The sequence below is a fragment of the Oncorhynchus mykiss genome, chromosome 12 (genome assembly GCF_013265735.2).
Source record: "Oncorhynchus mykiss isolate Arlee chromosome 12, USDA_OmykA_1.1, whole genome shotgun sequence".
Classification (NCBI taxonomy): domain Eukaryota; kingdom Metazoa; phylum Chordata; class Actinopteri; order Salmoniformes; family Salmonidae; genus Oncorhynchus; species Oncorhynchus mykiss.
Window position 1 is genome coordinate 76,725,442 of NC_048576.1, and position 139,535 is coordinate 76,864,976.

At 42.7% G+C, this 139,535-nt stretch overlaps 12 protein-coding genes and 1 pseudogene across 29 annotated transcripts; 3 read left to right on the forward strand and 10 right to left on the reverse strand.

Moving 5' to 3' along the window:
- The first annotated feature begins 5,415 nt into the window (after positions 1-5,415).
- Positions 5,416-6,675, forward strand: LOC110538313 (growth arrest and DNA damage-inducible proteins-interacting protein 1-like). The gene is made up of 2 exons (XM_021625045.2): positions 5,416-5,852; positions 6,267-6,675. Exons 1-2 carry the CDS (start codon positions 5,452-5,454, stop codon positions 6,562-6,564), a joined length of 699 nt encoding a protein of 232 aa, XP_021480720.1. The 5' UTR covers positions 5,416-5,451; the 3' UTR covers positions 6,565-6,675.
- Positions 6,676-9,155: 2,480 nt separating this feature from the next.
- Positions 9,156-22,298, reverse strand: LOC110538312 (tetratricopeptide repeat protein 39A). 3 transcript variants are annotated; one of them, XR_005035142.1, is made up of 19 exons: positions 21,787-22,298; positions 20,708-20,812; positions 20,062-20,193; positions 19,192-19,250; positions 19,024-19,100; positions 18,181-18,245; positions 17,787-17,886; positions 17,603-17,668; positions 17,242-17,350; positions 16,986-17,053; positions 16,631-16,690; positions 16,314-16,475; positions 15,999-16,090; positions 15,760-15,880; positions 15,522-15,633; positions 15,190-15,304; positions 14,665-14,781; positions 14,134-14,211; positions 9,156-10,097 (listed from the first exon to the last, which is right to left on the reverse strand). XR_005035142.1 is itself a non-coding variant. In XM_036938525.1 (18 exons), exons 2-18 carry the CDS (start codon positions 20,800-20,802, stop codon positions 9,986-9,988), a joined length of 1,662 nt encoding a protein of 553 aa, XP_036794420.1. In that variant the 5' UTR covers positions 20,803-20,829; positions 21,787-22,207; the 3' UTR covers positions 9,156-9,985. The 3 variants fall into 3 exon arrangements, 2 of the variants coding, with proteins under 2 accessions (XP_036794420.1, XP_021480719.2); XM_036938525.1 differs by lacking the exon at positions 14,134-14,211 and having other exon boundaries at positions 20,708-20,829; positions 21,787-22,207; XM_021625044.2 differs by lacking the exon at positions 14,134-14,211 and having other exon boundaries at positions 21,787-22,204.
- A 1,524-nt stretch (positions 22,299-23,822) lies between these two features.
- On the reverse strand, positions 23,823-32,486 carry LOC110538311 (tetraspanin-16). The gene is made up of 8 exons (XM_021625043.2): positions 31,962-32,486; positions 31,211-31,296; positions 30,662-30,859; positions 30,425-30,499; positions 30,168-30,275; positions 29,878-30,033; positions 29,712-29,795; positions 23,823-24,823 (listed from the first exon to the last, which is right to left on the reverse strand). The coding sequence occupies exons 1-8, from the start codon at positions 32,047-32,049 to the stop codon at positions 24,758-24,760; spliced, it is 861 nt and encodes a 286-aa protein (XP_021480718.1). The 5' UTR covers positions 32,050-32,486; the 3' UTR covers positions 23,823-24,757.
- A 324-nt stretch (positions 32,487-32,810) lies between these two features.
- LOC110539169 lies at positions 32,811-34,031 on the reverse strand (annotated as a pseudogene).
- A 248-nt stretch (positions 34,032-34,279) lies between these two features.
- On the reverse strand, positions 34,280-50,305 carry LOC110538310 (tetraspanin-1). Of its 3 annotated transcripts, XM_036938526.1 has the most exons (9): positions 50,150-50,278; positions 47,345-47,448; positions 44,834-44,909; positions 38,369-38,584; positions 36,195-36,269; positions 35,755-35,862; positions 35,458-35,583; positions 34,999-35,091; positions 34,280-34,821 (listed from the first exon to the last, which is right to left on the reverse strand). In XM_036938526.1, exons 3-9 carry the CDS (start codon positions 44,888-44,890, stop codon positions 34,762-34,764), a joined length of 735 nt encoding a protein of 244 aa, XP_036794421.1. In that variant the 5' UTR covers positions 44,891-44,909; positions 47,345-47,448; positions 50,150-50,278; the 3' UTR covers positions 34,280-34,761. The 3 variants fall into 3 exon arrangements, with proteins under 3 accessions (XP_036794421.1, XP_021480717.1, XP_036794422.1); XM_021625042.2 differs by lacking the exon at positions 47,345-47,448 and having other exon boundaries at positions 50,150-50,305; XM_036938527.1 differs by lacking the exon at positions 47,345-47,448 and having other exon boundaries at positions 50,218-50,279.
- Positions 50,306-51,572: 1,267 nt separating this feature from the next.
- Positions 51,573-56,579, reverse strand: LOC110538309 (zinc finger protein 653). Of its 2 annotated transcripts, none has more exons than XM_021625040.2 (10): positions 56,220-56,579; positions 55,950-55,987; positions 55,537-55,848; positions 54,848-55,395; positions 54,552-54,726; positions 54,301-54,406; positions 54,048-54,159; positions 53,763-53,877; positions 52,939-53,038; positions 51,573-52,726 (listed from the first exon to the last, which is right to left on the reverse strand). In XM_021625040.2, the coding sequence occupies exons 1-10, from the start codon at positions 56,513-56,515 to the stop codon at positions 52,549-52,551; spliced, it is 1,980 nt and encodes a 659-aa protein (XP_021480715.1). In that variant the 5' UTR covers positions 56,516-56,579; the 3' UTR covers positions 51,573-52,548. The 2 variants fall into 2 exon arrangements, with proteins under 2 accessions (XP_021480715.1, XP_021480716.1); XM_021625041.2 differs by having other exon boundaries at positions 54,301-54,391; positions 56,220-56,578.
- Positions 56,580-60,855: 4,276 nt separating this feature from the next.
- Positions 60,856-67,790, reverse strand: LOC110538308 (erythropoietin receptor). Its single transcript, XM_021625039.2, has 8 exons — positions 67,516-67,790; positions 67,007-67,142; positions 66,650-66,816; positions 66,395-66,546; positions 66,091-66,247; positions 65,864-65,951; positions 65,644-65,731; positions 60,856-63,854 (listed from the first exon to the last, which is right to left on the reverse strand). Exons 1-8 carry the CDS (start codon positions 67,613-67,615, stop codon positions 63,150-63,152), a joined length of 1,593 nt encoding a protein of 530 aa, XP_021480714.2. The 5' UTR covers positions 67,616-67,790; the 3' UTR covers positions 60,856-63,149.
- A 947-nt stretch (positions 67,791-68,737) lies between these two features.
- Positions 68,738-79,212, reverse strand: rab3a (RAB3A, member RAS oncogene family). Of its 2 annotated transcripts, none has more exons than XM_021622426.2 (5): positions 78,938-79,212; positions 75,955-76,194; positions 71,621-71,739; positions 71,404-71,528; positions 68,738-71,191 (listed from the first exon to the last, which is right to left on the reverse strand). In XM_021622426.2, the coding sequence occupies exons 2-5, from the start codon at positions 76,192-76,194 to the stop codon at positions 71,004-71,006; spliced, it is 672 nt and encodes a 223-aa protein (XP_021478101.1). In that variant the 5' UTR covers positions 78,938-79,212; the 3' UTR covers positions 68,738-71,003.
- A 2,313-nt stretch (positions 79,213-81,525) lies between these two features.
- LOC110538305 (transmembrane protein 205) lies at positions 81,526-83,970 on the reverse strand. 3 transcript variants are annotated; one of them, XM_036938530.1, is made up of 4 exons: positions 83,428-83,449; positions 83,181-83,289; positions 82,850-83,013; positions 81,526-82,671 (listed from the first exon to the last, which is right to left on the reverse strand). In XM_036938530.1, exons 2-4 carry the CDS (start codon positions 83,278-83,280, stop codon positions 82,369-82,371), a joined length of 567 nt encoding a protein of 188 aa, XP_036794425.1. In that variant the 5' UTR covers positions 83,281-83,289; positions 83,428-83,449; the 3' UTR covers positions 81,526-82,368. The 3 variants fall into 3 exon arrangements, with proteins under 3 accessions (XP_036794425.1, XP_021480710.1, XP_021480711.1); XM_021625035.2 differs by lacking the exon at positions 83,428-83,449 and adding an exon at positions 83,845-83,970 and having other exon boundaries at positions 81,537-82,671; XM_021625036.2 differs by lacking the exon at positions 83,428-83,449 and adding an exon at positions 83,795-83,933 and having other exon boundaries at positions 81,537-82,671.
- A 36-nt stretch (positions 83,971-84,006) lies between these two features.
- LOC110538307 lies at positions 84,007-86,427 on the forward strand. Of its 7 annotated transcripts, none has more exons than XR_002475728.2 (8): positions 84,007-84,128; positions 84,361-84,434; positions 84,569-84,650; positions 84,839-85,061; positions 85,649-85,737; positions 85,850-85,923; positions 86,059-86,173; positions 86,334-86,427. XR_002475728.2 is itself a non-coding variant. In XM_036938532.1 (8 exons), exons 1-5 carry the CDS (start codon positions 84,212-84,214, stop codon positions 85,240-85,242), a joined length of 438 nt encoding a protein of 145 aa, XP_036794427.1. In that variant the 5' UTR covers positions 84,068-84,211; the 3' UTR covers positions 85,243-85,737; positions 85,850-85,923; positions 86,059-86,173; positions 86,334-86,427. The 7 variants fall into 7 exon arrangements, 2 of the variants coding, with proteins under 2 accessions (XP_036794427.1, XP_036794426.1); XR_005035143.1 differs by having other exon boundaries at positions 84,068-84,248; XM_036938532.1 differs by having other exon boundaries at positions 84,068-84,248; positions 85,221-85,737.
- Positions 86,428-86,816: 389 nt separating this feature from the next.
- Positions 86,817-89,283, forward strand: LOC118936312 (transcription elongation factor 1 homolog). 2 transcript variants are annotated; one of them, XM_021625037.2, is made up of 4 exons: positions 86,817-86,915; positions 88,072-88,201; positions 88,326-88,396; positions 88,656-89,283. In XM_021625037.2, exons 2-4 carry the CDS (start codon positions 88,086-88,088, stop codon positions 88,718-88,720), a joined length of 252 nt encoding a protein of 83 aa, XP_021480712.1. In that variant the 5' UTR covers positions 86,817-86,915; positions 88,072-88,085; the 3' UTR covers positions 88,721-89,283. The 2 variants fall into 2 exon arrangements, with proteins under 2 accessions (XP_021480712.1, XP_036794428.1); XM_036938533.1 differs by lacking the exon at positions 86,817-86,915 and having other exon boundaries at positions 88,056-88,201; positions 88,656-89,224.
- A 541-nt stretch (positions 89,284-89,824) lies between these two features.
- On the reverse strand, positions 89,825-98,720 carry LOC110538304 (calponin-1). The gene is made up of 7 exons (XM_021625034.2): positions 98,449-98,720; positions 93,563-93,684; positions 93,283-93,349; positions 92,504-92,641; positions 92,245-92,361; positions 91,909-92,055; positions 89,825-91,729 (listed from the first exon to the last, which is right to left on the reverse strand). Exons 1-7 carry the CDS (start codon positions 98,506-98,508, stop codon positions 91,490-91,492), a joined length of 891 nt encoding a protein of 296 aa, XP_021480709.1. The 5' UTR covers positions 98,509-98,720; the 3' UTR covers positions 89,825-91,489.
- A 4,598-nt stretch (positions 98,721-103,318) lies between these two features.
- LOC110538302 (TLC domain-containing protein 4-B) lies at positions 103,319-119,357 on the reverse strand. Of its 3 annotated transcripts, none has more exons than XM_021625032.2 (7): positions 119,338-119,357; positions 115,818-115,970; positions 110,293-110,382; positions 107,518-107,576; positions 107,282-107,376; positions 107,037-107,110; positions 103,319-106,937 (listed from the first exon to the last, which is right to left on the reverse strand). In XM_021625032.2, exons 2-7 carry the CDS (start codon positions 115,961-115,963, stop codon positions 106,601-106,603), a joined length of 801 nt encoding a protein of 266 aa, XP_021480707.1. In that variant the 5' UTR covers positions 115,964-115,970; positions 119,338-119,357; the 3' UTR covers positions 103,319-106,600. The 3 variants fall into 3 exon arrangements, with proteins under 3 accessions (XP_021480707.1, XP_021480708.1, XP_021480706.1); XM_021625033.2 differs by lacking the exon at positions 119,338-119,357 and adding an exon at positions 118,879-118,939; XM_021625031.2 differs by lacking the exon at positions 119,338-119,357 and adding an exon at positions 118,574-118,916.
- Positions 119,358-139,535: the final 20,178 nt, after the last annotated feature.

Sequence of the window (139,535 nt, forward strand, 5' to 3'; positions counted from 1 at the left end):
GTTTTACTCATTTAATGCCACCGGGGCCAGCCGGTGTAAGAGCTAAACTCCTTACTGACTGTACACTGTAAAGTTACTGCATGATTGCAGCTGGCTTACTAACGCGTTAGTTATATTAGCTATGTTGACTATGACCTTACTTTAGCTAATACGGTGACAACGATGTAGGTTGTGTGTAGCGGTTATGATATGGTTTGGAAGGTTTTTTTGCCTGGTCACATACAGCTGATGTGTTGTGCATTGAAGTCCACAAGCGAAGGGAAAAGGTGAGAGGACGAGAGCGCATAGATGCGAGAAGGAATACAACATGACTGGTATGAAAGTGAACTGTGTAAACGCATGAATGGGGATGTATTCATTCCGCCAATTTTGTTTCAAAATGTTTCTTAAATGGAAGCAAACGGAACAAAACGGGGATAAACATACTTGAATTTGTCCAATAGAAACTCTCGTTTGTAAATAAAATCAAATTTATTTATCCACATGTGTTTAGCAGATGTTATTGTGGGTGTAGCGAAATGCTTGTATTTCTAGCTCCGACAGTGCAGTAATATCTAACAAGTAATATCTAACATTTTCACAACAACAATACACACATTACACACAAATCTAAAGTAAAGGAATGGAATTAAGAATATATAAATATTTGGGTGAGCAGTGTCAGAGCGGCATAGACTATGATACAGTAGAATAGGATAGAACACAGCATATACATATGAGATGAGTAATACAAAATATGTAAACATTATTAAAGTCACTAGTGATTTCAAGTCTATGTATATAGGGCAACAGCCTCTAATGTGCTAGTGATGGCTATTTAACAGTCTGATGGCCTTGAGACTGAAAAACTGCTTCTGTCTCTCGGTCCCAGCTTTGATGCACCTGTACTGATCTCGCCTTTTGGATGATAGCGAGGTGAACGGGCAGTGGCTCGGGTGGTTGTTGTCCTTGAATATCTTTTTGGCCTTCCTGTGACATCGGGTGCAGTAGGTGTCCTGGAGGGCAGGTAGTTTGCCCCCGGTGATAGGTTGGGCATCACCCCCTAGAGAGCCCTGTGGATGCGGGCGGTGTACTTGCCGTACCAGGCGGTGATATAGCCCGACAGGATGCTATCAATTGTGCATCTGTAAAAGTTTGTGAAGGTTTTAGGAGCCAAGCCAAATTTCTTCAGCCTCCTGAGGTTGAAGAGGTGCTGTTGCACCTTCTTCACCACACTGTCTGTGTGAGTGGACCATTTCAGTTTGTCAGTGATGTATAAGCTGAGGAACTTGAAGATTACAAACTTCTCCACTGCGGTCCCGTCAATGTAGATAAGGGGGTGCTCCCTCTGCTGTTTCCTGAAGTCCACGATCACCTCCTTTGTTTTGTTGACGTTGGGTGAGAGGTTATTTTCCTGGCACCACACTCCCAGGGCCCTCACCTCCTCGCTGTAGGCTGTCTTATCATTGTTGGTAATCAGACCTACTACTGTTGTGTCATCTGCAAACTTGATGATTTAGTTGGAGGTGTGCGTGGCCACGCAGTCATGGGTGAACAGGGAGTACAGGAGGGGCTGAGCATGCATCCTTGTGGGGCCCCAGTGTTGAAGATCAGCGAAGTGGAGGTGTTGTTACCTATCGTCACCACCTGGGGGGGCGGCCCATCAGGAAGTCCAGGACCCAGTTGCACAGGGTGGGGTTCAGACCCAGGGCCTCGAGCTTAATGATGAGCTTGGAGGGTACTATGCTGTTGAATGCTGAGCTATAGTCAATGAACAGCATTTGTACATAGGTATTCCTCTTGTCCAGATGGGATAGGGCAGTGTGCAGTGAGATGGCGATTGCATCGTCTGTGGATCTATTGGGGCGGTAAATAAATTGAAGTGGGTCTAGGATGTCAGGTAATGTAGTGGTGATATGATACTTGACTAGTCTCTCAAAGCACTTCATGATGACAATAGTGAGTGCTACGGGGAATTGTCATTTAGTTCAGTTACCTTTGGGAGAGGGAGAGATTGAATATGTCTGTATTCAGCCATATTCCCAGTCACCTTGCCATGGTTAAATGCAATGGTTCACGCTTTCAGTTTTGCGCGAATGCTGCCATCTATCCACGGTTTCCGGTTAGGGTAGGTTTTAATAGTCACAGTGGGTACAACATCTCCTACACACTTCCTGTCAACTCAGTCACGGTATCAGTGTATTCGTCAATGTTATTCTCGGAGGCTACCCAGGAACATATCCGAGTCTGTGTGATCAAAACAATCTTGAAGCGTGGATTCTGATTGGTCAGATCAGCATTGAATAGTTCTTAGCACGGGTACTTCCTGTTTGAGTTTCTGCCTATAGGAAGGGAGGAGCAAAATGGAGTCGTGATCAGATTTACCGAAGGGAGGGCAGGGGAGGGCCTTGTAGGCATCCCGGGAAGTTGGAGGTGCAGTGGTCGAGTGTTTTAGCAGTGTGAGTACTACAGTCAATGTATTGATAGAAATTCGGGAGCGTTTTTCTGAAATTTGCTTTGTTAAAGTCCCCAGATACAATAAATGCGGCCTCAGGATATGTTGTTTCCAGTTGGCATAAAGTCCAGTGAAGTTCTTTGAGGGCAGTCGTGGTATTGGCTTGAGGGGGAATATACACAGCTGTGTCTATAACTGAAGAGAATTCTCTTGGAAGGTAATACGGTCGGCATTTGATTGTGAAGTATTCTAGGTCGGGTGAACAAAAGGACTTGAGTTCCTGTATGTTATCACAATCACACCATGAGTAGTTAATCATAAAACATACCTCTTCTTACCAGAGAGATATTTATTCCTGTCTGCCCGATGAACTGAGAACCCAACTGGCTGTACGGACTGAGATAGTATATCCCGAGAGAGCCATGTTTCCGTGAAACAGAGTATGTTACGATCCCTGATGTCTCTCTGGAAGGAAATCCTAGCCCTGAGCTGTTCAACATTATTATCCAGAGACTGAACATTAGCGAGTAATATACTCGGAAGTGGTGGGTGATGTGCGCGCCTCCGAAGTTGGACTATAAGTTCACTACCTCTCCCCTGCCAGCGGTGTTTTGGGTTAGCCTCTGGAATCAGTTCAATTGCCCTGGTGATTACGAACAAAGGATCCGATTTGGGAAAGTCATATTCCTAGTCGTACTGCTGGTGAGTTACCGCCGCTCTGATATCCAAATGTTCTTCCCGGCTATATGTAATAACACAAAACAAATTCTGGCCTAAAAATGTAAGAAATTTAAGAAATGTAACAAAATACTGCAATGTTTCCTAAGAGCTAGAAGCACAGCAGCCCTATCCGTCGGCCCCATTTCGATGTTCTACTGTTGGGACTCATTCATAGGCTAGGTTGTAGCAACCACATGATGGTTAAAGGGAAAATTAGAGTATCATCTAGTTACCTAAACCTATCACTGTTACATTGAACTGGGTGAATGGAATATAAATGACAGTCATCCAATATGCTGTAATAGAAATAAGTCCATGCTCATGAAAAAAAGTGTCCTCCTTCCTCTTAAACGTCACTGACTGCCATTGGACTTTGTGTGTGTGTGTGTGTGTGTGTGTGTGTGTGTGTGTGTGTGTGTGTGTGTGTGTGTGTGTGTGTGTGTGTGTGTGTGTACTAGAAGGTGGAGGTAAACGTTTATCCTGGCATCCTGCTGAAGTGGCCAAACTTAATGTACATCTGTACACCACGTGAGAACTCACGAAACATAATTATGAGATTAAATGAGTGCAATGTAGAAGGGGTCACAGGAATGAAGAAGGGTACAGTGACACTCATGTAATTTAAACATTCATTTTACATGTGTTTATGAAAAAGTGGAGACATTTTAATATTTAATCAAAAGAAAATATGGATGTCCTCTATAGCTGCACTCACTGGGGTTGGCAAACACTGAATCAATCCTCATGCATCCATCTCTACTCTCCATGGGAAGCCATGTTTGGTGCCAGGGCCTCCTGCTTTTCCCATCCTCTGCCAACACTCCCCAGTAGATACCATGTACATTATCCTCATCCACACCATCACTTATCTCAATGTCTTTACAGCCAGCAGGCAGGAGGTGCTTGTCCACTTATGTGGTTCAGTTATTTTCTCTCCTTTTCAACTCAACTCATCTTGTCCACACAGTAACTCTAGAAGGGAAGGTCCCTGCATAGAACATGCGTTTGGGTTAATGTTAGTCAGTTCATATTTTGTTATCTATTTACAGATCCTCAGGTCATTTTGATAACTAGATTGGTTTATTTTATTATGTCCTACTTAATTTTGTTCAAACTTTATCTATATATCCCATATATAAGTCAGAAATAGACCAAGGCAATGTGCTTGCCATGCCATCCCATATCTTCTAACTGCTAACAAGCCTATGTGCCAGTGACTGACGTTGATTTGATCCCTAAAGCCCTGAGCTTGGCACCGGATTGCTCCTAAGCCAAATCAAGCCTCTATCATACCCACCCCACCTTCACCCCTCTCCTCCTCCTGCCATGGGAACCCTACATCTTTAATGACGATGGAGAGTTTTGCACAGCTCCCGCAACACAAAAGCGGTGACATCTGTCTCAGTAAGTGCTGCACTCAAGACCCCCCCCCCCCCCCCCATTTGTTCTATCTCCCCTTCTTGCAAATAAATCTAAAAAAGAAGAGTAGTTGTGGGAGGGGGCTGCTAATAGAGGAAAGTGGGGAGAAGTTTAAACAAAGAACCTTTCTTTCAAAGTGTGTTTTCTGCATAATTCCCCACACAGTATTCCTAATGTTCAAAAAGGTGTTAAGGAGTCTATACTTCTCCCCTGGTTCTGGTTTTGGCTCTGTTGCCCACCAGCCCACTGCTGGTTCCAGGCCCCACTTGGATCTTGGAAGGACATTTTCCCCAGATTAATTTATACATTTGAAACTCAAACCCATTGAAAAAATAGTTTGCAAACTAAAAGTGGTTTGCAAGAGCGTATGATGGACTCATGAGAGATGTTGATATGATCGTCATAATTTAGGTCTGTGGCAGAATTTAACTTCATTAGACAACAAATAAGTCAGTTATTGAGCATAGCGCTATTTCATATGCACATGAGCTCTTAAAATAGTGTTAGCTTTTCCAGCATGACTTCCACTGATAAGACTGATTGGATACAGCCCACATTCTGTAGCATAGGGTACTACTTGTCAAAATGAAGGCAATTCTGACCTAAACTTCATTATATGCTATGGATAGTAATTTGGCAATACAATAATATTTGTTTTAATTATAACACTGACTAGGCCTATAGCCTAAGAGTTTCAAATCAGAATTGTCAAGACTGTCTTTTGTCACAGCACCTTCGATACCTCTATGATCCTCTTGCTTATGATGATGATGATGATGATGATGATGATGATGAGAATAACGGACAGGCGATGTTGTAGTCAGCTATGAGCAATCAAATCTGACGCAACGAGGGTCCTCCGAACTTTGCCACCAAAAATGGCGACCTCCATGCTGTGCAGGAGGACAGCAATATTTAGCTGGGCTATTCGAATGGTTTCACCCTTAAAATCGTATAATCCTGCCAGCTCACACTGCGGGCTTCTACATCAGATAGCAAATTATAACCCTAAACCACTGAAATTAAATTTGAAAGATTCATACATACCAGATAGGGAAAGCGAGAAAACTCCGGAATGGCAGAAGACAGCGAAGTATGACCGCAAGCTATTCGGGCGGTATGGCTCTTCGTCGGGAATCGACCCTGCAAAGCTGTGGCCCAGCCATGCCCAGCTCGAGGAGATGATAGCAGAGGAGAGGGAATGGAACCCTCCGCTCCAGGTGATGCTGAAGAACGTCGAGGCGAAAACGCAGGAAGCCAATGCGAAACGTCTCGCGAGGTAAACAGCCATGCTAATACTAGCTATCTTTTTAGGACCTGTCAAATTACATGTTTGTTTCTACGCAATGTGCCATACTAGATAATATTGAGAGAAATTGAGAATGGTAGTTACTGCTTGACATTTGCCTATATGACTCAAGGCAACTAGTTACATAGGCATGACATCTCTCAATGAGAGGCCTCTTGTTTGTTTGTATGTATGTATATATGCATGCATGCATGTATGTATAACATAAATAAATATGCTCAACAGTCTGATAGGCTTTGGTTCCAATTCATATTGTTATTTGATAGTGTTGTGGAAGTACAGCATTTCCTTGACAGGTGGATAAAGCTCTGTCTTCCCATACCTTTTTAAAGTAGCTTTTATGATGACATGATACTTGGCTAACACTCCCTCCTTCTTTTGCAGAGAGAAACTGGTTGCAGCCAATATGGCCAAGATGCCTAAGATGGTGGCTGACTGGAGGAAGGAAAAACGTGAGGCGAAACAGAAGTTGAAAGATGAGAAGGCGCGTCGTGAAAGGCTGCTAGCCGAGGCCAGAGAACGCTTTGGCTATGCTATGGACCCCCGAAGCCCCAAGTTCCTGGAGATGGTCAGTGAAATCGAAAAGGAGGAGAAGAAGAAAAGGAAGCTGATGAAACGTAGACTAAAAGAAGAACAGAGCCACGTCCCTCCTGCTACTTCCTCGGCTGATTCCTCGTCTTAAGGCACTGACTTTGTAAATATGACTATTTAGTCAACTTTGTAAATGTAAATGTATTGTTGTTGTCAACTGTGCGTTTTTAGTTTGGCTGCTGTAATAAATGAAACGCACTAGAACTAGGTCTAATGTCTCATCATACTTTGCTGACACTCAGGAGTATTTTTTTACTGAGCTATAGAGTAGTAGCTAGTATAGGAAGAATGATTTTTCATGTGATATAAACATGTTTATTATTGGAAAACAATTACACAATATATTAAAAAGGCAAAATCCACATCACACCACATTTAGCTGTTTGGAAGACTTTTCTTATCCAGAGACTCAGAAGGAAAAACAAAGAATCACAATCTTGACTAACAGTCTGTCTTCACACAGATTAAGGGAAGCTGTATGTCACATTTGGCATTTGACCAGCCGTCCTCTGTGGATCACCTATAGATACAGGGGTGGTGGGCCACATTATTCTGTGTGTACCAGTTGTAGAAGTATGCTGCATGGTTAGTCCACATCCACTAACCCTGGAGGTAGCATGCCAGGAGTAAGGAGGGGGGTTGTTGTGCCTTGTTAACTGCTGCAAAACGCTATACTCTGTGGAGTTCTGAGCAGAGGTCAGGGTTCCTTGCAAGTTGTTGCAGTGAAACTGCTTGGTGCCACTCCAGAGAGTTCACAAAGAGGATACCGTTTCTGATGGCTGAACCAGCCATCCGGGCAGTTCACAGATGTGGTCTGGGATTGTGAGACCGGTTGGACATACTGCCAAATTCTCTAAAGCAACGTCGGAGGCAGCTTATGGTAGAGAAATTAACATTCAATTATCTGACAACAGCTCTGGTGGATGTTCCTGCAGGCAGCATGCCAATTGTACTCTCCCTCAAAACTTGAGACATAGTGGCATTGCATTGTGAGACAAAACTGCACATTTTAGAGTGGCCTTTTATTGCCCCCAGCACAAGGTGCACCTGTGTAATGATCATGCTGTTTAATCAGCTTCTGATATGCCACACCTGTCAGATGGATGGATTAGCTTGGTAAAGGAGAAAGGCTCACTAACAGGTATGTAAAAACAAAATGCACAAGAAGCTCTTTGTGCATATGGAAAAGGTGTATCTTTGATTTTGGCTCATGAAACATGGGACCAACACTTTACATGATGCATTTATATTTTTGTTCAGTGTATGAGATATGATTAACATAAAACAGTCAGATCCAAAGACACAGGGATTTTAATTGGTTAAAGTTAGGTTATAGTTAGAGGGATGAGGCTAGGCATGGGGTTAGCAAACCACCATCCAGAACCATATGAAATCAGCAGGCTGTATATAGTGTACACCAGAAATTTAGTCTTGATCTTGAGGGTTGGTCTGAGACCAAGTAAATGTAGGCTTGGTCTGGTCATGGTCTCAATACCCTCAGTCTGACTCAATATGTTAAAAATACCTGAATATCATTGCAACCATAAGGTGTCAGTTTCCCGGACACAGATGAAGCCTAGTCCTGGGTTAAGCATGTTCAATAGAGAATCTCCATTAGAAAATATATTTTTAGTCCAGGACTATGCTTCATCTGTGTCTGGGATACTGGCCCCAAGAGTTTAGGTGTACACCCTACAATTAGATCATGTATGTATTATAGGTTTTGTGTATTTGTATGCTGACTTCACAAAATTAATTTCAATGTAAAATATTTATCCCCTGGCCTTACATAGTGCACACTGTTGTGCAGACCGTGTATGTAACCTTTAACTAGGCAAGTCAGTTAAGAACAAATTCTTATTTACAATGACAACCTACTGGAGAACAGTGCCTTGTTCAGGGGCTGAACGACAGATTTTTACCTTGTCAGCTTGGGGATTCAATCCAGCAACCTTTCAGTTACTGCCCCAACGCTCTAACCACTAGGCTACCTGCTGCCCCATGATTGACACTGGATGAGATGTCATGATCCACTGATTAAGTTCATCAAGGAAGTAGCAGGTAAGTTTATACACAGTATACAAAACATTAAGAACACCTTCCTAATATCTGAGTTACACCTCCTTTAGCCTTCAGAACAGCCTCAATTTGTCAGGGCATGGACTCTACAAGGTGTCTAACGCGTTCCACAGGGTTGATGGCCAATGTTAACTCCAATGCTTCCCACAGTTGTGTCAATTTGGCTGGATGTCTTTTAGGTGGTGGACCAATTCTTGATACACACAGGAAACCTAAATGTGAAAAATCCAGCAGCGTTGCAGTTTGACAAACTGGTGTGCCTGGCAGCCAGTACCATACCCTGTTCAAAGACACTTAAATATTGTGTCTTGCCCATTCACCCTCTGAATGGTACACATACACAAACCATGTCTCAATTGTCTCGAGGCTTAAAAATCCTTCAACCCGTCTCCTCCCCTTCATAAATAAGGGATCATAGCGCAGTCAGTCTGTCAGGCAAAGAGCAGGTGTCCATAATGTTTTGTACACTCCGTGTAGGTACCAGTCATACATCTTTATCTGTAAAGTCACCTCTTAATCAGTGTGTTATTTATAGGGCAATCTGGACAAGGATGGGTTACACTCTTTCAGATACGTTCCAGTAAAATATAAAACAATGAGGGCTTCTAGCAAATGGACATATTTAATCATGTTTTTCAAATGGTTTAACCACACCTTTCTTTGTACAAGGTCTTGATTGACATTCATTACTTAAAATAATGTTTACACTATCAGAGGTTAAACTTAATTCAACTGACTCTACTTTCCTCTGTACATTGCAGCAGGGACAACTACATAAAACAAATGTAGCATGACCTATTGATTATTAAAGGTCCTTCTACATAAATGTTAATACATTTGTTAAAATAACTCAGGGATCAAAGCAATGTCATTTGTCTGTCTTATTCAGTTATCACCAAAGGGATGCTTTTGTCAAAATGCTTACAGTAATACTCAACCACTTTTGGAGAAGTTAAAAGCAAAACTATACCTCACATATCCAAACATTACTTACATTGTTAAGTTCATTTCAACATGTTTTCCCCCACAAAAAAAGTGGATATACTGTATTCAAATTGTTTTGAGCAACTGCCTCCCAACTACTGTTATGGGTAACCAGTACAGTGATGTAAGTACCACACATTGAAACACTGAAGATAGAATCTGAACCTAACCACAGGTGTTCATCACCCAGTAGGTGGATAAAATGCCTCTGATCTAGAACCAGCAGGTAGAGGCAACTTCTACCAACTCCCATTCAAAACTCAAGTGTTTTAATCAGGGAGAGACCACCATCCATGATGGACGGAGACTTTCACCACAAAGCAAGTAACATTTGGGAGGCAGTGATCAAAGTGGCTGAGGATGAAAAAGAGAGCAAGTCTTCCTGGAGCATATACAGATGGCAGGGGAAGCAAGTCCAGTGCTTGCTCAGCACAATGACACCTGTTATACTACAGTGGTGTGATTTCATCTTGGTCACTAGTGTCAGCCTTGAGTTTGGAGAGAGCAGCATGGATCCTGAACTGGGTGCGTGACTCCATGGAGTACTCCTTGTAGTTAGTTCTGAGGGAACAGAACAAAGTGGATAGGAATCATGAGTAAGACATAGTAACAACATTTCCCAAAAGCATTGGGACAGTGACATGTCTTGGCGCTCCAGCACTTTGTACTTTAACCTGTATCAAATCCTCAGTCATTGTATAATGTAAAATCCAAAGTGCTGGAGTACAGAGCCAAAATAGAAAGTCACTGTCCTAATATTTTTGGAGCTAACTACCTTGCAGCAGTCACCAACCCTGGTCCTGTAGAACAAAATAGTGTGCAGGATTTTGTTCCAGTCTGGCCTCAATGCAACCAATTCAAATACAATTTTATTTGTCACATGCGCCGAATACAACAGGTGTAGGTAGACAACATTAAATGCTTACTTACAAGCACGTAACTCTTATTTCTGGTAACTTCGTTGTTGAATAAGAAAATATTTACTAAATAAATTAAAGTAAAAAATATGAGCAACAAAATAACGAGGCTATATAAAGGGGGTACCGGTACCAAGTCAATGTGCGGCGGTACAAGTTAGTTGAGGTAATAGGTACATGTACAATTGAAGTTAGAAGTTCACATAACTGGTTTTAATGACTCCAACCTAAGTTCTTGTTAACAAACTATAGTTTTGGCAAGTCGGTTAGGACATCTACTTTGTGCATGACACAAGTAATTTTTCCAACAATTGTTTACAGACAGATTATTTTACTGTATCACAATTCCAGTGGGTCAGAAGTTTACATACACAGTTGACTGTGCCTTTAAACAGCTTGGAAAATTCAAGAAATTATGTTATGGATTTAGAAGCTTCTGAAAGGCTAATTTACATAATTTGAGTCAAATGGAGGTGTACCTGTGGATGTATTTCAAGACCTACCTTCAAACTCAGTGCCTCTTTGCTTGACATCATGAAAACATCAAAAGAAATTAGCCAAGACTTCAGAAAAAAAAATGGTAGACCTCCACAAGTCTGGTTCATCCTTGGGAGCAATTTCCAAATGCCTGAAGGTACCAAGTTCATCTGTACAAACAATAGTATGCAAGTATAAACACCATGGGAACCACGCAGCCATCATACCGCTCAGGAAGGAGACGCGTTCTGTCTCCTAGAGAAGAACGTACTTTGGTGCGAAAAGTGCAAATCAATCCCAGAACAACAGCAAAGGACCTTGTGAAGATGCTGGAGGAAACAGGTACAAAAGTATCTATATCCACAGTAAAACGAATCCTATATCGACATACCTGAAAGGCCGCTCTGCAAGGAAGAAGCCACTGCTCCAAAACCGCCATTAAAAAGCCAAACTACAGTTTGCAGCTGCACATGGGGACAAAGATCATACATTTGGAGAAATGTCCTCTGGTCTGACAAAAGAAAAATAGAACTGTTTGGCCATAATGACCATCGTTATGTTAGGAGGAAAAAGGGGGAGGCTTGCAAGCCGAAGAACACCATCACAAGTGGGAAGCACAGGGGTGGCAGCATCATGCTGTGGGGGTGCTTTGCTGCAGGATGGACTGGTGCACTTCACAAAATAGATGGCACCATGAGGCAGGGAAAATGATGTAGATATATTAAAGCAACATCAAGACATCAGTCAGAAAGTTAAAACTTGGTCGCAAATGGGTCTTCCAAATGGACAATGACCCCAAGCACACTTACAAAGTTCTGGAAAAATGGCTTAAGGACAACAAAGTCAAGGTATTGGAGTGACCATCACAATGCCCTGACCTCAATCCTATAGAAAATTTGTGGGCGGAACTGAAAAAGCGTGTGCAAGCAAGGAGGCCTTACAACCCTGACTCAGTTACACCAGCTCTGTCGGGAGGAATGGGTCAAAATTCACCCAATTTATTGTGGGAAGCTTGTGGAAGACTACCCAAAACATTTGACCCAAGTTTAAATTGATTAAGGCAATGCTACCAAATACTAATTGACTGTATGTAAACTTCTGACCCACTGGGAATGTGAAGAAATAAAAGCTTAAATAAATCACTATTCTGACATTTCACATTCTTAAAATAAAGTGGTGATCCTAACTGACCTAAAACATGGAATTTTTACTAGGATTAAATGTCAGGAATTGTGAAAAACTGAGTTTCAATGTATTTGGCTAAGGTGTATGTAAACTTCCGACTTCAACTGTAGGTAGGGGTAAAGTGACTATGCATAGATAATAAACAGTGAGTAGCAAATAGTCCATGCAAATAGTCTGGGTAGCCATTTTACTTGCTGTTCAGCAGTCTTATGGCTTGGGGGTAGAAGCAGTTCAGAAGACTTTTGGACCTAGACTTGGCGCTCCGGTACCACTTGCCGTACAGTAGCAGAGGGAACAGTTTATGACTAGGGTGGCTGGAGTATTTGGCCATTTTTAGGGCCTTCCTCTGACACTGCCTATTATAGAGGTCCTGGATGGCAGGAAGTTGGCCCCAGTGATGTATTGGGCCGTACGCATTACCCTCTAGTCTAGTGCCTTGCGGTCGGAAGCAGAGCAGTTGCCATACCACGCGGTGATGCAACCAGTCAGGATGCTCTCGATGGTGCAGCTGTAGAACTTTGACGATCTGAGGACACATGCCAAATCTTTTCAGTCTCCTGAGGGGGAATAGGCATTGTCGTTCCCTTGTCACAACCGGCTTGGTGTGTTTGGACCATGATAGTTTGTTGGGGATGTGGACACCAAGGCACTTGAAGCTCAACCTGCTCCACTACAGCCCCGTCAATGAGAATGGGGGTGTGCTCGGCCCTTTCCCTGTAGTCTACAATCATCTCCTTTGTCTTGATTACGTTGAGAGGTTTTCCTGGCACCACACTTCCAGGTCTCTGACCTCCTTCCTATAGGCTGTCTCATCATTGTGGGTGATCAGGCCTACCACCGTTGTGTGAAAACGTAATGGTGTTGGAGTCATGCTTGGCCACGCAGTCGTGGGTGAACAGGGAGTATAGGAGGGGACTGAGCACGCACCCCTGCGGGCCCCAGTGTTGAGGATCAGCATGGCAGATGTGTTGTTGGCTACCCTTACGACCTGAGGGAGGCCCGTCAGGAAGTCCATGATCCAGTTGCAGATGGAAGTGTCTATTCCCCGGGTCCTTAGCTTAGTGATGAGCTTTGAGGGCACTATGGTGTTGAACACTGAGCTGTAGTCCATGAACAGCATTCTCAAGTAGGTGTTCCTTTTGTCCAGGTGGGAAAGGGAAGTGTTGAGTGCAATAGAGATTGTGTCATCTGTGGATCTGTTGGGGCGGCATGCAAATTGGAGTCAGTCTAGGGTTTCTGGGATGATAGTGTTGAGGCGAGCCATGACCAGCCTTTCAAAGCTGGCGGGATTTGTTATAAGGGTCCGGGTTAGAGTCACGCTCCTTGAAAGCTCCGCTCAGTGTGGATGTTGCCTGTAATCCATGGCTTCTGGTTGCGGTATGTACGTACGGTCACTGTGGAGACGACTTCATCGATGCCCTTATTGATGAAGCCAATGACTGATGTGATGTACTCCATGCCATCGAAAGAATCCCAGAACATATTCAAGTCTGTGCTAGCGAAACAGTCCTGTAGCTTAGCATCTGACCACTTCTGTATTGAGCGAGTTACTGGTACTTCCTGCTTTAGTTTTTGCTTGTAATCAGGAAGATAGATTTATGGTCAGATTTGCCAAATTGAGGGCGAGGGAGAGCTTTGTACACATCTCTGTGTGTGGAGTAATGATGGCATGGTTATTTCTTTTCTCGTGGCACATGTAAAATGCTGGTAGAAATATTAGGTAAAGCGGATTTAAGTTTCCCTACACTAAAGTCCCCGGTCACTAGGAGCGCCGCCTCTGGATGAGCATTTTCTTGTTTGCTTATGGCTTTATACAGCTTGTTGAGTGAGATCGTAGTACCAGCATCGGTTTGTGGTGGTAAATAGACAGCTACGAAAAATACAGATGAAAACTCTTGGTAAATAGTGTGGTCTACAGCTTATCATGATACGAGCATTTTTATAGAGACTTCCTTTATTTGATTTTGTGTACCAGTGGTTATTGACAAATAGACACAGACTGGCACCCCTTGTCTTACCGGAGGCAGCTGTTCCGTCTTGCCAGTGCACGAAAAACCAGCCAACTGTATATTATCCATGTCGTAGTTCAGCCACGACTGAAACACAAGATATTACAGTTTATGGCCCTTTGGTAGGATAGTCTTGAACGGAGCTCATCCAGTTTATTCTGCTATGATTGCATGTTGGCCAATAGGACAGATGGTAGAGGCATCCCCTGTATCTGCATCTTCTCTTTGCGCGAATGACAGGGATTTGGGCCTGGTTGGGTATCTGGAATACTCGTTAAAGAAAAAAATCTGTCTAGTTCGAGGTGAGTAATCGCTGTTCTGATATCCAGAAGCTCTTTTCGGGTCAAAATAAGTTAAATAATTGGTTAGGAGCCCATAAAACAGCATCCATCTCCTCCAGTGCCATTCTTTTCAACTAACCAATCAACAGAATCTTCATTAGTTAAATAAGTTTTTTTCATGTCAAGCTGGAATTTAAGCCTGCTAGATCCTACAACAGCTTGCAGGCTGTACTGGAACAACCAGTAAGAGATGACTCACTTGGCTTTCACCAGTAGTTTGATGGCCTCCTCCTTGCGGCCCGTGTCTATGTAGACCACACTGAGCTCCAGCAGAGCGTTGGGCACCAGGTAATGGTCAAACTTGATCTTCTTCTCACTGGAGGTTAGAGAACAGACGGCATATTAACAACCTCTTAGTCATTTACAAAGAGCATGTTTAAATATCACTGACTGTTCTAAAAAAAAAACATCTCTAGACATTATTCAGAGTGCATTTCACTGCTATGAGGTCTATCATAAAACATTGTGGTTTAATCAAAACAAAGAACACATTGATTAAATACTGAAAATATTTCCTTTTGGCATGGATGAGCTTGTTAAAAGTGACACTCTGGACCTAAGGAAGAATAATGGCGATCCGAATAAACCAATAAATTAATTTTAGAACCTCTCAGCAAACATAATACGTATGCTTCGGCATGCATTTACCATTTTGTTATGTAACACACAGATTCCAGGTGTGTATAAATGAAAGATACCCGGACTAAAAGACTCCCAACGTCACCTGTTGTACACCTTGTTGAAGCATTCCTCTGCAGCCCGAATGTGTCCCTGGTTCTTCAGACACAGCCCCTTCAGTAGGTGGATCACACAGCGGTCATCCATTGAATACTCATTCACTTCCAAAACAAAACACAGATGATAAAACCATGCATTCAAAATTACTCATCAACACAGGCTCAAGCAGAATGTGTGTAGATTCAGTCTTTATCCATTCAATTTTGGTGATATTATAACAGTGGTTATTGCTTCATGACCAGCGTAGACAAGCAGGCTGGTTTGGCCCAGTTCAGTCTGACTGCCTGAAACTGGTTAGCCCCAGACATGTTGCAGTACCGGGAGATTCCAGTAGGATGCGCTCTGCCTCCACCAGTGTCTGCAGCATGCCCTCGGTCAGCTCTGGCCGCTTGCTGATCATGGAAAAGCCGTTCCACATGTACATCATCTCCTACAGAAGTGTAGCAAGAGAGAATACTGTCAGAACCACACAAATACAAGTGACCCTCACCATTTTAGCAACAGATTTGTGCATGTCTTTATGCAGCTTTGCGCATGCGTGTTTGTGGGGTCTCACCAGCACAGGTACTGGGAGCCTCACTGGGCAGCTAGCTTTGTAACGTCTAGCCTTGCGAATGGCAAACTTCTCTGTGGGTGGAGACTTCCCTGCTATCTTTTGCTTGAAGGTGGACACCTGTCTAAGAGAGCGGGCAAAGACAGAAAAAGAGAAGGGGCCAGGAAAGAGGGGTGGTCAAAATGAAATGGGACTGGGGAACTTCAAGTTATATGTTTTTGTTGTGATGAACATGTGTTTACCTGAAGAGCTCCACCTCATCTTCCCCAAAAGGCCTAGCCTCCCCCGGAGCAAGCATGCTCAGGTAAGCAGCCTTCATGTACACATACATGGCCTGAAGGAAAGATGAGCCGTAGTCAGGACCCAGCCATACAGTAAGCAGAGTTTAATAATGTCAAGTCTGTTGTGGGGATAAAAATGCATCATTGGCTTTAAAAGCCATAGTTGGTGGGCAGGTCAAAACCATTGCCTGGGTTCAATTAAGAGTGTCTGCACAAGTGTTTTTCTTCTTAAATTGGGTTCTAGGCTGTACTCAACACTACAGCACACTCTCTTGCCTTGGACCAGCGGCTCTCATTGCTCAGTAGGTCAGCGTAGAAGTAGGCCATCCTCCACACGCACTTGTAGGTGAAGCACCACATCAGCTCCCAGTAGCACATGTGGTGGAACTGCTTCCACTGCTGCTGAGCTTTGCAGCCATCCTCAAACAGCACCACCGCCTGGTGACATATCGTCATTACAGTACCCCCCACCAGCAAACCACAGGCACACACTGATCTCATTCTAGGCCTATCAATACAAACACCACTGCTAAATATGACTGGAAAAACAGACAGATAACAAAAATAGCATAGACATGTAGTTTGAGGCTCACCTCATCAATGTTCCCCTTGATTGCCTCAGCCCTGCCTGCAAAGAAGAGAAATATGGCCCCCTGAAGGGAAGTGGAGAGAAATGTAAACATTCTCTGATAACATAATAATTTGTCGGTGACTAGCACTTGTAAAATGACACACTTACACAATGGTAGCTCAAGCATAAGCACCTCCTCTGACTAAATGGCCTACGCATGGTCAGTGCATTACTTACCCACATTACGCCCACATTGTAAACCTATTACTTTAGATTGTGTTTGCCCAGAAGTCTGCTGGTATCGGTACACATTGTGTTCCATACAGAGTTGAGTTTGCTTTGGGCTGGGTGAGAGCCTGGGGAGGAGTGTCACTCACCTGTGGGTAGCGGAGCCGGAAAGGCTTCAGCAGCTTCTCAGCATCAGCCACGTCCCCCTCACCGGTCCCTGTAGAGTGATAAAGAACTGAATAAGATGCTGTGTATGGACAAAACCAGAAACTCACAGTCTACCCTCTCGTTCTTTATCTCTCGCTCTTTCACACATGCGTGTATGTTATATGTAATTGTGTCATTTCCAAACAGCCAAGTAATTTGTGATCTCCATTCACTTCCTGGTTGTGAAGAGTAGAATACCGAGTATGAAGGTGAGGAAGGTGTAGTAACAGAGCAACAGCAAGGCACACAGCATGGAGCGCAGATTGTTTGTAGTGGCCCCATCATTCAGCTGGGACAGACCATACTCCTGCACACAAACATACAATATATAGTGAGACGGGGCAGACTGAGACAACCTGTAAAGCAGGGCTGCCCAACGCTGTTCCTTTAGAGCTGCTGTCATGTAGAGCATCTAGCAAACCGGACTATAATAATGACCTGCTTGTTAAGGTGAATCATGTTAATTAACTACAGCAGGCTAGCTCTCCAGAAACAGGGTTGGGCAGCCCTGCTGTAAACCAGTCACTTTCTAGACATGAGTTAGAATGAGCAACTATACCTTGTCTCCAGAGAAGCCAGCAAACTCTAAAACTTTGAGTAACCGAGGTGGAAACATGGAAAGAGTCTGGAAGACAGTACAGAATCCTGTGATACAGCATAAGGTCTGACTGACGTGTGCTAAAACACGCAATGATCTACCAAATAGACCATTAATGGAATACGGGGATGATGGTGGGACAAACCAAGTTGAATGCTCCGATCCCAAAAGACACCCCTCCCTCTAAGTGAATGTGGTTGGGTCCTTGGAGAGAGCTGTTTGACTGTATGAAGGTGTGCAGCTCCCTGTATCATAAAAAGGCAATTATGTCATTCATAGTCTAACATGATTATACATCATATTATTATAGGCTGTAATAATGCCTGATTATTAAGCAATAAAAACACATCTAAATGACTAACGACACACTTACCGGTGAAAATTACCATGATTGTTTCAACAACTGAGCACAGTCTTATTGTAATAGCAGTGCATAATTTGGTAAACATAATTATTGACTCCAGCTGTTGATTCACAATCACACTGTGTGAGCCTGTTTAATGTGAGAACCATTTCTGCCCTTTCTCCTGCAAACTTACTTGTAAATCAGGTAACTGTTGCGTACTTTGATTCCTCCTTTGATAAAACTCACCATGTTCTCATCCTTAAGGAAGAGGGAAAATAAAACATTTTAACAAAAGGTGTCAACTGGTGAGACAGTAATGTACTGTATTCACAAATGAATGAGAGGACAGGGGAAACCTCTTTAAAAACTATGCACACACTCAAAACACCAAGAAGCAGGAAGGCAAACAACTAGAATGCGTTCCATCGACCACCATCTAATCAGTTGGATACAGTTATCATACATACAGGTAACGGCCAAAACAAAGGAAACACCAGCATAAAGTGTCTTAATAGGGCCACCAGAACAGCTTCAATGCATCTTGGTATAGATTCTACAAGTGTCTGGAACTCTATTGGAGGTATGAAACACCATTCTTCCACGAAAAATCACATAATTTTTTGTTTTGTTGATGGTGGTGGAAAACGCTGTCTCAAGCGCCGCTCCAGAATCTCCAATAAGGGTTACATGGGGTTGAGATCTGATGATTGAGAGACAGACATACACATGCACCCACTTTAAAGCCTTTATGCTCCCTTGAGACCCCTTTTTCAAAATAAGTGATCTCTTCTTCTAATGGGCAACAAGGCCTTTTTATACATTATCCTAAGCATGATGGGATGTTAATTGCTTAATTGACTCAGAAAACCACACCTGTGTGGAAGCACCTGCTGTCAATATACTTTGTATCCCTCATTTACTCAAGTGTTTCGTTATTTTGGCAGTTACCTGTGCATAATTGCTAAACGAAACATCAGCAGTGTCATTAACCAGGATCAGTAAGATTTAGAGTGGAGGACAGGAGGACCCGTCTTACCTGTAGGAAGGTGAGAGCAGCCCTTTGGAGCAAGCATTCAGCATAACACGCATCAGCATGGAGAGCTTGGAGCTGCTCTGCAAACCCCCACACACACACCCGGTCAGTGGCTATTTGAAACCTGCCATAATAATAGGCTGAGATGCCCAATTATAAAAGCGCTCTTACCTTCAGTTAGATGCTCTCCAGGTGATTTACTGATATTACTAGGGGTCTTTCGTCGAAACCTAAGAAGAAATGAGACCATCTATGAGTGTAAGACTAAAAAAGATGACATCTCATTGAGCAATGCATGTTTCTCATGTTAATCACATGGGCATTAATGTGGAACATTATAATAACACACAACAGCCTTTCAGCCATCTCCATCAATCTCAAGTGTCCTTGCTTACTGTAGGCCAGGGGTGTCATTCATTCCATGGAGGGTGTAGTGTCTGTAGGTTTTTGCTTTCAATTAAGCCCTAGACATCCAGGTGTGGGGAGTTCCTTACTAATTAGTGACCTTAATTAATCAATCAAGTACAAGGGAGGAGCAAAAACCAGCAGCCACTCGGCTCTTCATGGAATGAGTTTGACACCTGTGCTGTAGGCTCCTCAAACTCACCTCTGGACTTCGAAGCCAATTTCAGTGATTGTTTTTATTGTTCCCATCTAAAACCAGTGACTGATTTACACCTGCCAATTCATTCTCAGGTAGAACAGAAAACCAGCAGGCTCCTGACCTCGTAGGGTAAGAGTTGAATACCACTGCTGTAGGCCATCAATAGAGCTGCTCTGGCCATGCAAACACAGGCAAATTCCAGCCGGGGCGCAAAGAGACCTGGTTGACATGTAAATGCTCTCATTTGCCTGCAGGTTATGGCTGATGGACAGGAGACTAATAGCTCTAGTGGTATATTAGGCCTCAATGTTAGAGGCCAGACCAACTGTCAGAGTATTCCAGGATTTCCCTCTATTTCCCTTTTCTGGGTGTTGCTTGTGTCTATAATATGAACTAATGTGTTAAAGATGAGTGTCCATGTATAGTAGCATCCTCACCTCTGGCAGACCTCCTGGGCACTCTTCATGGTGTTGCCTGCATTGACAATGTCATCCTGCTGGAAGGTCATCATAGCCTGCATCTCCAGCACAGTGGCGTAGATCAGAGCATGGTACATGCTCTCCTTCGCCCTTCAATGCAACACACAACATCATCATCATACACACCTCACTGACAATCAGAAAACAGCAAGTATTTATCGTCCAGCAAACATTTTAATTTCCTTTAGAAAAAAATGTGGCTTTCTTCCAATATAGAGACTGGCTTTACCCTATTAGTAATGAGGAAAGACAGAGTAGCCAACAAGACACCTGATTATTTTCCTATTTCACTCCAGCAGTATGGTGTTTATTTTCCAGGGCCTCCGTTCTGCCCGTTGAGCCCTGGGCGTCAGCTTCAGTAAACACTCCATATCCTGGAGAAGTGAAGAGGCCTGATGCCATGGGTAGAAGGAAGTGTGACACTTCACTGTACTACACCACAATACATCACACCTCAACAGCGCTGATGCTGCACTAAGTTACACACCACTCAACAACAAATGGCTAAAGGCTGCACAAATATACCTCAAGACACCCTCTACATGCTAATTGGCCAATGGAGAGTTTGAAGCCCACTTTAGTCCAGAGAGAGTGGCACTGTTACCGTGGCCGCAGTTTGTCCAGGCTCTCACTGAAGTGGTTGTTGAGGAAGAGGTCCAGGGCCTCCATACACTCCTCAAGGCACACCTGCAGGGTCATCGGTGAGGAGCTGCGCGCACACACACACTACAATGGTTACATGACAGTAAGAATCAGCTTTAGTATCGTCGCTCTTCCTGAGAGAAAGAAAATAGGTAATGGAAGGGCTCTATGGCCCATAGGTAAGTAGCCTGTAACCGTGTCAATACACATGCACCCACCTGTTCACAGCAGTCTGCACACACCGCTCATAGTGTCTTTTACCTTCATTACTGCATTGTTGGGTTCAGAGCATGCAAGAAAGGCATTTCCTTGTACTTGTACACATAACATTAAAACCTGGCACGGATGGATCTGAAGCTCTCCGACGCACAGTAAAAATAAAATTTAAGAAAATCCTTTCGGCCAATCTAGTCCTGTGAAAAATTATCAAATGTACGCATTTATTTAGAGTCAGAACTCTTAGAAATTAGCTGCAAGATGATCTAAGAAAACCTGCCTTCTTGTATGACTTCAAGATAACACTACAGTGGATTTCTCCCTCCACAAATAGCTCATCAACATAAAACATATGTTCAACAAAAAACGTGATATTCGTGGAAACATTAAATAAACATGCACTAAACTAAAACTACACTTCACTTCACAGGAATAAGTTAGAAAGGAGGAGAGTCATTCTAAAATAAATAAGATATCTTCAGCTATTCAAGCATTGACTGGTCTTTTATTGAATTATTTGATTAGACATGAAATAAACCCTCACAAAATATTAATTGTTAAACTACCATCCTGACCCTGTCCATCTCAATGTCAACACAATACCAATGTAAAGAGGAAAATAACCTTTAAAATAACTTCCGAATAAAGTAATGTAACTGAGTTATTTGATCAGTAAGTACTTGTATTGACAATATATAAAACAGAGCTGCGTATTTACATTAATTAAATTGACGTTGAATAACTATATAAACCGAACAACCAAGATATATAAATGTTTAAAAAGTTCAGTGCGGTAGGCCAAGCTTTCACGACGTTGAAACTTACTTCGCTGCCGCAGGTGCATCTTTCCCATTTGACATTTTTCTTCCGGGCACTCTGCCCAAAACACCTGTCGAAAAGTAGCCTACTCAGAAGGGTTTGAGAAAAAACATTAACTAGCGAATTGTCTTAAAAACAAGCTGGGTGGAGGGTTGATTGATTCCGCGTTAAGAACAGAAGTTGCATTGAGCTGTGGAATCGTGTTGGGATTGTAACTTGAGAAGAAGAGTAGCAGAGAAGCGTCAAGTGCTCGAAAGCGGTGTGGGAAAATAAACGAGAACTGAATCGACTCCTCCTTCAACATCCGCAGGCTCAATGGGTAATGTCTAGAAGGGATATTGCTTTTGTCAAATGGACGTCAAAAGTATATATTTTTTGTTTATTTGTTGCATTTTAGCTAACCCTAAACATTTTCGTAACCTTAACCTAATTATCCTAACCTGCTGCGTAAGTTCTCCTAAAACTGCTACGAAAATGTTTTGACAAAAGCTGTATCCCTTCCAGACAAAACCGGCTCAATGCCACGAACACTTTGCAAACCTGCCATAACCTTTAATCAAAGAACATACATAATGGCTCAACGTCAACATGGCTATTTCTTCGTTTATTAGTCATTGGTCTATAATATGGCCATGGCCCATTTTATGCATAGCTTGGCAAAATAATAGGATAAGAAACTGCAGTTTTCTAACAGCCTACATTTGTATTAAGTAATTAATTCGGGAATATATTACTTGTGTTGTTTGACTCAGGAAAATGTCACATGCCAAGCCTCTCTTATATGTGACCCTTTACATATTAACACTGTTCTGTAAACTGTATAACTCACTGGAGATGGAAAACCCTAAAAGTAAACACCAGTTCAAATGAATTCCATTCTCACTGAAGTTATATAGAGCCCCACAGTGGTGTCATAGTACCATAAAACCACAAGGTGAATTTTATCAATATATTCGGCTCTATTTACACTCAGATTCGAAAATGCTAATTAGCATCAAAGTAGACATCTTGCAAAACTACAAATCTCCGCACACTCCTGCACTTCATCTGTAGCTGACACCTTTACTAACAGTTATTGTGTCAATTTAAAACTTGCACAACAGTTCACAGAATTGTCTATTAAAAGAAATTTAGCCAATTTAGGAATTACTACATTTAACTAACTTTAGATAGTTAATCCAGAGATTCGTACCTTCTCGTCCAGATCATCATGGCATTTGTAGTTCTTTATGACAGCCACATTAGCAGTTTATTAGCTTTTCATTTTTGGGAGGTAAATACATGCGAGGTTATTGATAAAAGTTACCTTGTCCTAGAGAGATTTACAAAACGTCACGCCAGGGTAAGCCTTCACGAAACACAGCCCTTATTTGAAGTGTTTCTAAAATCCCCTATGGGAAAAATTAAATGTGGAAAAACAATTGTAATAATTTCCCCGTTTTATGGGGGTTATGACTCACTGTGGTACTCCGAGTTCCGAGTTGGCTGGGCGCTGTGTTAAGAAGCAGTACGGCTGGTTGGGTTGTGTATCGGAGGACGCATGACATTCAACCTTCGTCTCTCCCGAGCCCGTACGGGAGTTGTAGCAATGAGACAAGATAGTAGCTACTACAACAATTGGATACCACGAAATTGGGGAGAAAAAGGGGTAAAATAAAAAAATATACAGAATGTTGTCTGCGTAGAGGTGTACCAGAGAATCACCAGCAGCAAGAGCGACATCATTGATGTATACAGAGAAGAGAGTTTGCCCGAGGATTGAACCCTGTGGCACCCCCATAGAGACTGCCAGAAGTCCGGACAACAGGCCCTCCGATTTGACAAACTGAACTCTATCAGAGAAGTAGTTGGTAAACCAGGCGAGGCAATCATTTGAGAAACCAAGACTGTCGAGTCTGCCAATAAGAATGTGGTGTTTGACAGAGTCGAAAGCCTTGGCCAGGTCGATAATACGGCTGTCTCTTATCGATGGCGGTTATGATGTCGTTTAGGACCTTGAGCGTGGCTGAGGTGCACCCATGACCAGCTCTGAAACCAGATTGCATAGCGGAGAAGGTACGGTGGGATTCGACATGGTCGGTAATCTGTTTTTGTTAACTGTAATGTGATGTTTGCCTGTTTAGTACATGTTGTTGGTCTCCTTCCAATAAAGATTGATTAAGCATGAGGAAGCCAAAGTCATACACAAAATCCCTTGTGATGTGGAAAGACAGTCCTGTAAACACAGGGATTTTAGATGTGGCCTTCAAGTGTAACTTTTTGAATAAGACATATTCTACACCTTTTGAACAATAGTGGCAATAGATGCATAGATAAATAAAACATAATCAAAGCAAAAAAAATAGATCTACATCAATCAGCTATTTTGTTTAAATAGAAGCAGCTATTGCATATCAAGTCACCTTAAAAATGTCTTCTCTCTACACTTCACTAATTAATAATTTCACATGAGGGTGCTGTTGTCATATTTGTGAGCACTAAAATTAAACTGAGACGATTGCAGATTACACATTCTGTTGGAATTGAACATAACATTGGGGCAGCATGTAGCCGAGCAGTTAAGAGCATTGGGCCAGTAACTGAAAGGTCACTGGTTCGAATCCCTGAGCTGGCAAAGTGTAAAAATCTTCATTTTTGCCCTTGAGCAAGGCAGTTAACCCCCAACATTCTGCTCCCTGGGTGCCGATGACATCAATTAAGGCAGCCCCCCGCACCTCTCTGATTCAGAGGGGTTGAGTTAAATGAAGAAGACCCATTTCAGTTGAATGAATTCAGTTGTACAACTGACTAGGTTTCCCCTTCCCAGTGAAAACAAAGTACATAGCTTTAAAAATAATATATTACATTTTTTATATAACCAAAATAACAGATACAATTTCAACTAAGGAAAACACACAAACTTTTATCATTTAGCAGAACTTTATTGTTGCCTGTGGGGGTTGTTGGTGTCCTCCAGGTGTGAATGGACCCTTTGGCTTCACCATGGATGCCTCATGAGCCCCAACTTCACAAACAAAACCATGGCAAGAATCATGGAGGATAACTGCAAAGAGGAGCGGACAGGAAAACAAGGACTTGAAGCCAAGCAACATTATCTATTCAGCAACCAATTGCTATAGAATAGATAGCTCTCAAACTAAGAATACTCTATGGCCTAATGGTGAGCTACTGTAGAAAAAGCATTACTATGCTTTAAAAAGTGCAGTTCTTTTTAGCAATGGTCCTTGGGTCTGAGAGAGGTTAAAGTTCTCCAGAAGACCTTGAGGGAGCAGTGTAACTCATAGGGAGATTCTCAATTAGGCAAAAGTCCACTCCTCAACTCCTCCGTGACCCGGGAAACCGATAAGTGGTTAAGGACAGTTGAAATTCGTTAGTAAGCAAACAGAGGAGTTTGCTCCCTTCCTCAATTACTTTGTTCGGCAAAGGATACTGAAGTGCATCCTCTGCGAAGTGTTTTGAAATCTGCCAATCCCCCTTTGAATCAGCTGTTTACTCAGAGGAGAAAAGCATGCACAGATTTTAAAATTCTACGTTCCTAATCTTTTTATCCAAATGTATTTTTACCACTTTACACGTATTTTGCGATTCCTTCTCTGTAAACATCATCTGCCTGATGACGAGCTAGTGGAGAAAGAGTTTTTTTTTTTTTTTTTTACACGTTTCCTCTCCTCGATTACTTTTGAAATGTTTTAAAGAGGTCAAATCAAAATCAAATCAATCTTTATTTGTCACATGCGCCGAAAACAACAAGTGGAGACTTTACCGTGAAATGCTTACTTACAAGCCCTTAACCAACAGTGCAGTTCAAGAAGAGTTAAGAAAATATTTACCAAGTAGACTAAAATAAAAAGTAATAATAAAAAGTAACACAATAAGAATAACGTGGCTATATACAGGGGGCACCGATACCTAGTCAGTGTGCGGGGGTACAGGTTAGTTGAGGTAAATTGTGCATGTAGGTGGGGGTGAAGTGACTATGCATAGATAATAAACAGCGAGTAGCAGCAGTGTACAAAAGGGAGGGGGGGTCAATGTAAATTGTCCGGTGGCTATTTTATTAGCTGTTCAGCAGTCTTATGGCTTGGGGGTAGAAGCTATTGAGGAGCCTTTTGGTCCTAGACCTGGCGCTCCAGTACCGCTCGCCGTGCTGCAGCAGAGTGACTGGAGTCTCTTGACAATTTTATGGGCTTTCCTCTGACACCACCTATTATATAGGTCCTGGATGGCAGGAAGCTTGGCCCCAGTGATGTACTGGGCCGTTCGCACTACCCTCTGTAGCGCCTTACAGTTGCCGAGCAGTTGCCATACCAGGCGGTGATGCAACCGGTAAGAATGCTCTTGATGGTGCAGCTGTAGAACCTTTTGAGGATCTGGGGATCCATGCCAAATCTTTTCAGTCTCCTGAGGGGGAAGGGTTTAGCATTAGGGTTAGGGTCATCTGTGGATCTGTTGGGGTGGTATGTGAATTGGAGTGGGTCTAGGGTGTCCAGGAGGATGCTGTGACCAGCCAGCCTTTCAAAGCATTTCATGGCTACCGACGTGAGTGCAACGGGGCCGTAATCATTTAGGCAGGTTACCTTTGCTTCCTTGCGCACAGGGACTATGGTGGTCTGATCAAAACATGTAGGTAATACAGACTCGGTCAGGGAGAGGTTGAAAATGTCAGTGAAGACACTTGACAGTTGGTCCGCACATGCTTTGAGTACACGTCCTGGTAATCCGTCTGGCCCAGCGGCTTTGTGAATGTTGACCTGTTCAAAGGTTTTGTTCACATCGGCTACCGAGAGCGTTATCACACAGTCATCCAGAACAGCTGGTGCTCTCGTGCATGCTTCAGTGTTGCTTGCCTCGAAGCGAACATAAAAGGCATTTAGCTCGTATGCTAGGCTTGCGTCACAGGGCAACTCACGTCAGGGTTTCCCTTTGTAGGACGTAATAGTTTAAGCCCTGCCACAACCGACGAGCGTCAGAGCCGGTGTAGTAGGATTCAATCTTAATCCTATATTGACGCTTTGCTTGTTTGATGGTTCGTCTGAGGGCATAGCGTGATTTCTTATAAGTGTCCGGATTAGTCTCCTGCTCCTTGAAAGCGGCAGCTCTAGCCTTTAGCTCAATGCAGATGTTGCCTGTAATCCATGGCTTCTGGTTGGGATATGTACGTACAGTCACTGTGGGGACAACGTCGTCGATGCACTTATTGATGAAGCCATTGACTGAGGTGGTGTCATGACTGGCCTCCTCGGGTCAGGTTACCGTGGACCACAATCCTACAGAGAGATCTCTCACACCCACCAGAGGGGAAGAGATCGAGAGGTATGGAGATGGGGGGGTTTTATGACACCTCACGCTCATTGTAAATCTTAAGGCAGTAGACAAAATTCCTTTGTCCTGTCACTATGGAGAACCGGCCTCAGAACATGCAATAAATGGACTTTGGGACAATAGGTTTCGTCAGTCACAATGGTGGTAATGATGATAGATGGAATATGAAAATAATGTTGTTTTTGTTATGTTATTAAAAGTTAAGGGACGACGGTATAACAAAAACATTGTAACTTTAAGAGTTTTCCTAATATGTGCTTACTGTTTGCATATTGTACGTTGTGTGGAAAATGTCCAGATCAAAGATAATGTTTTTGTAAAGATGAAATGTGAAGTTAGTTGTCTAAATTGGATCTGAGTAAAATCCAGACCTTGCCTTGTAACTTGGTACGGCAAGAGAATTGCCCTAAAGGCGGAAACGGCCATTTCTGACCCCAGGGTATAAAACATGAGTTAAGAATTAACATATTAGACTAAGGGACCCTGAGCTGCAGCCAAGGTCTGAGTGGTCAGCAAACCCAAAACGCAACACAAGGTTGAAGAAGACAAAGGAACCTTTTAACAACCTATATTATGGATGAGTAGCTGTATCTAAACGGGGTAAATTCAAGCAGGACCACCTGGTCACCACTCTCCAATGAATTGTGTGTCTACACTGTTTACCTTCCCATGCTGGAACCATCCACACGGCTGATTAGCCCTCCTCCGAAAACCACTTTTCAGAGCAATTTGACATTGTGAGGAGAAACAGAGAGTTACACCCGGTAAGTGAAGATGGACCGTCATCAGAGAAGTCGGAATCCGGTCCACGCAGCGACACCCATCTGAGACCTTCAACACGTAATTACATCATTATATTCTGAACCATAAGAGCGGTAGTTCGAGGCAAGGTTAGGGTTAAAATAAGCATAGCTGACAAATGCACCCAAGTGTGGTTTTTTTCTCTCATGCACTCTCTCTCCCTTTTGAAATCCCCATTCTGTTACACGTGTCATATTGTGTTGGCCCGCTAGGGACCTGTTTTATCGTACTAAGTTCTAATCAATAGCCTAGACTGTGTGTTTGTGTATCTTATATGATCATTTTAGCTTGTTGGCAAATAAATAATCAACTCAATTGGTGTGGTACGGACTTATTTGGTGAGACTTGGGTTTGTGCAGATTCACGGATTATGCGACGTTCAGAATGAGACTGTAGAGGAAATTGATTGATTAGCGACTGTTGTAAAATCGATATTCTGATATTCTTTGAGTTAATTTGTGAAATATAACCAAACTTTAACATGGTGTGCCAGGTTAATGAGTTAATTGCCCGATTCATTTAATCAGGTAATTATAAACTTTTAATCATTCGACGAGCAGCAGTCGTCACATTAATTAATACAACGTCACGACAGTGGTGTACTATTCAATTCCATTGGATGAATCCCGGAACATATTCCAATCTGTGCTAGCAAAACAGTCCTGTAGTGTAGCATCCGTGTCATCTGACCACTTCCGTATTGAGCGAGTCACTGGTACTTCCTGTTTTAGTTTTCGCTTGTAAGCAGGAATCAGGAAGATAGAATTATGGTCAGATATGTCAAATGGAGGGCGAGGGAGAGCTTTGTATGCATCTCTGTGTGTGGAATAAAGGTGGTCTTGGATTTTTTTTCTTTCTGGTTGCACATGTGACATGCTGGTAAAAATGTGGTAAAACTGATTTAAGTTTGCCTGCATTAAAGTCCCCGACCACTAGGAGCGCCGCTTCTGGGTGAGCATTTTCTTCTTTGCTTATGGCCTTATAGAGTTGGTTGAGAGTGGTCTTAGTGGCAGCTTCGTTCTGTGGTGGTAAATAGATGGCTACGAATAATATAGATGAGAACTTTCTTGGTAGATAGTGTGGTCTACAGCTTATCATAAGGTAAGGTGCTCTACCTCAAGCGAGCAATACCTCGAGACTTCTTTAATATTAGACATCACGCACCAGCTGTTATTGACAAAGACACACTCCCACCCCTTCTCTTACCAGAGGTAGCGTCTCTGTTCTGCCGGTGCATGGAAAATCCCGCTAGCTCTATATTGTCCGTATCGTCATTCAGCCACGTCTTGGTGAAACATAAGATGTTACAGTTTTTAATGTCCCGTTGGTGGGATAATCTTAATCGTAGGTCATCAATTTTATTTTCCAATGATTGCACTACCATCCGCAAGAACGGATGGTAGTGGGAGTTTACTCGCTCGCCTACGGATTCTCAGAAGGCTGCCCGATCTGCGGCCCCTTTTCCTTCATCTTTTCTTCACGCAAAAGGCGGGGATCTGGGCCTGTTCCAGTGAAAGCAGGATATCCTTCTTGTTGTGCTCGTTAAAGGAAAAAGTTTCTTCCAGTCCGTGGTGAGTAATCGCTGTTCTGATGTCCAGAAGTTATTTTCGGTCAGCAGCAACATTATGTACACAATAAGTTAAAAAAAATAAGTTACACAAAACAACTAACAAAATAGCACAATTGGTTGGGAGAATGTAAAACGTCAGCCATGTTCTTCGGCGCCATCTTTTCATCAGGTGAGGAGAGGGTGGAGGAGACGACGCAAGGAGTCAAGCAAAACCAATTGAAATTCTCCCATACCATACCTCCATCATACATATGCAGCCAGCTGCTGATCCCAGGATGACACTCTGCTCTCTGATCACTGTGATGACCTTACCAAAGCAGCTCTGGGGGAAACACAAAGGGGGCATTTGGCTTAAGGCTTTACAGCCTTAGAGCACAGACTGATACAACAGTGCAGTGAGTTACCTGTGGTTGGATCAGACTTGGAGTGATGGTGATACCGTCACAGTCTGCAAGGGTCTTGTTCACGCAGCAAGTCTTAGGGTAGTTCAAACCCGTGGTTGTACTGAACACAGAGCCCTTGAAATCTACAGTCGAGTTCTCAAAACCACAGCATTTGAACTAAGAGATGAAAAACCAATAAAGACATCAAAGACATTAGCTGTAATAACTACTGTCTGGAATGCTCTGGTGATCAAAGGAACCAAATAGTAAAGCCAAGCCTATTTGGACCTATCCCCATTAGAGCTTCTCACCTTGACCATGACTGTGTTCCATGCTGTTGAGATTGGGTCTGTTGCCGCTGGGCCCATATAGACAGTCATCAGGGAATTCTTGCTTGCATCACGTACCACTAAGCTAACCTGTCACATATCGACATCACAGCTTATTGAAAGGCATAGCCTGGCTAGGCTATATCATACAAATAATTCAATAATTTACAGGGCTCTAAATTACGATATAGGTTCGCCTACTTGATGATACAGATTTCAGCATGTTCATTTATTCTTACCAGATTCCGGTACGTCAAGACAAAAATAGTCCCAATGATTTCAGCAACAAATAGCATTGTCACGATGAAGAAAAACTGTTCAGGGTACAAAAAATGCAGAGATAGTGAAAATGTTGCCTCTTATTGAAGCTTGCCGGGTGAAAAGAGTGGGACATTTACAACTCTGCAGTAGTATAACACAGTAAGACAATTATTGTCTGGTGCCTTGAAATTGACTGCACAACTGTTGACTCTCACCAGCATGATAAAGAAGCGGTTCTCTTTCCAAGCCCCACAGCAGCCGATGAGACCCGTGAAAGACAGCACTGAGCCCATACCAATACAGATGTAGCTGATGTAGATGAGCTGAGACGAGTAGGGGCCCAGGACATCCACAAACGTAGCTGCTCCATATCTAATCCATGCGCCAAGTCCCAGCAGCACAAAGCCACTTATCTGGAGGGGAGAGAAGGATGGTGGTGTTCTTTCATTTAAAAAAATAATCTTCTAATAAATTGCATTTGAGTTGTTTTGGCCTGTTTTTTTTTCTTCTATGTTTTGCCAGATGGATTTCTCAGGATAGGTAATATTACAATGACAACAACAGCAGTTGCTGTCTTCTTCTGTGTGTTTGACTTTTGCAATGCATTCACAAACCTCGGTTTTATGAGAGGGTGACTATATTTCTATAGCTAGCCAAGAACAGTTTACATTATCGATTATAGAAGAATGTTCATTATTTGCATTTCAAACACAGACAGTTCAACTGGGCTTTGTTTGCCAGCTAGGCAACATTTAGCTACTTACAACAAGTATCACACAAAGCAGCAACATCAAATACCGCATCCATGTGTACAGTTTGTCATGTCTAGCCATTTTGCAAGTTCGACCTTCTATAATGAAAGGAGAAAACGACAAAATTATACAGAACAGGATAGGCTTATAATAATACTAGCTAATGAGACACATTTTTGGTAAACAGCTGAGAGATGGGACTGAAGAAATGTAACCAGTCTCAAATTCAAAGATGGAGCTATGGATGCCAGGGCTGACCATCCAATAGATCCAAATGTTAACCATGTTTTGAAGCTATACAGAGTTTGTTTAAATGTACATTGTTTACAAACAATATAATATATATGCTTATTCAATTTTGGGTTTGAATGTGGTAAAGCAATTTAACTAATGTTAAGCTCATGATAAATGTATGAGTTATATTCTTCAAGAGTAAATAGTGATCTAATAGTATCACTAATTAAAAATATGGATACAAAAATGGATGTACCAATCCCAGATTCTCCCTTTAATAACTAACATTAACGATCAGTTCGAGCTGGCTAGTGTTTGCTAACTAACGTGGAACGTGGCTAGCTAACTATTAGCCTAGCTAGACTAGCTATTGTAGCTAGCTAACGTTAGTGACCTGACCATGGATCGCTTGTTACTGGTAGTTAGCTAACTTAGCTAGACTACCCTCTATGTTTAGAGGTTATAGTTAAATTAGCTATCTAGCTAGCGCCATTTTAGCTAGCGAGCTAACGTTCCCGTCTGTCCTTACTTTTAATAGGTCCAGACGATTTAGGCCTACTGCTATTAAGGCCTACTTGCTGCCAACTGTCTGTGTCTGCCTGGCCAACAGGTGTCATATTCTCTGTCCAGTCACAACACACTGCGGTCAAAACCAGTACAGTATGAAGAAAGGCTAAAACTGCTTCTCCAATAGAAATCCACGATCACACTTGTAGGCGATGTCATGGCGACGTTGCTAGCGAAACTCATGCTAGAAAACGCCATAGGCTCGAACGGTCGTCTCGCGCCGAAATGCGCATATGCAGGCCGTCAAAATCAAATGCACTCCTTAAAGTTGTTTTTTTGACGAAAATGAAAACGTGTCCGTTTGTCACTTTCACGAGGTTGGAGTAATAACATGTTCAACTACTTAAGACATTGCCTCGAATCTACATTGTGCCTTTAGATTTCACTTCTCTCATTGACTATTTAAACCACAAACCCCTGCCTGGTCGATTGTCTGTTTCGCAAGCGTTCTCGGAATTCTCGCGATGTTGCGCCTCTGGGTTTAGCAACTCTGTGCTGCGTTTTAATTTTTTACATTTGAAACCAGACGTCATCGGTCGTTTTATTAGGGGCGTTGCACTATCACACACACACTTACAATAACCAATCATGTTCCGAGTTCTATAAGATATTGTAATAGCCCTGGGGATATTGTACATTCAATACACTTTTTTGTTGCCAAAAATAATAATATAACATTTATGTTAGCTACATTTCAAGGAAGTTGGTATAGAAGGGCATGCCAACAATTCCAGAGTGAGTTTAGTTGAAAGGAAAACTACAGCTATTGCAGTACAGACTCATCAGGAAAACATTCTGTACATCTGCAACACAGACTTTTGGCAGACCTCTAGATCTTCTCCGTTTCTCAGAGCACAGCCCTTTCCTTAAGCTCTCCACTGCGGGTCATTTGACCACTTTTCTTTTCTTCGTAGTCTTCTCTACACCTGTAACTACTGCTTCCTCTTCTTCTGTTGCACTGTTCTTCGCCTGGTCTTTTATCATCTCCATAGTGTCCCACACCTCATCCACTTCAGCTTCCTCTTCTTTCACTTCCTCCACATCTCCGATTACTGCTGATCTGCTCAGCTCTAGATCTTTGCTGGACAGAAGCACACAGTTGAGTAGTGACTTCAGATACACCTTGTGCTGTAGGGAGCAGTCCTCCAGGCTGTGTACTCTCATAAAGTGATCCAAACCACAGGAAGCCACCAGAGGGAGAGGGGTGGCACTGCAGCCCCCGCACTCCTCCTGCCAGCCCCTTCAAACACCCACGCACCAGACCTTTCCGCAAAACTAAGATGGCGAGTTCTCCATGTGTGTTGCCCACTACAACACTGTCTTGGTTGGCAGGGAGGGAGAGGGCTGTGAGGGGGTACTCCCCAAAATGAGCCTCCAGAACCGGAAGCCTCTGGGGAGAGGCTGGGTCATGCACTCGCACCTGGTGGTGAATCAACCTGTGCAGGTGACGATCTTGTCGGAGTCTGGGATGAAGGCCATGTCTCTAACCCACTCTGGCATTCGCAAGTCATTACGTACATTCTCGGAGGTGAAAATGGGTGTTTCAGGACTCTCTAGATCCCAGACCTTTAGGTCATTCTCCTTCCCTCGTGGCCACTTGGTTGCACTGTGAGGGATTCTGTCACATCCGACAAACATTCGTCCCAGCATTTATCTCAACTATGTCTATGCTGCCCTCCTTCCAGACCCTCAGCAGTTCAGTCTCCACACACGTGATCAGAGCACTGTCTGACGGCAAGTCCTGTGAACCTGCCCTGGGTGCTCTCCACACACTGTCTGGTCTCAGCGAAGATGCCCTTCTCTGTGCTAAATGTCTTCACTGTGCCATTCACAGACCCCACCAGTACCTCAGTCTCATGTTGATCTCCCAGCCTACGACACACACTTCCTGGTCCAGGCTCGGGCAGCTCATCTCACAGAAGTTGAAAGCCTGTTTTTTGGATAGGCTCACTCCTTTTAATATCCCTGTTTCCGATCCCACCCATACTGAGCACACTTGACTTTTGTCTGCCATGAAAAAGAACAAAAATATTGTCAACAAAACAAAAATTCTAACATGTTATTCTCTGTGCTGTGGTGAATCTCCGTTTTGCATCCTTTCTGAGCAGAGACACTAAAGAAAGAAATTCAAACAGCGGATGGACACCACACAGATTGAACTATTTTAGAGAGAACTTGGAAAAGGAAAGATGTGTGCCTTTGATACCAAAACGTGAGTTAAACAAACTTACTTTAAAAACATTGCCGTTATACAATAGTTACAATGCAATAAATCAGTTAAACTTATTTTCAGAGCGTTGCAAGTTGCAACCTTTTTATTAATTCTCCAGAGCATGTAGCATCTGTAGAAAATCAATTATTACAATTATAAAAAGTGGCACATATGTCCTGACAGTGAATTGATAATGTTATTATAATATGAATCGTGATGATACTGTGCAGAGTGGAATGGAGTTAGGACGCAATGTATTGCTTCAATCTAAATGTAAGACAGCATCATTTTTAGGTGAAATATTTCTACAATACAATAAAAGACTTCAGTACAAATAGACATTTCCCATATCCAATAATCTTGTACATGATTTAATTTAAACTGGCTCAGTGGTGGGGCGCCTCTCCTTATCACAAAGCTTCCTTAGATTTCTCTTCAGCCTTGGTTGTTTCAGAGATTGTTATGCATCCACCCTGGTAGTTGTCCTAAGGAGTGTCCAGAGATGCCATCCAGGCAGATGACTCTACGGCCCTCCCTCCTCCACTGGTTTTCAGTCACTCTTTGAGCCTATTATGCAGTACAATGTCATGGAGACAACCATCGCCAATATCTAGGGAAACAGGAACAGTAAATAAATGCTTTGGTTATGCTAAACTTTTAAACAAAGCCCGCTGTACGAAACTGAACACATCACATTACTTTTGTTGAATTTGCATCTACATTTGTGGCATTTCAAAACAATGAGATTGTGACCTTGAAATAGACACAGGGGAGGAGTCAACAGTACCTCAAGGGCAGCGATTCCCAATGCCACTGCCACAATGCCAATAGTGTTTTCATCAATCAGTTGCTTAAACTTTGGGAAGCAGCCAGTGATCGTCTGTGGGGACACACAAATGTAATAGTGATTTAGACAGGCGAGGCCACTGGGTGTTCAACTGTAAAGTGTGTTACATTCTCAAATGGGCCTTCCATTGATGAGTTTGAGTATGGATGTAGTGTGATTAACTTGAGGTGATGAGTTCACATCTCGTACCAAGTTTGGACCCGCACTGACTACAGTGTTAACTCAAAATGACAACGACTAGGTTCCAGTTTAACAACGTTTACTTCACCGTACACTATCACCCTTATACTCAGGCCAGTTCCATCAACAGTGAGACTACTGCGCAGGTGTACTAATAACAGTGTGACATCACAGTAATAACAGAAATATAGGGATACTTAAAACATGAACTTAACATACAGCACTTGTATCATTACAGGAGCTGAAAACAGCACCGTGGCAGCACTGTTGAGGATAGAGATGGGTGCGTATTTCAAATGGAGAGCCAGTGAAGTCTGTATAGTTGTAGAATCCACAGCACTTTAGCTAGAGTGGACACGGAGACAGTTCATATTAGAACAATTCTGTTGACAAAACTGAATAAGCTTTCTAATACACAAGCATATAAAAATGACAATGTAATTTGAGACATTATTTGTAGGCCTAATATGTTATTTCCAAGGTATTAAAACAGGCCAGCAGGATATTGTAAAGTACCGTATCCATAGTAGCATTCCAGAGAGCAGTGACGTCTACATTTTCTCCATAGTCCTTCTTAATGTTCTGAACCACTTTGGTGCCCAGTTTCTCAATCAACTCACCTGCCTGAAATACATAACACAAATCACACACACTTTGAAAAAAGGGTTCCAAAAGGTTCCAGGTAGCATTCCAGGTAGAACCGTCTGTGGTTCTATAGAACCCTCTGTGGAAAGGGTTCTTATGGAACCCAAAAGAGTTCTACCTGGAACCAAAAGGGTTCTACCTCGAACCAAAAGGGGTTCTTCAAAGGGTTTGCCTATGAGGACAGCCAAAGAACCCTTTTTAGAGAGCACCTTTTTTTCTAAGAGTGTAGTCTTTTTTTCAAATTCTCCACAGACAGTCTTTAACCCCCTTTAGCAATATGAGGAGAGTGAATGGGCTCCATGTACGCTTACCAAGGGTTTAAACACCAGGATAACCACTGCTCCAGCCACCTCTGCAATGAACACCACCAACACAATCACAAAGAACTAGAAAAATAGGAAAATGAGACCATAAGAGAGATTGAGTGGTTGGACTGAGAAAACAGTTTACAGTGCATTTGCACACATTTCATATATACTGAACAAAAATATAAACACAACATGCAAAGTGTTGGTCCTATGTTTCATGAGCTGAAATAAAAAGATCTCAGAAATGTTCCATATGCACAAAAAGCTTATTGTTCTCACTTTTTTTAATTTACTTCCCTGTTAGTAAGCATTTCTCCTTTGCCAAGATAATCCTTCCACCTGACAGATGTGTCATATCTAGAAGCTGATTAAACAGCATCATTACACAGGTGCACCTTGTGCTGTGGACAATAAAAAGCCACTCTAAAATGTGCAGCTGTCACACAACAATGCCACAGATGTCTCAAGTTGAGGGAACGTGCAATTGTCATGCTGACTGCAGGAATGTCCATCAGAGCTGTTGCCAGAGAATGTAATGTTAATTTCTCTACCATAAGCCGCCTCCCAACATTGTTTTAGAAGATTTGGCAGTATGTCCAAACGGCCTCACAACCGCAGACCACATGTAACCACGCCAGCCCAGGACCACATCTGGCTTCGTCACCTGCGGGATTGTCTAAGAACAGCCACTGGGACAGCTGATGAAACTGTGGGTTTGCACAACCAAATAATTTCAGCACAAACTGTCTCAGGGAATCACATCTGCATGCTCGTTGTCCTCACCAGGGTCTTGACCTGACTGCAGTTTGGTGTCATAACCAACTTCAGTGGGCAAATGCTCCTCTTTAATGGCCACTGGCATGCTGAAGAAGTGTGCTCTTCACAGATGAATCCCAGTTTCAACCGGGCAGATGGCGACATGTTGACATGTTTGCTTATGTCAACGTTGTGAACAGTGCCCCATGGTGGCGGTGGGGTTATGATATGAGTGGGCATAAGCTACAGACAACAAACAATTGCATTTTATTGCTGGAAATTTGCATGCATAGAGATAGAATCTCATTGTGAGGCCCACTGTTGTGCCATTCATCTGCCGCCATCACCTAATGTTTTAGAGTGATAATGCACGCCCCATGTCGCAAGGATCCGTACAAAATTCCTGGAAGCTGAAAATGTCCCAGTTCTTCCACGGCCTGCATACTCACCAGACATGTCACCCATTAAGCATGTTTGGGATGCTCTGGATTGACGTGTATGACAGCTTTTTCCAGTTCCCGCCAATATTCAGCAACTTTGCACAGACATTTAAGAGGAGTGGGACATCATTCCACAGGCCACATTCAACAGCCTGATCAACTCTATGTGAAGGAAGGGCCTCTCAAGTGGCGCAGCAGTCTAAGGCACTGCATCGCAGTGCTAGAGGCGTCACTACAGATCCAGGTTTGATCCCTGGCTGTGTTGCACCCGGCCACGACTGGGAGGCCCATGAATTGGTGCACAATTGGCCCAGTGTCATCCGGATTAGGGGAGGGTTTGGCCGGCTAGGATGTCCTTGTCCCATCTCGCAACTCCTTGTGGCGCCCGGGTGCATGCTCGCTGACTTCAGTCGCCAGTTGTACGGTGTTTCCTCTGACACATTGGTTCGGCTGGCCTCCGAGTTAAGCGAGCAGTGTGTCGAGATGGGTCGTGTTTCGGAGAACTCATGACTCTCAACCTTTGCCTCTCCCGAGTCCGTACTGGAGTTGCAGCGATGGGACAAGACTAAGTACAAATTGGGGAGAAAAAAGGTTTAAAAAAAGCATAATAATATGCAAAGTAGTTGTCGCCCTGCATGAGCAAATGGTGGTCACACCAGATACTAACTGTTTTTTTGAAATACGCCTTTTTCTTAAGGTATCTGTGACCAACAGATGCACATCTGTATTCCCAGTCATGTGAAATCCATAGATTAGGGCCTAATGAATTGATTTCAATTGACTGGTTTCCTTATATGAACTGTAAGTCAGTAAAATCTTTGAAATGTTTCATTTATCCGTGTAGCTACCGACTCTACTGTAGAAAATCCTGAAAGGAGAGATGAGGAGCTTGACAATCAAGCTTGTTCACTGAGTCAGTGTCAATCACATTGGTGACAACATAGCACATATACTGAAGAGCTCATGTTTGAGGTGACCTACCAGGAGCAGCATACACCTGCTCTCCTTCATGGCGCCACAGCAACCCAGGAAACCTATGATCAGCAGCACTGCCCCCACAGCAATCAACAGGTAACCCACGTTTAGGATCTGGTTCATCTCCGCTGGAACATCTTTTATCCCCTTGAGGAGCCCCAGGATCGAGCCGCTGTCCACCTTCACCCAGATCCCTACGCCCAGGATGGCAGCGCCCGCCAACTGGGGGAAGAGAGCATAGCATTGTTGGGTGATTTCTATTAATTCAATGAAGACCACATCAACTGCTGCCCTTCGTCTTACCTAACATGCCCATCCAGTGCTTTCTGAAAGTATTCCTCCCCCTTGACTTATTCCGCATTTGGTTTTGTTACAGTCTCGATTCAAAATTGATTAAGGGGCGGCAGGCAGCCTAGTGGTTAGCGCGTTCGACTAGTAACCGAAAGGTTGCAAGATCGAATCCCAGAGCTGACAAGGTACAAATCTGTCGTTCTGCCCCTGAACAAGGCAGTTAGCGCACTGTTCCTAGGCAGTCATTGAAACTAAGAATTTGTTTAACTGACTTGCCTAGTTAAATAAAGACAAAGTTTTAAAAAATCCCCTCATCTACATACAGAAATCCCATTTACTTTATATAAGTATTCACACCCTTGAGTCAACACTTTGGCTGGGCCACCCAAGGACTTTCATATTCTTGTTCAGAAGCATTCCAGCGTTGCTTTGGGTGTATGATTGGGGTCATGGTCCTGTTGGAATGTAAATCACACCCCAGTCTAAGGTCATTTGCACTCTGAAGCAGGTTCTCATTAAGGATTTGCCTGTATTAAGCTCCATTCATTGTTCACTCTATCCTTACCAGTCTCCCAGTCCCTGCTGCTGAAAAGCATCCCCATAGCATAATGCTGCCACCACCATGCTTCATGGTAGGGATGAAGTTAGATGGCCTGGCTTTCTGTGCCTGGCTTTCTCCAGACATAGCACTTTGCATTCAGGCCAAATAATTACATTTTTGTCTCATCAAACCACAGAATATTTTGCCTTATGATCTCAGAGTCTTTCATTCCAGGCATGCTGTCATGTGTCTTTTTCTCAGAAGCGCCTTCTGTTTTGCCAATCTCCCACAAAGCCCAGATTGGTGAAGTGCTGTGGAGACTTGTCTTTCTGGCAGGTTATCAGCCAAGGAACACTGTAGTTCTGTCAGAGTGGTCATTGTGTTCATGGTCACCTCCCTGACCAAGGTCCTTTCCCGGTTGTTAATTTTGGTCGGACGGCCAGCTCTAGGCAGAGTCTGAGTAGTTCCATATTTATGGAGACCACTGTGCTCTTGAAAAATTTCAACACTCTTGAAATTGTTTTATACCCTTCCCCAAATATACAGTGCCTTGCGAAAGTATTCGGCCCCCTTGAACTTTGCGACCTTTTGCCACATTTCAGGCTTCAAACATAAAGATATAAAACTATTTTTTTGTGAAGAATCAACAACAAGTGGGACACAATCATGAAGTGGAACGACATTTATTGGATATTTCAAACTTTTTTAACAAATCAAAAACTGAAAAATTGGGCGTGCAAAATTATTCAGCCCCCTTAAGTTAATACTTTGTAGCGCCACCTTTTGCTGCGATTACAGCTGTAAGTCGCTTGGGGTATGTCTCTATCAGTTTTGCACATCGAGAGACTGAAATTTTTTCCCATTCCTCCTTGCAAAACAGCTCGAGCTCAGTGAGCTTGGATGGGGAGCATTTGTGAACAGCAGTTTTCAGTTCTTTCCACAGATTCTCGATTGGATTCAGGTCTGGACTTTGACTTGGCCATTCTAACACCTGGATATGTTTATTTTTGAACCATTCCATTGTAGATTTTGCTTTATGTTTTGGATCATTGTCTTGTTGGAAGACAAATCTCCGTCCCAGTCTCAGGTCTTTTGATGACTCCATCAGATTTTCTTCCAGAATGGTCCTGTATTTGGCTCCATCCATCTTCCCATCAATTTTAACCATCTTCCCTGTCCCTGCTGAAGAAAAGCAGGCCCAAACCATGATGCTGCCACCACCATGTTTGACAGTGGGGATGGTGTGTTCAGCTGTGTTGCTTTTACGCCAAACATAACGTTTTGCATTGTTGCCAAAAGGTTCAATTTTGGTTTAATCTGACCAGAGCACCTTCTTCCACATGTTTGGTGTGTCTCCCAGGTGGCTTGTGGCAAACTTTAAACAACACTTTTTATGGATATCTTTAAGAAATGGCTTTCTTCTTGCCACTCTTCCATAAAGGCCAGATTTGTGCAATATACGACTGATTGTTGTCCTATGGACAGATTCTCCCACCTCAGCTGTAGATCTCTGCAGTTCATCCAGAGTGATCATGGGCCTCTTGGCTGCATCTCTGATCAGTCTTCTCCATGTATGAGCTGAAAGTTTAGAGGGACAGCCAGGTCTTGGTAGATTTGCAGTGGTCTGATACTCCTTCCATTTCAATATTTTCGCTTGCACAGTGCTCCTTGGGATGTTTAAAGCTTGGGAAATCCTTTTGTATCCAAATCCGGCTTTAAACTTCTTCACAACAGTATACCTGCCTGGTGTGTTCCTTGTTTTTCATGATGCTCTCTGCGCTTTTAACGGACCTCTGAGACTATCACAGTGCAGGTGCATTTATACGGAGACTTGATTACACACAGGTGGATTGTATTTATCATCATTAGTCATTTAGGTCAACATTGGATCATTCAGAGATCCTCACTGAACTTCTGGAGAGAGTTTGCTGCACTGAAAGTAAAGGGGCTGAATAATTTTGCACGCCCAATTTTTCAGTTTTTGATTTGTTAAAAAAAAGTTTGAAATATCCAATAAATGTCGTTCCACTTCATGATTGTGTCCCACTTGTTGTTGATTCTTCACAAAAAAAACAGTTTTATATCTTTATGTTTGAAGCCTGAAATGTGGCAAAAGGTCGCAAAGTTCAAGGGGGCCGAATACTTTCGCAAGGCACTGTATGCCTCATCACAAGTCGATCTCGGAGAGTAACTTGGACTTCATGGTAAGGTTTCTGCTTTGACATACGCTGTTAACTGTGGGACTTATATAGACAGGTGTGTTTCTTCCTACATCGTGTCCAAACAATTTATTTGGTGGACTCCAATCAAATTGTAGTGACATCTCAAGGATGATCAAGGGAAATTGGATGCACCTTGGCTCAATTTGGAGTCTCATAGCAAAGGGGTGTGAATACTTACACTATCGTTCAAAAGACATTGTACAGTGTAGTAATTGTTAATGTTGTAAATGACTATTGTAGCTGGAAACGGCTGACTTTATATGGCATATCTACATAGGCATACAGAGGTCCATTATCAGCAACCATCACTCCTGTGTTCCAATGACACGTTGTGTTAACAAAGTCAAGTTTATCATTTTAAAAGGCTAACACGGAACCCAAACCGTCCTCGTGCGTGCACACATTTATTTTGTCCCCCAACACCAAATGCAGGTTAAAATATCAAACTGAAACAATTACATTAATTTGGGGACAGGTCGAAAAGCATTAAACATGTATGGCAATTTAGCTAGCTTGCACTTGCTAGCTAATTTTTCCTATTTAGCTAGCTTGCTGTTGCTAGCCAATTTGTCCTGGGATATAAACATTGTTGTTATTTTACCTGAAATGCACAAGGTCCTCTACTCTGACAATTAATCCACACATAAAAATGGTTAACCGAATCGTTTCTAGTCATCTCTCCTCCTTCTAGGCCTTTTCTTCTCTTGACTTTATATTGTGATTGGAAACTTTCATAAATTAGGTGCATTGCCGCCACTGACCTCGTTTGTCTTTCAGTCACCCACGTGGGTATAACCAATGAGGATTTGGCACATGGGTACCTGCTTCTATAAACCAATGAGGAGATGGCACGTGGGTACCTGCTCCTATAAACCAATGAGGAGATGGGAGAGGCAGGACTTGCAGCGCGATCTGCGTCCCAAATAGAACTGACTTCGATTTTAGCACTTGCCAATGCAGATGCTCGTTGGCGTGCGCGAGAGCGGTGTAGTCAGCCTGTAATTGATCATTAGAAAACCCTTTTGCAATTTTTAGCACAGCTGAAAACTGTTGTTCTGATTAAAGAAGCAATACAACTGGCCTTCTTTAGACTAGTTGAAGGCCAGCATCCCGGAGTCGCCTCTTCACTGTTGACGTTGAGACTGGTGTTTTGCGGGTACTATTTAATGAAGCTGCCAGTTGAGGACTTGTGAGACGTTTGTTTCTCAAACTAGACACTGATGTACTTGTCCTCTTGCCCAGTTGTGCACCGGGGCCTCCCACTCTTTCTATTCTGGTTAGAGACAGTTTGAGCTGTTCTGTGAAGGGAGTAATATACAGTGTTGTACGAGATCTTCAGTTTCTTGGCAATTTCTCATATGGAATAGCCTTAATTTCTCAGAACAAGAATAAACTGATAAGCTTCAGAAAGTGCTTTGTTTCTGGCCATTTTGAGCCTGTAATCTAAAGGCCAGTTGTATTGCTTCTTTAAATAGAACAACAGTTTTCAGCTGTGCTAAAAATTGAAAAAGGGTTTTTTAATGATCAATTACAGGCTGACTATACCATTCACGTTGCGTGAGCGAGCGTGGCAAAATACATATTATTCAATTATTGCACCCACTGCTCGCGAGCGTCTGCGTTGCCAAGCGCTAAAATAGAAGTCAGTTCTATTTGTGATGCAGATCACGCTGCAAGTCCTGCCTCTCCCCATCTCCTCATTGGTTTATAGAAGCAGGTACCCACGTGCAATCTCCTCATTGGTTATACCCACGTGGGTGACTGAAAGATGAACGAGGTCAGTGGCGGTAATGCACCTAATTTATGAAAGTTGCCAATCGCAATATAAAGTCAAGAGAAGTAAAAGCCTAGAAGGAGGAGAGATGATTAGAAACGATTCGGTTGACCGTTTTATGGGTGGATTAATTGTCGGAGTAGAAGACCTTGTGCATTTCAGGTAAAATAACAACAATGTTTATATCCCAGGACAAATTAGCTAGCAAATGCAAGCTAGCTAAATTGCCATAAATGTTTAATGCTTTTTGACCTGTCCCCAAATTAATGTAATTGTTTCAGAGTTTGTTTTGATATTGTAACCTGCATTTGGTGTGGGGGGACAAAATAAATGTATGCACGATGGTGCACGCGTGCAGTCGGTTTGGGTTCCGTGTTAGCCTTTCAAAATTATAAACTTGACATAGCTAACACAACGTGTCATTGGAACACAGGAGTGATGGTTGCTGATAATGGACCTCTGTACGCCTATGTAGATATGCCATATAATGCCGTGGAGGAGATCTTTGTGGGCTATACTCGGCCTTGTCTCAGAATGGTAAGTTGGTGGTTGAAGATATCCCTCTAGTGGTGTGGGGGCTGTGCTTTGGCAAAGTGGGTGGGGTTATAGCCTGCCTGTTTGGCCCTGTCCGGGGGTATCATTGGATGGGGCCACAGTGTCTCCTGACCCCTCCCGTCTCAGCCTCCAGTATTTATGCTGCAGTAGTTTGTGTCGGGAGGCTAGGGTCAGTCTGTTATATCTGGAGTACTTCTCCTGTCTTATCCGGTGTCCTGTGTGAATTTAAGTATGCTCTCTCTAATTCTCTCTCGGAGGACCTGAGCCCTAGGACCATGCCTCAGGACTACCTGGCATGATGACTGCTTGCTGTCCCCATTCCGCCTGGCCGTGCTGCTGCTCCAGTTTCAACTGTTCTGCCTGCGGCTATGGAACCCTGACCAGTTCACCGGAAGTGCTACCTGTCCCAGACCTGCTGTGTCAACTCTCTAGAGACAGTAGGAGCGGTAGAGATACCCTTTTTCCTAGCCGGTCTGAACGGTAGTGTATGTAAATGAGATATTTCTGTATTTAATTTTCAATAAATTGGCAAAAATTCTAAAAACATGTTTTCAGATTGTTATTATGGGTTATTGTATGTAGATGGTTGAGATTTTTTCTTGATTTAGTCCAGGTTGAATTCGGGCTGTAACAACAAAATGTGGAAAAGGTCAAGAGGAATGAATACATTCTACATTTCTCTTTTCATCTTTATTTTGTTATGCCTACATAGGTATTTTACTGGAAAATTCTAAATGTTTTATTTCTTTAATAGCTCCTTCGCATTCTCTGACATTCATGCTGCATTTGGCTTGCAGCACATCACACTATTCTACTCTGTGCCTAATCTTATCTGGTCCAAAATGACATGTCGGTCTCATAAAAAGTAGTAAAACCATAGCAAATGTCTGTCCTTTTGTTTCATGTTCTCATAACTTTCTCACGTTGCAATTTAGATAGTGTTTTTCTGGGGGACAGAATAAGGATAAGAAGTGGTAAGTGATAAGGAGTGTTCTGATTGCCTGCAGATTCATTATAGTGAAGCATAACTGAACTCTGCTATTATCAGCAATAATTTACTCAAAAAGATGAAAACATCTCCAACTTACAAAGATGATGCCATTAAAAGCAAACATCATGACTTTGAGAAATCCGAAGCAACCCATTCTTGATGAATTATTCTGCCTGGAAGAAAAGAAGAGGAAAAGTTGAGAAAGGGAACATTGTTATGAATAATCACCTATGGTAATGATGAGAATGTTTAGAAATTCTATGAGACTTCTGAATCATTAAGATGGGATCAGAGGTCAAAAGTCTGAACTAAAGCTACTGCCTATGTCTGTAGCCTACTGTCTATAGGCCTGTTTAGAGGAGGAAGCATAATGACCAAAGGTTCTCTTTAATTCAATGGGGAAGTACCATCTTAACAAAACAGCTAAATCATGTACTTCTTATGATGTTCTATATCAATGACATTTTGGAAATTGTATGTTGAGGGTTTTGGTCACAATCTTATCTTGCAAACTTACACCACGAACCCTTCTACACCTGAATAAACATTTGACTCATATTGAATGATATTGGAAGGTGACAGTTATGGTTTTGTGGACACAATCAGTCACTAAGGAAGCAAATATATATATATTCTGTCAAACAACAGAGACAAAGCGTTTCTCTACTACTCTAGCAGAGTTGTTCCGAGTCATTTGCAATGAGTTGTTATGTCTGGCTAATTAGGTGACGGATTAACAGTTCTACACAATCCTTGATGCTGTTTGCTGTCTTTGACTTGTTACCAGGAAACCAGCCCTTTGTCATCTACAGTAAGACGTGGGAAGGAAGGAGTGGGGAAAAACACCAGCCACTTAACTTATCCTCCCTATCACCGTATCGTCCTTGAACAGTCAAGAGCACCCTTGCTTTTTTTTGTACTAATGTCATTTACTGTACAGTACACTTTCCCAACACCAATGAGAGTTAAGTGAGCCTTTGCTTTAGAATTAAGGAAAGTACAAAGGCAATGACAAGGCAGCATGTCCCACTGCATTGTCATTTAAAATGGGCCCCTAAACAGATTAAAATTATACAAGAGGCAGACCAGTCCCATAGCCTAATTGTCAGAAAGAGTATTCACAGTAATTCACTCGATGTCTGAAAACCCTTCCACCTGGGGCCACAAAATGTTCAATGTAAAAAAGTTATCAAAATGTTCAACGTGGTCTGCTATTCAGATGAGAACAGTGTCCATCACCTGTCCAGGCTGTACAAGAAAATTGTAAGGAACTTTCTTCCTCACCCTCAGTGTCAATCAGAGGCCTATTAAAACACAGGAGCCCATTACACACACACTGCAGGTTTATGTCCTGTCCCGTTTTGCAAGTTAAACCATCTATGGATCATCTCATCCTGCTCTGTTCTATGACCCCGTGTGGTGCCATTTACCACTATGTGTGTTTAGGACTGTCTGTCTGAATATGACCCTATAGGGTGGGAACAGTGATTGAGTGACTAAATGACAGCTGGTTTGTACTGTACTCTTAATAACAGCAATAACAAACCAATAGCACTCTGTGGCAGTAACACCAGTAGTGTGACAGTGAACTCTGTCAAGGAGTTTCTGATTGACATGAGTGTCATTTTCTTTCTGATGTTATGACTAAAGTATCCATAAGTGTGTTTATCTTATACGGTCCCAGATAGAGTACTTAGAGTTCATCAACCTGGCCAAGGCTTTCGACTCTGTCAATCACCACATTCTTATTGGCAGACTCAACAGCCTTGGTTTCTCAAATGATTGCCTCGCCTGGTTCACCAACTACTTCTCTGATAGAGCTCAGTGTGTCAAATCGGAGCCTGTTGTCCGGACCTCTGGCAGTCTCTATGGGGGTGCCACAGGGTTCAATTCTCGGGCCAACTCCCTTCTCTGTATACATCAATGATGTGGCTCTTGCTGCTGGTGATTCTCTGATCGACCTCTAAGCAGACAACACCATTCTATATACTTCTGGCCCTTCTTTGGACACTGTGTTAACTAACCTCCAGACGAGCTTCAATGCCATACAACTCTCCTTCCATGGCCTCCAACTGCTCTTAAATGCAAATAAAACTAAATGCATGCTATTCAACCGATCATTGCCCGCACCTGCCCGTCCATCCAGCATCACTACTCTGGACGGCTCTGACTTAGAATACGTGTATAACTACAAATACCTAGGTGTCTGGCTAGACTGTAAACTCTCCTTCCAGACTCACATGAAGCATTTCCAATCAAAAATTATATCTAGAATCGGCTTCCTATTTCGCAACAAAGCTTCCTTCACTTATGCTGCCAAACATACCCTCGTAAAACTGACCATCCTACTGATCCTTGTCTTCGGCGATGTCATCTATAAAATAGCCTCCAACACTTTACTCAGCAAACTGGATGTAGTCTATCACAGTGCCATCCGTTTTGTCACCAAAGCCCCATATACTACCCACCACTGCGACCTGTACGCTACCGTTGGCTGGCCCTCGCTTCATACTCGTCGCCAAACCCACTGGCTACAGGTTATCTACAAGTCTCTGCTAGGTAAAGCCCCGCCCTATCTCAGCTCACTGGTCACCATAGCAACACCCACTCGTAGCACACGCTCCAGCAGGTATATCTCACTGGTCACTCCCAAAGCCTTCCTTCTTTGGTCGTCTTTCCTTCCAGTTCTCTGCTGCCACTGACTGGAACGAACTGAAGAGAAAAAAAAAAAAAAAAAAAAAAAAAATCACTGAAGCTGGAGATTCCCATCTCCCTCACTAGCTTTAAGAACCAGCTGTCAGAGCAGCTCACAGATCACTGCACCTGTTCATAGCCCATCTCTATACAACCCATCTATCTACCTCATTCTCATACTGTATTTATTTTGCTCCTTTTGCACCACAGTATCTATACTTGCACATCTACCATTCCAGTGTTTAATTTCCATGTTGTAATTACTTCGCCACCTTGGCCTATTTATTGCCTTAACTCCCTTATTTGCACTCACTGTATATATACACTTTGTTTTCTTTTTTTCTACTGTATTATTGACTTCATGTTGTTTATTCCATGTGTAACTCTGTTGTTGTAGGTGTCGAACTGCTATGCTTTATCTTGGCCAGGTCGCAGTTGCAAATGAGAACTTGTTCTCAACTAGCTTACCTGGTTAAATAAAGGTGAAATAAAAAATAAATAAAAAGAGAGTGAAATGGCATCGGCATACAGTACTGAGAGATGGATGCTAAACGTCAGGATGTTTATCACGGTGTCAATGTTTAGCCATGAGCATCAGGTTAATCATATGAATGGGCCAGAGGGCGCATAGCAACATATCCTGAATTGGTTTTCCCCCTTTCATTCCCAGAGGGTTTCCTGCAAGTGGTCACTCATCTTCTGCCTTCACAAAGCCATGGGCAACAGCGGTGGCCATAGTTAGCCTGGTGATGTATTAACAAACACAGTCACATGCAAATGACTAAGAAAACATCCCAGCCAGGAGCCATCAACACACGGTACAAAGACAAAGGTGAGTATAATATACAGTAGCTATGGCCCTTAGGACTTTACATGCTTTGAAAATTAAAATGCAATAAACACAAAGCAGCTAAATGAGAATATAATTTAGACAAGAGTAACGTAAAAAAATAAATCAATGATCAGGTGAATTTCAGGCAAGTATTCTTTAAGCTGCTGAATAATATGACACAGTGAGTGGCATAGCTTTGTTGATATCATGTTAGGAGTAATGTGGTATTCAGTCATGAAGACTACGATAATGAATTCATCCACAAGGAAGCCAGTGGGGACACACCTGGTGACAAACATTTCCCGGAATGATGATCAAGATAACAAATGTCTGTTGACGAACATGCCAATTAACGACTAGAGGAAAGAAAGTATAGACATCATATTTATCAAAGCTTTCATCTCAGTCAGCTGTCATCCCGTATAACAGTTTACCTAATATGGTTCAATGACAATTCCTAACATGTAGTCTACGCCAAAATGGGAAAGTTTTAAATGTATGAAGGATTACATTTTTGAAAGTGGGTTTCCTCATGAGCCCTAGGGTAGTGCTTTGAGTTATGGGGTTTTGGCTTACTGGTAATACATGAAAATCTTCCATCATGACAAATCTAAATAATTGTCAGGAAGAGTATATACAGTAATTCACTCACAGAGACAACCCAGTCAGACTCTCTGTCTGAGCTGAGCGTGCTAAAACTCTAAACACTGGACAAATCTAAAAGGATGTCATGAGCTATGTTGAGCTATGTTCCGTCCAATTGGTGACAGATTTTCATTCGAATATTCTAAAATGTGCATATAAACTATGCGCATTTTCCCTGCAGAGATGAGTTTCCATCAAATTGGCTTGCTGCAAATAAAAGGCTATGCGTGCAACGTAGTGCACATCAAGATATATTTTGCAGTTAAACAAGTTTCCATTCCATTTTCAACTCTACTGATGGTTTTCTCACAAAAAAAGGTGCCTTAGGCTACATAAAGTACCACAGCATGAAACACGTGTTTCTAAAAATCCCTTATGGAAAAAAATGAATGGTGGAAAAACAATTGGAACCATTTTCCTGTTTGACCGCTAGCTTTTATAGGCATTATGACGCCTCCATTGTGGGGCTCTATAGTAAGTGTCCACTTGTATTGGCACGTGCTAAAGCGTACGTATGAGATTATCATGGACAAAATAGTGAGATTTATTTTTAAAATGGCAGCAAAACATCGATTATCATGTCACCATAATAAGACCCTCGATAGTTATTGGGAAGGCGCATCAAGCTCAGCACCTTTCACTATCACCACCGTGTTAAATTCATCCTGATTTATTTTATCTGTAACCTAATACAGTTCATGCTTTCCGACAAATCGTAGTGGGGGACTACAAATCATCGCGTGACTCCCAAATTTACTTCGACATGATGGTTATTATATCAATATTTGCGCATAAAAGCGTTTCCACCTACATTTCTCGCATTATTCATTTTACCGAAACAAAAAGGTCTCATCTTGTCTAGCGTATTTTGTTTTGTCCACATTTTGAAAGTTTACCGAAAAATGTTCTGTTGCCATTAGGTCGGTGACATTCTTTTTTAATCCGACATCTACTTTACTCGCCTAAAACGGTTGGATGGAAACCTGGTTGTAGAGAGGAATAATTACAGGCTTGAGTCAAGGTCTCAGGAGAGGAACAAATAATGAATTGTTGGAATCCATGTTGTCACTGCACCCGACTACAGGCGAATATAAAACACATCAAATTACTACTCTATGGGGCATTTTCAACAACCAGATGAGTCAACCCTTGTTATTCTCACTTACAATTGTTTACCCTACAGTGGAGTGGTACAACAGGTTTCGTTGAGACTCAGAGAAAGAAAGTGAGTCTGGGCCTTACCTTCACTGGGGTGATGGAGGCTGTTGCTGGGAGAGCGAATGTGGGCGTCAGTAAACAGGCTGATTTACCTGTGTTCTCGGAGTGACCTGTACTGCGTTTTTCTCTTCCTGTGCTTCTCGGTGGCTGCAGGTTGGTTATAAACAGTGAGGGAGGGGGCGTGCTGAGGCAAACAGGTGGGAGTGATTCAGGTTTCAGAGGCAAGGAGCTCACTTCCCTGTGGAGTAGAAGTACCACCTGAGGGAGTGTCACAGCAATGTTACAGCTACATACACACAGGCATAAGCACATTCTACCACCATTTTTACCTGTGGCATCACTGTATATCAAAGTGGGCTTTTGGAGACGTGAATGGTATGGAAGCAGAGAAAGAATATATCTATGGATTTTTAAGAAAATGTTATTTAATTAACATACTATAAGACCTTACTATGTGAGTTCCATTGAAAGCATTGTTTTGTAGACATAGGATAATTCATCAGTCGGAATGTCTCTCTTGCTTAGAAATTTGCTCAGACTTTGACCTAAATCTTCCCATGACAGCCTCTAATGAAAAGTAGACTTTCACAATCATGCAGGAATCTGAGTTGAGCTTTAAAAATACCCAGAGTGACAGTGATGGAGGAATTGAGGAGGTAAATTGTAATAAATGTATAATAACCAGATTAACTTTTATTTTTCAATTCACTACCTTCGATGATAAGCAATCAAACAGTATCCTACCAGTTGAAACAGTGCCTGTTGAAACAGAACCTTATGGAGTCGCAAGCTTCTGTGAATTGACCATTTCACTGCCTATCTATTTTTCAACATTAACCTTAAAGTAACTGTCCATTGAAAATCTAACTTGTAAAAGTTAATATTCTGTTAACTCATACCCAAATTACATTGTTGACTCATCCTATACTCTTGTGGCCAAAGCATTAATTGGAGGGGGAAAAAACACTTGAATAAAACCCACCTCAAATCTGTATCTCAAACAGACCGTTTCCAAAATGCTTGTATTTCCTCAGAGGATGATGTCATTCCAACACAGAAAAGCTGCTTTTTAATATACTTAAAATAAACTGGAAGTAAAACTATTTCACTTATATTGTAATTAATTACCCTATAGGTCATATTTAATAGAAATATGGAAACACTGGACAGATACTTTAATACAGTATTGTGGTGAGTATATGATTTTAGCTCAAGTCTAATGACCATTTATATCAGGTTATAGCATTAGCATTCAAGTACCTTGACTTACTCATCATCAATGAAATTATTTAGAACATTTGACATACTAGCCATTGGTGACATACCTGATGTGTCTTACATTCATCCCACCATGCACTGAAAATATGTGTTTGGCAGTTCCTTGTGTCAGTGTGACAACGCTTACATTATGCCTTTCCTTGCCACATCAGACAATCCCAAACTCCAATACAGTACTCCTTTTTTTATTTTACATTTGTCTCAAACAAATGTATCTTCCAGAAATATGTACAGAATCTATTTAGGTCATATTCACATAGATAATTTCAGTGATACAGGAAAAGAACATAACTATAAATTAGAGATTCTGCTTTGGAACTTTACAAAAAAAAAGGTTTTCAAAAACTACATTTGCCATTTTAGAACCACAAGACAACATCACTCTGTTCATAGACACACAGCACAACAGACAGACCTGAAAGATGATGCAAGACTTTCACACAAAGACTACTCCTTGGTCAGGTCAACGACAAAAATGACCAATTCTCTATTTCAATCTAGGCAGCCCACTTGTGTGACAATACAACTCTTCTTTCTGAATCCATTGACATGTCCTTTACATCCATATGCACATTGTTACAATTACTACTCAAGATGTAATTATCATTTCCCCATGAATATGTAAGTTATGTTAGTTTTGGCATTTTACCAGCAGGCATCAGTTCATGTACATGTATTGACATGAGAACACAAGCATTAACAAAAATAACATACTTTTTTCCAACAAGTACATTACAACTGTGGATGACAAGTGTATAAAAGTGAATAAAAAAAGAATCCATGGATATGTTAATAATATGGTATAGACAGTATGGTTTAGAGGCATACAGCACATTATGTAAACAACTGTGCTGAAATGTACTATATCAACAGCTAGGCTGTCTCTGTGAGCTCTAAAAAGGCTGTGTCCAGCACAGCTTTGAGAGCAGGGTCTAAAGTCCAAGAGCAGAGTCTAAAGTCCAAGAGCAGAGTCTAAGCAATGTCCTTAAGAGTGTTCATTCAAAAGAGCTGCTCTTTCCCCAAAAAGGCATACCCGCCTCTATGGGCACTCTTCTTCTCTTGTTCTTTGTGTCAACAGATTCAGTCCCTTTCTGGTCTGACCCTGACCAGTTGATATTTAGTGCACATTCCAGCAACACTGCACCTTATGTTGCCTGTTTGTCTGGGTGGCTTTTTAACTTGTGGAACTTAACACTGTCAAGCTTTTCAAACCTCTTGCCACAGTGTTCGCAGGTGAAGTTGTAGTGGGCCTCGGGGGTGTGTTTCTTCATGTGCCAATTGAGAGATGCTCGCTGGCGACACTGGTACCCACAGATCTCACACCTGCAGAAGAGGTAGAGGAGTGGAGTGAGACAACAGATGAAGAATGTAAGATGATTCAAATCAGCAGAAAGTGTTTTTAGGAGTGCAATGTAGTCATTTCTGTTTGTGAGACAAAATTGCATTTATTGTACAAAACCAAAATATTAAATGTTTAGAGAAAATGAAATAAACCGTCGGAGTAAAAACTTGAGTGATCAAAGTGTTTCACTCACTGAAGGGGCGTCTCTCCTGTGTGCGTGCGCCGGTGAACCTCCAAGTGATTCTTCCTTTTGAACGATTTCCCACACGTTTCACAGATGAAGTCTCGGACTCCTACACAAAGTTTGATGAAAAATGTATATCACATTTTATTTGTCACATGAGCAGAATACAACAGGTGTAGTAGACCTTACAGTGAAATACTTACTTACAAGCCCTTAACCAACAATGCAGTTCAAGAAATTGAGTTAAGAAAATATTTACAAAATAAACAATAACGAGACTATATAAAGGTGGTACCGGTACCGAGTCAATGTGCGGGGGTACGGCATCTGTGACAAACTTAGTTGAAAAATGAGGGGACAAAGTTAGTTGGGGTTGGGCACGGTCTGGAGGCGCAGAATTCAGATGCTTGTAATGTTGAGTCGCCAGGACAGCTCACAACTCATTTAGCCTCTCTGCTGATTGGGGCTCTCAACAAGTAGATTTTATTTGGAAGTGATTCAGAATCCCCATTAGACAATATTGCTGAAAGCAGTCTGTGTATTTAACAGCCATTGTATTTGGTAATTCTACAGACCAGTGTAATGTTTGGAGATTTTACAATCAGGTCAGCAATCATTTCACAGGCAGCACGGTTAGATGCGAGGCGATTGTGAAGCATCACCCAGTAAAGTTCCATGCGGTCAAAACCATTAGCTTTAGAGACAGGTTGACATTCAAAGCTGCATTATACAGTAGACGTCATGGCAGGATACATATGAATACATTACTACTAGCTCATGCGCCAATGTACAGTATATCAGTATAGCCCAGATTTAGAGTTGTTTGTGCCCACCTGAGTGGATGATCATGTGGCGATGCAGGTGGTTTGACAGATAGAACTTCTTGCCACAGCCGGGGTGGGGACACACCTTGGTCCTCCCCTTCCTGTGAACCAGATTCACATGGTTCTGCATGGGAACATAAAAAAAACATTATGAATCACAGCATGAAATGGTAGTTACAGCAACATGTGTGCATTTCTATTTTCTTTATTCGTAACTTGATGGCACTACAAGGTCAAGGTGTTCCAAATCAAGGCAAAAGCTGAAGTGTAGAGTGCCTAAAAGGGCCTATTTACCTGAAAGCTGCTGATGGCTACATAGACTTGACTACAGCCTTCATACGGACAGTGGAACATCTTGAGCATTCCGTCTGCCTCGATGACAGGACCTCGTCTGCTCCTTCTACATCTGAAATAGAAAAGGGAGTGATGCCCGTGGTTCGTCTACAGAAGTGCTCTGAGGAAGTCAAGATGGGAATGAAAATGGCATGTCCATATAAGTTTGTCTCTACAGATGTGATCCCCATAATTCTCCATGCTGGACACTCACCTGCTTAGGCCCCTCTGTAGCTCCCTTTCACAGGTGGGCTCCAAGTCATGAGACTCAACACTGGGCTGGAGCAGCTCCTTGTCACTGAGGCCTGAGAGAAAAATATCTCAAACCATTGGAATAGCAAGCTATTCATCATTGATTTTTGTCAATGTCAGTATCCTTTAAATCAACATATACAACAATTACAGCATATTCTAATGCATTGTCTGTCGGCGTAAGCAAAGGCTAAAATACTGTGCCAGCAGTACCTGTGATGGAGTCTTCCTCTGTTGTCTTAAAGTCTGCCACTGACTGGCACATTTGGTTGTAAGCCACGCCCTCTATGACAGTGCAGGTGACCTCCTCCACATCTCCGCCCCCCATGTTGAGCTGGATGCCCTCGGATGCCAAAGCCTCATAGCTGGGGCCAGTGATGATGATCAGCTACAAACAACAGGGAGAGGGACATAGGATAGGCTACATGTTAATATTACTATATAAAGGCAGTGCTTGATTGTGATAAAATTCCAAGACAAATTACTAATGAGTATTTTTTTTTTAAAACCTGAGAACCGTCCAGAGTTCCTCGCTGGTCTGGTATCTCACAGGTGGTCCCCACAGTCTGTAGTGTCTGAGAATCAAATAGTTCCCCTTGCCCAGGCACCTGCATAGAGGCTGGGACTGGATGGAGGTTGGTCTGAGTGTCTACACCAACTGTGTCACCCAATGTCTGTGTGGTGTCCTCCTCATCGGCTTTGTCCAGTCTGTCAGTTAAGGATGCAGTCACTACAACACACTCGTAGCCATCTTGTGATGTACCCACTCCTTCATCTCCCCTGTCTCTTCTCAGGTCCTCCGCCTCCTCCTCTGGGTTGATGTCCTCCCCTACAGCATTGTAACCTGTCTCCTCCTCGTCAGACTCCTGGGCTTGCTGTCTGCCTGCCTCCATCACCACCTCCATCTCCCAGACAGACTGATTCTCAGAGAGATGCTCCATCAGTGGAGTGTCCCTGGATGGGGCCTCCATCCCTGGGAGCTGGCTGAGAGCCGTGGCCTCCTCCACCTGATCCATAGTCACCGGGGCTCCGGCCACTTCCAAATCCCCTCCTGCATCTAGGAAAGACAAGGGTACAGAATACAGATGCATTTAAATACAGGTTACCTGGTTTGTCAAATCAGTGGTTCCCATACAATTACATGTGACCCAGAACAATTAAAAGCCAACTTAGTATCTGAATGTACTGTATCTCTTACCAGTGAGCTGTCTGTGGGCATCTGTCTCTCTCCTCCTCCACCTGGTCATGATTCCTCCAGTTTCCTCTGTCCTTGTGTCCCTGTCAACTTCCTCCTCCATCTCTGTCTCCATCTCAAGCTCACTGGCCCCTCTTGGTGGCGAGGAGAGGTGCTGCACAAATGAATGGTCAGCATCACACTGCCAGATAGCAGAGGTGGAGAATCCAGGTTGTGGTTCCAGAGCTCTGAGCTGCGGTTCATGTGGACAGGTCTGGGAGTGATCCTGGTACCAGGTCACTATGCTACAAAGGCTAGACACTCTCTCATTTTTCCCTGTAAGAAAATAAGTATCACCAGTGACAAATGTATCAATCCCTCATGTAGGGCTACTTTTCTTTATGGGTAAATGGATCAAATGTGGTGTTTTGTCTTACCTATTTTCAGTTTTGTACATACTTCTGGGGTTGTCTTCCTAGCGGCCAGGAATATAAATATGACAGTGACGTTATTGCATGAGGATACTGTGTTAACGTTAGGCACTATTGAGTTGATAGCCCGAGCTAGCTAACCCAATTGATTGAAGGAGGTGGCCTGGGGAAAGGACTCACATTTAACAGATGACAAGAGAGGGGATAAACTAGCTAAACAATATTAGTTACTAGCTAGTTTGATATTCTGATTTTATGTATTATTCGTAAACTTACCCTCCGTATTTTTGCCGGTATATCTCCCCGTACGTGGAGTTGAGCAGGATTAGGTACTCGGCAAGTCCAGCGTCACTCAAACTCGTTCGCCGGCGAAGCTCACTCCAAACCTTGTGAGATTCTCCAAGATAAACTCGCCTAACATCATACTTCTTGCGGGACTCGAGGCGTCTTTGTGCTCGGTCAGAATCCGTGAGCCTGGGACGGCCTCTACAACGCCTCGAAATTGATTTTATTTGATCCCCGGGTTCTTCAGCGTCCAGCGGACCCTCCTCTCCTCCATAGCCATCCGCCATCTTGACAACAGCTGTCTGTTGTTGTCATTCCTAGCGGAAGTTGTCTTACAGGAAGTGACACCACTTGCACATCATGCATTGAGCAGAACGTTTTATCAACGATAAACCAAGTTCATACATGTAGATATATAGCTAAAGAAAGATATGGCCGATATTTTGACCCTTGTCTTTAGGATATTTAACCAACACAATGGAAAAACGAAGGATTTCAAAATGCAGTGCCTTGGTGGTCGGAGACTGTAGCATCTACCATTAGTTGCTGATACTTGCAGCGGTGACGGCTGCCTATGAATTGGGGCTCAAAGTCTAATTTTTCACTCAGGTTCAAATTCAGAGCCTTCCAGGATCATTACAAGAATCCATGTCCAACCTGAGCCCCGACAATTTGAAGGTAATTAGCTAGTCACATACTACTAGGCCGACCATTTAGAATCTCACCATACCCTCTCTGCTATGCAATCTGGTTTTAGAGCTGGTCATGGGTGCACCTCAGCCACGCTCAAGGTCCTAAACGATATCTTAACCGCCATCGATAAGAAACATTACTGTGCAGCCGTATTCATTGATCTGGCCAAGGCTTTCGACTCTTTCAATCACCACATCCTCATCGGCAGACTCGACAGCCTTGGTTTCTCAAATTATTGCCTCGCCTGGTTCACCAACTACTTCTCTGATAGAGTTCAGTGTGTCGGAGGGTCTGTTGTCCGGACCTCTGGCAGTCTCTATGGGGGTGCCACAGGGTTCAATTCTTGGACCAACTCTATTCTCTGTATACATCAATGAGGTCGCTCTTGCTGCTGGTGAGTCTCTGATCCACCTCTACGCAGACGACACCATTCTGTATACTTCTGGCCCTTCTTTGGACACTGTGTTAACAACCCTCCAGGCAAGCTTCAATGCCATACAACTCTCCTTCCGTGGCCTCCAATTGCTCTTAAATACAAGTAAAACTAAATGCATGCTCTTCAACCGATCGCTACCTGTACCTACCCGCCTGTCCAACATTACTACTCTGGACGGCTCTGACTTAGAATACGTGGACAACTATAAATACTTAGGTGTCTGGTTAGACTGTAAACTCTCCTTCCAGACCCATATCAAACATCTCCAATCCAAAGTTAAATCTAGAATTGGCTTCCTATTTCGCAACAAAGCATCCTTCACTCATGCTGCCAAACATACCCTTGTAAAACTGACCATCCTACCAATCCTCGACTTTGGCGATGTCATTTACAAAATAGCCTCCAATACCCTACTCAACAAATTGGATGCAGTCTATCACAGTGCAATCCGTTTTGTCACCAAAGCCCCATATACTACCCACCATTGTGACCTGTACGCTCTCGTTGGCTGGCCCTCGCTTCATACTCGTCGCCAAACCCACTGGCTCCATGTCATCTACAAGACCCTGCTAGGTAAAGTCCCCCCTTATCTCAGCTCGCTGGTCACCATTGCATCTCCCACCTGTAGCACACGCTCCAGCAGGTATATCTCTCTAGTCACCCCCAAAACCAATTCTTTCTTTGGCCGCCTCTCCTTCCAGTTCTCTGCTGCCAATGACTGGAACGAACTACAAAAATCTCTGAAACTTGAAACACTTATCTCCCTCACTAGCTTTAAGCACCAACTGTCAGAGCAGCTCACAGATTACTGCACCTGTACATAGCCCACCTATAATTTAGCCCAAACAACTACCTATTTCCCTACTGTATTTAATTAATTTATTTATTTTGCTCCTTTGCACCCCCATTATTTTTATTTCTACTTTGCACATTCTCCCATTGCAAATCTACCATTCCAGTGTTTTACTTGCTATATTGTATCTACTTTGCCACCATGGCCTTTTTGCCTTTACCTCCCTTATCTCACCTCATTTGCTCACATCGTATATAGACTTGTTTATACTGTATTATTGGCTGTATGTTTGTTTTACTCCATGTGTAACTCTGTGTCGTTGTATGTGTCAAACTGCTTTGCTTTATCTTGGCCAGGTCGCAATTGTAAATGAGAACTTGTTCTCAACTTGCCTACCTGGTTAAATAAAGGTGAAATAAAATAAAAATAAATAAAATCTCTCTGGTCACCCCCAAAACCAATTCTTTCTTTGGCCGCCTCTCCTTCCAGTTCTCTGCTGCCAATGACTGGAACGAACTACAAAAATCTCTGAAACTGGAAACACTTATCTCCCTCACTAGCTTTAAGCACAAGCTGTCAGAGCAGCTCACAGATTACTGCACCTGTACATAGCCCACCTATAATTTAGCCCAAACAACTACCTCTTTCCCTACTGTATTTATTGTATTTTTTTTGCTCCTTTGCACCCCATTATTTTTATTTCTACTTTGCACATTCATCTACTGCAAATCTACCTTTCCAATGTTTTACTTGCTATATTGTATTTACTTTGCCACCATGGCCTTTTTTTGCCTTTACCTCCCTTATCTCACCTCATTTGCTCACATCGTATATAGACTTGTTTCTACTGTATTAACTCTGTGTCGTTGTATGTGTCGAACTGCTTTGCTTTATCTTGGCCAGGTCGCAATTGTAAATGAGAACTTGTTCTCAACTTGCCTACCTGGTTAAATAAAGGTGAAATAAATAAATAAATAAAAACTACCTATCTAGTTTGGTCCAGCAGCTGTGTTTTTTGGCACTACCTTGATAAACATGACAGAACATAACACACAGCACCACACTCCCTATTGAAATCATTGGTCAGCCCACTGACCTAACAATGTCTTATGACATCAAGCACTTTTATTTTGTGTCATGTTCAATTGGAAAATGCAGCAAGTTAATTATACATTTGTATGTACTTTGTTTGTGAGGTAGGCCTAATGATGGATGCTTATCTCTTCTCACTATCCTGCCTCCTAAGCAGATAAGAGAGCCCACTCTAAGTACCCCTAATCAGTCACAGAGATGTGCATCACTTATCAGCACAAAACATGCCTCATGGGCCCACTGCCAAGTTCTCCCTAAAAATCAGAGGGAGAAAATGTTTTCCTGAAAATTCCTGAGCAAACAGTTCTGATTATTGGCATGACTTTATTGCAGAAAATCAAGTTAGCTTCAGGACGTTGCCTCTTTACATGAATCAGCCTCTGGATCTGCTGCCCCTCCGTCACTGATCATCGTGGACGGACTGGAGGGCTACCTGCGCAGGCCTGGGGTGAGTGGTGGCCTTCAGCAGGCGGAACAGTCCTCTGCTGCCCCTCCGTCGTTGATCATTGTGGACTGACTGGAGGGCTACCTGCGCGGGCCTGGGGTGAGTGGTGGCCTTCAGCTGGCGGAACAGTCCTCTGCTGCACACATCTCTGCTCTGCTGTATGACACGGCTGCATTTCTCTCACAGACCTTGGAAGAGAGAGCCGCTAGTCTGGCCCCGTCGGGTCATAGCCTCGTTCCAGTCCGAGAGGGAAGGGCATGCTGGTTGGGACTCCTCAGACCCTGTCCTCTCAGTGTTAGACCGCTACTTTCAGGTTAGGTGTACCTTGGACCAGGACTGGAACTCTGCCCCTGCTGTAGCAGGACCACAGGACACGTGGCATGTTTACCTCTCTGGTGCTGGGATCACAGAAGACCCTATTGCTAAGGATGAGGATGACTCAAGTCTGGCACGAGAATGGCGACTGGTCATTTGCCCCAATCGCTCAATGGAGTTTACAATGGTTTGAAATCTATTAAATTACTTCACAGTGGACGAGGAAGAAATAAAAGACATGCAAAAAAAGTATATACTTATATCAAACAATTGCATTCCTAAAGACTGAGATGCAAGGGGAACAGTTTTTTTCCAATGCACAAAATGGTTTTCACTAGTGTTTACAAAAAGTTTTCAGCAAAGTTTTTGTGTGAATTAAACCACTCCTCCGACTGAATCGTACCGTTCCTGACTGCTTTGGCACAATATATTTTTAGTCTGTTCTCCTCCCTTGCCCTGTTGTCTTCTCTCCTACACAATGTGACTTCACATTCAACCATTCAACTGCCCTTTACATTACTTTTCTGTCTAACCGTTGTGCCTGTGGTGCTTTCTAAGATAATTTGTAGAGGGAAGATTAGGCTGATGCTATAGACGGGATAGCAGAGAACGTCACGAAAACGATGCGCACGCTTCAATGGGGCAGAAAGCCGTATGTTGTTGTCATTCTGGGTGGCCAGATAGCTAGCAACAATGACAAGAAACTGCCATGTGGGGGATCTTAAGTGGCTTGTTTCAGCTAGTTTTATCTTACCATGTCTTGTTTTGACTGATGTCATGTCTATGCTAATATGGCAAAAATTTGCTAGCTAGCTAACCATCAACTGTAACTATGTATTTGAGACAACAAGTGCTCATTGTACAAGTTTATTTATGTTTTCAATAAACATTGGAGACAAAATATAGTGTACATGTTGTCAACAATCTAAGCCAACCCTGTCGATTTTGCCACATAGTTGGGCACCTGTCGGTTTTATTGCTAAACAACCAAACCATCTATAGCTATTAGCTGTCAGGGACAATTAGAATGTCTCCACATTTTTCTCAACTAACGGACAACAAGTACATCAAATGGTGCACAGTTTACAAGCATTTCGCTACACCCGCAATAACATCTGCTAAATATGTATATGTGACCAATAACATTTAATTTGCTTTAATGCCATACATTTTTTAAAATCGTATTAGTACAGAAAAAAAACAATATTGTGAAGATATCAAATATAGAAGCGCATCAGAATTGATTAACATTTATGTTATATTTCAGGCATTATATTGACATTTTTGTTGACCATAAAGAGATACTGAGTTACAGAAATTATAGGTTGTCAGAAGTTTCATATAGGTAATCATCACAGTATTATCATAACATGTAATGAAAAAGTCAGGAAACATTCACCAGTTTGTTTAGAAATGAACACAAAAAATAACTGAAAAGCAAAGGGTTTAAAGATAGACAAATTAGGAACTAATTCATATTCCAAATGTTAGTAAACTAAAAATAAACAAAACATTTTTGATTGGAGCCTTTATTCTAAACAAATTTTCACATGGGTTGTTTTTAAAAGATTTCCCCTTATTTACTAGGCTATGTTCTATACCTGTGCTCTGTGAGGGGATTGTGTTCCTCATCTTCTCTGGACAGATCAGAACCTCATCTCATTATGGTAAGATCTAGGTCAGTCATATAAGGAAATTGTTGTGAACTTCACTTGTTATGACGTCCAATGCCCTTTTCCCCAATGCCCAGGCTACTCAACTACTGTCCACATTCTAAGGAACGGGACAATACCACTATCTTGGCAAAGAAACAAAACATGAAACAGATTTAACTTCTTTAGGAAAACCGCCCTAATGTTGGAAACAAATCATTTTGTTGTCATCCACGTTTATTTATTTTCCAAGCTATAGCGTATAATATTTTACATATAGCAGGCTTTTAAAGGACCAAAAAGTTCATCTGCTTTGTTATAGTTTTTGCCATGGAAAGAATATTGCGATACTCTACCACCCTCAAACTAAACTCTGGACCTCGAAGCCAGTTCAACTCCGTTTTCATTGTTCGCCTCTAGTCAGGGACTGATTTAGACCTGTGACTCCAGGTGTGTGCAATTAATTATCAGGTAGAACAGAAAACCAGCAGGCTCCGGACCTTGTAGGGTCAGAGTTGAGTATGCCGACCCTACCACATTGAATTGTCATATTAACATGTGCCTATATATATACACAACTGTATTTTTTACCAATGGACAACTTAAAATGTGACAAGCTTTTTTCAATCTACCCATGCATTTAGCCAAATCATAATTTTTGTTTGTTGGGTGGGAGGAATTACCTACATTTTCAACAAACTGGTGTTTATTTAAACCAAAAAAATAACATTTGAATTATTTACAGTTTCAGCAATTATGGCCTCTCAAAATGTATGATAATATGTAAGATTCAATGAGGTGACAATTAGACAGATATACACACATTCATACACTGGAACCATCATGACTTTTACAACCTTTGTTGATCTATGCATTGCAAGCAAAAGGTGTACAATAGCATCATACTGAAATGTGACACATTGCTTAAACACATTCCTGCACATCCTACAGTACCTCTTCATTCTCGCAGGAGCTTCATGTTAAGACCATGTCTGCATCTTAGTGATACTCTTGTACAGTACACAATAGACAAACACAATATTTACAATTTAAGTGTCAACTTTATCTAGTTATTCCAATAAAAATATAGAAAATAACCTTATAAATTGACCTACAAGATCCAGTGATTTAAGAATATACACATTACACGTGTTTTATAATATCAGCTTTAGAGTGTTTCAGTTGGTCATGTATTTCTCAAACAGCTGCCTTCCGATTGAAGGGATATTGTGAGAATGAGCATGTGACATCCAAAGAAGTATGAAATCCTTATCAGGGATACTTTTGACTTTTCCTCACCAAAGCCTTTGAGCTTAAATGTTGCTTTGTCTGTTATCTCAAAGTTATGAGAGTAGCCTACACCCTGGCTTTTTACATTCCACTGACAAGAAGATGGAGTCCATGTAGAAGCCTTGGCCAAACATCCCAACTGTTTTTCAGCTTCAATGGACCTTTAAGCCTCAGTTCATAGCCTGTTACATAGCTTAGCCTTAATTCAGAATGCAAAGTGGATGGGCGTACCTATGGGTCTTCTGTGTGCAGGGATCTCGTTCTTGTACTCATTGGTATAGATAACTCCCTTCCCAATGTCATCGATCTTATTCGAGCTCATCGGACTGTAATCCATGGAGACGCCTGAGTCGGCCACTGCCATGTAGGTGTACCCGGGGCCCTTGGACGGCCAGGTGTGGTTTGGGTACTCAAAACTGGACTGGGACGAGAGGCGACCCGATCCTGAACTCTGTTGGACGGAGCCCAAGTCTGATCGAGATTCAGAGGATGTCCTTCCAGAGGCAAAGAGAACCTGCAGGGGCAAGGTTTCTTCCAATATGTCGTCCAGAGGCTCCTCCACACTGTGGTTCTGAGCATTGAGGGTGACATAGGCATCATGGGACTCCAGTAGAGAAGACTGGGTCCAGGGTGCAGGGTGCTGATGAATAGCCCGGAGCTGGTCCATCGTCCAGTGCTCCTGGGGGGTTTTTCTCCACCCCTCCATCAATGCAGGATCCACCCTCTTTAGCTTCTTGTCTTCATCCTCCTCCTCACCAAGTGCCTCTGAGGCCTTGGGCGGCAAAGCAGAGCTGGGTAAGGCGGGACCAAGACTAACCTCTGAGAGCACCTCTAGTGGCACAGGGAATTCCTCGGAGTAGAAGTAGGTTGGCCTCAACCATAAGCCTCCAGTGCTGTGGCCCAACCACTCCTATTGACAAACCAAATGAGAGAGGTTCAGGAGTCTGCACTAATATTGAGTCAAGATGAACAGACTACGATACACACAAAGGATATACAGTGCCTTGCGAAAGTATTCGGCCCCCTTGAACTTTGCGACCTTTTGCCACATTTCAGGCTTCAAACATAAAGATATAAAACTGTATTTTTTTGTGAAGAATCAACAACAAGTGGGACACAATCATGAAATGGAACGACATTTATTGGATATTTCAAACTTTTTTTAACAAATAAAAAACTGAAAAATTGGGCGTGCAAAATTATTCAGCCCCCTTAAGCTAATACTTTGTAGCGCCACCTTTTGCTGCGATTACAGCTGTAAGTCGCTTGGGGTATGTCTATCAGTTTTGCACATCGAGAGACTGAAATTTTTTCCCATTCCTCCTTGCAAAACACTTCGAGCTCAGTAAGGTTGGATGGAGAGCATTTGTGAACAGCAGTTTTCAGTTCTTTCCACAGATTCTCGATTGGATTCAGGTCTGGACTTTGACTTGGCCATTCTAACACCTGGATATGTATATTTTTGAACCATTCCATTGTAGATTTTGCTTTATGTTTTGGATCATTGTCTTGTTGGAAGACAAATCTCCGTCCCAGTCTCAGGTCTTTTGATGACTCCATCAGGTTTTCTTCCAGAATGGTCCTGTATTTGGCTCCATCCATCTTCCCATCAATTTTAACCATCTCCCCTGTCCCTGCTGAAGAAAAGCAGGCCCAAACCATGATGCTGCCACCACCATGTTTGACAGTGGGGATGGTGTGTTCAGCTGTGTTGCTTTTACGCCATACATAACGTTTTGCATTGTTGCAAAAAGTTATATTTTGGTTTCATCTGACCAGAGCACCTTCTTCCACATGTTTGGTGTGTCTCCCAGGTGGCTTGTGGCAAACTTTAAACAACACTTTTTATGGATATCTTTAAGAAATGGCTTTCTTCTTGCCACTCTTCCATAAAGGCCAGATTTGTGCAATATACAACTGATTGTTGTCCTATGGACAGAGTCTCCCACCTCAGCTGTAGATCTCTGCAGTTCATCCAGAGTGATCATGGGCCTCTTGGCTGCATCTCTGATCAGTCTTCTCCTTGTATGAGCTGAAAGTTTAGAGGGACGGCCAGGTCTTGGTAGATTTGCAGTGGTCTGATACTCCTTCCATTTCAATATTATCACTTGCACAGTGCTCCTTGGGATGTTTAAAGCTTGGGAAATCTTTTTGTATCCAAATCCGGCTTTAAACTTCTTCACAACAGTATCTCGGACCTGCCTGGTGTGTTCCTTGTTCTTCATGATGCTCTCTGCGCTTTTAACGGACCTCTGAGACTATCACAGTGCAGGTGCATTTATACGGAGACTTGATTACACACAGGTGGATTGTATTTATCATCATTAGTCATTTAGGTCAACATTGGATCATTCAGAGATCCTCATTGAACTTCTGGAGAGAGTTTGCTGCACTGAAAGTAAAGGGGCTGAATAATTTTGCACGCCCAATTTTTTAGTTTTTGATTTGTTCAAAAAGTTTGAAATATCCAATAAATGTCATTCCACTTCATGATTGTGTCCCACTTGTTGTTGATTCTTCACAAAAAAATACAGTTTTATATCTTCATGTTTGAAGCCTGAAATGTGGCAAAAGGTCGCAAAGTTCAAGGGGGCCGAATACTTTCGCAAGGCACTGTAGATAAGCACTGCACAGGGTACTTCATACCGAGTTTCATATTCCAAGGATACGAAGAATAATACTGGATTTATTTGTCTCACCTGAAAGTCACCGCCATAAACCTTAAAGAGGCCTTGGAACTTGCTTTCAGGGGTGGGAATGATTGGCCAGATCTTCTTCAACAGGAACCTGAGGACAGTATTGTACAGTCTTATTCCATAAATACACCACTGAGGATGTCTCTACAAAGGAGATCACTAAAGAGTGTAGTTACAGTGGTAGACTAAGAACATTGGAAACTTGTTGTTTATGGTAACTGACCTGCGATGAGACATGAGCACAAGGAGAGACAGCAGGGTGAGGACGAGAGAGATGATGAGACTCAGGGACACGATGAGAGGGTCCAAGTCTGCAAATAAGATAACACATCAACAAGGTTACACCAGGGATGAAATCCAAGGGAGGGATCCCTCACAAATAGAACAAAGATGTTTAGCTCACGAGACAAGCGCATTATTTTGGTGACCGTGTGAATGTTTGAAGCTTACCACCAGGCATTGTTTCCATCAGTACCGGGTCAGTCCAGGCGCTCCAGTAGCCGCTGTAGCTGATGCCGTCCAGTTTGACACGAATGCGCACCTTGTACTTAGTGCCTGACTGCAGACCACGCAAGATGAGCTCAGAGCTGGCTTGCACCTCCTCCACCTGAAGACGAGATGATAATGCATTGTCATTGACACATCTCTGCCGAAGGCCAAGAAAGGAACGGCACCATTATTCACAAGAACTTCAAACGTTTCTCTTGTCTGATAACAAACTTCTACCTCTGATATGAGTGTGTGTTGTTCATACCTTTCCAATGTGGCTCCCTGCCATGGCGTAGCTGACCTCGTACATCATGCTGTCACCCATGTACTTGAGAGAGGGAGGCAGCCAGCTGGCCTTCAGCTGCCCCTGCATCCCTGTACTCGTCAATGTCAGATTGGCAGGCGGGTCTAACAGGACTGACACACAGACATGAAAAGAAAATGTCATTCCTAAATCCTGAGAAAAAAACAAATGGAATAGTTCCCAAAAGTTACCCACAACCAAAACTCTATAACTCACAGACAGCTTCAATGAAGAGACTGCGGTTGTGGATCAGCAGGTCGTCCCGAAACACTCGGATGTCAAGGGGCACAAATAATTGAGTCTGGGACAACCTGCAAAAATACAGCCTCTTGCCACCTGCTGCTGGTAGGGCAGTTATGGAACACTCACTGCTGTTCTCATTCCTGCAGAGGAGGAGACATTTGGATTGTTTACACTTTGTATAAAGTTTCTAGGCTAAATGGAAAATTGAGGTGATCATTCTTCAAAACACATGTTCATAGCAAGTAGCTACCCTCTACCAAGACAGGGTGAGAGGATATGGTACACGTAGCAGCAATTATTAACTGAACGCTTTGCCTGATCATGACGTACTGGTATGTGTATATGAATGAGTATTGGTCAGCAGAGCCAGCCCTTTCCTCATCCTCCTCCCAGAAGCAGGTGAGGTCTGACATCCCTTCAGCAAAGCACTTTGGATTCTCTGGCTCAGCGTGGAGCAGCAGAGCCACTGTGTGGACAAGGGAGGGAAGTCGTAGTCCACAAGGAAAATATGTGTTGGGGCATTATTGGTTTTAACAATTTAGTAAACACAGATGAAGACTTAAAGTAAGTCTCCAAACAGCTCCAGAGGAATGACTATTGATGATTAAGTGATTATTATAACTTTTTTTAACAGCTATTAAATTGACCAAATTGTGCAAGGAAACAAAAACTTTTGACAATTGATAACCCGTATCTATCTTAACCCAAATCTAAAACATCAAACCTATTATGTTGAAATACAAAATATAACATGATTGAAAATCAGCGTTGTAATTGTAAACACTTGTGTTACAGAAGGTGAAGAAAACAAGTAGGCTATTTGGGAAAATGTGTCCTACCTTTAGTTTCCAAAGCTTGTGCACCATGCACGATGGATGTTTTCTGAGCGCAAAATAATACACAAAATACCAACAGCTTATTCAGGTTATCATTTGTCATCTTTTTGTCTCCTCTGAGAACAAAGCGGCCTACGCGTTCTGTTGTACTGCATAACTGGTTGGCAACCAGCTCCAAACGTCTGTTTTGTGACAGTCTGTCTCCGAGATACTATGGATAGTGCAACACAGTTGTGCATGCATCACAGGAGATAAGGTGTGCGCGGGTGTCCAAGCCAAGCTGTTTACTTTTTACTCAAACCCAACTGTAGAGGTGGAGCATACAAAATATTTTCACTCATGTCTGTGGGCGGGACTAGAGTAAGGTTACAACATGCTTCCATTGGAACAATATGTCCCCCCAAACCACAGGGAACCTTGGAGAAAGCTGAGGGCCACAACACAACTCTAAGTGACAACTGCATTTAGTTGTAGTGGGTATTTTTTTCGACATGCATAAGTGAGGTTCCTTATTGTGAGGAACAAAGGAGGCACGTGGCAGACATACACAGGTAATAGGGTAGGCCTAATAACTGAAAACCCACATGGAGCCAGTGAACTCACAACTCGGCATAAACGGTCTCTTATCTCTGACCTACACCCATGTTTTTGAGCTCGACCTGCGTTATCTGTATTGCAAGGGGTAGTGTCCCGTGATAAGCATGGGGGCGTTTAGGCTCACCCCAACCCTACATAATTTGAATGTAATTTAGCCTGGCCTTACATCACTTGACTTGTGGGTTCAGGCGGAGGATTTCTCATTTGGCACTAAGGAAGATCACTGATAGGCACCAGTATATGATGTAAGACTACACTATGATGCAAAAATATAAAAAGGTTACAAAACATTGCATGTAGATTAACTGCAAAGGACACAGAAAGGCTGTGGTTAACTGGTAGGTGACAGGAAAGGGCACCAGGAAACCTCTTATTGTTGAGGAGGACCACGGCAGTGTGGTTTTCTGTGTCGTTAGATTAAACCCCCCCCCCCCCATCCAAATGGGAAGGGAGGTAGGACGTAAGGCCATAAATTATAGATGGTATCACCATGAAGACTAACCTAACCACATAGAACATGGGTCTCAAGCCTTTGTCCGCTTGACTGCATAGATGTTGTGCTTTCACAAGTTCTAATCATCTAAATGATTTTAGCATCAGGATTGCACAATAAAACGACAACTCAGCATTTATATTTTGTAATGAAGTCTTTATTTTCATAAACACATGCAATGTATATGCCTTTTCTAATAAGATTTTCCATCAAACAAAGAGCCTTAAATAGGAACAAAACAAATATACATTGACACAACAGTATAGTTCCCCCTTAATAGTATAACAAACCTCCTATATAACCTATGGAATGCCAGACTACACAAAACTAACCAATTCCACAGAAAAAAAATAAAAGGATAAAATGACTCACAACTTCAGATGAACATAATTATCCAAAAAAACATGCTTTTTGAATCAACTGACATTGAAGTATTTAGATAAACTGGGTATCAGTGCATCAGCATGTGATTTAAAGAAGTCCTCCTCAGGACTTTCAGTAAAACCTCACCACTTTCAATCCAGTTACCTTCAGCAGCAGAAAGAAAAACACTATTTAAATACACTGACAAACACCACCCAGGAGAAAGCTTTACAACTTGGGCATAATGCAGATGTAATGTGGGGTATAGTGTTTTTACTTTTACACAGCTATAAAAGGTTAACAGTTAAGTCTGCAGTAAAATGTTTCACACCACAACGAGACCACTTGCTCGTGGTAGGAGATGAACAGGGGAAATCACTTGATACAAATCAGCCCGCTAATATCAAACAGCGAGTCAGCATCAGCTGTGCATCCAGGTGGATAAGTGTCTTTGTGATAAGCAATGGGAGAGAGTAGGCGCTCATGAATACTTTTGGCGTGCTTTGACCCAACCCCTCAGCTTTAGCAGTGCTTTGGCGTGAAAACATAAGGCTGCTATCACGCCAAGACCGTGCCTGTCCCTAACTGATGGCCAGTGAACAGTGTGGGGCTAGTGATAGGGAAATGGCAGTGTCTGTGAGTAACAGAGGACCAATGAACAGTGTGGGGCTAGTGATAGGGAAATGGCAGTGTCTGTGAGTAACAGAGGACCAATGAACAGTGTGGGGCTAGTGATAGGGAAATGGCAGTGTCTGTGAGTAACAGAGGACAAATGAACAGTGTGGGGCTAGTGATAGGGAAATGGCAGTGTCTGTGAGTAACAGTGGGCCGGAGAACAGGGAGATAGATGCATGTCTCTCCAGTCCAGTTGGAGAGATGCATATTTTTTCTACTGAAGCCATCCAAGCAGTGCAATGGAATGCACTGTACATGCTTTAGGTGCACCATTTGTCTTTCTGTTTAAGCATATGATTTGGAAAATGAATTAACATGGGTGTCATGCTTGGCCAATCACCACGCTTTAATTAGGCTACTTCATAGACAGTAACTTAGATGTAAGAACAGTACAGTAACATCATGCAAGTAATGCAGGCAGTTTAAACTGGCACATCCAGATTACAATTACAGGACACTGTTGAAGCCTTGTGCAATCGGGTTGGAAAGTATAAGAACAATGAGTAGGAAGGGAGCACAGAGGGGTGAGCGGGGACATGCCAGAGCAGATCACATGACGCGTGTCAGTGTCACTAGTGTTATACGACTTCCTCCCAGACAAACATCCTAGAGCACAACATTGCTCTAACATTGTTTGGAGCAGAATCTCATACTTTTCACCTTCTCTTTCCCATAAGCAGTAGTGGTTAATTAAGAAAGTCTCAAAATTATTGCACAATTATTCTGAGGACAAGGCAAAATTGCATCTTCAGTGTCACAGAGTAAAGCATGGAGGTCAGGGAAATAAGGAAGCAAAAGGCCAAAGCAGCAGAATAACTCAGTTTTGTGATTGTCTGGATGATGTCATCTGATTTCATTAATTACAGTTACATCTAGATTTTGATCAAGGATATGACAGCAAAAATGTGGATTTTTTTTTTCAGGTTTTGGGGTGCTGTTTTCTGTCCGGTTTTGAATTCTGAGAAGTTTAGTCCAATGAATACATTCGAAGCAGAGCACCTAGCCAGGGGGCATCCAAAACAAAAGCACCTTCTGCTCTGTTTGAGTCTTGAACTATTATATTTTAATTCATTAAACTCTGAACACAATGACCTAAAATAATGACATGGGGTGAAGGCCACAGTACACAAGAGAGATGGGGCCTTTTCAGGGAATACAGAAACTAGAGCAGGGGATATGTGGGATAACGCTGGATGGACCGAGGGGAGGGGACCAATGGTTCTCAGCTGGCTGCTTTATGGTTTTCACTGTAGTGGCTGTGTTAGGGGGTGTGAGATTGGGGTGTAGTTTGAGGTGTACTCTCTATACTTCAGGCACAGTGCCAGGGTTTGTTGTGGGGCTGTGAGGAGAAGTGAGGCGGGATTTAGCAGCCACAGCCCCCATGGTTCTCTGGAGGCGAGTCCTGTAGACTGGTGCTCCTGTGATTGGACAACAGGTTGGCATCTCCGCCCATGCTCTCGTTCATCTTCTCACAGATGACGTCTACCAGCCGCTCAAACACCTGCTTCACGTTGATGTTGTCCTTGGCGCTGGCCTCGAAGAACTGGAACCCTGTCAGACAGAGACAGGGAAATTGAGTAGAGTAATTACTTACTGTGGAGAGATTTCAAGAAAAGCAGATGAGATATTTAGACTTAAGTGTTCGGTGTCCCCTGTTATATCTGTGTGTAAGTGTGTTCTCATGAGGTCAGTATGCTGTGGTAGTGTGACCTCTTGGTGTATAGTCTTTGCGAAGACTGCATGCTGTCGTGGATACTACTCACCAAGATCTTCGGCCAGTCTCTGGCCTTCCTCTGTGGGGACTAGCCTGTCATCCTCCAGTTCACACTTGTTTCCCACCAGGATCACCTGTGCGTTGTCCCAAGAGTATGTCTTAATCTGAGTTGCCCTGTATGACCGAGGTGAGAGTAGACGAATGCACAGTCTGAGAAGGCAGCAAGGTCAATATGGAAATGATGGAACCTTCCACCTGTCACTCACCAGTCCTGAACTGCGTTGAAGGAGTCCTGGTTGGTGATGTCATACATGAGCAGGAAGCCCATGGCTCCTCTGTAGTAGGCTGTGGTGATGGTACGGTAGCGCTCCTGTCCCGCTGTGTCCTGTGGGGAACATGATGGATGGTCATTCTTTACAGGTTGGGTTTGGGAACATGTTACATTGTGTGGTATTTTGTGAGACCAGAAGGGGGCAATATTGACTAAGGCCTACAGACTTGAGATGCTAGAGGTGAATGTGTGTATACGCTTGTAAATATTCAGTAGGTCTAGAAAAGACTACAATAAAAATAAAAAATTGCTATTTGACATTAATAAACATACTTCTGTGATAGTGCCTTGTTCTTTAAATTGTCCTATCAGCCTAAACCTTCCCACCCAAAGCCACTGTCAACTTCAGACTATTAGAAATTAAAGTGTCAGATACATGATTAAACAAAGACTAATGTCTACATTTGTCATGTCCATCTGGTCAAACAACAAACCCTGGCCCACTAACAAGAACACGGAGAGCGTCAGATGTCGATAACAGCTCTCTGGTGCTGAAAGATACCTGTTTATCGGAAACATCTTTTTTTTTTACAATTTATTTTACCTTTATTTAAGTCAGTTAAAGAACAAATTCTTATTGTCAATGAGGGCCTAGGAACAGTTCAGGGGCAGAATGACAGATTTGTACCTTGTCAGCTCAGGGATTTGAACTTGCAACCTTTCAGTTACTAGTCTAACATTCTAACCACTAGGCTACGCTGCCACCCCTTTCAATTAAGTAGAGGTTGAGTGTGATGTCAGAGTTGCATCCCTAGAAAAGGTTAACGTGAAAAAAAGTCAAGCAGGTGTGGGGATTAAATTGGCACGGCAACGATCCTTGGCCGTCGCTTGGTAACCTGGCCTGGGTCCCTCATTTGCATTGGAGGACTTCACATCACTGAATAGCGGGGTGGGTGTTTTATGAATGTTTCATTAGGGCTAATAGTGTGCAGGGTAGTCAGCCGAACAAACTGCCACCGATTTAGAGATTGCAAGAAATAGAGCTGTTCTTAACTTAGAGCAGGTGCCGGGCTAGAGAGACAAGTGCTCTGTAAGTGTGTGAGGAGGTGTATCCGCAGCGGTGTACTTCTGTTAAATGACCTTACCCAGAAGGAGGGTCTGCGTCATCTCAGGGTCATTTGTTTCATTTATGAATGAAAGATACCAGATGCATATCTTATCTGATATGTGCAGACATTATCAAATATTTGGCATAGTAATGGATCTTACGGTTGCACTAACAAAATACACCGTCTCCACAACTATCTATACACCAAGTAAAGAAAATACTGTCCAAAAGCATATGCATGATGACAATAAAGTGTAAAATGGTTGGGGATCAGAGCCATTGATGTCACTAGGACCCTTCTCAGCATGCGTCACCTGGTCCTGCCGCCCACACCAAGCAGGGACACAATCTAAGCCCTGGGCTTTGTGGTTCCGACACCAGGTGTGTCATTGTGCAGTTAACATATTGCCATGTGGTGTATCCTCCTAGAATAAACAGTATGGTTCAGGTTGAGGAAGTAGATAATAGATAGACCATAATGGTTCTATAGAAGGCTTCAAATTAAACTCATTTTTAAAACCATGATAAAAAATAATTTCTAGCCTTTCATGCCACAGACGCGGAGGAAAGCTTGCAGCAGTGTGGACAGCGCACCACCTGTACACCCTTCATAGATTGGTGAGGCTCAGAGGGTTTGAGTGAAAACAGGACGCTGCAGATTAAACGCCATCCAAATAGGGTTGTTCATTAACTGTACACTTGCTCTCGAAGCCAGGGCTCATTTATTGAACATGGTTGCTACTTCCACACCTCCAATGTATGAGGCAAACTGAGGAAGGTTTCATTCTTCTGTGATTTGAAAATCACTGGATGCTCATCGGATGGCATTCAGTGATCCCAGCCACCACTGACGACATTAAGCCAAATCACGTGTCCTAGGTGGAAACAGGGTCAGTGCGTCAGTCAGCTTGGTTTTGATGTGTACATTGGTGTGGACACGGTTGCTGCTGATTCATCTTGATTGAATACAATACCATATAGGATGTTTGTCTTGTTTAAACAGCATTCACTGTACGTGGAAATAGTTTGCTTTGAAACACTTTCAGACCTCAGGGGACTAGGCTAAAGATAAATAAATTGTAAAAATCTGGTAGCTCTGTAATTCAAGTATTTTCACAGAACCTGATATTTTTTCCCACTAATTGGTCTTTTGACCAATCAGTTCAGCTTTGAAAAAGATCTGATGTGAAAAGATCTGTGGTTGGTCAATAGACCAATAAGTGGAAAATGGATCAGAATTGGTCTGCCTGTCAAACACAGCCTTAGTCTCTAGAGCATGTGGTACAAGCAGCAGCAACACATTGCAGTAGCTTGAGATGAGAAACCAAGTTTTCTGCAAAACATACAAGAGAGACAGAGGGTAAAATCATTGGTGGAAAAAAATACTCAATTGTCATAATTGAGTAAAAGCAAAGATACCTTAATAGACCTCTAGTGACTACCCATCCCGCATGCGGGAGCGTAATCATCGATTGACACTAATTAGCATAACGAAACGGACATAAATATGCCTAGAAAATATTCCTATTCATGAAAATCACAAATGAAATACATTGAGACACAGCCTTAGCCTTTTGTTAATCACCCTGTCATCTCAGATTTTCAAAATATGTTTTACAGCCAAAGCTAGACAAGCATTTGTGTAAGTTTATCGATAGCCTAGTATAGCATTTTGTCCAGCTAGCAGCAGGTAACTTGGTCACGGAAATCAGAAAAGCAATCAAATTAAATCGTTTACCTTTGATGAGCTTCGGATGTTTTCACTCACGAGACTCCCAGTTAGATAGCAAATGTTCCTTTTTCCCAAAATATTATTTTTGTAGGCAAAATAGCTCCGTTTGTTCTTCACGTTTGGCTGAGAAATCGCCCGGAAATTGCAGTCACGAAAACACCAAAAATATTCCAAATTAGCTCCATAATATCGACAGAAACATGGCAAACGTTGTTTATAATCAATCCTCAAGGTGTTTTTCAAATATCTATTCAATAATATATCCGCCGGGACAATTCGTTTTTCAGTAGGACCGATTGGAATAATGGCTACCTCTGTATTTTACGCGAGAGTCACTCTGGGAGCCATCAGGTGACCACTTGCGCAATGTAGCCGCTTACGGGTATTCTTCAACATAAATGAGTAAAACTACGTCACAATGCTGTAGACACCTTCAGGAATACGGAGAAAGAGTAATCTGGTTGATAGCCCATTCACTGCACAATAGAGACACATTGGAACGCAGCGCTTTCAAAACATGAGGCACTTCCGGATTTGATTTTTCTCAGGCTTTCGCCTACAACATCAGTTCTGTTATACTCACAGACAATATTTTTACAGTTTTGGAAACTTTAGAGTATTTTCTATCCTAACCTGTCAATTATATGCATATTCTAGCATCTTGTCCTGACAAAATATCCTGTTTACTACAGGAACGTTATTTTTCCAAAAATGAAAATACTGCCCCCTAGTCACAAAAGGATTTATTAATAGAAGATGACTGAAGTGAAAGTCACCCAGTAAAATACTACTTAAGTCTTAAAGCTTCTGGTTTTAAATGTACTTAATTACAGTGGTGGAAAAACTAATAAAATTGTCATGCTTAAGTAAAGGTAAAAAATGACATGCTATAAATCTAATTCCTTATATTAAGCAAACCCGATGGCATGATTTACGGAAAGCCAGGGGTACACTCCAACACTCAGACATCTTTTAAAAATGCAGTATTTGTGTTTAGTGAGTTCACCAGAGGCGTTATATTGATAGGCGTGTGAATTGGACCATATTGTTGTCCTGAGTGAGCATTCGAAATGTAATGTATACTTTTGGGTGTCAAGGAAAGTGTATGGTAGTAAAAAGTACATATTTTCTTTAGGAATAAAATGGAGTAAAATTTGTCAAATATTAATTGTAAAGTACCCCCAAACAACGACTTAAGTAGTACTTCAAAGTATTTTTACACCACTGTGTAAAATGCAAGGGCCTTGCAGATGAAAGTTGGTGATTGACCCACTATAGAATTATCAGCCATCTTGTCAGAAAAACTCAATTCAATAGCAAAGGATTTGGCCTATGGATTTATATTCTGGTTTAATACAGAAGACAACTTTCTTCTTGATGGGATGTGTATGAGAGTCCACTATGATGGCAAAAATGTGGCATAAAGGTGGCAATCATGTTTTAGAGACCATAGCTGGCATGTGGGACAAAATGCATAAGGCTAACTCACCCATATCTGTAGCTTTATCCTTTTCTCATTGCGGAAGACGGTCTTGACCTTGAAGTCTATGCCCACGGTGGAGACAAAGGCTGGGGTGAAGGAGTCATCAGCATAGCGGAACAGGAAGCTGGTCTTCCCCACACTGCTGTTGCCAATGATCAGCAGCTTGAACATGTAGTCAAAGTTCTGGTCAGCCGCATCCTTCTGGGCAGGCTGCTGCTGAAGGCGAGAGTCATTCACTGACGCCATCTAGAAGGGAAGGCAAAGGTGTGAGAGGTGATACTACAGCTCAGGGTGAATTAAACACAATCATCAGGTTAGAGGCTCGTAAGTAAGCCTTTCACTGTAACCTGTTGTAGTCGGCGCATGTGACATAACATTTGATGAGTCTTTCAATTTCATACCAACAGTTGGTAGGTAAAATCAACAGGCCAGGCCCAGTCCCCTAAATTGTTATGATCCAGTAATGAAGGGTTGCGGGGAATTTAAAACCTGCTCGTCATAGCTATTATGACTCAGTCACTTGCAGGCTGCAAGCATCTGCCACTGGGTATCAAATTGCCCACCATAAAGACCTTTTAGTGTCTGTCACTCGTTCCTAAAAGTGGGTGTAATGACTGCAAGGAATGGGCGTGAAAGGAGAGTCCATGGTCTCCCTCCTCACCCTCAGCTGATCAATCAGGGCTGTACACCACAGCTTCCCTCTGATGAGGACTGTCTCCTTGGAGACCGGTCCAGAACATAACCGCCAGGCCAATTAATGGGCCAGGCCAGCTAGCTCAGCATGTCCATCTTAAGATGTAGTGATATTTAACAACAAAGGGGAATGTAGAGGACGGTCCACAGACACTATTGTGGGGCAAAGAAAATCTGTTGTTGAAGCTGTATCACTACGATTCCATGTTTGTGCCCACAGAGATTATAGGGGTGTGAGAGTGAGTCACTGCCCCTTACTTTTAACATGGGGGATGACCTGTGCGGTACATGTGTTAAATATGGCAAATGCATGATGTACAGGCCAAAACAATTTTGTAAAGATTCTGTGCAAAAGGCAGGTCTACTATAATCCCCTATCACATGGCACCAATCAAACTTTCATCTGACCATTGCTTTGTGGGTCTGAAGTCATTGGATCATAGGTCCCACACTGTACAAAGAATATGCGGGAAACCCATTGGATCAAATGTTGTATTCCCCTCAGAACGTAAGCCTGCTAAATCCTGGTCACATCATGCACATTTACACTGTGGCTCAAGAAGTCTTTAAGGCAAAATAATATTTGGGGAAACTGTTTTTCTACCCTAAATCTGTGACAACTGTTGTGCTGCTGAGGCAATGAGTAGCCTACAATATCACTCAATTCAATATCCAATAATAATATGATATAATCCAGCCCAATGCTGCAGTCATACTGTCCAAATTATTCTAAGATATTAGAGACCAAAGTTACTGGATGATGAAGTGTTGAGAAACACATGGCCAAAACTCTTTATGGACAAGTAGCATTAGATCACTTTGACCAGGGGGTGATGAATTTAATACTGGCATGCCACCATCTGCCACAATAATCGGGTACATCTCTGACGGGACAGATTTTACATCACTGTCATCACAGAACAGGCCTCCACTTAGTAGAGTTGAAATGGGAGTAATTTTTTAATGCATTGGAGAAGCATTAGTTCTGTAAAACAAATAGAGGCCATTATGGTGAATAGGCCTAGTGTGGTCTCTCAGCTGGCACTGTTTGCTGAGTAAGGTGCCTGGCTGTTATTGGAAATTAACTCTTGGTTGGCAGCTGTCTGTTCCCTATTAAAGAATGGTCGTAAACACAGGTGAAGGAGGTAGGTTAGTAAATTGTAGTGGTTTCAGTATACCTGGACAAACTCAAATGAGTAGCACAATAAGTAGGCCGATACTTTTGTGTCAACTCACTCACTCACTCTACCCATCATATTGAAAGTTGTCAAGTGTCCATTCTCCATCTCTATAAGCCCTTGATCATGACTCTCAGTTTCATGACATTACACATAAGTTATTGGACAAAGGCATCTTCTGTATGGGGGAGTTTTGTTAAGAGCCCCGATGCTCAATCTGAACATTAACAAGCGTCTGTTTTGGAAGCATAAGGACCTTATCTTTCATACCAGTGAAAAACCATTTAAAAAGGTTGAATTGATACACCTTGATAGGGTTAGTGTCAGTGGAGGACGACTCCTAATAATGGCTGGAAAGGAGTGAATGGCATCAAACACATGGAACCTATGTGTTTGATGTATTTTAACCATTCCACTCCAGCCATTAGCACGAGCCTGTCCTCCCCAATTAAGGTGCCACCAACCTCCTGTGGTTAGTGTTCCCACAAGGCCATATCTCCATGTTACAGAGCTTGTTTACTGAAGATAAGAGGCGACCGACCACCTGTGCTAATTAGCCATGGTGAGTGTTCTGAACACCTGTATGTAAGCGTAACTCGGGAGGTATAGTTTTGTCAGATGGAGGCACTCATAGCTGCATAGATCTGTGCATTTTTTTATTTGAAGGATTCTTTCTCGCTAATGCAAATGCCACATAGCAAGCGATGATTTGACGTTTCAAAACGTTGAAACAGCGTCAGGATTTTAGTTCACATGAGGTAGTCATGGATGAAGCTAATGGCTGAAAACTGTAGGGAGAAGGCACATGCCGCCTAGAGTGTGACCGCTATATGATATATGATATAGAACTGCCAAAGTAGACCCTATACAGAGAATGCGTGTGAAGAAAATCCGTCGGTACATCAAATCGCACCAGGTGCTCGAGCCTCGAGGATTAATTGGCGATGACTCGAAAACCTGTTGTCACATTATAGAAACATGTAAAACTAAGTCCAGTGTACATTAAATTGAGTTAAGTAAACGAGAATACAATGCCCAGCAAGTTATTTATATTTGTACATGAAGGAAGCTGGACAAAGGCGCAGAAAACATTTACCAAACTTTTTCCAACCACTTACCTAATCTATGGAAAAGGAAATTCTTTGACTTTAACCTTCAATGTTATTTCCTTTCAATTGAAGAGTGAAAGTTCCCTAGGGTCTTCAACAACCTGAATTCTCTTTCCGCCCACGGCTTTCTGCCTCACCGTTTTCCTCTGAGCGTTTGCGGAATAGAACAGGCAGCTCCCGGATCTCGTTTGTGTACAAAGGAGCACCCACCCTTCGAGAGCGCAGCAGTCAGTGTAGTGGCCACCTCACACGACAGTATTCACACAGCTATAATCTCTCACACACTTCCAGAGAGCAAATTTCCTGTACTTTATGATCCCTCACTCAGCTCTAGCCTGTTTCGAAATAAGAGCTTTCACAAATCAAGGCAGCATATACAGTATGTTTGACTTATGTTAATGTGTATTAAATTGTTGAATAAAATAGGGAATACTCTCAGCTGGGTCAGTCTTCTGATCTGAATTTTGGAGATGCTTTGCAGTCTGCCAACCTCATAATTTATTAAGTATAACTCAACATTTGATAATGAAGAGTTGCAGATCATTAGAAATACACTAACGAGATCACTGGGTTTAGATTCTAAAATGTTGTGTAAGTTAATATTTTCGTACAGATATGGTAAGCCAACTTTGTAAAAGCATCCACCAGTTAATAAATCTGAATTATTTCCGTGAGTGAATAAGTGTACATCCTTGACACTTCCTGGTCTTTTAGACCAGGGTTTCCCAAACTCGGTCCTAGGGCCCCCTTTAGGTGCATGTTTTGGTTTTTGCTCAAGCACTACACAGCTGATTCAAATAATCAAAGCCACCACGGCTTTGTTGGTTAGTGCTAGGTCAAAAAATAAAACGTGCACCGAGTTTTGGAAATCCTGTTTGACACTAGCACATAGTCACTACTTAGGAATTCCAGAAATCAACAGTGTGTGAAATGTTTTTTCTACTACTGCACATGAAGGGTACTTTGTTTTCTAGTTCACACGGCTTACTTCTAGCAGCACCATATCCACCATATCAACACCACCAGTTTGTGGCTCATTGACCTGCTGTGGTATCTGGGTAATGTAACATGGGGAGTGAATGAGTTTGGTTGTGGTGTACCTGTATATCTGTAGATAATTTGGTCTTTTCCTTTTTTTGAAAAGTAAACAAAGAAATTACAGAATTGGTGGCCTGGTTTACCTCTAATTACATAGGGAGAGATTTCTCTTGAATTTGTGCTGCTGGAGTTCAAAGAATGCTATTTCCTGGTGCCACTTAAGCCTGTCTGACAAGGCTCATCTCAAGAGGAAGTCTTTCCTTCTGATCCAAGAGGAGTGGCCCAGACTGCTGAGAGACATGAAGTATAGGCATGATAAGGAATCTAAACAAGATATCCTATGACACTGTCACTCTTTCCATACTAAACGGTTTCATCATGATGATTTATGCTGCAGTAGTTTGTGTCGGGGGGCTAGGGTCAGTTTGTTATATCTGAAGTACTTATCCTGTCTTATCCAGTGTTCTATGTGAATTTAAGTATGCTCTCTCTAATTCTCTCTTTCTTTCTCTCTCTCGGAGGACCAGAGCCCTAGGACCATGCCTCAGTACTACCTAGCATGATGACTCCTTGCTGTCCCCATTCCACCTGGCTGTGCTGCTGCTCCAGTTTCAACTGTTCAGCCTGCGGCTATGGATCCCTGACCTGTTCACCAGACGTGCTACCTGTCCCAGACCTGCTGTTTTCAACTCTCTAGAGACAGCAGGAGTGGTAGAGATACTCCTAATGATCGGCTATGAAAAGCCAACTGACATTTACTCCTGAGGTGCTGACTTGCTGCACCCTCGACAATTACTGTGATTATTATTATTTGACCATGCTGGTCATTTATGAACATTTGATCATCTCCACCCGGCACAGCCAGAAAAGGACTTGGCCACCCCTCATAGCCTGGTTCCTCTCTAGGTTTCTTCCTAGGTTTTGGCCTTTCTAGAGAGTTTTTCCTAGCCACCGTGCTTCTACACCTGCATTGCTTGCTGTTTGGGGTTTTAGGCTGGGTTTCTGCACAGCACTTTGAGATATCAGCTGATAGGGCTATATAAATACATGTTATTTTTGATTTGATCTGCCACTGTAAACTAACTATTCTGAGTCAAAATCTCAACATTGTAGTTTGACATTAACGCTAATAAAGATACATACATGCATGCAGCTAAAACAACGAGACTAGAAGCCTTTTCACTCACTATGAAACACCATTAGTTTTGGGTTCTGTCCCGTTATCCATTAGTGATATTCTAACTTTATTAAGACATCATCCCTCTACTCCCAGGCTTGCCAGCAAAGCACTGGTCGGTCCATTTATTCAAAGCTGTTTTAAAAAAATGTGATGTCCATCACAATAATGAAGTTAGAACCAGTCTGTTCCAAGAGGTGGGCACTAACTGTGTGGTCTGGTCTCAATATGTTGCATGTTATTGACCCAGTATTGCACCTGATTTTCCAAAGAAAATGCTCAAACTGTAGGAGAGTGCATTTCCTGATTCCATCAAGGGTAACAACTCAAACTGAACTTATTTTTTTCTTGTTTCAACATCAAAAATGACTTAACATTATTGTTGCTATTGAATTCATTATTTGTAGGAATTTCCATAATTGTGATTTATTCACAGTACATAATTCTGTGCAACAACCCTGAGCTAAATGTTATATTGTTAAAAAATATCTGCCTAATGATTGTAAAAAAAATGTTCTGCAGACAGTACCCTCTAGTGGAAGTCATAAGCAATACAATGTCCCCTCATTTCATAACAGTCCGGAAGCTTGTGGTTTAAAAAAAAAATAATGTATCTTCAAGTTCTGTGTAAGTGTTAAACCTCCGTTCTGAAACATTATCAGGATCACTGCACATTCTACTTCAGCTCTACGCTTCAAGTACATCAATGTAAAATGAACAATAACTGTAGGGAAATCAAAAAGAGGATCACTAACATTAAACACATTTTTAATCATGTACTTCTGAAAATGATAAATCGATCTTTATTACATTCATCCTTTCCCGGTTTAACAAGGGAAAGACCAGAAATCCTTTGACATTGTGTGCTATGTTTTCTATTGACAGGTGAAACAATTAGATTAAAAAGGCACATTTAAAAAAATATGGTTAAGCGTTGTGTTTGAGGGCCGTATGCATCAAGCGTCTCATTAGGAGCGCTGAACTAAGATCCATATGTAATATGCCTAAAGCTGCATTTACACAGGCAGCCAATTCTGATATTTTTTTCCCACTAATTGGTCTTTTGATCAATCACATCTTTTCCAGAGCTATGTAATATTATTTATTGTGACTTAAAGGCAACAATCCTACATCAGCACTCCTACTCTGAGACACTTGATACATACATCCTCTCATTGACAGACAATATGAAAACCTGTCACCAAACACCACATATACACAATCTCTAAATGGTGTGTAAATTGAGAGCTGTGTACACTATGTTGGTGGTTGTGCAGATAAACCCAATCAGGTTGCATAGGTTGGACAGGCCATGATAGTGGCCAAAGGTGCTCTTGTAGGCCTTGTACTTGGGGTCCTGCTCCCTGAGTTTGGCGTAGGCTTCCCTCTGGCTCCCTATCCCTATTTGGTTCCCCAGGCCATGCTCCTGCTCCACCTCCCGCAGCTTGAACATGACCTCTGTGGCAGACGGGCCAAACCACTGTGCGTTTAGACCTGCCATGATGACTGCCAAAAAGTACAGGGCCATCTATAGGGGAAGAACAATTTTTATTCAGAATTGTCGATGACATAGGTGACATCTATAATGTAGATACAACCATTATCTAAATCGGAAATAATCTTAACATTTTGATTGCGCAATCTGTAACGCTTCACCAGTACAGATTGAATCCTGCCCTAAATTACAAAATAGAATGTGATATAACCTGCAGGCTTTCGTGCCAATCCAGCAGCTCTCTGGGGTGGTAGACTGCATACACAGCCAGGCTGACAAAGTTGCTGCCCAGTAAGCAATAGAAATAGACAGGGAACAGCTTGCTTTGCACCAGCCCAAAGGTGTGCAGTGTTACCTGTTTCACCAGTGTAAAACCTGTAGGTGGGAAAAGAGATAATGTAAGTGAGAGAAATGGGGAGACAAATACAGTGCCTCAAATTCTTAATCTTGGCTTCTTTTGATATGCCACTTCAAGTGTTAGCAAAACCCTACAATCTAACAGATTTCCTCTGCTCATCCCCTATCGATCCCAATATCATCACCTGCTATAAAGGAGACCCACAACTGCATTCCCCATGCGAAGGACAGCACCAGCAGGTGCAGCACTTTCACCAAATCTGTAGGCTCCCCTTCTGTGACCATGGTATTAATCTGGGGGACAAAAATAGAAAAAGTCCCAGATAAATGTTAGCAAGCAAACCAGATAATGAAACGTATTCATTTACAGCATTGGGGACAAAAAAAAACCCCAAAAACATCCCCACCCAAAATCACTAATTCAATAAAGACCTTTTGAAACCCTTTAAAACAGCATCATTTGATGACTGGAAAGTGGTCCGTTTACACGTGCAAGCTTGATTAGCATGCAAGTGATAGTGGCTTCGAGAGATAAGAGTTCTGACCTGTTTACTAAGACTAATACTTCAAAGTTGGATAGCTAGCTAACAAAAAAATCTAAAAATGATACGGTTGAGGATTAAATACTTAATTCAATATCACATTTTGGGAATTGAAAACCATGAGTGGAATGGCATTTGTCAGATAAACTACACATATCGCTAGCACAACCCGTAGTAACTCGCTAACTAGGTGAGTTACACAACTGCGCGCATGTAGCGTTGCAGTACATTCCAAAGAGAGGAAAGTGGCTTCTTACTTGTTTGTCTTCTTTTTTCCTTCAAAAAAAATCAATTGAAAAATATCTACCTGGATATGGTATGTTGCCTGAAGGGAAACACTCTTTTCGCAACTCCCGTAGATCGAACACTAGAACAACACTTCCTCTCTCAAACGTCAATTGCCATTAACCACGCCCCCCAAGCAATATCTACAAATCACATTACCACAAAATACATTTTACGTTAAACTATAACCCACAAACCAATTATCAATGAGATAGAACGTATCCCCGCCTTGTCATTGTGACACCGTTGTTATCCACCCACTTAACTTAGCTCAGACCAGTTGACATGGAGGACAAGAGGGCCTTGGTGAGTAGAAAACACATTTGGCACTCAATGTCATACAGTACCAAAATAGTTTGTTAGAATGATTTTCAATACAATGTCGATTGATGTTTCAGTGTGAACCACCGCCCCTTCCCGCTGAAGGTGTGTAAGTGTTATTGTGTCAATGTGATCATCAGAAAGTAACATAACTTGACAATGCCTGGTGTAATACTGCATGGTCATTGTTCACTGACTTTCTTGAGTTGTCTTCTAGTAGCAGGAGGTGAATCTCAGGAGTCTCTCCGAGATGTGGAAAGAATTAGGTCAGAGGTTGAACCACGAGCCAAGGTGTCTTAACTGCTTCCTGTAGAATGTTGTATTCTTCCCATATTCACGATTGTCTACTGTTTTATTTGATGGCTTATATTGGTTACTGTTTTATTCAGGGGATATTGTTTCAATTAATATTTGTTGTTTTGTAGACTATTGATTCCCTGTGCAAAACTCTGTCCATGCACGAGGCAGAGAGAACCCAGAATCTCAATACCATGGCAGTCCTTCAATGTAAGGGAGGACACAACACAATCGCGCCTGAAACACACCTGACTCTTGATTCCCTGATTATTATTATTTTTTGAATGCATGGGTTACTCTTTACTTGAGTTGAACCCTCTGTCATAAGGGCTAAATAGCACTGTCATAACAAGGACTTAAAGATGACATAAACTGTCCTCCTGTCCTCGTTCCTCCAGCCGAGGTGCACCATTTGGCTGCACATGTTGCCGCCCAGCACTTTGAGGAGCGTTTTGAGGGCCTAGGCTGTGAGGTCTCCACTGAGCTCCACTACCTGCGCACTCTCCTGTCCCACTCTCCCTGCTCCTGCCCTACTCTCCAAGCCTCCTGCTCCAGCACTCACCCCTCAGATATCCAGAGGCAGGCTGCCATCAACCACATCTCTCAGGAACTCTACCACAGGTAGATCTGGATAAGGCAGTCTGAAGTGTGGTGTGGTGGGGATACTTTGGTGAACTACACTTGCATGATGATAAGTAGACTTTAGCTCAGTGGGATAATGCAGTAATAACATGTAATTCCCTCTCCATATTTTTCTGTGTATGTTGTCTGTTTCTTCAGTCGTGTGGGAGCAGATTGCTGAGCTAAGGGAGGAAGTCCACAACTTTCATGGCCTGCTTAGCAAGTTTGATTTGATGTTTTTCAGAACAAGACCCCCTTCCATGATGTTGTTCTAATGGAGGCTTTTTATAAACCTAACTAAAGTTTTCCTTTCCTTTTTAGAAAAACTAAGAGACGAAACTATGCGCAGATTGACAGAGAAATACTGCAAATATTATAAGAGCTCAGAGCTCACATTTCTTTCGCCCAAATCACTTTGACCTGAATGATTTCACTCATCAAACAAACAATACAAACTTTACACTTGAAACAATCTTCTGAACTGTACATGGGTTATAATGATTTGGACTGCTGAAGCTTATCTCATGTTATGTGACATGTTCTGGAATATATATCTGGAATATGTATCTATCTGTCTCAATTTTCAGTGCTTGGAGAGGATGATTGACAGCTATCAGATGAAGGACGACATACTCAAACTGCAGAGGCCTCAGGACATGCTCAGGTGAAATTTAAGGTGAAAGTTCTGGGGTGAGGTTAGAGTAGACGAGCATGGCAAGCAATCTGACAGACTGCTATTACTAAAGGAATTATGATGATGCATGCTTATAACAAGTGTTCTCCCCTAGGTCAGATGTTTCTGAGTTACAGAATAAGCTTCAAACTATAACAATATCGAAAGGCAAGGCTCCCAATAAAACGGGTAAGATATCTGGTAATTAGCTTTCTGTTTATCTACAAAAGATATAGCATTTGCATTGAAATACAAAGTGTATTTTTCTGTTTGCTGAGATCAGTTTTCATTGCTGTGTGCATGGTCTCTTGCATCGCATACTAGGCCGAACTGAACAAGTAGGACAGAGGGTTATGCCAGCCGATTCAGATTCAGGCAAAGTGGAACATGCCAAAGGAATGACACCAAAGATCAAACTGGAAATCAATGTGTCTGCCGGGTAAATGAAAGCACACAAATAACATTCTTTGCTGTTTCTCATCTATTACTGACAACAGTAATTATTGTTATCATCTAATTAATAAGCACACTTAAATTGATGAATATGTTATAAGGGTAACCACATTAGAAGTGAATTCTTCATTTTGTCTCTGTTGCAGAAGGAAATAAAGTTCATTGCTGGAATCCTCAATCTACCTTTTGCCCTACCTTGTCTCACTGCCAAATAAAATAAAATGTGTTCTACACTGACAATTATTTTCTGTTTGAGCTTTGTGCATTCAACACATTTCTTTATCAATAATTCAGGTAAAAGGCTGTTTTTTTCCCATCAATATTTATGTACTGTAGACTATTAAACACAGGAGGTTGGTGGCACCTTCATTGGGGAAGACAGGCTCATAGTAATGGCTGGAACAGAATAAATTATATGGTAATCAAACTCATTAATACATTATTTCCATGTTTTTTGATACCCTTCAATTTATTCCATTCCAGCCATTATTATGAGCCGTCCTCCCCTCAGCAGCCTCCTGTGGTAGACTGCATAATCAATGTATATATTGTAATTATTTTGGGATTGTATCAAAGAGGTTTATAAATTCTGAGAGGCGGGTTGATAATTTGTTTGACCAATGACAACCCTAAAAAGCGCCTTAATCTTCCAATCAGATGAAAGAGTTCAGAATAATTTCCGGATACAATTTCTATTTGTTAGCGTCATTACTTGGGTCACTTATCTGGTAAGAAAATGCTTAATCCAGCGGGTTTTATTATATGGCTAACATGCAAACAACTAAATTATACATCCAGCACGATTTTAAATTACATGCGTGATTCTCCTATTTAAAAAAAATTGTGCATAGCTAGCATATTACAAATCCAGCGTTAGTTAGCTAACACAAGCTAACTTTGTTTTCCTCGCGCTCTAACGTTATTAGCTATTACTATCTAGCTGCCTCTTCAGAAATCATCCCAAAATAAACTGTTCATGCAATTAACAATATTGTTGGAAATGGACTTGTAGAATTTGCAGGACGTTTTGTATAAAAGGCAGTATTGTTGAGCCCCTATTTTATAGCTGCAAGCTATAAAAAAAAAAAGTCCATGCGCGATGGCGGGGAATTTAGCTACTACACTCTTGTGTAGTGTGAACATGGCCCCAACAAGAGAAAAGTAACGTTAATCATCGACATCTAACTAAATGATCGGAAATAAAATATAATTTGAATTTATGTGGACAATACGGTAAAAATATGTTTGTTTACACAAGCGTGAGGTATTAGCTCGCACATGCGTACTAGCAGATGGTCTATAGCGGCAGAATATTGATGCATTTATAGCATCTCGTACATTTGCAAATAGGGGCAAAGGGCTGGGGAAAATAAATTAACGCACCTCCAACTCGTAATTACTAATGGGAAACTTGTCTGTCATCCCTGTGCTCCAATTTGCTCTACTGCCCATATGATGAACTCCGTCTCTGACATCAACTACTAAGGCCAATATCTCGATAACAGCATTTTCAGCAGTTCAATTCAACAACAAAAAATGATTTATAAAAGTGTTATTATAACACTAATATGTATATGAGTGTGAAAGCTGTACTTTTCCGTTCATGGTTGACACAGCTTGTTTGTCATTAACCGGCAATCAGCATTCTGAACGAGTTCAAAGCACATGGAACCCACACATTCGTTGTTCCCAGTTTTTCATGTAGTATTTTTCAAAATTACGAGATGAACGCAGCATGACTGCCCAAAATCAAATGAATATCAGCACCATACACTAGCTATAATATATGCTAGCTAACACGATTGACCTAATTATTTATTGAATTTGACCGTCAACAGAACTTGTTTTGTAAACTCCGAAAAATGTAGCTATTGTATTTTACAGGTTATACATCGAGAATGGGACGCCGAAAGTCAAAGAGGAAGCCACCTCCCAAAAAGAAACTGACGGGTAACTTGGACACCCAATTCACCTGTCCCTTTTGTAACCACGAGAAGTCCTGTGATGTCAAAATGTACGTTCACTTGGTTGTGTTGAACAGTATATGGTCTCGCTGTAAAATATGATCACTGATTGATTACATGTTGATACATATCCTGACACCCTATCCAAATGCACATTTTATTTTATTTTTTCAGGGAACGCACTCGAAACACAGGGATAATATCGTGCACCGTCTGCTTGGAAGAATTCCAGACTCCCATTACTTGTATCCTTTTGATTCTTTGATTGGATCACTATATTCACTTATCTACACACCATATAGCTCACAGATTGGCTTGTAAATTTGTAAAAAAAAATATATATATATATATATATATATATATGGGAAACTTGTCTGTCATCCCTGTGCTCCAATTTGCTCTACTGCCCATATGATGAACTATGTCTCTGATATATATAAATAAAAAGCAATGTCTTTACAACTGTACCTCCCAGATGAACTTTTCCTTGACATTTGTCCCCAGATCTTTCAGAACCAGTGGATGTTTACAGTGATTGGATAGATGCTTGCGAAGCAGCCAATCAGTAGCAGTGGTCCCCCTGACTCTATTCCTGTCTGACCTCACCCCTCATTCCCTATGATGGGTCACATATCTCTGGCTGGGCCAGGGCCTTGTCAAGTAGTGATTGTGGAGAACAAACAAAGACAGATAACACATCTGTGAAATCTTCAGTGTCTACACATCAATGGATTTGATATGAAGAAAGATACACTTCCTGTCTTCCCTCTCTGTGGCAGGGTGGGATGTGGGTAGGGCAATGAAATGTCCCAATGGTCCTGATCTTTGAGAATCCCACTAAGTTTCAAACCACCTCATCATTTGTTATGTTTTACAGGTAAGCCTATTGGTGGATATGTCTTTAGACTTTCCCAAGCTGCCATGTCCCCCTTTAATGGAGCAAGTAGGTTACATTTGTAAACATTTAAAAGGGGTGATTCTGTAGTTTTTTGTTTGATGTCATGATTTTTATTTCAATTCGGGTTTTTTGTATGGGAATGACTTGATCAATAAACACAGCAATGTAATTCACACCTAACTGCATCTGTCACATACCACTGAAATGGTTCAAATATCTAGAACAAATATGAACGAAAATTCATCTGGCAAGTTTTTCACTCACGACCCAAATTAAATAATTGTAATTTTGATGTGATTTATTGTATTGCAGCTAATTTCATTGTAAGTGAAAGCCAAATAAATACAATATTTTCAGAATACTGAACAATTGATAGTCTGAACAACATTGACACACATTTTTAGACCAGAGGGTAATATTGCCAATTGTATTTTGGCTAGGCACTGTTGGCTCTCATTCTAAACTAAAAATATTTTCTTAATGCACAACTGACTTCGTATACAGCTATTGGACATGTGACGATACAGAATAAGTTAGGTGCTTTAATAAAAGACACCTCTTGTGGCGCATATGACTTTTACCTTAAATCTGTGGAATGTAGTTTTTTTTAAAATGTTAAAGGGATTTCAAATCACTAGATGGCACACTAATGTAGAGGGAAAAAATGCAATATGGCCTTCAGATTATGAGCTCAGCATCAAACAACGTTCCTTTTAAAGTATTAAGCCTTCAAAAGTTTGACAAATCATCACTATAATTTCCAGAGGTCAGAACCTCAGGGGGGACTCTATTTTATGTAGTGTTATCTCCAATACCTTCTATTTAAAAACACATCACAATACCACCCAGTAACCGATATCAAGACCTTTCAAATGTATCTTAAAGGGATAGTTCACCCAAATGTAAAAAAAAATGTTTTCCTTCCTGTAAGCAATCTATGGACAAGGTATAACCAATCCATGCTTTGTACATGAGCATGCAAGGCATAGAGATGTGATCTGTGGAATGTTCCAGGTGCAACACAGGAAGTGTCTGATCTTGAACAAACCTCTTAGCTAGCAAACAAGCCTGCTTTTCAAAGGTTTGGTCAAGCATGCACAGTTTAATGTTTAAACCATTAGCAGCTGTGTTAGGCTACATTACCCCGAGCATAAATATGTTGCAGACTAATGCTATTCATTTGTGACTGCTGGTACAAGGTTATTACTTAATGAATCCACAGAATGACTGTCACATCTTGCAGTGCTCAAAATCACATTACATTCAAGATCTGCGGTGGGTACCCCATATCATGTAGTAGTTAGTGATACAGGGTCTGCTGTATGGAGCTATGACTAAGTGGACGTTAATTAGACTGTTATCTCGTGTATAACAGTGTGCAGATGTTATGGCTCTCAATGACCTGACTTATCCTAATTTCTTCTAGTCATAAACAATTCTATCCATGTACATATTCAACAAGGTGATGCAAAGTGCAAATAGCGCAGCAATATATTAAAGCTGTGTGACATGGAAACTATAGAGGGATTATAACTTGTCTCATGCAAACTGGCCTATGTGACATCCACATTAACATAGCTGACACAATGGCTAAAGTTTCATCTGCATTGTTTACCACTAATGAAGTATGCGAGACGTGTTGAATACTGCTTATAATACTACAAATATTCAAATCTATTGGCTTTTCACGATGCCTTTAGGGGCTCACATTAATTCAAGTATCAGGTTTGAGAACCCTACTACTGATCTTCTAATGATTTAAAGAATACTAGAAAAAACATTCCATCTGTGGTATAAAATGGCTGGTTGGCAGTCCTGTGAGCTAGAGCAGGGATGTCAGCACAGCGCAGAGGTGCATACACAGGCAAAGTCATAAGGAATACATCTGATCAAAGCTTCTAGTCCATGCCCCTGTGTCCTGGAAGACTCAGTCTGATTCTCTGGGCCTCGAGTCATCCAGAGGGATTGAATCCCAGAGCGGACTCCTGTTCCTCAGGGGTTAAAGGTTAACAGCAACATGTCGGTCACTTCTTTCCATTCAATGAACTTTTTCCTGTATTCTCAATGTTTAAGCTTAAACTATAAACTTAAACTTTATAAACTACAAAATATCTATCAATAAAAAATGATTGATTAAGGAATGGGTCTCTTGACATTATTAGTATTTTTAGTATTTATTTTGACCGTATTTGAATAGAAAAATCTCCATTGCAAAGGGAGAGAGGGGTGTGGGCCACTACATTACATTTATTTTAAAAAACAAGGTCAAAGAGATTGAACCAGGCATAAATCCCCTCAAAGGACAACAATTATTTGAATGGTTGATCACAAAAAAAACAGCAAGGGATGAGGATAATGAAAACAGTAAATAACAGTTTGGGTGGTCTTGCTGGTGGAGAGGGGTTATTGAGAGGAGTGGACTGGGGTTATCCTGTTCTCTTTAGTCATAGTACATAGTACCGTCAAACTCAGCCCTCTCCCCGTTGTTGATGAATTCATCAGGGTTGGAGCAGTACTTGTTGTCGTAGACCTGCCGAGGGAGGCCGTATGTGGTCATGCCCTGTTGGGACGCCATCTTGTTGGTGCCCATCTGCAGTGAGACGGTGGAGGTGTCGCATTCCTCCAAGCCCAGACTCTTGTCATAGATGTGTCTCCTGGTGCCAGGGGCTGTCATGCCAGACTGAGAGAGGAAGAAAAGCAGGGGAGGATTAGATATAGGCTACAAAGTGTAATATTTTATATCATATTAATTGCTTTCATGATAGGCAGAGAGAGGGAAAACTCCCAAGATGTGCAGAATGTTAGTCAATTCTATCTCTACCAGAGAATATCTATTTGTGAAATCAAATGGCGCCCCACCTGGTTGGCACCCTTATTGGTGCCCATCTGGAGGCTGATGGTGGACTGGTCCAGAGGGTTCTCCATTCCCCCCCTCGGGTCATACAGGTGACGCCGCGTGCCATAAGATGTCATGCCCTTCTGGCTGGCAAGTTTGTTGGTACCCATCTGGACAGACAGGCAAAGGTAGTGCACTGGTTATGCCTGAACTATAATACCATTAAACCAATCCTATCGGCCAAACTAAAAACAAATGAAGGTATGTTATAACATGCTGCTACTACTACTTATATTACACCTGTAATAACAGTGATATCGTAGTGTATAAGGTGTATATGATACAAAGACTGTTCTGACCTGCAGGCCGATGACATTGCGCCCTTCCTTCAGCATGTCTGGGGCGAAACGGCGCTGGTGTGCTGTTGCATACTTCACTCCCATGTCATGCTTGGAGTGGAAACCTTTGGACTGGGCCTGGTGAAAGAGGGGAAGGTTAGAAAGACAGATGATGGATCCTCACGTGAAGTAGACGTAGGTTTCTTACAAGCCACTGACAATACTTTCTACATACAGTACTGAACAATGTACTGAGATTCCTCTATGGGTTTCCACTCACAATTCCAGCCAGGGTGATGAGCGTGCTCTGGACCTGGGTGTAGTTGGTATTCTCAAACAGGTCGTTGGCCTCAAACAAATCGTATGGCTTCATACCATAAACTGTGATGGCTCGGACAAAATTGCCAATGTTTTCCAGCTGGGCAATGAAAAGAAAGAAGAATTAGCCAAGAACAAATGGTCCACTGAGGTAAAAGCAAGAGTACAAACAAAGAGGACACCAGTTACTGAGTTATTTGTTATTTTGATATTGTCATGTTTCTTTAAATAGTCATTGTATTTGAGACTCAGGACTTCAGAATGGTCAGCTGTGTGGGGTTTTCTTCAAAGCCCTACTCACCAGTTGGATAATCTTTTTCTCTTTTATTCCTGACAAAGGGACCACATGTGAGTGCATTGATTCTTAGTAACATTGTATGTCATGGATGATTCTTTGGAAGTGCCTCAACGAACACTTAAAAGTGCTGTTTTCTTTTTGAGTCTCATATAAAAGAGCTGAAGACACACGCGTTGATGTGCCTCATTAAAAAACGTAGCTGCAGCTTGGAATGTAAATAAATAATCACTATGCCAAGCAAAGGACTATCTATCTGGTTACATATTTTAGCGAGTTCAGTGGATGAAAGGTATGGAGTGGAAAAAACTACTGACTCTTGGCATGCTTATGCTGCTCAATACTATGCAAAGTATCTATAATAACTATAGCCTACTGCACGTCATGATGGGCATGATATTATATAATAATATAGAAACATTTATTCTGTCTCAGAACAAGCTTACCTGATGCCAGTTTTGAGGGGAAGTGTTAATCTTTCTCACAGATCCTGGCTGAAGTGTGTTGATAAGTCTACACACAAGTAAAGAGAAAGCACAGAACAACAGTCAAAATACTGTTCTGACTTTGAGTGGCCCAGTCATCATTTACAGTGGGGAAATGAATGAGACTGAATGATATTGGAAGCAACAGAAAGTAATATGGTGATATGACACACAATATGCTCTGCCATTCTGCATGACATTCTGCACGGCCACAGTACTGAGGAGAGTATCGCTCACTCACTCGCACAAGATGACCCCATCCTTTAGGTTCTCCATGAAAGGATCAGCGATCTTCTTGCCTGTTACGTCCTGGATCCACAGCCTCAGCTCCTCCTCCTTCTGGGGGTCATACTTCTGGGCCAACTGAAGAGGCATTCGGAAAGTTTTCAGACCCTTTCACTTTTTCCACATTTTGTTACATTTCAGCCTTATTCTAAAATGGATTAAGTTATTATTTTTCCGCCACACACAATACCCCATAATGACAAAGCGAAAACAACACAGTGAAGGGGTCTGAATACTTTCCGGATGCACTGTAAATGTGTTGCATTTGACTGTATCCTAACATCTGCAGACACTCAGGTTAATGCCTTGTAACTGTCAGTTCTGCATGATGAATGATCTTGTGACAGGTGCTTGGCTACCTGAAAAATACAAATGATCTTACAACAAACTGTAACTATAGTAAAAGAGTCATTGAACTATGATATTCATCAGAGCTATTATCCCTTCTCCCCTTTCCTTTCTCATCTTGTAACAGAGGGGTAACATTCCTCTCCACTTTCCTTTGAAAGCCTACCCATTGTAATAAAACCTAAAGATGAAGATTAGAGTTAAAAAACAACAGGAAGAAAATGAAAAATGGCCAGGGGACATTCCTGCATGGAGAAACACTGATTCTCCGCTTCCTTGTATCTCCCTATTGGCACAAACGCATCCCCCTAATACCAGAAATTCTATGGTGGGTCTGTAGCCCCCCTCTCGCTCTGCGCTCTCTCCTTTTCTGAATGTTCTGCTCACTCACAGTCTGGGAGAGGGCTTGAGAGACCAGGAGCCAACACAAACAGGTATTTCAAAGCAGCAGGGTTTGCGTAGCTTCCAGTCCATCACACCAAACTTGGGAGAAACAGCTCTCCCTATTACTCCTCCCTGTGCTCCCTCTCTCCCTCTGGGTTTTCCGGAATCTGTACTTTTACAGTGAGGCAATCTACTCAGGCAAACCACATCTGATAATGAGATGCCAAGACCTGCAGACAGCACTTGCATCCAGCCAAGGTATTTTGGTCAGAGTTTCATTTAACTGTGTCAGGAGGTCAGGAATGTAATCAGAACTGGTTCATTTATTTAAAAATGTACAAGTCTTTGATGCAAAAATTGGCACCTATCCATTGATTCTATCAGTGTTTTTCATGTATGAACTCAGTGGAGAGAATATAAATTAAATCATCGTAGGCCATGGAATAAGGAATAAAATGGTTTAAGTTGATACAAACAGGGGTGAAAGTAAGACGGAACGGTCCGGTATGGAGTACTGGCAAAATAACGAGTGGGTTTACATCATACCGGTAAAACATGAACCTATCACAATAATTACACTATTTATCATCCCGCATGTCATTCGCATGAAAAATGATGCTTGAATGGACTTGAAAACGTGTGGAATACGCTCCAAAATGCAGTGTGGTTCAACTACAACACTGACGTTTTGATAAGGCAGAGATGAGTGGCCAAGACTGAGATGCACGAGGACAGCAGTATACACATCAATTCAGGTTACAAGACTTGTGCAGGCCTACTGAAGGACAATCACCGAATGTCATTCAGAACACTTTTTGGTGTTTTGTAAGTGATGTATCTTTGCATGTATCAAAAAGGCACTGCTGTATGGATGCCGGAATTATTTTAGTGTGGAGAGGCGTAATAGCTGGAATAGTAACTAAAGTCTGGACACTGACTGTAGGCCTCATATGTCGCCTATTATAATGTTAACTCCAGCAGAATTAAGTGTTCCTCGCAGTAAAATTATAGACCAAATGCTAATTTTGTCTCCGGGAACAGGAGTGGAGAAATACAATTGATTTATTTCAGCATCTTGAGAGAATGAGATTGAGGCTTTTAGGGACCTGTTGTGTAGCCTTAAAGTGCAATTTTCTTCAGCTACATAAAAGCTGACAGTATTTCACTTTCAGCCACATTAAATATGCTTCCAAGACGAACTGAAATACTATCAGAAACATGTTGGATCGTTTTCACAGCTTTTCATTTCCTTTAAATCGGTCAAACATATGTCATTTGGAAATCTCCCTGGTCCCTAAACGTCCTCACTCTGTGAGAGAAGCAGAAATGAAAGAAACTTTAACTATGTCACCTATACGGAACAAAGATTTAAACGCAACATGCAACAATATCAAAGATTTTACAGAGTTACAGTTCATAAAAAGAAATCAGTCAATTGAAATAAATTCATTCACATGACTAGGTAGGGGCGCCGGGGATGGCATAGGCCCACCAACTCGGGAGCCAGGTCCACCCACTGGTGAGTCAGGCCAAGCCAATCAGAATGAGTTTTTCCCCACAAAAGTGCTTTATTACAGACAGAAATACTCCTCAGCACCCCCACTCCACCTCCTCAGACGATCATGCAGGTGAAGAAGGTGGATGTGGAGGTCCTGGGCTGGCATGGTTACATGTGGTCTGCGGTTGTGAGGCCAGTTCGACATACTGCCAAATTCTCTAAAACAACGTTGTAGGCGGCTTATAGTCAAGAAATGTATATTAAATTGTCTGGCAACTGCTCTGTTAGACATTCCTGTAGTCGGCATGCCAAATGCATGCTCCCTCAAGACATCTGTGACATTGTGTTATATGACAAAACTGCTAGTGGCATTTTATTGTCCCCAGCACAAGGTGCACCTGTGTAATGATCATGTGGTTTAATCAGCTTCTTGATATGCCACACCTGGCAAAGGGGAAATGCTCACTAACAGGGATGCAACCAAATTTGTGCACAACATTTTAGAGAAATAAGCTTTTAGTGCATATGGAACATTTTGGGGATCTTTTATTTCAGCTCATGGAAAATGGGACCAACACTTTACATGTCCCATTTATATTTTTGTTCAGTATAGATTGTAGATGATGCACTGATAATTATATCGATTTATGCCATCTTTAGCAAGGCTTTATCTAGTATTCTAGATGAGCATCAAGTAATGACAGAAGAGGAGCTGTAAGGATCTAATTATAGACAAGTTGACTGACAAATGTAACAAAATAAAAAGCCGAAAATATCTAAATATAGCTTAAAAACTATTCCCGACCCCCTGTTGTTCAGACGTCCCTGATTAACTTGCGCAGGTAGCCTACATTAACGTTTTGAAGTCATTGATTGACACTCAGATGAAAACACATGACAGGTCATGTTAATGCCACATTAAAAGGTAGGCTAATGCATTTTAAAAGTTAAAGGACAAATCTTCACTATTAGGCCTGTAGAGATCCTATTAAATGAATAGGGATTCTATATATGTAATTCTACACACACAGAAGGTCCCTGTCCCGGGAATTCATTACATTTACTTTCACCCCTGGATACAAACAATCATGTTGAAGGTTGACATTCCAGTGAATCCACAGGGCTTTGTTCTGTCTGTCTCTCCTCTGCCTCAACAGTGTTTTGTCATTTCTCACTGGAGTGTAAATTGTTTACAGAGAGACACTTGCTCAGGTTGTAAGACAGAGCTCAGGGACACCTTAAAAGGAGGTTTAGGTTGCTGACGTACCTGTCTATCAGTCTCTGGAGCATATCCGCTATCATCGGATGTCATGCCATATATATATATATATATATATATATATATATATATATATATATATATACTGACTGATACACTTTTGAATATGACCTATTTATATACTACAGCACTAATGACAATGGTGGCCAAGTATAAGGAAATGTTTGTTTGAAGAAAAAAGTATGGAAAAAAAGTATGGATAAAAGTATGGACAGGAAACCACTATGTATGCAGGAACCAGGGCTCTTCCAACACGATAAGGTTGATGATAGGGATAGCAAATTCAGTTGTCATTGACAGACATGGAGTTGGAAGTTCTGGAATATCCTGGGATAGTTATTTGATCCCATTGGCAGTCATGCTGTGTCCCAAGCTGAACATGGGTTGTCAGCAGTTATGACACACACACACACATATCGTGCATCACTGTTATTGCACTGTCACTGAAAATACAATCTCTCCCAAACATTAGTGGATGTTGATAGCACAGTCGCCTACATGGTAGGCCTACAGTAGCTGGTCCATAGACTCTTGGTTGGTGTTGATGACTCATTTAGTTCTCGCCTAGACTTTAAAGGGGCAATCTGCAGTTCAAACAATAACAAAGTGGACAAACCACCACTGATTTGGTAAAATAGCTTAGGGATGGGTCTGTAGAAATGTAACCACTGATGGGTTCTGATGATGGGGTAAGAACAAGGAACTAAGCTCATGAAGGACTTATAAGTCATATTCTTCAAGAATCAATGGGTATCATGAATTTAAAAGTCCAAAATGAATGTAGCGATCACAGATTGACCCTTTAAAAAATATATACATACTGGTAGCCTTCTAGAGACACCTTGAAATCAGGCCTTGTGGGCTCATCTGGGAGGAATTATGTCATTGTGTTCTGTGACAGACAGGTTAGGTGATATCACCTGTAATCTAAATGACCCAGTTCGAAGTTGTGAATCAGAGACAATTGGTTTGGATGCCCTCACATATTAAACTATAAAGTAAACTTTAAGAACGGTAGGCTGCCATTTATCAGTATAGGCCTAGGCCCTAGACCTATGATCACCATTGACAGTCCAATTTGACAGTCCAAAAAGCCTATTCGATAAAATATCATAACAGAAAGCAAAAATATATTATTGGCCCTCGATATACCATTGGTTCCCCTACACCTAATACATCTGAGAAGATGCACGTAGTGACAAGATATGCGAGCGTCAAGTGCGCACCTTCCTGAGCGCGAGCATTCTCTTGGCCCACTGATGTCAATTACGCAAAGACCCCATTATTTTCATTTCAATTAAAAGAAAAGCTACATGACATGCGAGATACATACCTTACTTTTGACCTCAGCAGAAAGTCCGAAGGATGGTCCACCTTTGAAATTCTTTGACATAGTTATATTTGATTATTCACAGAGGAGATTTAAAAATGGTGAAATACACCCCTCTATCCTGGCACCAGAAAACCCACAGCAAAGTCCTCTTTCTCCCTGGACTCCAATGGATATGACAGACCCGCGGATTCAGATTCTGTAACGTTCTTGCTCGCTCTGGTGAGGCTGTGGACCACTTTGCAACACTTTTCTCAATCTTTTTTAAACTCTTCCCATCTGTGGATTTCTGGAGTGCGGCGCGATTGGCTAGGGCCACCATCCAATCCCGACGTTGCCTCTTCCTCTGGGTGATGTCACCAGTATGGCATTTGACTCGCTCAGTGTCACTTTTTCCACCTTAAGGGGAATTGGATGTTGGATGGAGGATCCTTTTCAATTGCCTAATTTTACTGCATCCCAATTTCACTTTCATTACCAAATGAAATAAATATCAAGCACATCACAAATTCATAGACCTATAGCTATTATTAAATAGTTGAGGTTCTACCTCACAATCACAGGTCAAGGCAGACCTTTAGAGTTTTGAATTACACATTTAACTTTATATTTATACAAAGTATTATAAAGTAATATTTATACATGCGGCAAGGTGTTTCATTACTGTAGATGTAGATCCTACATGACACAATTATTTGTCAGGCCTGAAAGTATTGACCCATCCATCATAAACCTGAAGAAGCTTGGTTTATATTGTTGGGCAAAGAGGTTCAAGACCAGTGTAACCCTAATTACGGTCATGGTCAAGGATGGCTAAGAAAGCAGATATTGAAAAGGCTAAATGGATACTTTCTCACTTGAGCATATTTAATTGATCACTTTCTTATGTAAAATTATTTCAGTATGAATAGCAATATGATTCATCCTGATAATAATACATTACATGTATCCCAAATGTATTTACGCAGTGATTAACATTTTATATGTATTCTTCCTACCATTTTCATCCCTGATGCTTTACAATTCCTGTCTTGGTTTTTCCATAACAAACTTGGAACTAAATACTACAATCTACTTTTTAAAAAGAGCTTCACTCCACTGCTCTGCTCGTCCACAGGCAGATGACAGGGGAATAGAATGCAAAGCCAGAGGGCTGTGGAGTGTCAAAGGGGAACAGGCAGCACTGCTCCCCAGAGAGCAGCATGATGATTCACCCTACTGCTATTAGTCCTGTCCCACTTTCACTCTCACATACATATGGTGGTAATGCGTTACCAGACAGGGCATGAAGAGAAGGTTCTGGAAAGAGCACTATGAGGGGATGGAGGATGGGGAAAAGGGTTATGGAGGGCTGTGGTAATGCTGGAATAGTTGAGTTCAAACACCCTGACCCAGTAACAATACAGGCAGGATTACTGTAAATCAATCAAGTTGATGATAAAATGCCAAGAGTAGTATGGTAGAGCAGCAGTGAAACGGTCTGCAAAGCTCACATGATTCCAAGTGGTTTTTAATATGGAGGTTCCTAGACAAGGGTGGATAATTAATGACTAATTCCAGTTAGAGTGTAATTACACGTTGGAGCATATCGTTGGGACACCAATGTGTTTTTTTTTGCAGGGCATCTCAAATGAAGAAGATTGGAAGTCAGGTGGACTTTCTCTGCCTGCGACAAAGACAAATGAACTATTTCCACCAGTACACCAGCGGTGAAATACCTGTTTTACAATGGTTTCTAGAAGATCACAGACCTGCCAACATTATAAAAGTAAATGATTTGGGTTGAGAAGAGTCATAATGCCTCAGCTCAGAGTAGTAGAAGTTTGAGTTTGGCAGACATCTTTACACACAATAGTCTATAGTGTATAAACCAAGAGGTTATGAAGCTTAGACTCTTACTGGGCTACTGATCTAACTACTGAGCACCATTAACAATGTTAACAACTACGTTATAACCCAATGGTTGACGTTTAATATCAAAACGTAGCCATGAAGAGTTTGAGGAACACTGTGAATCTGAGTACACACTTAAACAAACAATGACCAGAAAAAAGATACACTAAGCAAAGCTTAGATAGAGCTGGTTTGTGAAGATAGGACTCATACACCATAAAGGGCCAATCAGCAGTTAAAACAATAGCCACTGTTTTGGTAAAAAGCTGAGGGATGGCGCTGTAGAAATGTAATCACTCTCAAATTCATAGACAGACCTATGGATGCAAGGACTGACCATCCATGATATCAACATTATGGTTTTAGCCATGTTTTGAGGCTATACAGTGTTTGTTTACATTGATTTTGTTTACAAACATTGGAGTAAAACTGGCTTATATTTTGGGTTCTGGTGGGGGCAAGACATTAAAATTAAGCTCATGAGGCATTTAAGTTACATTCTTCAAGAATCAATGGAAACATTAATTTATGTCTAAAAAAGGATGTAATAACTGATTGCCCCTTTAAAGCTCACCTTAAAGTCTTACTTTAGGTATGAGGCTGCGACTGTGATGACAAACTAAAATTATAGTGAAGCCTTGTGTAACGTGGCCATAAACAGACTGTCAGTGAAATACAGAAGCGCACAAGCACAAAGAGAGAGAGTAGCTGAGTGTGGGACCAAGCAAGGGTCTTATAAACATCTCAAGGAGAGAAGAGGCACACGGGAGGAATTTGGACACTTTATTTGGGCATGATGGGAGAAGGAAGGGCCATAACTGGCTGGAGCAGCCCAGATGTAATGTGATGTGAAAGTGGAATCCCTCAAACTGATAATGAACTACTGTTACATGTTTGCTGTGCAGTGGGTCTGTTGTGGGTCATGTACAGTGAGAGGAAGCATAGGAAACATATCCACACCTCCAGATTGGAAACCTCTTATGATGGTCTGTTTATTTGAACGCTAACATGCTGGTAAATACTGTTGCATGGAGTCTTGATGACAAGGTTTGGATAACTTTACAACTTTAAATTCAAACTGAATTAGAAACACAAGAAAAGAGCCATTAGAGAGGGTACACCTTGGTAGGAAGGACACCTAGGCTAAAAACAGAGCTCAGGCAAAGGGAGATGAGAAGACTGAGGCTTTGGGAGAGCTATGAGATCCAAGAGAGGCAGACAAATTGTGCAAGTCATAATATTTGACAAAGCAAAGAAATAATGTGCACATGTGTAGCTGGAACTGTTGAGAAACATGGAGAAGCAGCGAGAGACAGAAAACTGCTGTTCTGGATGGTAGAGGGGCATTTCCAAAGTTCCAGCTTCCCCCTCTCCACACCCTCATCAACTCTGTCTGGCTATTTATGGTAGAAGGCCTCCTCAACCTAGGCTGAGAAGAATTCAGAAGGCTGGGTTCTTAGCATCATCATTTGGGGTGTCTATGTACAGTAGGACTGAAAGTTGAAACAAAATATGGGCTTGACTAATACATTTTTTGGTGAATTAATACCCAAGTGTCTGTGTGCATTTATAAAGTGTTTGTGTATAGTAGCTGATAGCAAAGTGCTATTTGATAAACTGGTTAAAAGTCATGTTAAATCCCCACTGAATTGTCAAGGGTTTTAAGTACCTTGTAAAAAATCTGTTATTTTTATAGCCTCTCAGAAGTCTGGAATGTTGATTTCAGAGTAGTTTTTTTTAAGTCTGGGAAAGCTTACTGCACAAATACCTCCTCAAACATCCCAATACTGCATTTGTTACTTTAATGTAACAATATGCTGCTCAATAGTGCTGGTTAAAGACATGGGGAGCTTGATTACTGAATGGAACTGCTGAAAGCTGTAAAGATGCTATGTAAAAATGGAAAAGGAGATTTCACTAATACTTAGACCTAAATGATTGAATCCGTGTTTTCAAATACACTATCCAATTACAGTAAACAGACAGATTTGTGATCCAAGGAGCACCAACAGATTTGCAGATTCAGTCAGACTACATTACAAGCACTGACGTCTGTGCATTTATGTTGTGTACTAGTGTAGGTGACATAGTGTGTGTGTGTGTTTGAGTGTGTAGCAGAAGAGATTTTCCTCGAGTCTCATGTGACCATGTTTGGTAACACTCTCCAGGCCCAGTCTGTGACCCAGCCCTTGACCGGCGCACACGGTAGAGCTGGATTCTATCAGAGCCAAACAGTGGTTCAGATGCTTATTTCTCTCAAGCTCCTGTAGAACAGGCAGAAGAGGAGCAGTAGCTGGCACCCTCTCACACAGGTAACTATTATCTATCCTGTTGCCTAGTCACTATCCCTTTTCATTTTTTTTTTAAAGCAACCTTTATTTAACGAGGCAAGTCAGTTAAGAACAAATTCTTATTTACAATGACAGCCAAACCCGTACGATGCTGGGCCAATTGTGCACCGCCCTATGGGACTCCCAATCACGGACGGTTGTGATACAGCCTGGATTCTATCCAGGTTGTCTGCAGTGGCACCTCTAGTACTGAGATGCAGTGCCTTGGACCACTGCGCCACTCAGTAGCCCTACCTATAAGTACATATCTACTTAAATTCTCGGACCCCTGCACATCGACTGTACTGCTACCCCCTGTATACAGCCAAACTATCATTGCTCATTGTGTATTTATTTCTCGTGTTACTTTTATCCTGCATCGTTAGGAAGGGGCCGTAAGTTAGCGTTTCACTGTTAGTCTACACCTCGTTTCCGAAGCATGTGACAATTAAAATGTGATGGACTAGCTAGACTGGACTGAGCCAGACAAACCTTAGAAGGCTTAGAACTATCCAACACTGCTGTACGCATTCTGACTACGATGCATCCAACATGCAGTATTTTCATGAAATTGTCTCAGTTTGTGTGCACCAGTGTAAACAAAATACATGAAAGTCAATGGTGTTTGAATTGATACTCTGAAGCCAAAAAGCAATGATTGAGACAATTGCTTTTTCTGTCTTCAAATTTATTGAAGAGCAAAACTTTCAAGTAAGTCTCAACTTTCAGTGCTACAACAACATCATTAGTAGTGGTCATTGTAGACAATCTAAATCACATGGTGTTGAGACAGGGACCGTAAGGCCCGTGTATTGTTCTTTTCACATTAAAATATTCAGAAAATAAACAATAAATGTCATTGCATTAAAATAAGAAATAAAAAAAAACAACCAAAAACCCACTGGCAACATTTGATCTATGCTTTTTTTCCTCATTAGTTCATGTTCACTCGTTTCATCACCATCATGAATATTAGTTATTTTCTTGACTTAATTTGTTCCATCTCCGCACCTCCTTGTGACTGAAAGGATGCGACTGCTGCGGTCTACAGATCTGCTCCACAGGTGAAGCAGGACTACCCGAGAGAGTCCACAAAAAGCTGGGGCAAGAATTCATTGATTCAGTCAAAGGTTATTTTCTGGCTAATCCATGACATTTAGTATCAAATGGCTAAAAGTCTTGTGACGCTGCTAAGTTCAACCTTACACAAGAGATGAAATGCAGCTGAAATAAATGCAACGGTTCTACCAGTTCTTCCAGGAGCTACAACATGTCCTCATTTCTCACCAGGGCCTAAGACCCTCTGTACCTTCTCTTAATACACAATGTTAGCCTTTCAAAGGGATAGAAGGCCACACGGTTATTTCTTGCAGATACAAGTGCACTCGGGCATGATGTTACAGAAACCGCCGTGTCACTTCCTCATTTCCAAAAACGTTAACTATTTTAAAATCACCCAGGAGGTCTACATTGCAATTCAACACACCACAGACACACTGAAGTCAAGTGACAAACACTACACATCCAACTAATAGTTTGTACAAACATTGGACATTGTGCAGAAGTACAGCCTCTCTCACAGGCATCCGAAGCAGACTTAAATGCACACTACAGCCTACTGGTGAACCAGAAATCTCATCAGGCTGCACATGTACTCAGTTGTTTTCTTGACTGATGAATGATACAAACATGTTGCTCTATTCACAGCTTGACGTATTGGAGGAATGGGTGAAAAGAGTGAGCTGAATCTCACTAGCTTCTCAACAGCGCTGAAGTAGCTGAATAACTACACGACAATAATTACATTTCCAATCTCATCTTCATTCTGATCATAACCAGCAGCCTCTAGGCCACTTCCCACTCCTCCTAATGCCACTAGAACCACCACAACATTTATATCGGGGCCCGCTCCCATATTCAGAAGAAAAACAAGCAGGCCCTACAGAGGGGTCAACTTTGGAGAATACTGGTCTGGATTCATTATTGTGCAGGGTACAAAAATATATACATAACAGTATCCATAGAGAGAAGAGATTACAATAGCGAGAAAAAAGGAAAACAAACAGCAGTTTTACATTAAAATGTCATGCTAATCTCAACTGGACTGCAATAGATTTCCTGTTTGCGTAAAGGCACGACAATACAACCCTCCTCGGTGGTACATGGATGGGCTCAAAAGGTTATTGCTCCATCATGGGGAGCGTGCTTTCATTCCACAGTGAAAAGTCAAACATTTCAGACCCCCGTCCCAAACGATGTCAACGCTTTAGGGACAGGGAGGAGGACAGAAAACAAAACACTTAACATGCACTCAATACAGCTGGGTGAAACACATAAAATACACTGATTAAAATGAAGTGCAGAGGAACCCATAGATTAATGCAATTCATATTTATCCTGTTTAGTGATCCAAACTAGAGTATAAATCATCATAATCCAACGTTTCCTTAACAAGCTCTGTGATTTGAATCAATCAATTCAACTTGATTTGAAAGGAAGATTTCCAACTGAGTAATACAGTAGGATTTTACATGGCTACACATAGTACAACATTGCCAGCGTATGGCTGTTCTTGTCAGATAGGTCATTCATAATTGATCTTACATGAATATCTATAGAAACGATTGGGAACATCACATTTCCAGCATTCCTATGGCTGCCACTCTGTAGGCAGAACAGCACCTAAAACAGGAGAATGTTTCCCCCCCTAAAGGGACCCGCTCTTGTTCCAAATTCAGTTCTCAATAGAACACAGAAAATAGAGAAAAATGGAAGTTAAAATCCCCAGAGGTACCTTAGATAAACACAACACTTGTTCTAGTGTCTAACAGTAGTTACACTGCAGCGGCTGGGAAAATCTCCAGAGAAACAGAGAAAACGTCCTTTCCAGTCCACTGAACTAGAGATAATGGATGAGATCTTTCCAAAGGCTAAAACATCGTTACAGAAGGAGAAAAAACCTCATTGTGATTATTCTCATATGGAGGGACTGACAAGTCTTTATAAGGCAGGGGAGAGGTAGAACAGAAGCATCAAACTGGATGGATTTAACCGCTCCGCTGTGACAGAGGGTTATGATAGTGTAGTGAAGTTAAGACGCGTTGTCAATTCCTGGTTTTGATGTTGAGTAACAGGAGGAACAAATGGGATAACTGAGACCCAAACAGAGCACAGCCAGACCCTGGACGAGATGAGGCAAAAGCATCCAATAAAAAAACAATGATTCCGTAAAGTTGGCGGCAGTGGTAGGATCCAATCCCCACATCCCTGTCTCCATTTCCCCTGGATGTGCATCCAGGCTGTGGATGAGAAATCCAGTGGTGATTCAATCTGAACTGTTGCTGTTAGAAGGGGACCGGTCTGCTGGCGATGTAAGTGGTGTTCATAAAAAGGAGGCCATCAGCAAATGCAGTAAGAGGCATTGTGGTGTCTCGGTCTGTCAAACTAGCACACTAAGAGGTCCTTATTCTGAGGGCAAAGCAGGAGGCTCCCCTCTGGGTGGACGGGTCAGGGAACTGAAAAGGGTAAAGGATGATGGGCAAGGGAGTCTCTGACAGAGCCAGAGTACAGTTTTTTCTTTTATTGCTTTCTACCTGTCCATCACAGGCACTTCAGATGACTAAGTTTGGGTTGAAGTTGAAGGTGAACAAGAATGGGTGTACTTAACAGCTACTCTGTCATCTCCAACCAAACCCAGCCAGGGTACCACCATACCATTGATGAAACACTGAGGTACAGAAGCTAGTGTGGGACCAGTCTCATTCTGCGAGGCTGAATCGGATGAGGACCTGACCCCATTCGGCTGCATGATTTCCAGGTATGGAGATAATAGCAAGGCTGGAGCTAGCAGGGGCTATAAGAGCCCTTGAAGTCCTTCCTGTCTCCCTTCCACAGAGCCTGTCTATTCTCCCCCCCCCCCCAGCCAGTATCTCTTAGTCTGTGTGGTTATTCACATGGTTCTGCTTGAGCGGGGAGACCTCTTTGGCCTTCCTGCCACTGGCGCCCATCATGACCTTGTAGCAGCCGCGGGCGATCTTGTACATCCAGATGGTGTTGAGGATGTCCAGGGCGATACAGGATGTGATCCAGGCCACCTGAGCACCGATGCCCAAGCGCTCAAAGGCCTCCGTTCCGAAGGTGGCAAACACCCGGGCCCAGTAGGGAGGCATGACGAAGATGCGCACCATGAAGAAGACCACTGCCATGGCCATGCCGTTGGCCACAACCAAGCGGTCCGAGCGAGGGTACTTCAGCACCTCGTAGAACCACCTATACGTGGATGAGAACGGAATAATGTCAACACTGACAGAGGTAGGGGCTGATAAACAGGAGTATTCATTAATATAAGGTAAACGAGAGCTAGCTTACCTTTGGTTCACAAAAGGTGTGGATAACTCTGAAATTAGACGGAAGTTGGCGAAATAGGGAAGCACGCCACGAGACTGCAGAGAGCGTAAAGACGTATTACCACAAACAGACATGGGCAGAAATAAACTAAAAACAGACTAAATGTGCAACACATCTTTAAAAAGAAGACTTGAGTATTTCAATACCAAAACCCAAAGAGCCATCTAATATTAGCCACTGTGCTCATGGTTTTCCCCCAGACTCACCAAGACATATCCATATGCATAGAGCGCCGCCAAGTGGTGGCAGACAAAAAAGCTGTCCCCCATTGTGCTCCAGTTAGTGGCCAGAAGCACAAGGTCTACACAGAACAACAAGTGGGTAGTTAGCACACAGTTTATTATTTTCATCTAATGTCTACAGGGAAATGTGGATGGTTTATTATTATACAAAAGGGTAAACATGAGGAGAGAGAGAGAGAGAGAGAGAGAGAGAGACTCACCATAGAGCAAATAACCACATGTTATGGCCACATTAAGTTTCACTAGTCCAGGCTCCCCCCTGTACAGCAAAAACAAAACAAAGTGTTCTTTCAGAATAACAGTTGCCACATTACAGATTAATGCTAAAACTACTGTAAAACAGAAACAAAAGCTACTTACGATTTCACAGAAATCTAGTGAAGTCCACAAAACATTCTACATACTATATTAGTGAAGTCTACTGCAGGGGTCTCCAATGAGAGCTAATAAAACAATTAAAAAATGAAACTTCACCTACAATCTTTTCTCTAGCATTCAAATAGGCACATTCTTCTCATGGCCATGTCATGAGTCATAGTCTTGCTACTACTGAGATACCCGTGTCCAGGGAAGGTCCAGTTTAAACAGCACTGTGTTGACAAATGCGTTGTGCTCACACACAGAGAGTGCGTTTCCGTTTGCCTGCTGTACCCTTGTGTGATTGTGTGCTCATGGACAAATACGTGTCAGGATGTGTGTACATGTGAGCAGTAGCCTGCATTCATTCATACTGTAAGAATGAGTACCACTGTTCTCGACTGTAGGAGTGGTTTGTACGACTCAGTTGTTCGGACAAGGTTTTGGCAACGCCATGGTTATCAGATCACTGTATCACATGGGCCACATTTACTGCCTAGGCCTGTGAGTGGACTGTAGCACAAGAGGCTCTTGACAAGAGCATCTGCTAAGTGACTGTGGTCATAATGTGTGTCCGTCTCAGTAAAGTGACACTGGATCTGATTTTGTCCTCTCTCCATCACAGGTATCCTGTTGCTGAGGGCGGGGTCATGGCTCTCTGTGACAGCACACCACGACGTGCTCTCTGGATCAAAGGGCGCCGCCACGTGACACCGCCCTCCTTCACCTCTACCGACCTTCACCCCAACATACCCGTTCAGGGTATGTCTGAGTGCAACATCCGCTCTGAACCCCACTTAAGTAGCCAAAATCAATGTCATATGCAGCCAATCGTTTCTCCACTTCCTCATGTTTACTGTACATCCTGGAGCCCACCCATAAGCCTAATAATCTATTTACCCATATAGAGAATCAAAGACATTCGTAGATAAACTTGTGTATCTGTTAAAGCTAAGAAATGAACTTAGATAGATCAACAGGAGGGGTCAGGATGAGATCGGTTCAAAGGTTCTCAGATTCCATGACTGATCCAGGTATGGCAGGGCAGCAGGTAGCCTAGCGGTTAGAGGCGAGCCAGCAACCGGACGGTTGCCAGTTTGAATCTCGGGTCTGCCGAGAAATATCTGTCGGGAAGTGAGCTGGCAACCGGAGGGTTGCTGGTATCAAATCCTAGATTCCATTGTCTGCCGTTGTGTCCGTGAGCGAGGCACTTAACCCCCCAGCAACAGCTCCCCGGGCGCCCAGTGTGGTAGTCCTCTGCACCTCTCCAAAACCTCTATATTTATGTGTATGTATGAGTCTTTTGGAAGTGTTGGGCTAAAAAGCAGAAGTCACAGTTCAGTTGGACCTTGTGTGTATTTGACCAATAAAGGGATCTTAATGTTACAGTAAACCACACCTGGGGTTAGTTACATCACTGAACTCTGATCAACCAACTGAGCACTATTGTTTTAAACCAATTGAGTCTGTATTCTGCTCACATCGCACTTTTAAAGCTCAGATAAACCAATCAGGCGATGTGAGGTAGGCGGATTTGGAAAGCGATTTGGATTGATTGGATTACGATGACAAAACCCAGGTAGCCAGAGTGACGTTGCGAGAAGCTGAATCTGTCACAATGCAGGTTTTGTGGGCGGTTTGTTCTGTGAAGCCCAGCACAATGCCAGTCTGTGGCATGTCTAAATGATGCTGTAATGCAATCAGATTGTCTGAGGATTTAATACTTACGCCATTCAGTGTTGCAATAAGAGGAACTAGCTACTGCGCTAGCAAAATAACATGGCTACCAGTCTAAATAGAGGAAAAGTAAGAGACTAAAAGAGATGGGCAGGAAAGCAAATACATAAGAGACAAAAGGACAGTGCCAATACTACACAGACAAAGACCAAAACAAAGGAAAAAAACAAGACAACATGGCTTGGGCTGGGAGGGTACAACAATTACACCCCTATTAAACAAACCCTATGAGAGTAAAGGAACAACAAAGAAAGAAGGAAAAAGAGTAGTCTAAATGTGAGACATTTGGACACAGAGCAGATGAAGGGGGTGGCAGGACTCCTCCCCATTGGCCCTTCACAACCCCCTTTCTCCTCCATCAGCGACAGACAGACAATGAGAGCGAGGGAAGTGCTGTATTGATCAGACAGCCAGAGACTCAGGGTGCTGCTGGGGGTGGGGGGGGGGGAAGTCAGGGGAGACCGTCACCAGAAGGGGGGGGGGCTGCTGTTTGCTATGAAAAGGAGCCTTGTTGGCAGGACTCTGGTCTGTCTAATCAGAACAAGAGAGGAAGAGAAACAGAAGGAGAGAAACAAGAGTAGAAGACAGAGAAATAGGAGAGAGAAGACAGAAACAGAAGGGAGAGGGAGGGAGGGATAGGGGGAAATTACCATTCCTCTTTCAGGATACAATGATGTAATCACACAGTCAGCAGTAGGAGAGAGAACATAGAAAAGACAATGAAAGGACAAATCCACTGAATCTACACCTCTGGAGACTCCACTGAGATTTCTCTCTGACAGTGGGGAATGGCAGCATCATCCTTCCCACCCTCTTGGGGTAGGCTAGTAGCCATGGCTGCTAGAGTGACAGAAAGCAGACAGTAATGAAGTTCATCTTACCAGACGGGGTCTGCGTTGACAGCGTCATCAAACCACAGGATGTAGAGACAGAAGAGGCCCACGATCAGGGCATGGACAGTGGACACCAATCTGGGCAAGCACACAGAAACAGAGACAGTCAGCGCCATGGCAGAGAATGATGCAAGACTAGCACCACGGCAGCAGTAATACTAATAAACAGTTCAAGTAACATAACAATAACATCCTTTATAGCACTTAGAACACAATGAAGAAACCTCATTGGGGCCGTGTGGAACCTTGGCAATGGAACTAACTTGAAGGAGAATCGTGTGTGTAAAACTACTCAGGTTTCGTTGACCTCTGGGACTCTTTATCTGGGCTAGTGAAGAGAACTCCAGTGCTACCATGCCTCTTATCTCCCCTCATCCGCACACATAGTCCCCAGACCCTGAGCACACCAGCAGTCACACTGGCCTAACAATGCTGGCTCCACAAACCAGCCACTGTACAATGAACATTGTTATTTTTAGTGTCACCATTATAACATGACTATCTGAGAGCATATAACTGCCATGACCAAGGAGGAGAGTGGAATTTGAGGCAGTCTCTTATGAAGCAAAAGGGGCAAGTGAATTTGCTCTCCATCTAGCCCCACCCTCCCTCTTGCCCCTCCCTCCCTCTAGCTAGTGAGGTGTTCCTTAGCCTATGCCTCAGGGTTACACCTCTGATGTGCATCTTTCTGTAGATATTCTCTGTGTCCCTTTACAAGCAAAGCTTGAATAAATAACACACTGACACACTGGGAGCCGTTATGCAATGAAGGGTAACTTTGAATCAAACTTCAACCACTATCAGTGCGTCACCTTTGGCTTGTTATGCCATGGTACACACATCCTGTAGCAGTGTTTAGTGTGCATGACCCCGGTATGAACTGAGGCCCAGGACTGCCGCGCAGCTCCCCCCCCCAGGACTGCCGCGCAGCTCCCCCCCCCCAGGACTGCCGCGCAGCTCCCCCCCCCCCAGGACTGCCGCGCAGCTCCCCCCCCCCCAGGACTGCCGCGCAGCTCCCCCCCCCCAGGACTGCCGCGCAGCTCCCCCCCCAGGACTGCCGCGCAGCTCCCCCCCCAGGACTGCCGCGCAGCTCCCCCCCCAGGACTGCCGCGCAGCCCCCCCCCCCCAGGACTGCCGCGCAGCTCCCCCCCCAGGACTGCCGCGCAGCTCCCCCCCCCCAGGAATGCCGTGCAGAAGAAATATCAGCCCACAGGGGGAAGCACGAGACTGAACTTTTCTCAACTTTCTAGAGCAGTGGTCACCAACAGGTGAATTGCGATCCACTGGTCGATCTCCAAGGCATTCCTAGTCGACTGACAAACCTTTCTGTAAAAAACTAAAATAAAGCCTTGTGTTCCCATTTTATTTGTCTCGGGCTGTTGGTGGTAGGTGCACCCGATTCAGCTGCCTGTGTGCCAAGTAGGTGAACTGTTGTCATTTTGAACCATTTCATGTGGCTGAAAGTACAAACTGCCTTCCCGGCGGGGCCGGAGAGCAAATTAAGTGCACTATAGGCCTATCACTAGCCAATCGGATGGCTCAGATTACTGTGTTGGCAGTAATGTAGCAGGCATAAAAGAAAGCTAGAGCAAAATTGATACTGTGAGATTTCAAAATGTTTAAAACCCATGACTAGAGAAACTGTCAACAAATATGTCAAAGAACTGCTGTTTTATGAGTGAGATCACATTAAAGTTCTTAGCACTGTCAACACTTTGCATTCAACACTTTTATAAGCCATAAAACACATGTTCTTCCTATTTCCACTCAGCGCTACAACAAGCACTGCAGCAGTAATGAATGAGTAGGAACATGTATCTACAGGCTTGCATTGTTGTTATTTTTAGCAGCTTGGGTCTTTTTAATATTTCACTTTCTCTGTTCAAAGGAGTAACAACATGAATTTGTGCATGAGCCAGAAATAACAGTGTGACTCGAGATGCCATCAGCTGGAAGACGGTGTCCCTTTTTGGTCAGTGTCAGTGGAGGAAAGGGAGAGCGGAGGGATGTTGAGAGGTGGACCCTCAGTCTGCTGTTCTCTCCCTCCACTGAGACTAACCATTAGATGTGGGCACCATCAGCCCAGTAAAATAAAAGACAAATTATTTAAATGTATGCTCACGCAGCTGTGCCTCACAAGTAATGCAACAATGGATCTATTACCGGTCTGATCATATAGCCTTCCTCAAATTTTGAAATACAGTGCATTGCGAAAGTATTCGGCCCCCTTGAACTTTGCGACCTTTTGCTACATTTCAGGCTTCAAACATAAAGATATAAAACTATTTTTTTGTGAAGAATCAACAACAATCATGAAGTGAAATGACATTTATTGGATATTTCAAACTTTTTTAACAAATCAAAAACTGAAAAATTGGGCGTGCAAAATTATTCAGCCCCCTTAAGTTAATACTTTGTAGCGCCACCTTTTGCTGCGATTACAGCTGTAAGTCACTTGGGGTATGTCTCTATCAGTTTTGCACATCGAGAGACTGAAATGTTTTCCCATTCCTCCTTGCAAAACAGCTCGAGCTCAGTGAGGTTGGATGGAGAGCATTTGTGAACAGCAGTTTTCAGTTCTTTCCACATATTCGATTGGATTCAGGTCTGGACTTTGACTTGGCCATTCTAACGCCTGGATATGTTTATTTTTGAACCATTCCATTGTAGATTTTGCTTTAAATGTTTTGGATCATTGTCTTGTTGGAAGACAAATCTCCGTCCCAGTCTCAGGTCTTTTGCAGACTCCATCAGGTTCTCTTCCAGAATGGTCCTGTATTTGGCTCCATCCATCTTCCCATCAATTGTAACCATCTTCCCTGTCCCTGCTGAAGAAAAGCAGGCCCAAACCATGATGCTGCCACCACCATGTTTGATAATGGGGATGGTGTGTTCAGGGTGATGAGCTGTGTTGCTTTTACGCCAAACATAGCGTTTTGCATTGTTGCCAAAAAGTTCAATTTTGGTTTCATCTGACCAGAGCACCTTCTTCCACATGTTTGGTGTGTCTCCCAGGTGGCTTGTGGCAAACTTTAAACAACACTTTTTATGGATATCTTTAAGAAATGGCTTTCTTCTTGCCACTCTTCCATAAAGGCCAGATTTGTGCAATATACGACTGATTGTTGTCCTATGGACAGAGTCTCCCACCTCAGCTGTAGATCTCTGCAGTTCATCCAGAGTGATCATGGGCCTCTTGGCTGCATCTCTGATCAGTCTTCTCCTTGTATAAGCTGAAAGTTTAGAGGGACGGCCAGGTCTTGGTAGATTTGCAGTGGTCCGATTCTCCTTCCATTTCAATATTATCGCTTGCACAGTGCTCCTTGGGATATTTAAAGCTTGGGAAATCTTTTTGTATCCAAATCCGGCTTTAAACTTCTTCACAACAGTATCTCGGACCTGCCTGGTGTGTTCCTTGTTCTTCATGATGCTCTCTGCGCTTTTAACGGACCTCTGAGACTATCACAGTGCAGGTGCATTTATACGGAGACTTGATTACACACAGGTGGATTGTATTTATCATCATTAGTCATTTAGGTCAACATTGGATCATTCAGAGATCCTCACTGAACTTCTGGAGAGAGTTTGCTGCACTGAAAGTAAAGGGGCTGAATAATTTTGCACGCCCAAATTTTCAGTTTTTGATTTGTTAAAAAAGTTTGAAATATCCAATAAATGTCGTTCCACTTCATGATTGTGTCCCACTTGTTGTTGATTCTTCACAAAAAAATACAGTTTTATATCTTTATGTTTGAAGCCTGAAATGTGGCAAAAGGTCGAAGTTCAAGGGGGCCGAATACTTTCGCAAGGCACTGATATATATATATATTTTTTTTTAAATGGCCCAAACGACAACGCATGGGCAATTCAAGCAAAGCCAATATGAGGTGATAATGTATTGTGCCTATAGCTTACTGCACAAACCTCAGTGCTACAGTACTGTTTTTAATTCGTCAATGTAGCAAGTTTGTTTTGTAATGTTTAAAAAAAAAATTAAAACAAATTAAATGTTTTAAATGGCTTGCATTTTGACTCAGAATGTGATCTTGACTCGGAAAATGTTGGTGACCACTGTTCTAGTTTTCCCTGTTAACATGATCAAAGTTTCCCTTTACTGTGCAATTGTGATCAAATCAACATTAGCCACTGTCAATGCAACATACCAAAACAAACTATGCAAGAGATTTTGTTGTAGACAGAACACATCGGAGTAGGATTTTATTACATTGACACGCACTACTCAGCCCGTACTCTACAAATACCAGTGCGGCATAAACAATCAGAGCTGCTGTAGGCCTATATGCAAATAGACCATTGCCATGTATTTACTTTGAACTGGACTGTGTTTACAGCATGAGGGTTCGTGAGTAGATGCGCTTGTTTTGAGATCAAAGTGAGAGCTGCATGTAGCCACGTGTGCACATTTTGTTAATATCCTTTGCCAGTTAATAAGTTATTAGCCTAGTTATAGAGAATTTATAGTCAGTAATGGGGGAGTGATTGCTTCCTGTAAGAGCACATAACGTGTACATTTCTAGACATCTTTGAAAAGCGAGTCAGATAAAGAGCTTTTTTTGTCTTAAAGGGACAGTGTTGTATTTTGAGACAGGCTTGAATGAGTTAATTAGCCAATAGACAGAGGGTAGCATAATTTGTCTGTCATAATGATATAGAAAAGCATTTTATTTTGTAAAATGGTTTCTTGCGTCAAACACCACAACATTTTCAGTAATCTCCTTGTCCAAAGGACAAGTGGATTAACAGGTTAATGTCAAGCCCTGCAAGTTTTTTTTCAAAAGTCTCATGGAATGTGGGCTTTTGATGGTGTCCACTCGGGTAGTTCTACATTACAATCAAATAGCCCAGTAGACTACTTGGCCATTGTTAAAACTTTAACTTAAAGTGGGTACAGCCTCAGAGTTCATAGAAACAAGCTGGAGGTTGCACAGAATTTTCACAATGTTTAAGTTACCACTCAGTAGACCTGAAATTTGCTCAGTGCCAACATTTTTTTGAGGGAACAGTGGTAATAGTGAGTACAGCCCACCAGCTCAAGACAAACTGATACCAGAGAAGAGATACCATTCAGTACATGGAGTAACTCATTCCAAACACCAATTGGCAACTTTTGAACTTAACCCCAAACTAATTACACATTTCTGGTCTTTGAATTCAAAGCCCAGCCGCTGACGTGTACTATGGAAAGTTGAGAAGATGACCCATGACAACCTAAATGACAATATTGTAAATAGATAATTAAGATTTGTCTGATTAGAGCTGAAGTATCGGCACAATAAAACTATTTGAATGCAAAGCCAGTACAAGAGCAATGTAGAGAATAAATATCTACATAATCATTAACTTGTTAGCCTACCTTTCAACTAGTTATCATTTCTGACCTCAGATCAGTGTGCCTTGGTTAATGTCTGATAGAGGTGTGTTACAGCAGAGTCGGTACAGTACTAGTCTATAATGTGAAACCTGTTAAGAGGCCTGTTGGAAGGGTATTGTACCTGGAGTTCCACTCGGTGAGCTTGGTGGAGGGCAGGCGGCCGTAGCCAGGGGTGAAGGTTGAGGAGAACAGCGGGCTGGCCACGGAGAAGAGCAGCTGAAACCCCACGAAGCTGCCAGCCACCACGGTCAACTCTCTCGTCTCCATCACTCACCTACAATATACCACACCAGGAGAGAGACGGGGTGAGAGGCATGTACTGTTACTGTACAGAAGACCATACCCCTAGACTGGCAGGGGGGAATGTAGAGGGGGGCCGGAAGGAATAACAGAAGAAGTGGAGGATGGAAGGGAGGAAAACAGGGTGGCAAAGGAGGGACAGGAGGGCAAGGGAGAGAGCCATTGAAAAGGAGATGTGGTAAAAGAGCAGAAACGAAAGAAAATAAATCATTCATTATTGGACAAATATTTTGCGTGGGGATTAAATGTGCAATTGTGGCTAACAATTGAAAGAAAAGAGAATTGTAAAGATGGAGCTAGAGGTTCCTGTTGGTGAACGCACGCTATTGAGAGGAGGAAGAACATTTGTGATGAGAGATGCAAAAACACAAGTAGAAAGACTGACTAAGTCTAGAAACTAGCAGTGTATGTGCATCTGTGTGTAGGGGTCATTGCCCTGCAGTGTCCAGCATTGGAGACTAGTTGAGTAGCCTGAGGACAGGCATGGATCAACTGCAGCACTATTACATCGTATCAACAGGGCTTGGAGTCCATGCTCCCTGTTTACACTGTACTAAGAAACAGCCACTCACTCCCTTGACCTCGTTTTCCCAGAAGAGGGATTATGTTTCATGAAGAATTGGATTTTCAGTTAACTCAAAAGGTCCTCAGAGCTACTGGCTCTAACTGAGGTCCATGACTGGTCATGTGTCCTCACCTCGACCCTCAGAGTACTCAAGGAACTACAATACTAACATTCCAAAAAAACTGCATCTGGGACCATTAAATCCACAAGAATCTGAAATCCAGAGAAATTGGCTACTTGGATGAAGCAACAACAATAGTCTCTAAGGTTCTAACTGCTTATCCTAGTACAAACAATGTGTTGCCGATTACAATTGGGTAAGGCAACTGATTCAATGACTAGTCACCAACAGGGAGATTCTGGTGATACTGGAAAGTTTATAATTTCTCCAATATCACTAGACCTAAGCCCAATAGGCTTTAACCTCTGCCCCAACTGGCACTTTAAACTTGTACAGTAGGTTATAATACTCAAAATCCAATGTCATGATACCATGTCATGACTACAAACGGTTCTCTCCCTATAGGCTTACATCCCTCAACTCTGGACCTCGAAGACAGTTCCACTGCATTTTTTCATTGTTCCCTTCTAGTCAGGGACTAATTTAGACCTGTTACACCAGGTGTGTACAATTAATTATCAGGTAGCACAGAAAACCAGCAAAATAGGACTGGACCCACAGAGCGACAGCCAGACAATAGGGAACACCCCATGTTCACTCAGGGTCTATAGTGTCAAAATCAACACACGTTTCTAGTACAAAGGAGCATTGGTACAGTACAGCCTAATGCCACTTCAGTCTGATACAAACACATGTACTGTTTAACATAGGCTACTACAAACCACAGTCATGTGCTCTGAGCAAAATAATTGTTCAATCTCCAGATCTATGGATGTGAGGACAGGCCATAGATAGGACAAGCTGATCAACACCATCACAGGAAACCCGTAGTTTAGCTAATGCAGTGGCCCATATAATAACCCCAGCTCTCCCTGGAATAGGCCTAACTCTGTAAGCAATCAGGAATTTGTAGTATTATCCAGATAGAATTGACCAATAAAATAGCAGTGTTTGAGAGAAGCCTCATTGTTCCAGAGCATGCTGATCATATGCTGCATGTGCTTCAATTATTCATTAGCATTCTTCACATGGCAAGCTGGTTCCGACTGCCTAGGAGGGCAAAGGCGCACATACCCGACAACCATCCACTTTTGACCTTGTTCTCCTGCACTATATGCTGTAGTCAGCAAACTATGACCCTTTGGTATATCGACCAACACAAATAGCGGTTCCCATGTTCCAGTGGAAATATACAACGCCCTCTCTCTCTCATGCAATGCCATTGAGGTTTTTATAAGACAGGATGTGCAAAAATACAATGAATGTAATATTATTTTAGTCTAAATGCAGCTCACATGACTATAAAATTACGACTGGCATTCTAGACCAACTGACAAGTGACGAGATTTCCGTACACTTTAATAACGCAAATCTTGAGATGCAGACAAAAAAAATCATCCCCAACAATGGTGCTACTGAGTACAATTACTTGCCCTGGCCTAGAGTTTAAAATAATGAGGATATTAAATCATAACTGGTAAATGGACAGCTTCTCCCGTCTGGTGTAGTGCTCTTTCTTGCAGATGCAGATAGCTACATCATTATGCATAACTTGTCAGCACAGTCCCTTATTCTCTGCCGCGAGTGACCCAGCAAACGTGTGCACGACAAGAAACGTGTACAATCCTTCGATTTTCGGCAACATTGTCGCCAGTAGCACACTTTCCAGTTTAGCCACAAGTAGACTAACCAAGCTAGCTACACGAATTATGAGAGCACAGCTACTGACTAGAAAGCAGTGCTATATTGCCGCAACCAGGGTCGTATTCATTGGTCGTATTGCGGTCACTAGCTAAATGTTTAATACATACCAATTGCAGTGCATTAGCTCAATGTATCGCTGTGTTGTGAACAAAATAATAAGTGAAAGGCTAGCTAGATAAATAACTACCTGATATCAGTCGCATAGGTCTGAATAAGTTGGTATAGCTTCTGTTCAGCTGCCGTCTTCTTTCACTTTCTTAGGTAGCTAACTTAGCAAGTCAGCTAGCTAGCAATAGCCCACTAGCTAGCTCTCTAGTGTAAGTCCTCGTGAAAAAGGCTATACGACGAAAGCAGCGGCATTCATGCATAACTATTACAGTAGCTAGATAATTGCGGATTCCAGGCTAATTTCCTTGCCACCATGCGTTTCAAGTTTTGCCTAAAATATAAAGTTGTAGACGTTTTGTTATGCAATTGACAGCTAGCACTAACCTGTGACGCGTACACGAAGATACCACCCACCCTCTAGCTCACACCCCTTGGTTTGGCCACACCCACAATAAACAAAGGCCACATTCATTACAGCGTTATATTCTTCAATGACAAAGACAGGGAACAGCTGATACCACTACCAATAACATGCAAAGGCTTAGTTAGCATCGTTGCTATGACGAAACCTGCATGTGTATGATGTCCACAACTAAAACACGAAGAACTGCAGGCAGCTTGACAAGCTATTGAATATACCGCAAATAGTTAGGTCATATTTTTACACTTGACATAGGCCAATTAAATCAAAACCTACATTTTTTATATTAACACATTTCCATGTGTATTTTACTTATTATAATTGGAAACTGAAAGGGTTTACAGACAGAGATATTATGAATCCAATGTATTTTGAAAGGAGTGGTTATTTCTGTCATTGTATGGCTCTGTGCTGTCACTTACTGAGTCATCCTCCTGAGTCAAGGTTGTCTGTCTGGTTTCCCCAGCACAGGAGGCTGCTAAGGGGAGGACAGCTCATAATAATGCCAGGAATGGCGCAAATGGAATGGCATCAAACACCTGGAAACCATGTGATTGATGTATTTGATATTCCAATCATTCCTCTCCAGCCATTACCGTGAGCTCCTCCTCCCCAATTAAGGTGCCACCAACATCCTGTGTTCCTTACACTTCCCATGTTGACACGTAGGTATTTGGCATTGATTGTAGGCTAGATTAGAGCCTTCTTGTAAATAGAAGGCCCTGGGCTAGAGATCCAGTGACAAAGAGTGAAGTGCTGAAAGAGTGGATGGAGACAGATGACACCGGTGAAAGTAATCCTATCGTTAACAATCAAGGGCTTCAAAGATTAACCAAACATGAACTGCTAATCAGAGCAGATTAAACACCACTCAGTCTTCCAAACAATCACGTCCTTGGGAGACATAATGCAATCACATGCAATGGAAATATGAAATGAAAACTACTTCAGGATTGTAAAAACAGTTATATAATTTTTATAAATATGTTGTTATTTAACACTTTATTGGTCGTGAAATATTGCACACAGTAGCACGTGTTTTATTGACGTTCAGTTTAAAATTGAAGGGAAATACTGTTTCCCTTCCTGAGGTTTCATGGTCATGAGTGCAGGCTACATTCAAAACTTGCCCTACAAAAACTGTGTGAGGGCAGTGCTTTGCCATGCCCACTGTTATCGGTATGCCTAGAGAAAGATAAAGTAAATCCTTATTTAGCCACTTATTCCATAAAGGCTGCTTTTAGCTAAATGAGGAAAACAGTATGCTATACAGTCCATTATGGTACAGTAGAGTGGTAAAGTACATTGCTTATTCCATAACGTTTGCTTTCTGCTAAACTATGTGAATTCCTCAGATTGCAGCATTGACCTTTGGTCATACCACAGATGTCTGTCTCTACCGGGCATGTGTTTTTATAATTATATTTAAAATGCAGAATGCCTGCTCTGTGCACATAGCCTGTAGAATAACTGGCAGATAATTGACACCAAAGTGCTGCCTGGTTGTCATACCATGTTTATATCATCACTAAGCAGTAGTATTAACAGGTCAATTCTTATCAGTTGTGACTAGATAGGCTACAGTTGTGGACGTAAGTCACTTTTCGTAACAGGTTAGGATAGTATTTTAGCTAACCCTAACCCTTTTCATAACCTTCATCTAATTATCCTAACCTTCTAAGTTATCTTAACCTGCAGCTTAAATTCTACTAACCTGCTGCAAAAAAAGTAATTTTCATCCATAGCTGTATATCATCTAGTCAAAACCATTCTAATCACTTTCTTCTGGTGCATGATTGGAGGTTGCTGTGTTTACCACAATCAAGGCTGTCAAACAAATGTAATTTCTAACAAAATCATACTAAATTGCCAGTAACACATTCTTTACACACATTGTCACTCTTATTTTTGCAACATATATTTCTTTAACGTAATTCAATCCATTAGATCATGATAATGACATGTGTATGAGAGTAGCTATTTTAAGGAAGCTATTCTAGGCTCATGCTAGCCAAATTCTCCAGTGAATGTGTCACCTTACTGCTGTGCCAATTGTGGGTGTCCTCCTCAGTAATGATAAGCAATGAATCTTAAGCACTACTAGCTGGAGGGCAGAGTAGATTTCAAGATACTATCTGAATCTTTGTGCGTGTGCCAACAGGAACAGTGAACCACTGTCAAGTTCAGGGGAAGAATAGGGAAAAGAGAGTGGATTGTGTGATGTCACTGGCAAAGAGGATGGAGGTAGTTGTAGTTGTCATCCAGCCCAGGAGAAGGTCGTCGATCGGCAGGCTGAGGAGAACATTTTTTCAGAGGAAAAAGAAGAAAGGAGATGAGAGTCAAAAATAAGACAGAAACACAGACATACATAGCCTTGGCCGTGGCCTGAGGAAACAGCTGTTTGGGACTTGATTGGATTTCAGGAAGATCATCTAGAGGAGGAGGTCAGCAGCTGAGAAAGAAAAGGCCCCTCCCAGCTAAAGTACTTTATATCATTCAATTATAGTGCAACGAGCATCACATGTACTGTAGAGACTAAGAGACAGGTTATTTTGCCCAGTAGGAACAGAATTGATGATCCATGAGATCTCTCTGCAATAGACACAATCTTGCGAGAAGACGGTACTCAATTATACCAAAGAAAGTAAGTGGGTATTCAATGTGGCTGAATGAAAGGAGATGGGAGGAAAGGAGTAAAATAAGTCGGTCTAGTGGCTGATGGAAAATAACCACATAATGTCAGTGGTCACTTAATGGGCATAATTAGGTAACATGAGGGAATTTTGAAAAGCTTTGTTAGTGCATAATGATGCCTTTGGAAGGCAACTGTGTCAATTGTGTCTGGATGTGTGACAAGAAATGCAGGTTATGCAGGTGTGAAGGAAGCGAGAGAGTTCAAACACACTGTCACACCCTGACCATAGTTTGCTTTGTATGTTTCTATGTTTTGGTTGGTCAGGGTGTGAGCTGGGTGGGCATTCTATGTTACATGTCTAGTTTGTCTAGTTCTATGTTTGGCCTGATATGGTTCTCAATCAGAGGCAGGTGTTCGTCATTGTCTCTGATTGGGAACCATATTTAGGTAGCCTGTTTGGTGTTGGGTTTTTGTGGGTGATTGTCCTTAGTGTCCTTTTCCTGTCGTGTGTATGTGCACCACTATTAGGCTGTTTCGGTTTTCGTTACGTTTATTGTTTTTGTATTGGATTCGTGTTGCTTCAGTTTCATTAAACATGGATCACAATAGCCACGCCGCATTTTGGTCTGACTCTCTTTCCCATACAGAAAACCGTGACAGAATCACCCACCACAACAGGACCAAGCGGCGTGGTAAAGGGCAACAGAGGCAGCAGCAGCAGCAGCAGCAACAGTGGGAGAGGCTGCACTATTTGGAGGAATTGGAAGGAAGAGGACCCTGGGCTCAGCCAGGAGAATATCGCCGCCCCAAAGAAGAACTGGAGGCGGCGAAAGCGGAGAGGCGCTGGTATGAGGAGGCAGCGCGGCGTCGTGGATGGAAGCCCGAGAGTCAGCCCCAAAAATGTATTGGGGGGTGGCTCACAGGAAGTATGGCGAAGCCAGGTAGGCGACCTGCGTCAACTTCCTGTGGTTACCGGGGGGCTAGAGAGACCGGGCTGGCACCGTGTTATGCTGTGGAGCGCACGGTGTCCCCAGTGCGGGTGCACAGCCCGGTGCGGTACATACCAGCTCAGTGTATCGGCCAGGCTAGAGTGGGCATCGAGCCAAGTGCCATGAAGCCGGCTCTACGCATCTGGTCTCCAGTGCGTCTCCTTGGGCCGGCTTACATGGCACCAGCCTTGCGCACGGTGTCCCCGGTTCGCCTGCATAGCCCAGTGCGGGCTATTCCACCTCGCCGCACTGGCAGGGCGACCGGGACCATTCAACCGGGTAAGGTTGGGCAGGCTCGGTGCTCAAGAGCTCCAGTGCGCCTGCACGGCCCGGTCTATCCGTCACCACCTCCACGCACCAGCCCTCCGGTGGCAGCCCCCCGCACCAGGCTGTCTCTCCGGCCCATCCTTACGGGGGCTTCCTCCTCTCCAGCGCTGCCAGAGCCTTCCTCCTCTCCAGCGCTGCCGGAGTCTCCCTTCTGCCCAGTGCCGCCCGTCTGCCCGGGGCCGCCAGTGTCGCCCGTCTGCCCGGGGCCGCCAGTGCCGCCCGTCTGCCAGGGGCCGCCAGTGCCGCCCGTCAGCCAGACTCTTCCAGATCTGCCAGTCAGCCAGACTCTTCCAGATCTGCCAGTCAGCCAGACTCTTCCAGATCTGCCAGTCAGCCAGACTCTTCCAGATCTGCCAGTCAGCCAGGGGCCGCCAGTCAGCCAGGAGCAGCCGCCCCTCTGTCCAGAGCTTCCGCCCCTCTGTCCAGAGCTTCCGCCCCTCTGTCCAGAGCTGCCGCCCCTCTGTCCATTGAGAAGAGTTGCCATGGTGAGGAGGCCACGGAAGCGGACAAGGTGGGGGACTAGGACTAGGACTCGATATATCACAAACGGGAAAAAACGGACTTACGAAACAACCGTGACAAAATAAGAGAATGATGGGTAAACACTGCTTTCTCTTATGGCCATTTTTGTCAAGAAGCTGATTTGTGTGTGGTTCAGAAAAGACAATGGAAGGGTCACTTGTGAGCAATGCAACACCAAACTCCATGTTCAATTGTGTTAGCCTACTGTCTGAATATAAAAAAGTTTCTGTTAGTAGCTTATGTATAATTAGCTCATTGGGGTATTAATTAGTAGCCTTAGTTTATTGCAAGTACCAATTAACTTGTAAAAGAAAAATGGAAACAATTCTAGAATTTTAATGAGGACAAACTAACCTGGAACTTGCTGACTTCATCCATAATGACATTAGATTAGCAGTTTTAGTAAAGTGGCCCAGTTGTTTGGACCTGGGGCTTAGTGCTGACAAGCTCAAGATTGTGAGTAAAATGTCCACAACCTGTATATAAGGAACATGTATGCTAATTGTATGCTAAATTACCGTATTATTATTGTAATTTATATTAAAAAAGAAAGGTCAAAGGCCAAAACGAGACAAAGCTTTCAAAATATGGCCTTGTCGTACCGGTGAGGAACACAAGATGGCATTATTGTTATCTTATAGTAACAGGCAGCAGCTCTGAAGGGAGTCGAGGTGTTTATTGTCGTCAATGACTCCTGTGGTTGTGAAATTCGGCATTATGAGCACCAATATTTAATGATGTAAGAAGTGAATATGGCAAAGAAACAAATTATAAACCATATTTACCAAACTCCTTTGCTCTCTTTGCCCTCATCCCAAAGGAATACATTCTGTGTGTATATTCAGTTTATTCCACATGATGTAATATTCTGCTATTAATGTAAAACAGTTGGAATGAGATGTGTAGCAGTACAGATTTTGCCAGGTCTCTGTGTGTGGGGGCGTGTGGAGGCGTCTGAAAGGGAGGGCAGTAGAAGGTGCCATAAATTGTACTGTGCCATGCACAATCTATTCCATGCAACACCTACACACACACACAACTAACAGAAACATGCACATACACACAACCAAGCAGAGCACACATTCATATCAAGCACCAATATTGCACACAGGTCACACAGACACAGACACACACACAATGACCACAAACAACATCTCAGTCCATACATTTGCCCTAATGAATGTCAAGCAGAACTTAACCCTGTTTACCGTCTATCACAAGGCCTGCCATGCCCAGTTTAAGCGCAGCCATCAGACAAGGCGCAATGTGTTCTCTAAGCAGCTGGGCTCTGGTCTGTTATGACTCTCACTGACACATCTGGCCTGAGATGGCTGCTCTCCATCCTGAAGACACCCACACACCTGTCACCTGGCTTACCTGGAGCCCAACTCCCAGAGGCTACTTTACATCCTTGGGGCTCTAGCTACATCTACTAGTCTAACCACTGGTGCAAAATACCTGCAGATACTCCAGTCCAGACACTGTGGTGCATGTGGGTCAGGTGTAATGAGAATCGTGAACAGACATTGTGTACTGTTTATGCACTTTAATTTGTTTTATCTGTATCTGGTGAATGTGCAGGTTTGACCTGACTGACATACTGCTGTGCTATATTCTGCCCATCTTGGTTGAATAACCAGTGAACAAAGAGGAAACTCTATCCAGGAATAAATAACATATTCATGAGGGTTCCTGACCAACAAGCAAATACTGTATACATGTATAGTAATGTTCACCTCTTTATCAAATTACTCACTCATCTGTTCCTTGGTCTGTCTCCCCCGGCTCTCTCTCTCCCTCACTCTCTCTCTCTCTCTCTCTCTCTGTGTCTGTGTTTCTGTCTGTGGGTCCAACTGTCAGTAACTCTAGATTTGTGTCTCTCTCACTGCACTCAGCCACTGAAAAATCTCAACGCTAATTAACGGAGATTACACAGCAATTAGCAGACCATTAATCACTCACTTATTAGTTTAGCCATGCAGACAGAGGAAAGAGGGGAGAGATAAAGCGAAAGAGATAGAGAGATGGAGAGGGAAGAGAGAGGCCCTCCTCTTGGCAGAGCAGCTCACATAATGATTTCACACTGCCTTCTGTTTCACATAGCTTCAGGAGCAAAACAATGCCTTGCTGATGAATACAGGTGTGCTGAGTATGAGTGTGTGTGTTTTTTTCATGTGTGAGAGATAGTGTTGAGTAGATACTGTACGTGTTTGTGTGTCTGTAGGTGGGGGTGTGATAGAATGACTGAGTGAGAGAGTGTGAGTTTGGGCTTGTGTGAGTGTGTGTGTGCAGGCGAGCAGCAGGAGCGTGTGTGTGTTAGTATCTGTGGTAGTTAAGTGTGCTGGTGCTAGAGGGGAGAGGTTGAGAAGGAGGAGTGTGAAAGAGGTTTCAGAAGATGAATATCTACATTTTTATTTGATCTACTCTTTTCCATCCCCCCCTCTCGCTCTCTCTCTCAGCTCCCCTCTGCCCCCTCACCTCTCCTCGTCAGCAGTAGGGGTCAAATGTTATTCCCTCCTCGTTGGCATGGTTGCCAATCACCTCACATTCGGTAGCAACTGTTGCCACGGCAACCAAGATATCTGGTTGCCAGGCACCAAGAGCAATGCATGTGATTGCATCTTATTTATTTAATTCTATCTTTATCTATTTGTTCATTCTAAATGCATCCAATCACTCTCACACACATTCATGAAATGAATCTTCCACTCTTCCACTCTCTCATACACACACACACACACACACACACACACACACACACACACACACACGGTTAGTCTGCATTTACCACAGGTGCAAACGTGCGCGTCGTTGGATGACAAATAGTGATGATCATTGCAATAACGGTCATCATCTCCATTACTCTCTCCTGGCCTTCTGTTCCCTCCTCTAATCTGCCACATCTCATAAGAGCTCCTCCATGATAAAGACAGGGTCCTAATGAGAGGGCTCTTATTGCACAGTGATTTCCTCCCTGCGGGCGGCTGCTCCCGCACACAGCCTTTAGTTTTAGATAAATATTACAGGGTAATTGTAATGGAGTGACCCATCCAGGGGAAATTACAGCTATCCCCACCCAGCAAATCCAAGACCTCCTTATTTATTCCCAGTCTGAAGTCTCTGTTCTGTTTGCTCACTGGGATGGTTATTAGGAGAAGTGTACAGAGAGACAGGCTACAGTGAGACTTGTCCGGTGTTGATGTAGTTGTGAACAATATACAGTAGCATACCAGCTTCCTCACAGATGTAGACATGGTAGATCTCATTAGTGATATGCTAGTATCAAGAGCATGCAAGATGCACAGAAAATAAACATGGTCAGTTGATATAGCCAAAATAGTAAATATGACATTGTAACATTGTTGAGTGCAAGACGATGGGAGTGGAGGGAATAACAGTGTGAGCAATCTCTTTAGCATTTATTGATAACTTGAATACATACAGTACTGTGTGTAATTAAGTAAACAAACCCAAATCTTGGGCATCTTACCCGCCAAGTCCGTAGTTTACTTTCTGGCTTTCCATTACATGGGGTCAACATGGAATTTGGTTTATAAGGGACAAATTAAGTTATTAAAATGAATAATGAGCGGGGGCTTAGAGATCAAGTTCTATCATGAATTAAAGGATGGAGGAAGAGACTGGAATAAAGAGTCTGGAGGCTTGTGCTAACCTTAGGCCAACTGTCACACGTGCATGCGAACCCACACCCACACCCACACACACACACACCCCTCCCTGAGAGAGAGGAGCTCATGTCAGTGCTGTCTCGAGGGGCTGCTGTGGAGAATCCTCTTGGCTGAGTGTCTCCAGTGTTTAGTACAGAGACACTGTCAAAGACCCTTTACATGGCTATCTCAAGGCCATCAGACTGTTAAACAGCCACCACTAACACTGAGTGGCTGCTGCCAACACACTGACACTGACTCAACTCCAGCCACTTTAATAATGGGAATTGATGGGAAATGATGTAAATATATCACTAGCCACTTTAAACAATGCTACCTTATATAATGTTACTTACCCTACATTATTCATCTCATATGCATACGTATATACTGTACTCTATATCATCGACTGTATCCTTATGTAATACATGTATCACTAGCCACTTTAAACTATGCCACTTTGTTTACATACTCATCTCATTTGTACATACTGTACTCGATACCATCTACTGTATCTTGCCTATGCTGCTCTGTACCATCACTCATTCATATATCCTTATGTACATATTCTTTATCCCCTTACACTGTGTACAAGACAGTAGTTTTGGAATTGTTAGTTAGATTACTTGTTATTACTGCATTGTCGGAACTAGAAGCACAAGCATTTCGCTACACTCGCATTAACATCTGCTAACCATGTGTATGTGACAAATAAAAATTTGATTTGATTTGATTTGGATGAGACCCAGACTCCTCCCACTGTGAAATCAAGGTATTTACATAATCTTATTACACCCTATTAAAAAAACAGTAAAATGAAAATCACCACGGAGGGAAGTTATTAATTTGATCCCCCTACACAACCCCACTAGTTCTCTTCTGCTTGTCCACGTACAGGTGCAGTTAAACAAGTGGAAATATTAATAAAAAAATGGAACAGAAAATGAATGTACATGTACAGTGCCTTGCAAAAGTATTCAAACCCCTTCGATTTCTTCACATTTTATTGTGTTGCAAAGGGAGATTAAAATTGATTTGTCATTTTTTTGTCAACAATCTACACAAAATACTCTGTCAAAGTGGAAGTTTGAAAAAATATATAAAAATGTAAGATGAATACAAATGTTATAAATGAAATATAGTCATTCATAAGTATTCAGCTCCCTGAGTCCATACATGTTAGAAACACTTTTAGCAGCAATAACAGCTGTGAGTCTTCTTGGGTAAATCTAAGAGTTTTGTACACCTGGATTGTGCAATATGTGCCTATTATTCTATTTAAAATTATTCAAGCTCTGTCGAGATGTTGGGGATCATAGCTTGACAACAATTCTCAAGTCTTGCAATAGTATTTCAAGCAGATTTAAGTCAAAACTGTAACTTGGCCACTTAAAAACATTCACTGTCTTCTTGACAAGCTACTCCCGTGTAGATTTGGCCTTATGTTGTAGGTTATTGTCCTGCTGAAAAGTGAATTCCTGAAGCGGGTTATGCTCTAGGATTTTGCCTGTGCTTAGCCCTATCCCATTTCCCTTTATCCTTAAAAACTCCCCAGTACCATGCTTGAAAATAAGGAGGCAGTTACTTAGTGAGGTGTTGTGTTGGATTTGCCCCAAACATAGGGCTTTGCATTAAGGCCAAAAAGTGTATTTCTTTGCTATGTTTTTTTTGTTGCAGTATTACTTTTGTGCCTTGTTTCATAAAAGATGCACATTTTGGAATATATTGTATATTTGTGTTTTTCTTTTTATTCTGTCATTTAGGCCATTATTGTGGAGTCACTACCATGTTGTTGATCCATCCTCAGTTCTCTCCCATTACAGCCATTGAACTCTGTAGCTGTTTTAAAATCGCCAATGGCCTCATGGTAACATCCCTGAGCAACATCCTGCAGCTCAGTTCAGAAGGATGACTGGTTCTTGGAGGTGTCTGGGTGGTTTAATACATCATCCAGAGCATAATTATTAACTTGACCATACTTGAAGAGACATTCAATGTCTAATTTGTTTTTTATAAAAATGTGAAAAGCTCCCTGGTCTTTGTAGTTGAATAAGTGCTTGAAATTCAACACTTGACTGAGGGACCTTACAGATGTTGTATGTACCGTATGGGGGCAGAGGAAAGGTCAAGTCCTTTAAAAATCATGTCAACCCCTATTATTTCACACAGAGTCCATGTAACTTATTATGTGATTTAACTAAGCCTTTCATAAACACATTTTTTTGTATAAAAAATAAATGTTCTTCCACTTTGACATTACAGAATACTTTGTGTAGATTGTTGACAAAAAAATGACAATTTAGTTCATTTTTATCCCACTTTGTAACACAACAAAATGTGAAAAAATTGAATACTTTTGCAAGGCAATGATACTGTCTACATTTGGATGTGCGTTACAAAAAGGTAGTTTAACCAAGATCACTGTATCACTAATACACCAGTTCACACACACATCTTTGGTTGGAATGCGTGTTAAATCTCCCACACCATTCAGCCTAGACTGTCCTTCCCTGTTGCCCTGCCTCAACCTGCCCGTCTGTCTGTCCCTGTACCACCTCCAACCAGCCTGGAAAACAGCATCCAGGCGGAGATTTATCTTTGTGCTCTAATGCATTCAGTCCATGCTCCTACCTGCCAGTCTGGATATTGGATTTGCTCTTTGGCTGTGACCTTATTCGACACGAGCCACAGGAGCTGCTGCTGGACCTCTGATGTGTGGTATGGTGTCGCCCAGGCCCACTTCCTCACAAACTCTTATTGGATTCCCCATTCACCACGCACTGCCTCTGATAAGGGCATCTGTCAAGCGGAGGAATAATCAGAGCAAAAAAGGGATGTGATATATGGCTGGGAGGCGCTTACCTTCTGAAGAGGATGTCTGGTTGGGGCTCAAGGTACCGGTCACAACACAGCTCAGAGAGAGAGAGTGTTGGGCAGCGTTGAGGCTGCTTGGATCAACACTAAGGGTCCATATAATGTAGAACATTTAAAACAAATGATAGTACAAAAGTGAAGATTGATCTTTGGAGGAAGGTGTTGCTCCTGTATGTCTATATGACTCCAGAAGGAAAGGTTGGTTGAGGAAAATGGCTTCCACTCAGCTACGCGTATTCTCAAGCAATAACATCGACATCTGTATTATCAACCCAAGAATACCCGTGGTCGAGACGGGAGCAAACATTCCGGCCACTTCCTCCCCTCCATCTTCTCTCCTCTCTCTCCTCTCCCCATCCATGCTTCATTACAGTGGAAGAGAGATGGAGGGGTGGGCGGGGGTTCATTTACCGCTGACATTGTCCAGGTCCTAGAGAAAAAAAGAAAAACAACTTGCAAAGGAAGAATCGTCTTTCAGTTTGGAGTAGTAATATGAAATGAACAGTCAATGAATGAATAAGTATCCTGTATCTATATCTTCTATATGTCTATATCACCTGTATCTATGCCTGTAATAGTATTAAAATACAGTAACTCTCCCATATCTAGTCCATATCTGACATCTAGTCCATATCTGACATCTAGTCCATATCCCACAGTGTGGGGTGACTGAAAGGCCAGTTGAACGTGATGTAACTGCAAGCTCACGTGTGCTGTCACCTTGTCACACCACACCAGTGTACAATAAAGTTGGCAGTTTTTGAATTCCCGGCCCCTGACTGAGTGTAAACTGTGAGGCTTGCCATCCCTGTCCCTGCGTTTATCAGTGAGAGCCACAGTCACACACACATCTGAAGGAGTGTGCTTCCCCCGCAGCGCCGGGAGTCCAGGCCCCCACGCTGAACACATGAGAGAAACGGAGAGAGAGAGAGAAAAAGAGAGAGAGCATAAAGGAGGGAGCAGGGACTGACTGAGAGATATGTTTATTGGGACAGGCAGACTGTAAACTTAAAGGACCTGCTATCGCCTGGCTTTGGACTGGCATTATGAGCTGTGATTGGCTGTCAGTGGAGATAAGGAGACTTCACATCCTCATGCCCTTGCTTCCTCAAGGGGTGGGAATCAAACCCAGAAAACACTGCTCTGCACGTCTCTGCTAAAAGGCGAGCACATGAAAGGAATGAATCCAGCTCTATTATTCTAAAAACCTCTGCATGTGACATACCACACGTTTGGAGGAGGAGTGAAAGAAGGAAGACAGAAAGCCCTGAAAGGGTTTAAATGGGAGGATTTTGGTAGGAGTCTGATAGCATCCTTGTGGTTCCAAGGCCTGAAATTCAAAGCTGTCTTTTTAGCTCCACTCCCTCTTTAAAACTGCCTTAGGCTCTCACACGGGAGAGTGAATTAAAGGGACGGATGGAGAGGGGCAGTCTCCCATATCCCAAACCCCAATGGGATGTAGCTAGTACTGTAGCCCTGAACCAAAGATGCCATCTATAACATGTACATGATCATGGAACATACTGCATGAGGTTTACATTTGGGCCTTTATGACATATAGTCTAGGCAACTGTTTATATGATTTCTATTGATGCCTATATGTCTATACTGTATAGAGGTATATACACAATATAATGTCTACACTGTGAACATGACAGGGCTGTCTAACAGGACTACATCCTGGGTATGGACACCTAAAGTAGAAGAGGAGATACAGCTATACACCTATCTACCACTGACAGTCTGTTGGATTCCAGGAGCATCAGTGCCACTCCAAACCAGCTCCCCACTACGCATCACATCAATTATTCACCATATTTATCTATGCAATTTAACGGCCGCTCCCCTCTAAAGCGCCTAACAAATTGCGGAAGCTGCTAATATGGCTTCTGGGTCTCTGTCTCAAATCACCACACAACATACAGAATGCTCAGAGGCTATGGTGGAAAGGCTGTAACAAGCTAGCTTGGCAGTATGATAGTATTCAATACCCGCTGGGCACAGATGTCAATTTAACATCTATTCCACGTTGGTTCAACATAATTACATTGACATTATGTGGAAACAACATTGATTCAACCAGTGTGTTCCCAGTGGGTAGTCTCTTATATGACTACCAACAGTGATCTTTCTTTGTAAAGAAGTAGAATAACTGTTGACCAATGAATAGTATAGTGCTGTATGTATGCAAATATGAAACCTGTGGAGCCTTTACCAACACAAAAATTACTTGTCAACCTAGCGCCCCTTCCCCCATCAGTTTAAACGCACAATAACACACCTTTGTTTTCCTCTCCACCAAACCTGCATTTAGCATGACTGAAGCCGAGGAGCCAGGGAAGCCAATTATCAAACAGATGTCAATGTATGTTTTACAATACTAAGGGGAGCCCAAAAACCACACAGATGTTTTATTTTCACATGACAAGATGGTGTCGACAGATACAGTAGCCCTGTTTCTAGCTCCTAGCCAACTTTGCAATATTTTTTCTTACATTATTTGCTCAGAAGGTTTATTTTATTATTACCTACAGCCGGAAATAACTTTTTGGATATTAGATCGGCAGTCACCCACCAGAAATTTGAGCAGAAACGTGGATCCTTTGTTTGAACTTTCCGAGACAGGCGCAATTCATCCTGGGGGCTGCACCAAAATGTTGAGGCCAAAGAAGATTGGGGCCCTAGTCAGGAGTGGGGCCCTACTCGGACTCAGACGGCATGCATACCATCCACTGCTTCCGAGTGTATTACTTGTTGGACAATAAACTGGACAATAAAAGGTAGACAAGCTCAGGGCGAGGATATCCTTCCAGAGAGACATCAGGGATTCGTTCTCCCAATCTGGAATACCTAACCATCAAATGAGGGCCGCATTACCTCCCGAAATGTTTTGGTCATCGTCACTGCCGTGTATACCCCCCCAAGCCAACACAGAGACGGCTCTCAACTAACTACACTGGAATGTGCAAACCATATATCCTGAGGGCGCATTTAGATTAGCTGGGGACTTTAATAAAGGAAATCCTGTGCTACACGCGCAACACAGACCCTGGATCATTGTTACTATCCCTTTCAGGAGGCGGCAAGACCCTTCCCCTGCCCTCGCTTCGGCAAATCAGATCACGCCTCCATTCTGCTCCGCCCCACCTATAGGCAGAAACTTAAACAGGAAGCTCCTGTGGTAAGGACTGTTCAACGTTGGTCAGACCAATCTGATTCTATGCTGTTTTATCACGTGGACTGGGAAATGTCGCCTCTGAGAATAGTATCGACGTGTACACTGACTCACTGACGGGGTTCTTCAGGAAGTGCATAGAGGATGATATTCCCACTGACAATTATAACTTATCTAGACCAAAAACCGTGGATAGATGGCAGCATTTCCACAAAACTTAAAGCGCAAACCACTGCATTTAACCATGGCAAGGTGACTGGGAACACAGACCAGCTATGACCTCCGTAAGGCAATCAAAGAGGCAAAATGACAGTACAGGGACAATGTGGAGTTGCAATTCAATGGCTCGTGGCAGGGACTCCAGACAATCACAGATTATAAAGGGAAACCCAGCCACATCTCAGACACCTTCTTTGCCCGCTTCAAGGCAAACAAAATGGAGTCGCCGACACGGGCCCCTGGCGCTTTCGAGGACTGTGTGCTCTCGTTCTCAGTTGACAACGTAAGCAATTTAAGCATGTTAACTATCGCAAGGCTGCCAGCCCAGACGACATCCCAAGCCGCATTCTCAGAGTATGTGCAGACCAGCTGGCTGAAGTGTTTATGGACATTAAATCTCTCCATATCCCAGTCTGTTGTCCCCAGTTTCTTCAAGATGTCCACCCTTGTTTCTGTACCCTTGAAAGTGAAGTAACTGAACTAAATGACTATCACCCTGTAGCACTCAGTTCTGTCATCATGAAGTGCTTTGAGAGGCTAGTTAAGGTAAGAACCATATCACCTCTACCTTACCTGACACCCTAGACCCACTACAATTAGCATATCGCTCCAACAAATCCAACCGCCATTGCACTGCACACTGCCCTATCCCAACTGGACAAGAGAAATACCTATGCAAGAATGCTGTTCATCGTCTACAACTCAGCCTTCAACACCATAGTGCCCTCCAAGCTCATCACTAAGCTTGGAGGGCACTGGGTCCTGGACTTCCCGACGGGCCTACGCCAAGTGGTAAAGGTAGGCAACAACACCTACACCACGCTAACCCTCAACACGGGGGTCCAACAGGGTTGCGTGCTCAGCTCCCTCCTATGCTCCCTGTTCAACCATGACTGCGTGACCAAAACGATAAGACAGCCTACAGGGAGAAGGTGAGAGACCTGGCGGAGTGGTGCGGGGAAAATAATCTCTCCCTCAACTTCAACAAAACGAAGGAGATGATCATGGATTACAGGAGACAGCACAGAGAGCACACCCCCATCCACATTGAAAGGGCCACAGTTGAGAGGGTTAAAAGCTTCAAGTTCATCTGGGTGCACATCACTGACAAGCTGAATTGTTCCCTTCACACAGACACCGTGGTGAAGAAGGTGCAACAGCGCCTCTTGTACCTCAGGAGGCTGAAGAAATTCGGCCCCTAAGATCCTCACAAACTTATACAGATGCACCATTGACAGCATCCTGTCAGGCTATATCACTGCCTGGTATGGCAATTGCACCGTCCGTAACCACAGGCTCTCCAGAGGGTGGTGCGGTCAGCACAACGCATCACCGGGGGCACGCTGCCTGCCCTCCAGGACATCTACAGCACCCGGTGTCACAGTAAGGCCAAGAAGATCATCAAGGACCTCAGTCACCCGAGCCACGGCTTGTTTACCCCGCTACGATCTGGAAGACTGAGACAGTACAGGTGCATCAAAGCTGGGACCAAGATGGCCTCCCAAGTGTTGCAGCAGTCTAAGGTACTGCATCGCAGTGCTAGAGGCATCACTACAGATCCGGGTTCGATCCCGGGCTGTGTCCCAGCCGGCTGCGACTGTGAGACCCATGAGGCGGCGCTCAATTGGCCAAGCATCGTCCGGGTTAAGAGAGGGTTTGGCCAGCCGGGATGTCCTTGTCCCATCGCGCTCTAGCGACTCCTGTGGCGGGCCGGGTCCATGCATTCTGACACCAGTTTGACGGTGTTTCCTCCGACACGTTGGTGCGGCTGGCCTCCGGGTTAAGCGAGCAGTGTTTCAAGAAGCAGTGCGGCTTGGCAGGGTCGTGTTTCGGAGAACGCATGGCTCTCGACCTTCGCCTCTCCAGAGTTACAGTAATGGAACAAAACTGCAAACACAAATTGGGGAGAAAAAAGGGTAAAAAGTACCAAAGAAAAATACTAAATTAAACTGTGACCAAGAGACAGAAAAACTGTTTCTATCTCCAGGCCATCAGACTGTTAAATAGTCACCACTAACCTTAGTCACTGTTCTAACTTGCACCTTAGAGACTTCTGCCCTATGTTCATAGTCATTGAACACTGGTCACTTTAATCATGTTTACATACTGTTTTACCCAATCGTTGAAATCTGGTCACTTTTTTTATTTCACCTTTATTTAACCAGGTAGGCCAGTTGAGAACAAGTTCTCATTGACAACTGTGACCTGGCCAAGATAAAGCAAAGCAGTGTGACAAAAAAACAACAACACAGAGTTACACATGGGATAAACAAAAGTACAGTCAATAACACAATAGAAAAATCTATATACAATTGTACAGTGTGTGCAAATGGAGGTAAGGCAATAAATAGGCCATAGTAGCGAAGTAATTACAATTTAGCAAATGAACACTGGAGTGATAGATGTGCAGATGATGATGTGGAAGTAGAAATACTGGTGTGCAAAAGAGTACAAAATAAAATCTAAACAATATGGGGATGAGGTAGGTAGTTGGATGCGCTATTTACAGATGGGCTATGTTCAGCTGCAGCGATCGGTAAGCTGTTCAGATAGCTGATGCTTAAAGTTAGTGAGGGAGAAATAATCTCCAACTTCAGGGATTTTTGCAATTCGTTCCAGTCATTGGCAGCAGAGAACTGGAAGGAAAGGCGGCCAAAGTAGATGCTGGCTTTGGGGATGACCAGTGAGATATACCTGCTGGAGCGCGTGCTACGGGTGGGTGTTGTTATGGTGACCAGTGAGCTGAAATAAGGTGGAGCTTTACCTAGCAAATACTTATAGATGAGCTGGAGCCAAATGGGTCTGGCGACGAATATGTAGCAGCCAGCTGACGAGTTCATAGAGGTCGCAGTGGTGGGTGGTATATGGGCTTCGGTGACAAAACGGCAACGATCTGTTGAAGAGCATGCATTTAGTTTTACTAGCATTTAGAAGCAGTTGGAGGCCACGGAATGAGTGTTGTATGGTATTGAAGCTTGTTTGGAGGTTTGTTAACACAGTTTCCAAAGAAGGGCCAGATGTATACAGAATTGTGTCGTCTGCATAGAGGTGGATCAAGTAATCACCCGCAGCAAGAGCAACATCATTGATATATACAGAGAAAAGAGTCGGCCCGAGAATTGAACCCTGTGGTATCCCCATAGAGACTGCCAGAGGTCCGGACAACAGGGCCTCTGATTTGACACACTGAACTCTATCTGAGAAGTAGTTGGTGAACCAAGCGAGGCAGTCATTTGAGAATCCAAGGCTGTTGAGTCTGCCGATAAGAATACGGTGATTGACAAGAGTCGAAAGCCTAGGCCAGGTCGATGAAGATGGCTGCACAGCGGAGAAGGTACGGTGGGATTCAAAATGGTCAGAGTTCTGTTTGTTAATAACTTGGCTTTCAAAGACTTTAGAAAGGCAGGGCAGGATGGATATAGGTCTATAACAGTTTGGGTCTAGAGTGTCACCCCCTTTGAAGAGGGGGATGACCGCGGCAGATTTCCAATCTTTAGGAATCTGAAAGAAAGGCGATATGAAAGAGAGGTTGAACAGACTAGTAATTGGGTAGCAACAATGGCGGCGGATAATCTTTGAAAGTGAGGGTCCAGATTGTCTAGCCCAGATGATTTGTACGGGTCCAGGTTTTGCAGCTCTTTCAGAACATCTGCTATCTGGATTTGGGTGAAGGAGAAGCTGGTGAGGCTTGGGCAACTAGCTGCGGGGGTGCGGAGCTGTTGGCCGGGGTTGGGGTGACGATTAATATGGATTTATCGGTGGTGACAGTGTTTCCTAGCCTCAGTGCAGTGGGCAGTTGGGAGGAGGTGCTCTTATTCTCCATGGACTTTACAGTGTCCCAGAACTTTTTGGAGTTAGAGCTACAGAATGCACATTTCTGATTGAAATAGCTAGCCTATGCTTTCCTAACTGACTGTGTGTATTGGTTCCTGACTTCCCTGAAAAGTTGCATATCGTGGGGACTATTCGATGCTAGTAATATCTGATTTGAATAATGTTTACTGCAGGAATGTCCAACAGAGCTGTTGCCAGAGAATATAATGTTAATTTCTCTACCCTGAACCGCTTCCAACGTCCTTTTTGAGAATTCGGAAGTACATCCAACCGGCCTCAAAACCGCAGACCACGTATAACCACGCCAGCCCGGGACCTCCACATCCGGTTTCGTCTCCTGTGGGATCATCTGAGACCTGCCACCTGGACAGCTGATGGAACTGAGGAGTATTTATGTCTGTCATAAAGCCCTTCTGTGGGGAAAACCCCATTCTGATTGGCTGGGCCTGACTCTCCTGTGGGTGGGCCTAACTCAAGTGGGTGAGACTATGCCCTCTCAGGCCCACCCATGGCTGCACCCCTGCCCAGTCATGTGAAATCCATAGATTAGGGCCTAATGAATGTATTTCAATTGACTGATTTCCATATATGAACTCTAACTCAGTAAAACCTTTAAAATTGTTTAATGTTGCGTTACATTTTTGTTCAGTTATATATATATACACACACACACACACATACATACACAATATGTACACTGCTCAAAAAAATAAAGGGAATACTAAAATAACACATCATAGATCTGAGTGAATGAAATATTCTTATTAAATACTTTTTTCTTTACATAGTTGAATGTGCTGACAACAAAATCACACAAAAATGATCAATGGAAATCAAATGTATCAACCCATGGAGGTCTGGATTTGGAGTCACACTCAAAATTAAAGTGGAAAACCACACTACAGGCTGATCCAACTTTGATGTAATGTCCTTAAAACAAGTCAAAATGAGGCTCAGTAGTGTGTGTGGCCTCCACGTGCCTGTATGACCTCCCTACAACGCCTGGGCATGCTCCTGATGAGGTGGCGGATGGTCTCCTGAGGGATCTCCTCCCAGACCTGGACTAAAGCATCCGCCAACTCCTGGACAGTCTGTGGTGCAACATGGCGTTGGTGGATGGTGCAAGACATGATGTCCCAGATGTGCTCAATTGGATTCAGGTCTGGGGAACGGGCGGGCCAGTCCATAGCATCAATGCCTTCCTCTTGCAGGAACTGCTGGACACTCCAGCCACATGAGGTCTAGCATTGTCTTGCATTAGGAGGAACCCAGGGCCAACCGCACCAGCATATGGTCTCACAAGGGGTCTGATGATCTCATCTCGGTACCTAATGGCAGTCAGGCTACCTCTGGCGAGCACATGGAGGGCTGTGCGGCCCCCCCAAAGAAATGCCACCCCACACCATGACTGACCCACCGCCAAACCGGTCATGCTGGAGGATGTTGCAGGCAGCAGAACATTCTCCACGGCGTCTCCAGACTCTGTCACGTCTGTCACATGTGCTCAGTGTGAACCTGCTTTCATCTGTGAAGAGCACAGGGCGCCAGTGGCGAATTTGCCAATCTTGGTGTTCTCTGGAAAATGCCAAACGTCCTGCACGGTGTTGGCCTGTAAGCACAACCCCCACCTGTGGACGTCAGGCCCTCATACCACCCTCATGGAGTCTGTTTCTGACCGTTTGAGCAGAAACATGCACATTTGTGGCCTGCTGGAGGTCATTTTGCAGGGCTCTGGCCTTGCTCCTCCTGCTCCTCCTTGCACAAAGGCGGAGGTAGCGGTCCTGCTGCTGGGTTGTTGCCCTCCTACGGCCTCCTCCACGTCTCCTGATGTACTGGCCTGTCTCCTGGTAGCGCCTCCATGCTCTGGACACTACTCTGACAGACACAGCAAACCTTCTTGCCACAGCTCGCAATGATGTGCCATCCTGGATGAGCTGCACTACCTGAGCCACTTGTGTGGGTTGTAGACTCCGTCTCATGCTACCACTAGAGTGAAAGCACCGCCAGCATTCAAAAGTGACCAAAACATCAGCCAGGAAGCATAGGAACTGAGAAGTGGTCTGTGGTCACCACCTGCAGAACCACTCCTTTATTGGGGGTGTCTTGCTAATTGCCTATAATTTCCACCTGTTGTGTATTCCATTTGCACAACAGCATGTGAAATGTATTGTCAATCAGTGTTGCTTCCTAAGTGGACAGTTTGATTTCACAGAAGTGTGATTGACTTGGAGTTACATTGTGTTGTTTAAGTGTTCCCTTTATTTTTTTGAGCAGTGTATATATTCCTGTCTCTGACATTGCTCGTTCTGATGTTTCTTAATCATTTTTTCTGGATTATTGTTTGTATTTATTTATTGCTAGGTGTTACTGCATTGTT

Excerpts from the sequence above, each read along its gene's own strand:
- LOC110538313 (XM_021625045.2), top strand. The coding sequence starts at position 5,452 with ATGGCGACCTCCATGCTGTGCAGGAGGACAGCAATATTTAGCTGGGCT. Across the intron at positions 5,853-6,266 it reads AATGCGAAACGTCTCGCGAG|AGAGAAACTGGTTGCAGCCA; the intron begins GTAAACAGCCAT and ends CTTCTTTTGCAG.
- LOC110538312 (XM_021625044.2), bottom strand. The coding sequence starts at position 21,821 with ATGTCAAATGGGAAAGATGCACCTGCGGCAGCGAA. Across the intron at positions 17,351-17,602 it reads CTGGCTTCTCTGGAGACAAG|GAGTATGGTCTGTCCCAGCT; the intron begins GTATAGTTGCTC and ends GTTTGTGTGCAG. Across the intron at positions 15,881-15,998 it reads GATGAGGTGGAGCTCTTCAG|ACAGGTGTCCACCTTCAAGC; the intron begins GTAAACACATGT and ends CCGCTCTCTTAG.
- LOC110538311 (XM_021625043.2), bottom strand. The coding sequence starts at position 32,049 with ATGACACCTGTTGGCCAGGCAGACACAGACAGTTGGCAGCAAGTAGGC. Across the intron at positions 30,034-30,167 it reads GGAACACAGTCATGGTCAAG|TTCAAATGCTGTGGTTTTGA; the intron begins GTGAGAAGCTCT and ends TTCATCTCTTAG. Across the intron at positions 29,796-29,877 it reads CAAGTCTGATCCAACCACAG|AGCTGCTTTGGTAAGGTCAT; the intron begins GTAACTCACTGC and ends TGTTTCCCCCAG.
- LOC110538310 (XM_021625042.2), bottom strand. The coding sequence starts at position 44,890 with ATGGGTTGCTTCGGATTTCTCAAAGTCATGATGTTTGCTTTTAATGGC. Across the intron at positions 35,584-35,754 it reads GGAATGCTACTATGGATACG|CTAAAGTGCTGTGGATTCTA; the intron begins GTACTTTACAAT and ends TGTCCACTCTAG. Across the intron at positions 34,822-34,998 it reads TGGGAATCGCTGCCCTTGAG|ATATTGGCGATGGTTGTCTC; the intron begins GTACTGTTGACT and ends CTGTTTCCCTAG.
- LOC110538309 (XM_021625040.2), bottom strand. The coding sequence starts at position 56,515 with ATGGCGGATGGCTATGGAGGAGAGGAGGGTCCGCTGGACGCTGAAGAA. Across the intron at positions 55,988-56,219 it reads TACCGGCAAAAATACGGAGG|GAAGACAACCCCAGAAGTAT; the intron begins GTAAGTTTACGA and ends CCTGGCCGCTAG. Across the intron at positions 54,727-54,847 it reads GAACTCTGGACGGTTCTCAG|CTGATCATCATCACTGGCCC; the intron begins GTTTTAAAAAAA and ends TGTTGTTTGTAG.
- LOC110538308 (XM_021625039.2), bottom strand. The coding sequence starts at position 67,615 with ATGACAAATGATAACCTGAATAAGCTGTTGGTATTTTGTGTATTATTT. Across the intron at positions 65,952-66,090 it reads GATGGAAACAATGCCTGGTG|ACTTGGACCCTCTCATCGTG; the intron begins GTAAGCTTCAAA and ends TCTTATTTGCAG. Across the intron at positions 65,732-65,863 it reads GTGCTCATGTCTCATCGCAG|GTTCCTGTTGAAGAAGATCT; the intron begins GTCAGTTACCAT and ends TACTGTCCTCAG.
- rab3a (XM_021622426.2), bottom strand. The coding sequence starts at position 76,194 with ATGGCGTCAGTGAATGACTCTCGCCTTCAGCAGCAGCCTGCCCAGAAG. Across the intron at positions 71,740-75,954 it reads GGATAAAGCTACAGATATGG|GACACAGCGGGACAGGAGCG; the intron begins GTGAGTTAGCCT and ends TGTTCCCCACAG. Across the intron at positions 71,192-71,403 it reads GAGACTGGCCGAAGATCTTG|GGTTCCAGTTCTTCGAGGCC; the intron begins GTGAGTAGTATC and ends TCTGTCTGACAG.
- LOC110538305 (XM_036938530.1), bottom strand. The coding sequence starts at position 83,280 with ATGGTCACAGAAGGGGAGCCTACAGATTTGGTGAAAGTGCTGCACCTG. Across the intron at positions 83,014-83,180 it reads GTGGGTCTCCTTTATAGCAG|GTTTTACACTGGTGAAACAG; the intron begins GTGATGATATTG and ends TCCCACCTACAG. Across the intron at positions 82,672-82,849 it reads ATTGGCACGAAAGCCTGCAG|ATGGCCCTGTACTTTTTGGC; the intron begins GTTATATCACAT and ends CTTCCCCTATAG.
- LOC110538307 (XM_036938531.1), top strand. The coding sequence starts at position 84,303 with ATGCCTGGTGTAATACTGCATGGTCATTGTTCACTGACTTTCTTGAGT. Across the intron at positions 84,435-84,568 it reads AGGTTGAACCACGAGCCAAG|ACTATTGATTCCCTGTGCAA; the intron begins GTGTCTTAACTG and ends GTTGTTTTGTAG. Across the intron at positions 85,062-85,220 it reads TCTCAGGAACTCTACCACAG|TCGTGTGGGAGCAGATTGCT; the intron begins GTAGATCTGGAT and ends CTGTTTCTTCAG.
- LOC118936312 (XM_021625037.2), top strand. The coding sequence starts at position 88,086 with ATGGGACGCCGAAAGTCAAAGAGGAAGCCACCTCCCAAAAAGAAACTG. Across the intron at positions 88,202-88,325 it reads AAGTCCTGTGATGTCAAAAT|GGAACGCACTCGAAACACAG; the intron begins GTACGTTCACTT and ends TTATTTTTTCAG. Across the intron at positions 88,397-88,655 it reads ATTCCAGACTCCCATTACTT|ATCTTTCAGAACCAGTGGAT; the intron begins GTATCCTTTTGA and ends ATTTGTCCCCAG.
- LOC110538304 (XM_021625034.2), bottom strand. The coding sequence starts at position 98,508 with ATGTCAAAGAATTTCAAAGGTGGACCATCCTTCGGACTTTCTGCTGAG. Across the intron at positions 93,685-98,448 it reads CTGCTGAGGTCAAAAGTAAG|TTGGCCCAGAAGTATGACCC; the intron begins GTATGTATCTCG and ends ATGCCTCTTCAG. Across the intron at positions 92,056-92,244 it reads GCAATGTCATCGGCCTGCAG|ATGGGTACCAACAAACTTGC; the intron begins GTCAGAACAGTC and ends CTGTCTGTCCAG.
- LOC110538302 (XM_021625032.2), bottom strand. The coding sequence starts at position 115,963 with ATGGAGACGAGAGAGTTGACCGTGGTGGCTGGCAGCTTCGTGGGGTTT. Across the intron at positions 110,383-115,817 it reads CTCACCGAGTGGAACTCCAG|ATTGGTGTCCACTGTCCATG; the intron begins GTACAATACCCT and ends GTGCTTGCCCAG. Across the intron at positions 107,111-107,281 it reads ATGCATATGGATATGTCTTG|TCTCGTGGCGTGCTTCCCTA; the intron begins GTGAGTCTGGGG and ends CGCTCTCTGCAG.